General features: G+C 49.7%; 7 protein-coding genes and 1 long non-coding RNA gene across 24 annotated transcripts in view; 5 read left to right on the top strand and 3 right to left on the bottom strand.

Moving 5' to 3' along the window:
• Window positions 1-761, bottom strand: part of CXCR5 (C-X-C motif chemokine receptor 5) — an 8,821-nt gene extending 8,060 nt beyond the window's left edge. The window contains exon 1 of the mRNA XM_054223258.1: window positions 690-761. Coding sequence (XP_054079233.1) covers window positions 690-728 — 39 coding nt within the window. The 5' untranslated portion in view covers window positions 729-761. The remainder of the gene's footprint in view (window positions 1-689) is intronic.
• Window positions 762-4,737: 3,976 nt separating this feature from the next.
• On the top strand, window positions 4,738-22,981 carry DDX6 (DEAD-box helicase 6). Of its 3 annotated transcripts, none has more exons than XM_054222981.1 (14): window positions 4,738-4,878; window positions 6,921-7,384; window positions 8,881-8,944; window positions 9,409-9,513; window positions 10,774-10,903; window positions 11,384-11,530; window positions 11,757-11,855; window positions 12,598-12,716; window positions 13,192-13,320; window positions 13,662-13,778; window positions 15,318-15,381; window positions 16,307-16,408; window positions 17,143-17,322; window positions 18,669-19,168. In XM_054222981.1, exons 2-13 carry the CDS (start codon window positions 7,185-7,187, stop codon window positions 17,316-17,318), a joined length of 1,452 nt encoding a protein of 483 aa, XP_054078956.1. In that variant the 5' UTR covers window positions 4,738-4,878; window positions 6,921-7,184; the 3' UTR covers window positions 17,319-17,322; window positions 18,669-19,168. The 3 variants fall into 3 exon arrangements, 2 of the variants coding, with proteins under 2 accessions (XP_054078956.1, XP_054078957.1); XR_008469633.1 differs by lacking the exon at window positions 4,738-4,878 and adding an exon at window positions 21,416-22,981 and having other exon boundaries at window positions 18,669-20,823; XM_054222982.1 differs by lacking the exon at window positions 4,738-4,878 and having other exon boundaries at window positions 18,955-19,168.
• Window positions 22,982-24,791: 1,810 nt separating this feature from the next.
• On the top strand, window positions 24,792-33,974 carry VPS11 (VPS11 core subunit of CORVET and HOPS complexes). The gene is made up of 16 exons (XM_054223020.1): window positions 24,792-24,977; window positions 25,076-25,220; window positions 25,396-25,531; window positions 26,587-26,750; window positions 26,852-27,099; window positions 27,518-27,719; window positions 27,976-28,127; window positions 29,119-29,305; window positions 29,701-29,844; window positions 30,334-30,522; window positions 30,831-30,992; window positions 31,463-31,602; window positions 31,886-32,088; window positions 32,623-32,794; window positions 32,906-33,128; window positions 33,735-33,974. Exons 1-16 carry the CDS (start codon window positions 24,820-24,822, stop codon window positions 33,897-33,899), a joined length of 2,790 nt encoding a protein of 929 aa, XP_054078995.1. The 5' UTR covers window positions 24,792-24,819; the 3' UTR covers window positions 33,900-33,974.
• A 118-nt stretch (window positions 33,975-34,092) lies between these two features.
• HMBS (hydroxymethylbilane synthase) lies at window positions 34,093-43,797 on the top strand. 4 transcript variants are annotated; one of them, XM_054223035.1, is made up of 13 exons: window positions 34,093-34,251; window positions 35,700-35,772; window positions 36,461-36,510; window positions 36,607-36,662; window positions 37,223-37,300; window positions 37,607-37,684; window positions 38,918-38,993; window positions 39,711-39,824; window positions 40,336-40,374; window positions 41,428-41,547; window positions 41,792-41,845; window positions 42,423-42,509; window positions 42,725-43,797. In XM_054223035.1, the coding sequence occupies exons 1-13, from the start codon at window positions 34,093-34,095 to the stop codon at window positions 42,896-42,898; spliced, it is 1,158 nt and encodes a 385-aa protein (XP_054079010.1). In that variant the 3' UTR covers window positions 42,899-43,797. The 4 variants fall into 4 exon arrangements, with proteins under 4 accessions (XP_054079010.1, XP_054079012.1, XP_054079013.1 ...); XM_054223037.1 differs by having other exon boundaries at window positions 34,097-34,330; XM_054223038.1 differs by lacking the exon at window positions 34,093-34,251 and adding an exon at window positions 34,337-34,840.
• A 131-nt stretch (window positions 43,798-43,928) lies between these two features.
• Window positions 43,929-44,552, bottom strand: LOC128918605 (histone H2A). The gene has a single exon (XM_054223040.1). It carries the CDS (start codon window positions 44,446-44,448, stop codon window positions 44,017-44,019), a length of 432 nt encoding a protein of 143 aa, XP_054079015.1. The 5' UTR covers window positions 44,449-44,552; the 3' UTR covers window positions 43,929-44,016.
• Window positions 44,553-46,611: 2,059 nt separating this feature from the next.
• DPAGT1 (dolichyl-phosphate N-acetylglucosaminephosphotransferase 1) lies at window positions 46,612-51,005 on the bottom strand. Its single transcript, XM_054223034.1, has 9 exons — window positions 50,760-51,005; window positions 50,555-50,675; window positions 50,263-50,476; window positions 49,965-50,111; window positions 49,745-49,829; window positions 49,103-49,291; window positions 48,369-48,456; window positions 47,857-48,012; window positions 46,612-47,197 (listed from the first exon to the last, which is right to left on the bottom strand). The coding sequence occupies exons 1-9, from the start codon at window positions 50,912-50,914 to the stop codon at window positions 47,132-47,134; spliced, it is 1,221 nt and encodes a 406-aa protein (XP_054079009.1). The 5' UTR covers window positions 50,915-51,005; the 3' UTR covers window positions 46,612-47,131.
• A 51-nt stretch (window positions 51,006-51,056) lies between these two features.
• On the top strand, window positions 51,057-77,198 carry C2CD2L (C2CD2 like). Of its 12 annotated transcripts, XM_054223025.1 has the most exons (19): window positions 52,024-52,303; window positions 57,614-57,709; window positions 58,189-58,308; window positions 60,194-60,304; window positions 61,178-61,291; window positions 61,921-62,038; window positions 62,204-62,327; window positions 62,879-62,943; window positions 63,515-63,642; window positions 63,939-64,110; window positions 64,883-64,984; window positions 65,571-65,704; window positions 66,223-66,505; window positions 67,798-68,007; window positions 74,542-74,744; window positions 74,866-75,194; window positions 75,692-75,788; window positions 76,242-76,306; window positions 76,631-77,198. In XM_054223025.1, exons 1-15 carry the CDS (start codon window positions 52,058-52,060, stop codon window positions 74,604-74,606), a joined length of 2,088 nt encoding a protein of 695 aa, XP_054079000.1. In that variant the 5' UTR covers window positions 52,024-52,057; the 3' UTR covers window positions 74,607-74,744; window positions 74,866-75,194; window positions 75,692-75,788; window positions 76,242-76,306; window positions 76,631-77,198. The 12 variants fall into 12 exon arrangements, with proteins under 12 accessions (XP_054079007.1, XP_054079006.1, XP_054079005.1 ...); XM_054223027.1 differs by lacking the exon at window positions 74,866-75,194; XM_054223022.1 differs by having other exon boundaries at window positions 74,542-75,083.
• Window positions 77,199-123,085: 45,887 nt separating this feature from the next.
• Window positions 123,086-123,736, top strand: part of LOC128918669 (uncharacterized) — a 941-nt gene continuing 290 nt past the window's right edge. The window contains exons 1-3 of the long non-coding RNA XR_008469662.1: window positions 123,086-123,121; window positions 123,200-123,261; window positions 123,461-123,736. The exon at window positions 123,461-123,736 is cut by the window's right edge and continues 290 nt beyond it. This is a non-coding gene — a long non-coding RNA (uncharacterized LOC128918669). The remainder of the gene's footprint in view (window positions 123,122-123,199; window positions 123,262-123,460) is intronic.

The following is a 123,736-nucleotide window of genomic DNA, read 5'->3' as shown; positions in this document are numbered from 1 at the left end:
GCCCGTTCGCGGAGCAGGCAAGCAGGGGTGGGAGCGTGTAGGGTCGTACCCAGCGTTTTCACACGTGGAGAGAGAGCTTTGGGTTTGCTTGTGTATTCCTGTTGCGTGAAGGTACTAGATGAGGTTTCCAGGGCTTTGCACGCTGCGTGCACAGTCATTTATGCCACCGAAGGCTGGTGCAAAAGACACATGGCTCAGAACGAGTGTTTTACACCCACATTGTGTCAATGGCTGTGCAGAGAGCGGGGCAGCAGGGATTGAGGCTGGGACACGCTGGCAGCGCGGGACAGGGCTGCAGCCACACGGCCCTCGGCAGCAACCTGGCTCTCGGTCCCCCTGTGAGGATGGCGCTCGGGCTCGGCGCTCGCTGGGATGTCTGCGCGCGAGGTGCCAGTAGGGAGGCGAAGGAATTCCCCAAGGGAGTACATGGCACCCTTGGACCACAATGTCTGCAGCCCCGTTACGCCGGCTCTCTGCAAGCGCAGCGCAGTCGCTTGCAGTCCCCTCATCGGTCGAGTCCGGACCCGAGGGATGCGAGGACTGCTTGTGCTGCCGTAAGAAATCACTCAAGCTCTTCCTCTGCCAACGGGAGGGTGAGAAGGCGGACAGATAGAACCCAGGTCTTTCAGCCCACCCCAGCTCCGCCTGCTCTCCCAGTTATCCTCTCGAACAAGCAAAGCCCAACTCACCAAGTCATAGGTCTCTGATGAGTAGCTGACAGGTCCCATGGTTTCAGGGGCAGGATCAGCCTCTCCTCCAGCAGTTTCAGCAAAAGTTCTTCTTTTTTGGGGTGGAGTTAGTCATTTAAGTGAGTAGGGAGGGACCCAGCGTGTAACAATAGAGTATTTGCAAGGCAAATGAGCTCCAGGCATAGAGTGACCTAATTGATGTGAAGATTAGCATCTAGCACTATCATCTTTTTCTTTAGTGATGTAAGCTGATTTTTAACGTATGGTTTGAAGAATCCACGTTCCTTTGGCCTGTACCAGAGAAGATCCAGAACATCTATGGGTCTTCCCTGGAAACCTCCAGGGCTCTTACCCATGGCCATCCTTGTCCCAGGTGACCTGAAAGGCTTTGGAAAGCTCTGCGCCAAGGGACACCCTTACCAGAAATCTCCCCAGATCTGGGCACCTCTCTGGAGCCGTGCAAGACTTTGAAGACACCTGAGATGAAATGCGTGCGTCTTGTCTGTATGACCAGTGCCCTCCGTCTCGGGGTCCTCCTGGCTGCTTTACCTCAGTGACCTGCGGACGCCTTCTGCTCCTTCTCCTGCTGCTTCGCCCCTCTCCTTGGCTCAGGAGGACACGCAGCAGCTTGCCCAGGAGAGCATGGCCTCGGCGGCCACTCTGCAGGTCTAGTGAAGGGCACTAGCTAGCAGAGGCTGGTCTGCTGTACCACACACAGTGAAGCCCCTCGATTAGACACCTTCCTGCAGTGCTCATCTTGCCCATAATAAAGATAGGAAATCAAGATTTCCTCTGCTCAGGGAAACGGGCATTTTGTCCCAGTAACGTTGCAGCCGTAGATTCACGGTGTGAAAGTCCCAGTCTGCGTCAGGAGGATAGGATGGCATCGCAGCTGGCATTTTGGCCAAAAGCTGTTCCCCTGTGAGGAGCCAAGGCAGTGCGATGAACGCAGTGCCCGTCCTCCTCTTGTCTGGGCACAGCTGCACTGAAGCCTGCGCACCAGCAAGGACTCTGGTGGGACTCGGACTGGCAAAGGAGGAGGCAGCGTTATTCTGGTGAGCACCCTTTGATTTCTTCCGCTGCTTATACTTCTTAGCAGGAGCCTGGTGATCCTGACTTGACGGGGACCTGCTTCCCCAAGGATGTTTGTGGGCACCCACACGTGTCTGCCCGACACACTGGCCTCTGGACACCCCTTCTCCCAAAAGTGAGAGGGCAGAGAGCAGCAAAGCCACAGGGAGGGCACGGGGCGCTTGCGCTGTGCCTCGCATCCCCCGCCTGTCTGGCATGGCTTGGTTGGCCCGAGGCCCTGCCCCGGCTGTGGGGTGAGAAGGGTGGTACCGCTGTGCCCGGGAGACAAAGAGGTTAGGAAGGATGTTTTCACTCAGCTAGAACTGGAGGGTGGAGCACTCAGCATCAGGGACTTCCTTTAAGGGCTGGCGATGAGGGTGCTGCTCCCCACGGCAGGGCGCGTTTGGGACCGGCTCTGTGACCTTCAACAAATGCTGCCCCCTCCCAGCCCCAGCGACCCCGTGAGCGAAGCAGAAGTACCGTGCGAAGTAAGGTACTGCGAAGTCCGTAGGTGACAGTGATGGCGCAGAACCTCTCGGGTCAGAGGGACAGTCTGTGGGACGAGGCCGTGGGGAACTGCAGGCTGGAAACACCCCCCAGGCTGTGAGCTTGGCCCTCAGGTGTGGTGAGGGGATGGCAGGGGTTCAGGGAGCCCACTCCAAAGCAATAAATGCAAATTATTTCACTTGCAAACACATACTACACTGAGGAAAAGACTGCTACTGCACTGATATGACCTACGGGGATCTGTGTGTTGCTGTAATGTGAAATGTGGGAAAGATGATAGTGAGGGAGAAGAGCATGGGAGAAAAATAAATGGGGAGAAGAGAAATTTACATGAAAAATAATGTCACTTCGCAGGCAGATAAGGAACTGACTATGGAAGAAAATCATCACAGAAGTCAACAATAAGTACTTAAGGAGTGTTTTGGTGTCTGTACATGGGAATTCCCGGCTGAACTCTGATTTTTCCGCCACAGGTACGCACTCTCACTGGGGAACTGTTCTTGTGTTGTCAGGATCATAAAATTTTGTTAACTTGGTTAAGGTATTCTGACAATAGGAAATTATTCAGCTTTACATAAGGATGATAAAACGCACTACTTGCGTATGAAGTTCCTCTGTTCCGTATAACTGTGATGTGACCAACAAGCACGTCTAGTGACCGGTTTGACGTTACACTGACTTTCTGAGCTCTGCTTGAGAAAAGCCAGATTGCTTCTGGCTCCTGAATCTTCTCACCTCTAATGTTTTCTGTTTGTCTTATTTACTGTTACCATAACTAAAGCTTTGCGAAGCATGTGCTGCCTACAGATGTTACTCATATTTACTAATCTGTTAATTTTTGTTGTCATTTGTTCTTTTAAGGTTAGAGCATGCTATTTCCTGTATATCTCGTTGCGAAGTGCGATGCTTAGCCCCGCGAAGAGCCAAGATGAAACACGGGACCCCGCACAGCAGGGCCAGGGTGGCAGCAGGCACCGGAGAACGAAGGCCATGCCCAACGTGTGCCTCTGACTGTGGGAATGGGGGAGCTGAGGCTTCTCTAGCCATAACCGCTGCGCCCTTCGGCCAACAAGCAGCACAACAAGCTGGCACAGCAAGAAACAGGTGAGATGCGGCTTTTCTACTCCCCTGGCATTCGAAGGCACAACGCCTGTCTTTTCAGGTTCTTTTTTCTCTTGCCATGCTTGGAACAGAAGGGTGGGAGAGAGGCTTGCAAGGGAGCTTGGCACCAGGGGTGACCTCTCTGCCCCAGGGAACGACAGTTGAGGACACAGCAGCAGCCCCACAGGTCGGCTGGAAGCGAATGAGAGACAGACAAGGCTGTGCTGATCTTATTTCCCATGAGAACTGGGCAGGAATATATGAAATTATTACACCGGAAGGGTTGTCGGGCCCAACGGGGATGATTGTGCTGTGTGTTTTGCTGTTGAGGGTAGGGATAAACAATGATCTAAAGGTGGCCGTAGATGGGAGGAACTAGGCAAAAATGGCAATGTGAGGGGAAGCAAATGGGTTTCCCTGTCTTTTTGTGTTTCTTTCGGAAAAACGTTTGAACAAAAACTTGTCTGCAAAACGGTTTTGGAATTATCAGCATTTTTAGGCTTGTGTTTAAGATTACATTCACATTGCGCGTCAGTTTGTCAAAACGCTTGTCTGCAAAACAGCTCTCTAAAAAGGAAATAACTATTTCCAACCTGTTGTGCTTAGTGGTTATGGCTCTTGCATGCTGTGGGCCAGTCTTTTATTCTTACATTTGTGTCAGCTGTGGTTTGATGACTACAAAACGAAGTTGTACTAACTTTCCAGGCTTTTTCCTCAGGAAACAGGAGTGTTTTTGTCGGCTTTGTTATGAGGTCTGAGACATGTGCTGCTTCCAAGCGACAGAAGTCATCGGTGCCGGTGGCTTCTGTTTTTGTCACAACGTATCCCACTCTGCTTTAGAGATATGTAAATAGGCAAAAACGCTTCTGTAGCTGCAGGAGCAGTGCTGCCCCATTGCTAATAGGGGATCTGGCTGCCGCTACTCAGAAGTATTCATTCTTTGGGTTGGTGATGCGGCTGACACGCCTGAGGGATGGGATGCCATCCAGGTGGTCTTGGACAGGCTGGAGAAGGTGGGCCTGTGTGAACCTCATGAGGTCCAACAAGGCCAAATGCAGGGCCCTGCGCTTGGGTCGGGGCAACCCCAAGCACAAGTACAGGCGGCATCCAGCCCTGGGGCCTGGAGAAGGCTCCGGGGAGACCTTATTGCGGCCCACCCTGTGCCGTGCCAGGGTGTCTCCTCCTGCCGCCACTGACGGCGAAAACGCCCCGTGCCCGCTCTGGCCGGGGGGAGGTTCCTCCCTCCTCCGCCGCCCTCAGGCCTCCCGGCGCGGCCTGAGCGGAGACCGCCGACATGGCGGCACCGTCCCTCCGCGCGGCGGGCGCGGTCACGTGGCCGAGGGAGCGGCGTGCGTGCGGGGCGTGGCCGGCCTGCCCTGCCGGGAGGGGGAGGGCGCACGGGAGGAAGGAGGAAGCCGCCATCTTGGAGTGTCGAGTCGCCATAACAAGGCACCAAGGGGGGAGCGAGAGGATTTTATACCTGGGCGAGGGGGGAGCGCGGCTGGTGGCGGTGAGGACGGGCCAGGGCGCCGGGGCGGGCGCGGGTCCGCGGGAGCGGGGCGGCGGCGGGGAGGGGGGGCCGCCGCCGCCCGGCCGAGCCTCACGGCCTGCGGCGAGGCCTGGCGGCGCCGAGGGCCCCGAGCGGGGCGGGGGCGGCCGGGCCGACCCGGGAGCGACGGGGCGGCGGGGCCGCGGCGCGGGGCGGGGCGGCGGCGGCGCTCGCTGCCGGCCGGAGCGGCGGGGGCGGCGGGCGGGGGCCGCTCCATTGTTGGCGGGCGGGAGGTGCCGGTGTGGCGCAGCTGCCTTTGGCGGGCGGCGGGGCCCGCAGTGCGGCCCGGGCTCACAATGGGCACGGCGGCTGGGCCAGCTGCGCCGCCGCTTTGTGTCGGGGCCGGCCCGGGCAGGGGAAGGGAAAGGCCCCCCGGCGGCTGCCCCGTCCGCCGGCCCGCCCGGGGAGGGGAGTCTTGGGGCGGGGGGGGGCTGCTTTTTTCCGTCGGTTTGCGAAATGGTGGCGCGTCGCGTCTCTTTCTCTTGTTGGGCTCGACGAGGCCGGGCGTTCTCCTTTAACCTCCGTCCTCTTAAAGGGTAGTGAGGAGCGCGGGAGGTGAAGGGACTGAGAGGTTCCATCTCCTGCGATATTGGAGAACTCCTCGGCGTCGCGATCCCGGCCCTGGTTACTTTTGTGATTCGTCCGCTTTTTGCAAAGTTAATGGGTAGGAGAAATCTCTCTTCAAAGATGCCTTGAAACGCTGCTTCCAGTCAGGGAGGTAACTAGCAGAAAAATCGTAGTTCTGCAAACTTTAAGGTTTTGCTGTGAAGCTAGAATTGACACGCTTGGAAACAGCTGGGAAGTCTGGGAAGAGTCTCAATTCCTTTTCCATGCTCTTGAATGTGCCTTTTATTTGCTAGGGAAACGCACGTTTTTTTGGTGGCTGCTGAAGTTAGGAAGCTGTAGTCTGCTGGTTTTTCCTTTGCATTTTCCCAAGATACAGATGTGTTGTGACAAGAAATTGTACAGGCAAGCCTACTTCCTGTTGCTTCCGAAAGGTTTCTGACTAGGAGTGTTTTGTCTCCCTAATATCGTTGTAAGTTTTTCAGCTATGGCCACGCTTACTTTACATACGTAAGGTGCAGACTTTGTGGTATCTCTTTGCAGTTTTGCCAATCTTTCTGTTAAATGCGGTGTCAATATTAAGTCATGTGTACCAAATGTTATTTTTTGAGCACGATATGAGTTGTTACCGACAGCTGGAAGGTAACGTCATGCGGAGCAGGAAGCTAGATATCTAGTGTAAATGTGTATTACTCACTGCTTCAGTTTAGACTTGCTCATTTAGAGTTAACAAAACAGGAAGCTACTGTCAGTTCAGCTTGATGATATTGTTAGTTTTGCTATTCTGAATGGTGTTAAATCAATACCTAATTTAAAAGTTTGAGTAAGCTTGTTGAACCAACTTTTTGGGTTGGTGGAGGATATGCTGTTTTCTGGGTGGTTTTTTTGTTGTGTTTTTTTTTTTTTTTTAAATAATAATAGTAAAAAAGTAATTTCTGTTTCCCTTTTGAAGTGAAAAGGGTGACCGGAGTAACTTAAGGGTTTCGTCAGTTCTGACTGGAATGTCCACTTGATACTGTGGTCTTGCTTCCTGTCACAAACTTGTGCTTAACGTTGTTGCTTAGCATTTAGGGCTGCTTTGCTGTGTCCCAGCAGTGGGGGAATTTCAAGAACCGGCAAAGCAATTGATATAATTCCCGCTTACTTTACAGGAAGGAGGGACAGGTAGTATTTTTCAAGCAGTTACTCACTGGAAGGCTGCTAAAAGTACAGCTGTTCAGAAAATTATCTTTGGTGACTGAGGTGGTGGGTGCAGCTTTATAGAAGGGGGGAAAAAAGCTTTATGTGTGTCTTGATAGTTATCACCGAGAAAACAAAAGCAAGTACTGCTATTGCAGGCTGCCTGGGAAGAAGTGATTCTTAAAACACAAAGGTAAACTGACGTGATTTATGTGGGAAAAAACCCACGTGCTAATCGTTGTCATCTGCTTCTCTTTCAGATTGAAGCGAGTGAATTCTGATATAACTCAACTTTGGTAGAGGGCTTTTTTTAAAAAAAAGTTGATCCACAGTGCATCAGAGCAAGTTACTACTTTACTTTTGAGTGACTTACAGGTGCTTGCCTGCATTGCAATAACGGACTCATATATTGAGCAAGACTTATTTATCTCTTCGTTTTGGAGAGTCTAATAAACTGTTATTACAGTTTCTGTACTGACTTTCAAAGTTTTGAAGTCTAAAAAGACATCTTTAAAAATAAAAACATGAGCACGGCCAGAACAGAGAACCCTGTTATAATGGGTCTATCCAGTCAGAATGGGCAGTTGCGAGGCCCTGTAAAACCCAGCGGGGGCCCAGGAGGTGGAGGCACACAAACTCAGCAACAGATGAACCAGCTGAAAAATGCCAACACAATCAATAACGGCACTCAACAGCAAGCACAGAGTATGACCACCGCTATTAAGTAAGTGTTTGTACCAGCTGCCACAAAAGTAATGCGTAAAAGTCACGTGTGGGAAAGTGTTCTCAGGTTCCCGTGTTTGGAAAGTCATCTTCTGTTGTTTTATGACACTGGCAGTTAGAAGTGTCCTGTGATGGGCATTATGAAAAGAAAGCTCTGTTTCCACGTGTGAGCTCCTCTCTGACAGTGATCTTTGTAATGTGTTTGTTGTGAAAATCGAATTTGACGCTTTGCTTTTCAGAGCATGTAGCTGCTTGTCAGGGGTAGCCCACTGAGCAGCAGCAGCATCCTGTTTTCTTTGCTCCTTGCGAGTGGTATGAGAGGGAAGTTGGGGAGTGGGAAGGAATTGAACCGAAGTTTAAGCCAGAGGAGGAAACACCCCCTAGTCTCAGTCCAGTTGTGTATGCTTTCCAGTTGTTTGTTGCAGTTCTTTCTCATGGTGAGAAATTCTTTAAAATTTTTTATCTTTTGTCATTGATCTAAAATAGTAACGCTTGCTCTCCTTTGTGTAATGCGCTGACTTTAATTCATCAAAGCCTGAGCCAAGATAATATTGTACCACTGTGATAGCCTCCTACCATCAAACTGGTTTTGGCAGTGTGCTAATAACATATGAGTGTGCTGGTTGGAAATTCTGAAGGACGTAAAAGACTTGGATGGTATGGTAATGTGTTCCTTTTTTTTTCCCCTGTTGTTCCTCCTCCCCATGAACAACATTCACTTTTATTTCGTTATTCAGTTATTTGCAAAGGAAATGTTAGCTGTCGTCAGAGAGCGCGTAATGGAATACTCCTTAAAGTTTGCCTAACTCATTTCCTCTTTTTTTTTTCTTTTCTTTTCAAAATGGGTTACTGTAATGAAACTGGTGAGTTAAACTCTACGAAATTCACTCTTGACTTCCTGGGAGTGGGGAAGAGAAGGACTTACTCGACTGTACAATGGCTTTCGAGAGAGTATGGGTGTCTACATCTCACTGAGAGCAAATGACAACATCTGATCAACAAGTGGAGCATGTTCTCCATTTAATTTTCTCCCCAAAAGTGTTTTTTATCTTCTCACATTACTCACGGCTTAAGAATGGATGTTCCCTGGGCAAGAGATTTTAATTTTTTTTTCCTTTTAAGTGATGAAATATTCTCAAGTGGATTTATTATAGCCAGTTTCTGCCATGTGACTGAGTCAGTGCTCAGTTTTGAATCTGCGTTCTACTGGATTGATTCAGTGCCCTAAAAACGGGACTTGAATCATGACTGGATAAAGATTTCACAAATTCTCTGTGAGCTTGGCAGACTGCTGGTTTTCTGTGTTTGCAGTTTCCTGCCTGTTGCATCCTGCTTAGCTCAGAGAAGACTCGAGCTCATATGTGTAGGCGCTTTTAGCTTTCAGGAGGTGAAAATATTACGTGTTCATCGTTGTATTGAAGAAAATAAAATGCAACATAAAACTATTAAACCAGATTATTATTTTTTTAAAAAATAATTATTTTATTTTTCCTGTAGACCTGGTGATGACTGGAAGAAGACTTTAAAACTCCCTCCAAAGGATTTGAGAATCAAAACTTCGGTAAGGGTGGTTGAATTGTGGGAATAAATACTAAACAAAAGATGTGGGAGAAGCCGCAGTGACAAAATATTTGTCCTAAGCAAAGATTCAAAAGCAGTTCAGCTCTTGCTGTTCTAAATGAAGAAGTAATTTGTTCTGCAATTGCTTATGAGAGATGCTTCTCTCGGAAAGCTCAAAAATGGAGTTTACTTTGTGTTTCTTACCTTATTAGCGTTAGGGCATGGGACTGATTATTATCAGTGTCTCTTGCAAAGGCTGATGGAAAGATGTCAGTGTATGTTTGCAGTACTGTATTTGGTTATGGGAAAGCTAATGCTTCCTTCTCCACTGTATGGTATAGCACAGATTAGTGGAACTGCTGCGTAGCAGCATGCACTTTGTGGTCTTCTTGCACAGGCAATCTCTTCATTGAGTCAGACCAATCTACAGCTAATCTTATGGATGTGCTTTTTTTGATTATTCAGGACGTGACCTCCACAAAAGGAAACGAGTTTGAAGATTACTGTTTGAAACGGGAGTTGCTGATGGGAATTTTTGAAATGGGCTGGGAAAAACCATCTCCTATTCAGGTTATTTACAGACTACTTAAAAGCAGCATTTAATTTTCATAAATTTATTTAAATTCTTATTCATGCTTAAATGTTAGATACTCATGTCATGATTTGGGAAAACTGGTGTTTTGGACGGTAGAACGTTGTGGCCCTTGGGGAAGGCGAGAGTTTCTAACGCCTGACTAAGTCACCAAGTCATGCAGTGGGTGACTTAGAGATGGGACTGGCTTATGCTTTAGAGACGTTAACTTGGATTTTCCTTTTCACCCTGGAAGCATTACTGTGTTAATCCTCTGTTCAGTAACATCCTTCACGTAAGTAGTGCCAGTGAGAACAGGGCTGTTCTGTAAATTTTGTGGAAAACTGAGTTACGGTAGACTGCATACCTGTAGTTGTTACAAAGATAACTGTGGCTTTATCACACAGTCTGGGTGCTTTTATCATGAGCATCTGAAAGGAGCGTAATGGAGATCATGGGAGACACACTAATATGTTAGCAAGTTTACTTTTCTGTCCCTCCATCTGTTACTTTTAAGGCTTGTTCTATTAAAAACTGTTGATTTGTAAACTTCAGAGGGTCAGGGAGGTTGAACTCTCATTTAAATGCTCTTTGGAGGATTATCACTGACACACTAATGCACTTTATCTTAAGGCAGGAGAAAGCTATGGCTTTTAGGTAAATTGTGTGCTTTAAATCAGATTCTAACCACGCCACCTTTCCAAAAGGCTGAGGGGTCTTTAGATGTTACTGTAAAAGACAGTAAAATGAAAAATACTTGGGGCCTGTGTTTGAATGGCTGAAGTTTCAAAAGGAAGGCCTGCTGATTTTATGAGAAGTATATCACAGGAGCGTGCAGGTTTGAATTACATGGGCTGGGGTAGTTTTGATGTTAAGATACAGCTGGGTTTCTTTTTCCATAGGAGGAGTTTGCTAGTGGCTGTCATTGTCTCTTCACTTTTTTTCCTAATTTTTCACTTTTTTCCTAATGTGTCAGTTTTATGGGTTTACCGTTCCTGTGGTACCTGCTCCCTGGTTCTCTTATGACCAGGCAAGATAAGGACTTTGAAGTGGAATATGGGGAGCAGAGCTATTGGGTTTAACCAATGGGTTTAACTCCTTTCTGTTGTGAGTCTGCGATGCTTGCAGTTGCAGGATATTCTGTTCAGGAAACAATCAGATTGCACGTGGTACTCTTAGCAAGGAGAGTTAAATTTGACCAGCCTCTCCCGCGAGTGTGGCTTATGATTGCTCATGCGCTGTCTGTCGTTGCATTTCAGGAGGAGAGCATCCCCATTGCTTTGTCTGGTAGGGATATCTTGGCTAGAGCGAAAAATGGAACAGGCAAGAGTGGAGCCTACCTCATTCCTTTACTTGAACGGCTAGACTTAAAGAAGGACAATATACAAGGTCAGTTGAGATGGGTCCTGCTTAGCTGCAGCCGGGTAATGGTATCGGTCTCTACGTGGCAGGCTTGAATGTAAAACTGGTCAACGACATTGAGCAGTGTAGGTTATCTGCTTATACTGTCAAAGGGAGGTAATGGGGATTGGTGGAGGGGAGGTGGAATTTTAAAAGTCCCACAGTTGCTTTCAAAAGTGGGAAATGCCAGGCATCTTCTGGACTTTAGCGTCTTGCCCTGGAAAATGGATTTGGAGTAATAAGCAAGTGTGCTGACAGGGGCACTCGCTCAGAGGGAATATCAAGGGACAAAGAATCTTTCCATGGAGTTTGCCTTGTAAGCAGTTTCTAGGTCTTGGTCAGGGTGTCCGGGGTGGAACTCCAAAACCATAGAAGTATAGCTTCCATAAAGTCTTTGGCTCCTCTGAGGATTAGTATTTAAGATACAGTGTGTTACTAGTAACTCACACTGATGTGTTTAACTTTCAGCAATGGTGATCGTTCCCACCCGTGAACTAGCCCTGCAGGTCAGTCAAATCTGTATCCAAGTCAGCAAACACATGGGAGGTGCCAAAGTGATGGCAACAACAGGAGGAACCAATTTGCGAGATGACATAATGAGGCTTGATGATACAGGTTGGAGCACTTTTGCTACACCACAGTTGCTGTTTGTTCATGTCTTCTGCGGTGTAATTTCTGCTTGTTATTGTTTGCCTGTTACAGAACAGACTACAGTATGTCTTGTTCGCTGTTTGTATGCTGTCATTATTCTCTTAAATTGTTTGTATGATACGTGGCCATGAAAGCTGGAAACATTGTTTTAGTCACCTTAACCATTTTTTTTGCTCTTCTAACCTTACAGTGCATGTGGTGATAGCTACCCCTGGGAGAATTCTCGATCTCATCAAGAAAGGAGTAGCAAAAGTTGAGCATGTCCAGATGATAGTATTGGATGAGGCAAGTTGCTCGTGTTAAACATTTCGGGATTTTAACACCAAGTCGAAGCAGTGATGTGTCTCAGCGAGTCTCCTTGTTATGCGCAGCAACAAATCAAACTGTGCCTAGAGACGCTATAAGGTTATATAGCTCATCCATTTCTCAGTATTTTTGAGAAGGTATTCTGGCAGAAGAATTTTTGTGCACGTGAGTCTTTTAAGAAACCAGCCTAGGAAGATTTGCCTTTCCTGTCATCTTTGCTACTCCCGAAGAATAGATTGTCTATTCTGAAATGAAGGAGTGCATTTTGTTGGGTTTCAGTTTATAACGAGTGAGCTGTGCTTACCACATAATTGTATATAAAACTGATATATGAACATCCAGTGGTGTACAGGCTTCTGAGTGGGAGGTTGAGAAAATAGTTGTGCGAGAGCTCTTGGAGGACTCTGATAGGAACCCTGGTAACTGTTTTCAATTTAAATTCCATTTACTTTTCCTGAATTCGATTCTGTTTAAATCAAAGTGCTGAAAAGCAGGAGAGGATAAACTTCCTTTTACTGATGAATCCTGTCTCCAGCAGCTAAATCACACATCTTTTGGAGTGTGTTGTGTGCTCCAAAGGGGAGGGTCTGATCATGAGGGCAGGGAGAATGCTCCTGGTGTTTTCGTTTGGGGTTTGGTCATCCCCCATCGTGGTACTACCAGAAGGCTGAAATTTTGTCCCATTCGTTTAACTTACTCTTTATCACTTCTGTTGTTACAGGCAGATAAGTTGCTGTCTCAAGATTTTGTTCAAATAATGGAAGACATTATTCTCACGCTACCTAAAAACAGGCAGATTTTGCTCTACTCAGCCACTTTTCCTTTGAGCGTACAGAAGTTCATGGTGAGTGCAGATATATTCATATTTGTATGAATGTAGGATGGTGGTGACATTGCACGTGAAGTGTGTGAACGGGTGGCGTATAGCCGTCGGTGCTCAGTTTTTTAATGCAGCCAAACTTCACTGCTTTAATCTAAATCAGGCTAAATCTTTGACCCGCAATAGCGTTAATGAGAAAGCTAGGTATGCACAGTTCTCACCTGTAAGATACTGTTTTCTCCTTTGTACATCAGTTACGTGCCATCCGCGCTGATTTGCTGCTAGAGGGTGCTCCTCTTTGGCCTGTTTGGTTGCCCTGGATTTATAAGTAATCCTTTGTGAAATTTTACCCACCCTGTCTCTTGTGTATAGCATGAAGAGTGAGTGGCTAGGTAGCGCATCCTTGCCATGGAGGAAGTTAAATGTGCCAAAGGGTGGGAAGTACTTACGTTGTTTTGCATGTAGATATGCCCACTTTATCCTTATCTCTATTTTTCAGAATTCCCATTTGCAGAAACCCTACGAGATTAATCTGATGGAGGAGCTGACCTTGAAGGGAGTTACCCAGTACTATGCCTACGTAACCGAGCGTCAGAAAGTACACTGCCTCAATACACTGTTTTCCAGGGTAAGCAGTAGGGCTGGTTCAGGAACGTACAGAAGCTGTTTTCCTTTTGGAACCGATAGTAAGACTGAGAGTGGCGGAGAAGGCTTAATGACACTTTTTTCTTGTCAGAAATGTGCTAGTCTTATGATACAAGATAAGCTAAAAATACGTACTTCTTGTCCTGCACCTTTGTGTTATAGAACTTTGTTAATTTTTACCCCCCTTGTACAAAAATATACATTGTGTAAATTACCAGCAGCATACCTGCTTTGCTTTCTTTCTGTACGGGTTTTAGACTTATGTGTTGGATCATGTGTTAGTCAAAAGGCTGCGTTTACTGAGCACACTACTTATATGTTCAGCTCCAGATTAACCAGTCGATCATTTTCTGCAACTCCTCTCAACGGGTTGAATTGCTAGCCAAAAAGATCTCCCAGCTGGGCTATTCCTGCTTCTATATCCATGCTAAAATGAGGCAGGTGAGTATGAAGTGAACAGCCGTTTATTCCACACCACCCCAAGCTTTCTTGCATAGCTGAATTAAGTCTCGTGCTTTCTTTAAATGTGCGTGTTCTTTGAAAACTGAAGCATGTATTGCTTTGCTACTGATTTGTTTTTAGACGCTCCTTTTCCCCCCTCCTTAAACCACTCTCTAGGCTGTTCGGTGTAGCTGGTCAGTTGGTATGGAAGAGTATTTCAGGTCAGGTTAATTAGCCCAGTGTAAGCACAGGCCTCGACCAGAAGGCACAGTTCTTACTGCTGCGTCCTTGGTTTTGCCAGCATGGGGAGCCGTGGTAGACTACATGGTGTAACTGACACAGATAAAAGCGAGCCTGACTTAAATGACAAAAACCCCAGTAGTCAGCTGATTGAGTGCCCTGTGTGGCTTTGCAAACAGTAAATCTTGCACTGTGACTGCAGGGGAATCTGAGAAGCTGGGGAGGGGGCTTTGATCAAACCTTGTGGCGAAAGCGGCGACTGAGCACCTCCATGCCAGTGCAGCTTTGCTGGTGCAGAGGTTTCTGTTAATCGTACGTTAGCTCACGTGTTCTCGAGCTTCGTACTTGTGATTTCCGTGTTTTCAGGAAGTGTACTAAAAGATGTCAGAAGGTTGAAGTGAGGCTTGTAAAACAGTAGTACTTTCAAATATTTTTTTCATTTTATGTGTAAGCCAGAATAAATTCAAATGAAAGCATTAGAGGAAACCTGTCTTGCTGTTCATGGACCTGACAGGTAACGCCAATGTTTGCTGGGCCATATGCAGACCGGACCAGTAATTAATTAAGCAGAAATAGAAGTGATGTCAGTATTGAGAACAGGTATGCAAATGGGCTCCTTGAGGTCTGATTTTTGTATGCTTTTGATCGGTCAGTAGATGATCTTTGTGGCCAAATGCAGGTATGTTTGTGCGGAAAGCTTCAGCTTGTTCATTCCTGCTGTTAATTTCACTCCTTAACAGCGACATTACTTAATCTTTGTGTGGCCCGAAGTGACTTGTTTGTGAGACAGACACAGACATTGACTCATCCCACCCTTAATTCTGAATCGGTAGTGAACAATACTCCGTACTAGAAAAGGAAGTTACTGCTGGCTTCAGTTTTTAAGGAAATTAATAAAACATGCATTGAATTTTGGCAGGGGGCTGGGGGAAGATGATAGTCAAAATATCAGTTAAACTTCCTTGATGCGTGTTTCATGTAATTATAAGTTAAGATAATTCAGTTCTGCGAGAGCTTTGATGCAACTGTAGGAGGCTTTAAAACACTGTCAGTTAAGTGTCTTTGTCTAAAAGTGATGCCAGGGGCCCCTCTGGTAAATTCTTCAGAGTATAGGGGTAAGAAGTGCTAAAAAGTATGTACTGGTAGCTTTGTTTGACTCAGCTGTTCTCTAATGACGAGCAATTCGGTGATTGAAGTTCAGTGGTTGTAACTTGAATATACCTGAAAGTCACAGCTGTTTGTTGTTTTTGGTTGGTTGTTTTGTTTTGCTTTGATTACACTTTTTTTTTTTTTTTTCAGGAGCACCGCAATCGTGTGTTCCACGATTTCCGAAATGGCTTATGCCGCAATCTTGTTTGCACTGGTAAGAGTTCCTAAACATTCTCCTGTTTCGAAAAGATGTGTTAGAAAGTGGCTTAGCCATTAGCGCAGGTGTTACAGATCACTGGATTTGTAATAAAGCTGGACAGAATGTTTTGTTATGAAGTCTTTGTCGGGCCTGCGTGTGGCTGCAGCACTCCTTCAGGCATGTGGGTTTTGTCTTTTGTGACAAACCGTGAAGGTGCAACTTGCTAACAAATCCTTTTACTGGGGTAGTGTTTTCTGCGCTAGTTATGTTTTCTGTATATTTTCACATGTGAGTGCTCTCTGAACTGTTGGCCGTAAGGTTTACAAAATCTAGGTAGAACTGCGGCTGGGATCACCCAAGTGAGTTTTGCTGATTCTTAAAATGTTTGTAGCTCACGTTTTCTAAATATTTTTATAGTTTTGATTGGCCTGCATGTGAGGGAGTTCTACATTGTACGACCTGGTTGGGCAGTACTGCAGCAGTGTCTGCTGATCACTGTGTGTGTCTGGGTCATCTTAACAAAAATCACTAGAGGCAGAAGAAAAACACTCAAGCTAGTGGGATGTAGTTCAGCTCTCAAGTCTGTTGTGGCATTGGCAATGCAGAGTCATGCGCGAGGAGATGCTTCTATAAGACCACCTGCTCAGAAATAGTCTAATGTGGAAAAAACTAGCTTTGTGCTAATGACTTGTTTGGAATAGACGTGCAGATCTGGTGTTTTGGTCGTTCCTCTTGTGTTATTCATGTTTATAATGGATAAAGAGCAAGAAGACGACGTAACAGAATTGTATGTAAACTGTCTTTGATATAAAGGAAGCTTATATCTGGAAACTAGTGCAAGCCAATGTTAATTAATCATTGTTAATCTTTCTACCCTGAATACCATCAGTATTTGATCTCACTGAAATTAACTGTCTTCGTGACCCAAATTGTCTTTCAGATCTGTTTACCCGAGGTATTGATATCCAAGCTGTGAATGTGGTGATAAACTTTGATTTCCCAAAGCTGGCAGAGACTTATCTCCATCGTATTGGCAGATCAGGTGAGAGGAGAAACATCTTTTAGGTACAACTTTGCTGATGACTGTGATGTTTGTTAGGCATGAGTTGGCTTCTGGTTTTTATTACCGTATCTGAGAATTATTTCAGGTAGCTTTGATTTTTCTGACAGATTGATTCTTGTGTATTGGCTCAGATGGGTATCCTCACAAATATATGAATAAAGGGCTGTTCTCTTGAAACTGGCCTGAACAGCCTAATGAAAAAGCACATTTTGCTTTGCTCTCAGGAAACTCCTGTTTGCAGTTTGGGAAAATTCTGTGCTGAAAACAGCTTCTATAGTGTCTTAAATATAGTTTTCTTCTGCGCGTGTTCCAAGGTATGTTTGTAATGTCTGGACATCAGCAAAATAGACTCTTAAGGAAGGCGGTAAACAAAGGAACTCGGTGTACTTGAACTTTGTAATTCAGGTGTGTTCAAGAACTCTGTTATGGAAGAAGGGCTGGACGTGATAATGCAGTAGTGGAAGACTTTTCGTTGGTAATTAATAAGAAGGTTTGGTCGGAGCATTTTGAACCTCCTGGGTTTTCTTACTCCTATAGCAGTACAAAGCCGCTTATGAAAAACTGATGTGAAAGCTGTAGCGACCTGTGGCGGGGTCTGGATTTGCTTTTGTCGTCAGAGAGCAATGTTGTTAACAGCACGGTCTGCAGACTTTTTCAGTCAGCCTTCTGTTACTCAGCTAAGTCTTTTTATAATTTACTTTATTTTTGTCAAGGTCGATTTGGTCATCTTGGCCTGGCCATCAACTTGATCACCTATGATGATCGATTCAACCTGAAAAGTATTGAGGAGCAGCTGGGAACTGAAATTAAACCCATACCAAGCAACATTGACAAGAGCCTGTATGTGGCAGAATACCACAGCGAACCTGTAGAAGATGAGAAACAGTAAACATGTGCGTATGTAAATGCCTTCCTGAATAGAGAAGTTGTGTTGGATGAAAGAAGAGCCGATGTGTGAATGTTACTGCAGGGGAAAAGGGAAACCGATGTGCTGAAGGAGGCTCTAGATGTGGAAATAAGGGTTTGAAATGGACTGTCAGTGCAGGGAATTCTGTGGATGTGCTGAAGCTGCGAGGATGAGTAGTTTTAGTTGTTTTAATTGAAATGCTCACCATATGCTAAGGATACCAAAAATGGGGAAAAAGGGGGAATGGTGTTTGGAGAGGTGAGCGTGGCTACTAGTAGCCTAAACAATTGTTTCTTTATTGCTTAGCTAAAATGAGAAATTGGCGAGGAGCAGAGAGGAAAGGGGTGCTCAAAAATGTGAGGGGAGAAAACGGATAGCTTTGAGAACAGAGCACCAACAGAAGAGCCTAAGCGCCTCACCAGTTAGAAGGAACAGGTTCAAGCTAAAGGTGCTGCACCTTTTGCATCCTCTGGTTCATAGAACTCTTGCAAATCAACAAAGTAGGAAACAAAGATGTAATTCATCTTTGCTGCCGCTTGAGGTCGTCTCCATAGCTTTAAGAGAAAATGGGGTGTCACTGTCCGAGACTGTTAAGTGTCCCTTTTCTGATCGTTGTCTGAGGAAAAACTGCTGCGTCGAGTCCTTCAAGAAGAAAACTCTCCCTGAATTGCAGTCAGGCAAAATAGCGACAGGATTATGTCTGATCTGGTTTTAGTGAAGGTCCTCTATCATGCAAGATCAGACACCGTACAGTTTGGGTTGGAAATCATTCTTTTGTGTGCTCTTCTTGGAGATCATGAATTAGAAAGAGAATCACAGTGAAGCTGCTGAAATTCTCGGGTGACAAAGGAAACCCCTGCATGGCCATAGAAGCAGATTGCTGGATACCGTTAAAGTGAACCTGTGACCCTTCTTTGAAATCATTCAAGGGTAGCCCTAGGCAGTCGCACCAAGCTGACTTGCAGCCCCTGCTTTGCGGGCTGAGCTTTCTCCATGTTTCATAAATAAATAAAAAAAACACCCCGGTGATGAACTTGGAAGAGGCTCTTGGGTGGTTTCCGTAAGGGGGGAATGCTGTGACCTTGCCTAAGGAATTTTTGCAACTTTCTAAAGAACAAGAAACCAGTAGGTAGTCGTGCTCCATAGGTATGGTAGTGCGTTAGCAGAACCTGTCTCTGCGAAGCTGTGCTTGAGGTTGGGCTGTTCCAAATGCCCTTTGCTTTTCCAGAGCTGTTACATAGTCAGTGCGATTCATTGCTTACGTTCTGGTTTTGCATAGAATTGATTTAACTGTGGGTGTTGTGGTTGTTTTTTTTGGTTTGCTTTTTTTAGGCTTTGATTACACACGCCAGAAGGTGAAGCCCTTTGATCCAGATCTGTGACACATCGTTTCTTTGGGGATACCCTTCTCTTTGTGGGTTTTTCTTCGTCTTTTCATTTCGGAACTATGAAGACTAAAGAGCTCGGCCTTTTTTTCTTTTTAAATTTGGCAGCAAGGAAGAAAGAAGATAAAAGGAGGAATGTGTTTTTGTTTTTCCACTTGTTTGCACTGTGTGCTGATTGAACATTAGTTGCACTAACTGCTGGTTTTAAATTTTTTTTTTTCTTCGGGTGGGAGGGGCAGCAAGGGAAGAAGAGAAACCCTGAAAAGAGAAGAATCTGATGAACACGAGCTTGTCTGCGATTTCAAATTCTTCAACCATCGACTGAGTGCATTTCAACTTCTCCCTGGTTACTCATCTGTTTTTAAGCTAAAGAGCTTGTTACTTATTCGTGCAAAGTGCCTTATGCTATGAGACCATTCAGAATATCACCTTTCCGACACAGCCCAAGGAATCAATAGCCGTTTTTTGGTTTCAGGTCAAAGTTCCCCTTTCTTCCCCCTCTCCTCCTCCCCAAGTACTCAAGCCCAGGGCTGGGAGGTGAAACGTATTGGTAATACTACTTTTTTCTTCAACTTTTTTTTTTTTTTTTTTTAATTGGAGGAGTTGATATGCATCTGCAGTTCACCCACACTGTAAATACCTGTATTTAAAACAAAACCAACTTAAAATCTGGGCTGATTAGGTGCAGCATCATAGCTCCAGAAGGAAAGAGTAGCCTGTTGTCCTTTGCAGGAGCCATAAGAAAAGCCCTTCGCTCTAGCAGAACACTAAAGACTGGTTTCCATAAGTCTCCATTAGTAGTTACAGCACTTGATATGTAGACTTGTTTCAGAGCCATGGCCCTCTTTCCTCTGGTGCGGTGTGTCCCATAGAAAATCAGATGTGTATATTGTACAAACTTTGTAAATATGATTTTTTTTTCTGTTTGGGTTCATATATAACTTTTTCTTTTGTGATGAAGGTTGCTGGGGTTAAAGGGATTAGACTGATTATGGGAGCAGCTAAAGATGAGAGGGGCTCAGTTTTCTGCAACACTAAACAATGAGAAGTGCTCTGACCTCCCTGAAGAGCAGGCCTCTACAAGCGTCCCTTATCAGGGTGGGTTTGCTCTGGTGCTAGCAATGCTGTCCTGTACCGCTTGTGTGGAAGAGATCACTTGTGGGGCTGGGAGGCCTCAAAATCTGTAGCTCAACCTGTTGGGAGATGCTTTTTGATTTCCCCCTTAGAAACTTCAGGAACTTGACAAGCTCTGAAGGGGGCCATGACCTGTGTTCCACCATGGCGCGAGGGAAATCCAGTGGGGGTCAGAGTTGCTGAGCAGCATCTGCATAAGCTGTGGATTTGGGTAGACAACCAATTTACATGCATAAACTTGACAGTTCTGGAGCTCTGTGGGATTGATTTACTTCCTGCAGCGTTGTGCATTTTCTGCCCAGAGCGGCCTCTCTACAGACTTGTGAGCAGGTAAGGGCAAACCCCTGTTAACGTCAGAAGCTGCAGAAAGCTGCTTGCCATCTCCTCTGTTTTGGCATGAACTGCTGTCTGTCATTTTGCATTGTATATTGCTGAGAAGTGCTTTCTGGTCAAGTAGTGTTGCTTTAAATTGTGCCCCTCCCAACATGCTTGATGTTTGGCCTGATCTACAGGCAAAAGGAGTGAGACAAATCAAAAACCGTACTCTTTTTAAATTCCCTTTTAGCCTGTTCACCAACACTGTCAGGAGGCACCTGGATGAATGCAGTCCTTTTTTGCTCGGTCATTTATTGTGTATACAGATGCTGCACTCACACCACGCTTGCTTACCTTTGAGGCAGGAATTACTTGTCTTAATTTCTCCCCGTTTTGACCCTTTTTTTTAAAATTCGAGTACAGTTGTTTGGAACTATGAGGTGGACTTAGCCATCCATTTCCTTGAGGATCATAAATAGAGGCCAGGTGCCTCCTGACAACTTTACAAGATGGAAAGGTTTTTGTGTTTGGAATTATTTTTTCCTTTTGTCAGCAGTGACTCCATAATTGTAGCAAATGCTGCACTAGAGTACAAACTCGAGAGCTTGGTCACAGACACTCTGTGAGCCACACAGCTTACATCTGACTGGCAGGTACTAAGTGTAAACAATTTTGGGGTGCTTTTTGGGGGTGGGGGGTGGGAGTTTGTGGGTGGTAACTTTGACCAAAAGTAAAATCTTGCTCTTGTACTGCAGCCAGCTTATGATTTTCCAGAGAGACAGAAGAGGGATCACTTTAGTGCAACAAAGACGTGAAAAATGTAAATAAAAGTTTTGTATCTTCCCAGGGCACGCACATGTAACAAGAACAGGATGGCGATGGCAGGTCAGGCGTGTGTGCCCTGCTTGGATTTGTGGTAGGTTAGCCTGGTGCCATGCGTTGATGGTCCCTCTTGAAGCACAGAACTTTTGAAAGTATTACTTTAAACTTGGCCTCTAATCGAGGATTGGCACTTACCTAAACTATCAGGGGCACCATTTTTAGGTGGCTTCTTGTCAAGAGGGAAGCAGCCTAGTTTTGGTGCTAGTAGGCTATCTCTAACAGATGTGATCTTGCAAATGGAAAGATGCTCCAAATGACTAGGATAATCCTAGTTTTTTTTTTTCTTTTTTTGGGTGTTTTTTCTTTTTTTTTTTGTTTTGGGGTTTTTTTGTTGTTGGTTTTTTTTTTTTTTTCCCTACCCAGGAGTAAGGAGCATGTATAAATCTTGGCTTCCTGAGATTCCTTGCGAGCTCCTGTTTTTGCTGGTCACGTACCAGCCTTTACATTTATGTATTAACTTGGAGCCTTCAGTGATGAGCCCTAGGTCAGACACTTCCTCTGACAAAGATGACATGAATGAGAATCCGGTGTATTCTGTACCTTTCCCCTCGCAAGTCTAAAAGCATCACTCCATGAATCTGATGAAATGGAGCTTCGCAGCTGGGTGAAGAAGTGGCTGTGAAGAGGGTGGCACAAATCCTCAGCCAGCTTACTTGAGAGAAACCGTAGGCTGGTGTCCGGGTGTGCGCCATCAGGAGTGCGCTGCAGTTGCTGGAGGGCTTTTCCCAAAGGGAGGGGGGTGGGTTGGTCTCAAATACACGTTTCAGTTTCCAGAATGAGATGGGAGCATCTTTCCTTTGCCCTCTGTGACTTTTTTGTGGTTAAGAACAGGGAAGCTCAACACGAGCTCATGTTGTGTACGCGTTGGTATCAAATCATCTCATTCTGATCTTTTGTTCTTTATTTTTTACTTGGGATGGGGGAGGGTGTCTGCTCCAAGGATTTAAAAATGCTTCACGCACTTGGTTGTTGGTTTTTTTGGATTTTTTTGTTTTTCAAATGACTGATAGGACGTAAACCTGAGCAGGCAGCTGTCCTGCCTCGGTTTATGTTCTAGAGGTTACAGAGATGCCACGCCACATCTCCCGAGCTGCCATTGCGGTGGTTCTTGTCCTGGTGCTGGACTTTGTCGTGCCGCTGGGGCAGAGCAGCTGTTGCTTTCTGAGGATGGAGTGAATTTTGTTCCCAGGAGCTCCAGCGGTACAGCCACCGTGGTCGAGGCTGGGCAGCAGCAGTCCGCACAGGGAGCTTTCGATGGCTGTGAACTTCTGGTCCGTCTTCTGTGAATCACAGTTTCTCTTTGTGATAAACCGAGTCTCGGGACCAAAGAGCATGCGTCCGATACTCAGAGGGAGGTTTGGCAGGTTACCCGATAGGTTTTGCTCCGTTCACAGTTGTGTTGCTAAAACGTCCCTATGTGGAAGCATTGTTAAATTCTGCTGTAGACAAGTCAGGGAAGGGTAAGGAGGGGTGGGGGGAGGGATGGGTTTATTAAGATACAGCCTTGCTGTATTTTAACCAATAATTATGGGGAAGGGGTGTCAGGAGAAGAAAATAGTCACTGTTCCCTTTATTGAAAGAAACTGGAACTTTTATTTCAAGAAAAGAAATTATTTGCAGTTCAGGTGGAATATCATAATCCACTGGTCCCTAGTCAAGAGGTTGGTATTCTTACTGTTAACCAGCAAACAATACAGACTAGTCCTCGAAATCATTCAGGGGAGGGAGGGGAAAATTGGCTTTCTGTTAAATCGGTAATTGGCAAACTCTCCAGTGGAGCTCAGATTTTGTTGAGAGTGTATTTTTCTGGCTGTATGTGTGTCGTAGCACTGACTTGTGAAGAGCTTCATGAGTTCCACGTGCAAAAAAGATGAATGGTAAAATCCTGATTTTGTTGATTAAACTCAATAAAAGCTCCCTGGAACTCCACTTTGGTCTCATTTTTTCTTTTATCCGCACTGAGCGAAAAGAGTGCTGAGCTCTTTATCGAGTGCCCTGGCCCATGTCAGACACTCACAACGAGCTTTGGAGAGAAGCCTCAAGAAGAGGAGTCAATTTTGGTAAATGGGAAGGCTCTCTGCCCTTGGGAGCGAGACAGCCACAAGAGGCGGTCTCTTTACGTAGCAGCATGTGCTCTTCGTGGGTCCGATGCTTTGCAGTCTCATCTCAACTGGGTGAGTAGACTTTTACCTGGCAGCCGGTTGCAGCGCTGAGCTGGCCCCGTCTTTGACAACGAGAGTTTCTGCAAGGGGCCGGAGCAGCACGGCAGAAGCCTGCTGGGGCTGTATCTTTACACTGTTCATCTTTCTCTTCCGCAGGTAAAGAGAGGACGTGGGACATGACGGGCTCTTCTCACCAGAGCCACTTGTGCTCTCAGCTGAAATATCTGTGAAGGGTGCACTGCTTTTTCTCACTTGCACGTAGGGGAAGGCTGCCTAGAAAGGGAGGGAAAGCCGCTGCCACGCTTCGGTGCGTACAGGACTCTGTTGCCAACCCGCCATCTGTTCACTTTTTGCAACCAGAGTAGCTGAGTGCCACCAGCAGTTACAGCAAAGAGCAAGGTAAAAACTGTTTGGGTATCCTCGCGGAAGAGGCCTTATACCTGGCGCACACAGCCAAAGTGTAGTGTGAAAATTTTATAGCAAATGTCAAAAGTGAGACTGCAGCTTTTTTTCAGAGAGCTCTTTAAGTCGTGGGGTGGAGGAAAAGGGTTGTCCTGTTCAAGGCACTTTGTGAACCTTGGGCTGGTAGTGCTGTGAAAGCTCTGGAAAAAAGTTTGTAAGCCGTGACCAAGGCTGTGTGACAGGGAACGGTGTGAGACGTTCCCGAGGCTGGAACTTGCTGCCTGCTCCCAGAAAACCTCACAGGTAATTGTCTGGTGTAAACACAGGAGTAATTGTCTATGCGGAGTGTCTGATTTAGCAGATCCTGGAGTTCTTACATCTGTTGGATTCTTCAGCTGGAGCTGGCCTGATGCGGAGCAGCTGCACTCGAGCAGGGTTGCGTAAAACTCGGGGCATTTTCTCTTCTGTGCTGGTGGGTGAAGAAAAGGGAATGAAGACGAGAAAGAAACTCATTACAAAGGACAGTGACTTTTGCAGGCTTGTAAAAATCCTGTGAGGTTTTGCTTTCAGGTGTCTGTGCTGTCACCCGCTCTGCGTATAAATTCCACAGGGGAAACGTAGGTGAGCCCAGCGTGAAATGATAAACTAACGCGGCCGTTCTCTGGCGGCTGCTAAGCTGAGGTTTTCTTTAATCCACCCGCCCCACAGCAGCGAGCAGGCTGCGGGGGGTGCTGCAGGACGGGTGAGGGGAGGGATGTCGGTGGGGTGCGAGGCCGCGGCCGGGTGATGGAGGCCGGAGCGCGGCGGCGAGGGGACGGCCTGGGGTCACGGTTCGCGTCTCCCCGAGGAGCCCTTCCGCCTGCGGCGGCCGCGCTTTGCCGGGGGCAGTAGCGGGTGAGTTCCGATGATGCTCTGCCCGCGTGCGCAGCTTTGCTTCGCCTGTCGAACTGCCTTTATTTTGATCCACGGGTTTTCGGCTTTTGGAACAAAAAATCCCCCGGTAGGAAAGGCAGGCGCGGGGGGCAGGCGCGGGCCCGGCGCCGCCGAGGAGCCCAGGCCGCGCGCTGGGCCCGCCCTTCATCGCTCCCTCGAGCCGCCCCCGCCCCGCTGCTGGGGAGGGACGGGGCGGGGCGGCGCGTGCTCTGCCTCGTGACCGGCTGGGGCGGTCACGTGAGCGGCGCGGGGGCTCGGCCCGTCCCCAAGATGGCCGCCTACCTGCAGTGGCGCCGCTTCGTCTTCTTCGACAGAGAGACGGTGAAGGAGCCGCCGGGGCCGGATGGGGCTGGCGGGAAGCCCTTCGCCCTGCCCCCGGGCATCGCCGTCTGCGACTCGGGCCGGGGCAGCCTCGTCTTCGGGGATATCCTGCGGGAGGCGGCGGGGGCGGGCGCCGGGGCCGGCCGGGGGCTCGGCGGGGCCGGGTTTCCCCCTTAACTGTGTGCCTTAACCGTGCTCTACATATGGAAGGGCAGATCTGGTTTCTGCCTCGCTCCCTCCAGCTCAGCAGTTTCCAAGCTTACAAGCTGCGGGTAACGCACCTGTACCAGCTGAAGCAGCACAGTATCCTGGTTTCTGTTGGGGAGGATGAGGAGGGCATTAACCCCTTGGTAAGTCAAAGAGAGGACAGCGCCTTCGTATTACGGGCCGTCTGTAAAACTACAGCGGTTACCTTGGCCGGCCTTTCTTCCCTTGAGTAGCTTGCTCGTTCTGTTATGTATTGTGCCGGCTCTTGCCCTCCTGATACCTCGCGTTTTGCTTATGCTGGGCCGTCATCGTTTGTAGGTTAAAGTCTGGAACCTGGAGAAACGAGATGGCGGCAATCCCCTTTGCACGCGAATTTTTCCAGCGATACCAGGTAATAAGCCTACAGTTGTATCCTGCCTCACCGTCCACGAGAATCTTAATTTCATGGCTATCGGTAAGTAAAACCGAACTGTAATAGCTTAAGAAAAACCTTACAGTCCTTACATAAGGAAAATGAATAAATAGCACAAAAATCAGCGCCCTGACAGTTTTTCTTTTTGCACAGTTTTTACGTTGTTCTCACAGAGACATAGTGTATCCTGTGCTGTCAGAGAGCTTGAGAAGATAAATACGTAAATTTAGCCTGAGTCTGTATATATTAGAGTAATAACTTTGATACTTAAAAGGGAAGACGTATTTCTAGGTGATGTCATCTTTCCACGACAGTCAGTACAGTTATGCATTTGTTGAACTTAGTACTAAATTTAGCTTTTGTTGTAGGGCAGGAAAAAACATGGGGTTTGTGATATCTAATGTTTCAGAGAGATTTTTTTCAAGCACTGCATAGAAACCTTTTTTTTTTTTTTTTTTTTAAAGAAAAAAAGCCACTTTCCCTTTTTGGGTGTAACCATTCTTTTGTAGTATTTCGTGCTTAACTTCTGACAGACCAAGAGCAGAAATGTTGTGCGGTTACAAGTGCTTTCAGTGAGTTGGTCCCAGCAGTGAAATCAAAAAGCTTTCTGTACATGTGCTGTGGCCTTCCACCCTGGAGCAATTTCCCAGACTGGGGCTGCTGGCAAGCTGTGAAAAACCACGCGTTTTACTCGCTCTTAGGAAATCTCTAGTCTTTTTACAGTGTGTAGCGTGTTTCAGATAAGGAAGTGAATCAAAACGATAGTTGCAGTTGGTGGATGAGAAAGCTATTTGTAAAATAAAACACAGACAGACTCAAACAAAAATAACCCGCGAGTGAAGTTTGTGTGTGGAAAGCGAGTTGAACCTTGCGGAACGGTGACGTGCTGCGTGCCGGTGGGTGCCAGCTCTGAACCCTAATGGGCGTAACAGGGTTTTGGCACATGCTTCCTTCACGCGAGAACCGGTGGTAATCCCATTACTTAATACGTTGCTGGCGAGCAAAGTGTTGTCGCTGACTGGAGCTGCCCTAACTTACCCTGGATAGCGTTTCAGGTGTGCCATGTAAGTAACAGTGCAGTCTGTCCCCTTTGCCAGGATTTGCGGATGGGAGCGTTGTCCTTACAAAAGGAGACATCACTCGGGACCGGCACAGTAAGACCCAGATCCTACATGAAGGCAGTTACCCGGTTACCGGCCTTGCTTTCCGACAGTCTGGCAAAACAACACATCTCTTTGTGGTGACCACAGAGAACATCCAGGTGGGAAGTTAATTGGGAAAAATGAGGCTCTGACCTGCAAATTGCCTTGCCTTCAGAGTCTAGTGCAGAACGATCCCCAAAACCTTGCATTTCCTCTGTAGTCTTATATGCTTTCAGTGAAAGACTATCCTCACCTGGAGCTGGACACTCACGGCTGTGGATTGCGCTGTTCGTCTCTCAGCGACCCCTCCCAGGATCTCCAGTTCATCGTGGCAGGGAACGAATGCGTGTACCTTTATCAGCCAGACGAACGTGGCCCCTGCTTTGCCTTCGAGGGACAAAAGCTGATTGTCCACTGGTATCGGGGGTACCTCATCATTGTCTCCAAGGACCAAAAGACATCTCCAAAGTAGGGCTCCATGGAACAGATGAGTTCTTTTTGCTCTTGCAGCTTCCTGCTTTCCCTCTTTTTCCTCCTTCCCTGTGAAGGTTAGCTCTTGGGGGCTGAATGTAACTTTGTCAGAGGTTGTTAAGATTCATCCAGACCCATTATGTGGATTAACTTCTATTGCGAGAGTAGCACGGTTAAGCATGCTGAATGAGTGGGTTTTGGTTTGGGGTTTTTTTTCCAGTCCTGTGAGTTTCTTGGTCTAAGGCATAGATGGAATTTGTTTATAAATACATGGTGTTTTGCCTCTGAGTCCGCCTAGTTTAAGCGCCCAAATGAACCCCCTTTGTCTTGCTCTCTGGATGTCCCTAGTTTGTGTAGGTGTCACGAATTCAAGTGACGCTCTCCCTGTTTTCCAAAACTGTCTTCTGCTCTCCAGGTCAGAGTTTGCTGGGAACGAGGCACAGAATTCGGACAGACAAGTCCTGAATATCTATGACTTGTGCAACAAATTCATTGCATACAGCTCGATCTTCGATGACATAGTGGATGTCTTGGCAGAGTGGGGTTCTCTGTATGTACTGACCAGAGATGGGAAGATTCACGTTCTGCAGGAGAAGGATACACAAACCAAACTCGAGGCATGTCAGTCCGTTTTGTTATTAGTCCCTGCCCTATATCTGCAAGACTGTACTGGCTCTGCGGCTGAAAAGTCGAACTGTTCAGGTATTTCAGCTGCATAACAAGTGACCCGGTAGCTTTAGAGCATAACCAGGGTTGTAAGGCATTTGGTGTACTTAAAAGCCCGAGCACATGTATGTGTACAGCACCAAAAAGAAGAGGTGTGTTTTGTGGGGTGGTGTTTCCCTCATACTGATCTTACCGTGTGTTTAACAGATGCTGTTCAGAAAGAACTTGTTTGAAATGGCCATTAACCTGGCCAAGAGCCACCACTTGGACAGCGATGGCTTGTCAGAGATTTTCCGGCAGTATGGCGATCATCTGTATAACAAGGGGAACCACGATGGGGCCATCCAGCAGTATATCCGGTAAGCAGGGGTCCTGTGGAGCTGTGATGGGGTCGTGCAGGTAGGAGCTATGGAAGCCTCGACCTCTATTTCAGCCTAGGAATTAAAGCAAACCAAAACAAACAAAAAAAAGCAACACACGAGGTGAAAATTCTACCAGCAGAGAGAAACGTGTCAGTGAGATTAAAAGCCTCAGAAAAAGTTGCTTGAAAACCGCTCCATACATCTTAGGATAAAGTTCTTCTCTTTAATTACATTAAAATGTGAATAATGAAGGCACACGGGAATGGAGTGGGGTCTGATGACGTCATTGGAAAAAAGGGATTGCTCTAGGTAAGATGGATGATGTGATTTGACCATGTATGGCAGTCTTCTTGGAAAATGCTCAAACAGCTTAATGTCAAGTTTAAAACGTCTCGATTTTTTTTTTTTTTTTTTTTTAGAGCTTGGAGCAGGCTGTTTTGGGGCTTGCTGAAAACTTCAGTCTCTTTAAAATGCCACAAAGTGGTTAGGTTTGTGGGGAACTGAAACTTTTGAGTCCCAATGTTTAGCAAGAGTCAGCGTGTATTTTATTGTCATCTTGCATTAAGCATCAGGATAACTGTGGCTGAACTGCTCTGCGTGGGCATGAATGTTTAAAGCTGACTTTGGGTGATGCGACTGAAATGAGGGAAAACACAGCTCTGTTCCCTGGCTTTTGGGCTTTCCAGTTAGCTGTGGGCAGAGCATAGTCCATCTTCTCACTGCCTCCTTTAACGGAGGGTTAACTCCTTGTGTGCTGTCACTGTCGTCCCGATCGTGGCCTTTGTAGAGGGTTATTTGTTTCGCCGTACGTGTGGATGGGTGAAGTCTCACCACAACCAGTTGTTACTTCTGATGCATAGCTGAGTTTGTCCCAAGTGGGTTAGTGCCTGCTGAAGTTAAGGCATCTCTGTGCTCCGTTGTTAATTTCCCCATTTATTTTGATTTCCTGGGTATACGGTCTCTTGTAACGTAACTCTTCCCCTCCCAGAACTATAGGGAAGCTGGAACCGTCTTACGTTATTCGGAAATTCCTGGATGCTCAGCGTATCCACAACCTCACCGCTTATCTGCAGACGCTGCACCTGCAGTCCCTGGCCAATGCGGACCACACTACGCTTCTGCTGAACTGCTATACCAAACTCAAAGACAGCTCCAAACTGGAGGAGTTCATTAAGGTACTGGGGGAAGGTGAAATCATGCAAAGGTGTTATGTCATAAGAATTAAAAACGGGTCGCGGTGACGTTGCACACTGGCTCCTGTGGGGCTGTTGAGAGAGAGAGAAGAATGGATTTGTCCCTCAGTAGCCCTGTCGTTGCTCCTTTATTTCCAAGCTCTGGTTACGTTCTCGGTTTGGCTGGCTTGCCATTTGAGTCTGGACTGTGCTGGCTTTTGCTGGCAAGCACGTGAGAGACAGTTAGACTACTTCCTTTCTGCACCTGTGGCCTTTCCCTTGCAGAAGAGGTACTGAGTCGTCCCTGCTCTGGCTTTCCTCCTCTTCCAGAAATGATTTCCGCTTGTGGACTGTGGGAATATTGCTGAGGGACCATCTTTCTGCTTTTGTTCTTGTAGACGAGTGAGAGCGAGGTCCACTTTGATGTGGAAACGGCGATCAAGGTGCTTCGTCAAGCGGGTTACTACTCCCACGCTGTGTACCTGGCGGAGAAGCACGCGCATCACGAATGGTACCTCAAAATCCAGCTAGAGGACATCAAGGTGAGGAGACGTTACTGCTCCCGTGTTCTTACTGGGGAGAATACCACTTCTCTAGCCTCCTCTTTAGTCGGCATACCGTTTTGCTGACCTCTTACCTGTGCCTAGCACGCTGACAGGACTGCTGAGGCAGCAGTAACAACACCTGCTGCCGCTTGTGTGCTGGCTTTCCTCTTTCAGCTTCTGCAGTAGAGTAGGGGTGGTAGTCGGAGGGTCGTCTTTGTTCTGTTGCACACGTGGCTTTTTACAGTGCCCTTCAAGAGGAGGGAGGGTCGTTAGAGGTGAATCTAAATTGCGTTCTCTTTCCCCTGGACCACAGCCAGCCTTCCTCCCTGAGGAGGAAAGCAAGCAGGAATAGTGAAGTGAGCGAGAACTCAGAGCTAACAGTGTTTGTGGCATACTCGCAGCATATCTTCAGTGCTTTCTGTCCTGACCTTGAAGTGGAGAGCGGAGGCCGACATCACGTGATGATTTTGCTGGTTGCCTCCACAGAACTACCAAGAGGCTTTGCGCTACATTGGAAAACTGCCTTTTGATCAAGCAGAGAGTAACATGAAGCGGTATGGTAAAATCCTGATGCACCATGTCCCTAACGAGACCACAGAATTGCTGAAGATTCTTTGCACTGATTACCGGCCATCGGGAGACAATGAAGGCCCTGGGATGCTGGAAGGTAAAAAGGTACGGTTTGCGCTGAGAGTCGTTGCTCTTGAGCAGTGACTTTGCGCCAAGCTCCTGCGCACCTTGTGGTGCAGGCCTGATGTTCTAGGTGTAATGAGAAGCCCCGTCCTGGTGTACTGGTGGTCCCAGAGACGAGAGACTGCTTAAAGCTATTGCTCAGAACTGATTCCTGCCGTAATTGGCATCCCACGCTGTGCTGTATCCGTCACATCACAGACTCTGGGAATGAGTGTGCCATGTGGCCGGGAAGAAGCAGTGGTCTGGTTGAGACTGATCTGGGTGCTTCACTTTTTCTGTCTGTGTTACAGGCTAATTCAGAGGAGTTCATTCCAGTCTTTGCAAACAACTCCCGGGAACTGAAGGCTTTTCTGGAGCACATGACTGAGGTGCAGGCTGACTCTCCGCAGGGTGTCTATGACACTTTACTGGAACTTCGGCTCCAGAACTGGGCACATGAACAAGATGAGCAGGTTTGAGTTCCTCCAGTTTTGTGTTTTGAGAGGGAGATTTTGTGTCTTTGAATCCCATTTGCATTCCTGCCAACCCATAGCCTTTCTAGATGGGCACTGATAACATGAGGCAGTACATATGCTGTGCTGGGCAACCGGCACGTAAATGGGAAAGCAACCTGCTGTCTGGGAGAATACGCCTTTCAGTGAGGCTGAGCTTGTTTTGTATGAATCTCATTTGAGAACAGATTCCAGACAATACAACCCCTGTCGGCAGATGCCTCTTCCACAAAAGCAGCTCTATTTGCTTGCCTAGATCTCTGAGGATGCTGACTGTTTGGGCAAAAGAAATCACATCCTGTTTGCTTAAAAGGGATAGAGGGCAAACAGCAAAACTGTCCCTGTGCAAGAGCTGCAAGTTGTTGTCAGGTCTTAGTGCGAAATGCTCTCTGTGTGTGTTGCCGTACCTGACCTCTCCCCCTTCCCTGTAGGTCAAGGAGAAGCTGCACAATGAAGCCCTCACCCTCCTGAAGAGCGGAAGGTTCAAAACAGTCTTTGATAAGGCCTTGGTCTTATGTCAGATGCACAATTTCAAGGATGGTGTCCTCTACCTCTACGAGCAGGGCAAACTGTGAGTGTTGCTCTTGTCTGTAGAGTCCTGTCCCTCCCCTCCCACTGCAGGGATTTCTGAGCCGAAACTGTTGCTGTCTTACAATGGTAACGACCTCTTCAGTAACTCAGGATATCTTGTTGTCAGAGCAGGGCAGTTATGTAGAGAGCTGAATCACAGACCCGTCTTGGCTTCCGTGTGAATGTCTGGGGATTGCGTGGCTGGGTGAAAACCTGAGGTCCCTGTAACAAGTCAAAAGGAGAGATGGATTGTTGCAGCTGATGCGTCTCTCTTTCTCCCGTAGTTTCCAACAGATTATGCACTACCACATGCAGAATGAGCAGTACAAGAAGGTGATTGAGGTGTGTGAGTTGTATGGAGACCAAGAGGCTTGTCTCTGGGAACAGGCTCTTGGCTACTTTGCGCGGAAGGAGGAGGACTGCAAAGAGTATATTGCTGCGGTGCTGAAACACATCGAGAACAAGAATCTTATGCCTCCACTGCTTGGTAATAATAACACGTGGCATCCCAGAAAAAAAACCCCAAACCCAAACTAGCTGATAGTACTCTCTGTAGATCAGAAATTTGAGAGAAGTATCAACAAAGTTTGAGCCCACCATTTGAAGTGCTCTGTTCACTGCTCTGCAGAGAAAAGTGATGTCAGTCACAGCTCCCAAATTAGGGAAAAAGATCCGTGATAGAGATGTCTGTACATGATTTCTGTTCCATCAGTGTGGGGAGGTGAAGGGCTTGCTGAAATTCCTGCTATGCCTTGGTGGAGAAGTTGAAATGGAATCCAATCTACGAGATCCTTGCTTTGCCTCTTCTGCTCCAAGCTATAGCTATCCAAACATGCCCCCAGTCACCCGTTTCTGGAAGAGGTCAAACTGAAATTGAGTCTTTAAATGAGCTCTCACGATTCAGTAAGAATGCTGATTGTCTTTGCCTGTAAGTGGCCTTTTACAGGAGAGCGATCGGTTAGGACTACTGCAGCTGCAGTGCTTTTGCTTGTGTTGAAACTAACATCTCTGTTGCTCTCAGTTGTGCAGACGCTGGCTCATAACTCCACAGCCACACTGTCTGTGATTAAGGATTATCTTGTCAACAAGCTGCAGAAGCAGAGCCGCCAGATAGAGCAGGATGAGCAGAGAATTCAAAAATACCGAGAAGAAACTACAAGGATCCGCCGGGAGATCGAAGAGCTGAAAGCAAGGTGCGGGACTGTGTGTTTTGTCTTATATATAGGATAGAACTGTTGTTTTCTTTTACTAAGGAAAAATACACTTTGTGTCTCTCACCATTCTGCTTCCTCTCACTCTCTCAGTCCCAAGATCTTTCAGAAGACCAAGTGTAGCATTTGCACCAGTGCCCTGGAGCTGCCTTCAGTCCACTTTCTGTGCGGTCACTCCTTTCACCAGCACTGCTTTGAAAGTTACTCTGACAGCGATTCAGAATGTCCTACTTGCATGCCAGAAAATCGCAAAGTGATGGACATGATCCGAGCCCAGGAGCAGAAGAGAGATCTGCACGACCAGTTTCAGCATCAGGTAGGGTAACGTTGCCTGTCTTATCACGTTTAAATAAATAGGGTTTAGATCTGTTTACAGATCCCCAGAGGCTGGTAGAGAAGTGTAAGGCTGAAAGGGTTTTGTAAACACGGTTACGTTGTCTGTGATAGCGAGGCATTAGGCCCTACTAGGGTGACTGCATTATATATGGGGCATAGAGAGTCCTTTGCTCTCCTGAAACTCACCTGACCCCAAAACCGAACACCCGCAACTCTCTCAGTCTGTCCTCACAGCAGAGGTGCTCCAGCCTGCTGATCATCTCTGTGGCCTCCTCTGGACCCGCTGTAACAGGCCCGTGTCCAGAATGGGGCATTAACTACGTGTCAATGCATGCGGGAACTAGAGTAGCTTTCCTGCTTAAGGTAGTTGTTCGTTACCTTTTCAGCGCATGCCTCAAATGTAGGATTGAAACAAGAGGCGGAACAGCAGGCAAACCTTAGTGGAGGAGGCCGCCGGTGCAGGCCTTGGCTGAGCGAGCAGAACAGCCAGGGGCCGGCTGGGCCTCCATGGGAAGGCTGCCAGCGCAGGGGGTGAACGGAAGGGGGACGGTGGCCTTTGCTGACGCTGCTGCCTTGTGTCCGGCAGCTCAAGTGTTCCAACGATGGCTTCTCCGTTGTTGCCGACTACTTCGGTCGAGGCGTCTTCAATAAGCTCACCCTCATCACGGACCTGCCCTCGGGAAAGGCGGCCGCCACCATCGAGGCGGGCCTGCAGCGGGAGCTGCTCATCCACACCAAGCGCAGCACCTGACCGCGGCGCCCGCTCGCGTTGTACGGGCTCCCCTCGCTCTGTCCCTCAGCCCCGCAATAAACGGACCGGCTGCCAGCACCGAGTGCCGCGGGGGCGGCCGGGCCGCCTCCCTCAGCGCCGCCGCCGTGACGGGGCGGGGGCGGGCGGGGTCACGTGGGCCGCCGGACGTGACGGCGGGTGTCGGGGCGGGGCCATGGAGCGCTGCGGGACAGGCGCGGTCATGGCGGCGCCGGGAGCGGCGGCCGGGAACGGGGCTCAGGCGGGGGGCGCGGCGCTGACCCGGCCGTCGCCGCAGGGCGGCGAGAACGGCGTGGGCAGCAGGGCCGTCCGCGTGGGCACCCGCCGGAGCCAGGTAGGCGGGACACGGTGCGAAGCCGGTTTGCGAGCAGCGCGGGCGGCGGTCGGTTCCAGGTGGCGCGGCTGCCGCTGAGGTAACGGGGGGGGAGGCTCGGTAACGGGGATCTCGCTGTGGGCTTTTCGCCTGCGAGGCTTGCGCGGCTCCTGCAGGGAGGCGGGGAAGAGCAAACGGCTGACGGCCCCCCAGAAAACCCTCCCGGGGACCAACGGCTTCGGCTGCCGCAGGGGCCGCGTCCAGAGATAGAGCGGGTGTCGCCGGCCCGGGGCGGCCTCGCCCAGGGAGATAAACCCCCCCGGGGCCTTCGCGCCGCGATAACCGTGTTCGCTCGGGTCGCGCCTCCTAGGCGGGATTCGGTGCGTTGGGGAAGGCGAGGGAGGCGGCCAGGCGTGCCCGCTGCCGCTTTCCCTGACCCGCGGCTCTGCGGCGCTTTGCGCAGGGAAGCAGCTGCGTGTGGGGCACGACGGTGCTGCGGGCAAAGGTGGTTGCCCCGGGCTGCACAGCTCATGGGTGGGAGAGCAGCTGAAACTCACCTGCGGTTGCTCGGGTCTGCCGCTGCCTGTGTGCGGAATGAGACTCTGCTGGTGTAATTCTGTTTATGTTTTACTCGCTTCTGTTGGCCTTACGCAAGGGAGTGTTCTTCCTGCGTTTTACTGCTCTAAGATCTGCTGCTTGCTATGCGTGCAGACCGCAGCTGTTACTTTTGTGTGTTTGTCTGCAAAACCTCCACGTAGAGCTCTGGTCTTACGGAGGATAAGTAACTCATATTTGCCAGTAACTATAGATTTCCCAGTGGCCTGGTGAAATCCTATTGGCTTCTCCCAAAACCTTCAGCGTTGGTAAAATTCGTACTCTTAGAAAAAGCAGAGGGTGCCCAGCGTGTGATGTGACTTGTTCTTTCATCACTGAGCCGTGGGAGGTTTGGCTTATCTTTCTGCCCTGATGATGCGGGCATCTTCCAGCAGTCACAAGCCGCAGAGGTGAAACCAAGCCCCTCGCGTTAATAGGTAAATACTGTCTGTGAATTAAAGCGCCCAGGTGGTATCGAGAAGTGGAATTTCAGTCTGGGGGACAGCTAGTGACCTTGACAACATAGCTGGGAGCAGAGTGCGTGAATCCTGACAGTCTTCTGCTCTAGTTGCTCTTTCTAACTCGATAAATTCTTTGCTTTGCCTTGCTAGTGCTTTGATCGCGGCAGTGCTGGGCACGGGGAGATGTTATTCTGCCACTTTGGTGGAATGCTGTGGTCATGATATGAGTTCACATGGTTCAAGGAGTTTGTACATATAAGCAGCCCCAAGTACAATCACTCATTTCTAATGCTTTTGATTTAAACAGTGTAGCGGTCACGCATGCCTGACCATTGAAGAATGGCAAAGTGCTTTCTAGCTACTGTGTGGTTGATGTACTCTTTGTGTAGGGCTTTGCTTTCTGCTTCGTTGCAGCTGGCCCGGATTCAGACCGACAGCGTAGTTGAGATGCTCCGTGAGCTGTACCCCGACCTCCACTTTGAGATTGGTAAGTTTTCTTGGATGCTGCCATGGGGTGGACGGCAGCGGGAGCCAGCCACTTATCTTTGTGTGCAAGAGGTGTGTGTAGAGTGCTGTCACGAGGAGGGGGAGATTCGACCCCGCTTATCTAAGAGTGCCATCTGAATTCGGTTAGGCTGTGTGGCTGAGCATCTGCTGCTGGTTTCTTCTAGGCGAGAAAGGTGGATTTTATAAGCTCCTGACGGTTGAAGATCTGCGTGTGTCATGCTGACGGTGTTAGTTTGCTCTGTTTGAGAACCTAGTGTCGCTATGGCCGCAGCCCGCTATGCGTTAGAACATTTTCCTGTCCAGGGCATGAGGTGTTCAACAGCGCAGGAATAACAGGAGCTCGGCCTTGCACTGAAGAGAACGGCTGAGTACCTGTTTAGTGGCACTCCAGAGAAAGACCGTGGCGATTCCCATTGGGTCAGCTCTTCCCAAAACCTGCCCTCTTCCCCCTCGCTCTGTTTTTGAGGACAGTGAAGGAAATCCAGATTTCACTTGTCTTGAGCGCAGTGTATTTCTAGATTTGAGCTGCTCTTACATTTATCTTGAGTCTGCGTTCACGTGGTACTGTGTGGCGCTGCGCTGCTCGTTACACGTTACATAGATATTTCCCATCTAGTCCTACGCTGTGACCAAGCCTCACGTTTTACCTGTGCTCTCTCTCTGAGCAGTTGCCATGTCAACAACTGGAGACAAGATCTTGGATACGGCACTTTCCAAGGTAAAGGTTCTCTTCTTCCTCTGCGCAGGAAGTAATTGTGTTTGATGTATTTGCAAATTTTTCTTCTGTGATTTGTGTTCCTCCGTTTATGTGTAGATTGGGGAGAAGAGCCTCTTCACCAAAGAGCTGGAAAATGCACTTGAAAGAAATGAGTAAGAGCTCATTGTTTTTTCTTCCTGCTCTGGCATTTGTGTTGCTCTTTGGACATCTTTGGCTTGCTGCGTATGTGATCTAGTTTCTTACTGCTCTGGTACCTCTCTGGCTAAGAAATCCTTTGATAAGTCAGTGTTGTTGACTTTTTTATTTTATTCTCCTCTTTACCCTGGGCTTAGGCCGTCTATTTTTAAGTGGAGTTGTGTTGCTTGTTCTGCCCTGGTGAGGTTTTTTCTCCTGTTTACATGTGCGTCAGAGAGGATGTAATCTAAGCTAACTCCTGCTTGCAAGTACGTTCTTTTAAAATAAAACTTTGCTTGGTGGTGTCAGCATGCTGCATAACATATTTAGTGTTAACATTTATTAACATATTTGTGTGCTAACTATGCAGGAGAAATGGGCATATTTGTGTGCTAACTATGCAGGAGAAATTCCTCCCTCTTCTCCAAAGTAATTTCCAGGGAGGATTCACACTTTTCTGTAGATGACCTGCAGGCCTACGGTAGGTACCGTGTGAGCTCCACCATCTATTCTGTGATTACTCTCCTTTAATTTTTAGAGTTGACCTTGTGGTTCACTCCTTGAAGGACCTGCCAACGTCTCTTCCCCCGGGCTTTACCATCGGCGCTGTCTGCAAGTAAGTATGGGCGCGAGGCTCGATCCTCCGAGGGACTTGCATTTTACCGTGTTTGTAGTGGTAGGAAAGCGCAGTCAGCTCAGGTCCTTTTAGGCGTTCAAAGTTTGACCGCCCTCTGGACAATCTCTGAAACGGGACACGCTAGAGCAGTCCTAGTGTTCTGTAGCCAGGGGGTTTGCTGGAACTTCTTGCTTTTACAATGGTGATGGGGTATTTTGGAGCCAGAGGCAGTTCCTCTGGGCGTTAAGCTTAACGGCCTTCCATGAAACGATGTCTCAGTCGTTCTGTGCTTGCGTTATTTTGCAGAAGGGAAAATCCACTTGATGCTGTTGTCTTTCATCCCAAAAACTGTGGGAAAACACTGAGCCTCCTTCCTGAAAAGAGGTGAGTGGGGAGAGGAGGGGGAGGAAAGGTACAAAAACGGAAGGGAGGAGTTGGTTCATGCTTCCCAGTGGCGAGTCAGTGATCTCCTTGCTTTGTCCCGTGGTGGTTTTACACTGCCTTCCCTGAGCTTTCCGTAGATGGGACACTAAACTCACTTGATGAAAAGAGCAATGCTGTCTCGCGGGAGTGCTGTACACCGAGTGCAGTTGGATGTCTCGAGCCACCCTTGAGTTGCAGTGGTTTTCTCAAGTTGGACCTTTTCTTACCAGCCCCCAGAGTGAATTCCTGCTCCTTTGTATTGTGCATACTGCAGGGGAATTCGTGCAGTGCAGCTGGGGTGTCTGGTGCGGTATTTTAGCTTGCATGGGCCTGAACTGCGCTCTTGTTCTCACCCAGCCAGTTCCGATTTCTTTTTTTTTTTTTTCCGGCGTCACTTTCTTATGGTTCTGCTGGGAGCATGAAGGGTTTCTCCATTTTGAATTGCCTGACTAGTGTTCCCTGGCTTTTCGTAGAGGTTATTGGAGACTTTTGTCTGAGACAGCTGAGTGAAATTACTCAGATGAAGGTAACTATTAGAAAGATATTTTTTTTTCCTGTGTTAAAGTAAAAGAAACAAGCTAGCTGTGACACATAGACTCGCGCTTCTGTGCATCTGGATAGCAGGAAAATCTCGTCTGGTTTAGGTGCCAGGGCACTAAGAAAAGCGAATAGTGTACGTCTCTAGAAAGGAAATGCTTACTGCCCAGACTGGCAGTTTTTTGTGGTTTCCAGTTATGCGCCCTACTGTTTCCAAAGGTTCTCCTCCCGCCGCGTTTCTGTCATTGATGAAGTCCTTCCATTTTAGTTACTACAGTTGTCTGGCCATGTCTGGTTCAGTTTGGGGCAGTCGAGTCTTTTTTTTTTTTTCCTGCGACAAGTGGTGTGGTCGTTAAATGAGGTTTCGTCAGTCCGTGGCGGTGGCTGGGGGCTTCTCTCCAGAAGCACCTCCTGTAAATCGGTTCTTCGGGAGTGACTTGCCTGCATCCAGCTTCAGCCAGGCTTTATGCTGAACCTCAGACAGCGGGTTTGTTTCTTGTAAGGAGATATAAATCATTGGCAGGCTCTTGGATCTTCATTTCAATAAAAATAATAAAAAAAAATGCGTCGTTTGTTTCCTTGAAAGCTCTGACGTATCTCTGGCTGGAGGTGAGTGTAGGAGTATTCTAGATTTCATTGCTTTTATTTTCCCCACAGTGTGATTGGAACCAGTTCACTTCGGAGAGCCGCCCAGCTCAAAAAGAAGTTCCCTCACTTAGAATTCAGGGATATTGTATCCTTTTCTGGCAAAATGTGGGAGCTGGGTAAAGCTACAAATGGGAGAATATAATTTAATGTGAAATCTAGAATCAAGGCTGATTGATAGCCCGGACCTAGAAAAACAAACTGCCTCCTAAAAGGCTGCCCTCCGTGAGCCCATTCGGAGAGGGGGCTCAGCGTGCCAAAACCCATTCTGTTCCCTGGTCTCTCATGAGGCTGCAGAGAAGGGGCCGGCCTTAATCTCTCTTATTATTCATTATTATTATTATTATTCATCTGCAACCCGAGTTGCAGATGAATTTGTACATTAAGGAACGTTTGAAAAACTACTCGATGGGTGCCCACCGTGTGTTTGTCACAGCGGCGTGGCCAAGTGCCAGTTGGTTCCCGATACCAGGAACGCGATTTGGGCCACTAGTTCCACTGTGGGCCGCCGACCTAGTGGTAAAAGACATGGTCACTTCAGACCTCCTTCCCTGCTATGCAAAAGAAGTTGGTGTTGTGCGTTAATAGTGTGCTTGAGTGACACATACAACTTGTGAGAGTCAATGCTTGAATGCTCTGCAAAATTCTGTTTAAAGAAACAGTTGTCTGTGTCGAACGCTTCTGTCAGAGTGGCACTCTGATTCTCGTTTGGAGGCCGTTGGATTCGGTACTTTCTGTAAACGCACTCAAGCGTGGTTATAGGACTGTGCCTGCTCTTTCTATGCTTGCTTAATCGCTTCTACAGAGAGGGAATTTAAACACCCGCTTAAAGAAGCTAGATGAGAAGGAAGACTTCAGCGCCATCATCCTGGCTGCCGCTGGGCTGAGGAGAATGGGCTGGGAAAATCGCATCGGCCAGGTGAGGAGCAGCCAGTGTCGTTCTCTGCCGAACCGTCAGCTGGGTGCCTTTCAGACCTTGCGGTCGTCCCGTCAAAGATGAGCATGTGGTCTGCTGAACCCATCGCTGCCTTAGCTCGTGATTCGATGCACTTCAGGGAGGATTTTTTTTTGTTGGTGGTAGTTGGTTTTGTTTTCTTGGCACAGAAATTTATACTGTTCAGCTTTCCGTGGTGCAATAACAGTTTGTAATCTGATCGTCTCCCAGCATTTCACAATGCACGAGTCCGGCAGCACAGCGGTGTGTGTGACTAAGATTTTTCTGTTGGTAAGATTTTTCTAATTCGCAAAGTCTTAGAGTCCAGGTGAAAGAAAATGGGGGTGGAAGCCCTGAGGCATGGGAAGGGGGAGGTGATATTTCTTTGGTCAGGCGCAAAAGCAGCTGATGTTAGAGGTGAGCCTAGAATTTGTCTCTCGCCTCCTGTACTCTGAACAGCGCAACCTGAGCTGACTCTGACGTTACTCTCTTCCAGCTCCTAAGCCCTGAAGATTGTCTGTACGCTGTTGGACAGGTACGTTAGGACTTCTGTGTTGTAACCCGTGCTGCGTGTTGAAGCTGACAGCAGTATAATGTGTCAGAGTGATTAATTGTGCCGAATACTTCTCGGGTGTTGGTTGCCAAAGAACCACTGCATCGATCTTTTTGTTGGCCGTCACGCTGTTTTAGGCACAACGTGTGGGAAGAATGGTAGTCGGCTTTGTTACCCGGTGTGGTGGGGGCAGATTTCTATCAGTAATGGAAAAGCGGTAAATGGTGAAGCTAACGTGTTACAGCTGCACTGGGACGACCCAGCAGATATGGGGCAGGCTCTGGCAGGGTCAGTGTTGCGCTGTACCGGCATAATGGTGCAGAATCACTGCGGTATCTTCGTCCTGTGACGCTCGGTGTCCTGACTCCCGTAGGGTGGAGCTGAAACACCTGCCTTGGAGCGCGTTCTCAGAGCTCTTGTTTCCAGGCAGGCAGGCCTGTGCTGGCCGTGCAGCCGAGCTCGCACAGGGCTGCACAGCGGGGGCCAAACTTGCGAAACCCGAGCTGGCGATGCATTAGTGGTCACAGGTGATAAATACGCAAATTCAGTCTGAAATTGTGATTTTCATCATGCGTTTGCCAGGGTGCAGTTCCTTCCCCCCACCCCCGTCTCGTTTCCGTTTTGGAAAATAATTGTTTTGTCACTGTTAGTCATTCAGCACTTGCTCTTTATCTTGAGGTAAGGTTGGGAAGTTTGGATTTATCCAGCCTTCTTGTCCTAAAGGGACGTTGGGGTGGGTGTTTCTACGTATGCAGTCATAACCGAGAGAGGCTCTGGAACGGTTTGAGGTGACAGCATGATCTTGAACACTTGGCTGAAGTCAGGTCAAGTCTTCCCTTTACAGCAGCTGCTGTAGGATGGCTCTGCAACCAGTGAATTGTTTTGTAATTCATTTCTATAAACGTCTAAACATCACTCCCTTAGTGAAATGCATCCAAGCCTGAGTTCTGTTTCATGATCAACGCTGAGTGCACACAGAGATGGATGAAGCTGAGGAATTATGATTGTGTTCTGTGTTTCTTTTTCTTCTTATAGGGTGCCTTAGCAGTGGAAGTTCGTGCCAAAGACCAAGAGACACTGAATATGGTATCTGCCCTGCATGATGCAGACACCGTGTTACGCTGCATTGCCGAGAGAGCCTTTATGAAACGTTTGGTAGGTGTGGTGTCCTCGCTCTTCTGCCTGCAGCAGTAAATACTGCTCTGCTGGTTGACCCGATGCCATAGCATGGGAAACCTGTTACACTTTCCTAAAACCGCGAAGTAGAAATTGGTTCTGAATCGAGACGGGCCTGAGGAACGCTGGGCAGGGCTGTGTGCAGCCTAAACTTTTCAGAGGCTTTGAAAAGCCTTGAATGTGTCTGGTAGGAGCCTCCAGTGTCAGCTGCTTTCTGTTTTAGGAGGGTGGATGTAGCGTCCCTGTCGCTGTCAACACCGTGCTGAAAGATGGCCAGGTGAGGAGTACTTGATATTTATCTGGTGTTATTTCTGAAAACCTATTCCAGTGCACGTATGTTCCCTGATCCTTCCCTGAAGGCAACTCCGGCAGATACCTTTATCGGCTCCTGACTGAAGCCTTCGTGGTTTGTGTCCAAAGCAGGAGTTTGAGAACGGGTCTGGCTACTGAAGCTCAGGCTTCTAGAAAAATCCCCGTACAATAAGTACCAGATTTCCACCCCACTCTCTTCTTTAAAGGTAGTGTTGCCCTGAGATCTGAAAGCCTCACTTCTGACCCCAGAAAATCAGTGTTTTTACACAATGGAGTGTGGTTAAGGAGATGGGAAGCTAGAAAAAATTTGATCTTTCTCCTTGGGAAGTCGCCTGTTCCCTAACAGGGATTGCTTTTCTGATAGTTGTATTCTACTGCTATCCTTGCTGATCCCTCTGCACTACAAAGGCCTCCCCTCCAGACTTAGCTTTGAATGTCGCGTGGTTGGTTGGGGTTTTGGTTTTGTTTTTTGTTTTAAAAGGGCGTAGTTGGCTTTCTGGTTGTTAATGCGGTATTAATCCGTTCTGTATGTCTTTTCCAAGTTGTATTTGACAGGAGCAGTCTACAGTTTGGATGGATCTGACAGCCTAAAGGAGACTATGCAGACCAGCGTTCATTATCCCCAACAGGTACGTGGGTGGCTTCAAACTCCAAACCTGAAGCTGAATGACAATACCAGACCTCTTGAAATCTATTACTTTTGGTCTGGTTCCTTGGAAACGGTAACAGCGCACTGTTCTTGAGGCTCCTCGGACCCCAGATTTTATCCTGTTCCACGTGTGGCTCAAACCGTTCATTGCCTGCTCCTTCCTGCTGCCTTACCTTCAGGTGTTTACGTTTGCAGAATGAAGATGGACCAAATGACGATGTGCAGCGTGTTGGCATCACAGCCAAGAACGTCCCTGGTCAGGCCCAGGAAGCTGCAGAGAACCTTGGTGTTGAACTAGCCAGTTTACTTCTGAGCAAGGGAGCGAAGCATATCCTTAGTGTGGCGAGGCAGCTCAACGATGCCCGCTAAACCTCTGGTGTGGTTGGCACAGTTGCTATGACGCTAGTCTTTGCAGCTACACTATCATCCCCTTTTGGAGGAAGGGATTTGTTTAAATGTGAAGCGGTCTTATTGGATGTTTGGGCACAAAAACTTGAAATACTAAACTAACTCACTCAAGTAGTTTATGCTGTTCAGGGTTTTCACCCCCTTATGCATTTCTCTAAATTGCAGAGTATCTCTATGAAGTTTTTTCAACAATTCTTGTAGCTAGGAAGTTGAAACAGAAAAAATAAAATTAGTCTAAGCGTTCTCCTATTCATTTAGGAGCAAGGCACTCGTTACAGATGGATCATCAGAGCGGCATCGTTGACTGTACTGAAGTGCTGTACTGTGCTGACAGTACCAAAGTACTTTCAGTAGTCACCATTATTATTTGGGCCTGTTCACTCATCTGAAGGCTGCTATTAGATTCCCCGTAGTAAAGTAGCACAGATGCTGTGTCCATCGTAGGTTATGGTAAGGAATTAGGTTTGCAGTTTTTCGCTGCAAATTTGTCAATTGGCCAGTAACAAACGGGGAAGTAAGTGGACAGCCAGTCTGGTTTCCCTTGTATGCTCACCTACGTGGATGATCCAAGACAGTCATTCATCTGTGCCAACCAGTCAAGGGGGAGCGGAAGAGAAGCCCAAATTCAGGCTATCGTGCCTTTCTCTGCAACTCTTTACCCTTTCCTTTTACTGGAAACTGGGTACCATTTTTGGTAGGGGGTTGCTCTGCTCTTGGTGGGGCTCATGCCTTACAGTGCCTTGTAGAAACACTGAAATGGCACCTTACTGGGGTCCCGTTTTAGAAATGAAGCATTGTTTTATTTTCTATGCAATGTCCATTGAATGTAACAGGCGACAAATACAGTGAAATTACACGCACACCGGTGCAAGTGTGTTTACGGAGCAGCTCGCCTGTTCAGTTTTTCTGACCGGACTCGAGCGGGCCAGTTCCTCGCTGCCCCTGCGCCCGGCCGCCAGCCCGCTGCGGGTGTCCGTTCACCCCCCGCCCCGTCCCCCCCGCGGATCGCAGCTCTCCCGATGAGCAATGGGGGTGGCCCTGAAAAGGGCCTTTGTGTGGTGCCGGGGCGACCGGCCGGCCTAGTACTCCTGCGACTGCTGCCCGCTGCCCTTCTTGCCGGCCTTGCTGGGGCCCGTGCCGCCGCCGCTGGTCTTCTTGGGCAGCAGCACGGCCTGGATGTTGGGCAGGACGCCGCCCTGCGCGATGGTGACGCCGCCCAGCAGCTTGTTGAGCTCCTCGTCGTTGCGGACGGCGAGCTGGAGGTGACGGGGGATGATGCGCGTCTTCTTGTTGTCGCGGGCCGCGTTGCCCGCCAGCTCTAGGATCTCGGCCGTCAGGTACTCCAGCACGGCAGCCAGGTAAACGGGGGCGCCGGCCCCCACCCGCTCCGCGTAGTGCCCGCGCCGCAGCAGCCGGTGAACGCGCCCGACGGGGAACTGCAGCCCGGCCCGGGACGAGCGAGACTTGGCCTTCGCTCGGGCCTTACCGCCGCTCTTGCCACGGCCAGACATGGCGCCTCGGTCCGCTGTGGGCGCTGTCCTCCCTCCGGAGCGCCGCGCTGAAGTGAGGCGGGAGGCCTCGCCCCCAGCCCTTTTATAACCTTCCGCAAAGTAGGGCTCGGCTCATTGGACAGCGCTGCCGCGCCTCGCTATTGGCACCTCTGCCGGAAGAAACTTCTCGCGGATTGGTCGTCCGTGCGATGCCACCGCGCTTGCCCCGAGTCCATTGGCCGCGGAGACCGGCCAATGAGAAGGTAAGGCGCCAAATTCATACCGGCTGAGGCCGTTAGTGCGCGCCGCCGGCGGGGGGGGCGCTGAGGGGACCGGCGCGGTGGCAGCGGGCCTGCCCGTGCCTCGGGGCCGCTGTGCTGTCAGCGGAGGGGCCGGGTACGCCGCGGGTGTCGGCCTCCGCCGGCTGAGAGCGCCGGCTGTGGCGCACGGGGACCCCGTGCTTCCCGCCCACCCGTGGGCGGCCCAAGCGCCAGCGCGAGTCCCGCGATCCCCGGTGGGGCCGCTTCCAGGGGTTTTTGAGGAACTGGATCGCCCCTGGGCCCCGGCCTGGCTCCCATCGTGGTGAGGTGGGGGGGTCCCGGGATGCCCGCAGAGCAAGGGGACCCCCATCTGTAGGGCTTACAGTGGCACACGGGGGGAGAGCAGCGACCGTGAGATACTTTTTAGGGGATTGTGGGAACGTGCGAGATGTATTTTTGTGTTGTTCAAGGGAAGCACCAAAAGCAGGGAAAAAGTCAAAGCAGACTGGGAGGAAAAAACATGGGAACGTAGAAGGAGAAGTGGGGTGAAGAAGGTGGTCATGCATGAACATGTTGCTGGGTGGTAGCCTTTATCTTTGCAGTCTGTCCTATCTCACTAAACTCCATTTCTAGCTTTTTTTTTGAGGGTGAGGGGACTGTCAACCCTCTGCGTACATGTATGTCCGGAGGACTAAATGGCAGCAACCGACATCAGGGAATAGGTGCCAGTGTATTTGTGGTACCAGCAAACAGGAATACTGGAGCATGTGCAGAGGGGCGGCCAGGCTATGGTGGAATGCCGGTGTGTGCGGTCACTAAAGCGAGCAGAATAACAGGTTTTGGAGCCAGGTGTCTAGTGCCAGATACGGGAGAGATCAGGGTCGGCAGGTTGCTGACTGGAGGTAGGCCTAAGCCAGCTTACTGGAGAAAAACGGGGTGGGCATCAGAGTTGGCTACTGGAATGCCACACATCTGGATCAGTTAGCAGAGATTAATTTCTCTCTGCTTCCTAGGTGAAAAGACTTGAGTAACAGCAAGTAGAGTAGCATTGTGGACCTCGGGTGTTCGTATGCCCCGGTGCCAGGAAATGCAGCAGTTAGTTACTGGACAGACTGAGCGTTTAAGGCCAGCTACAGAAGGGGTTCGAAATGTGCGTGCGTACACAGATGTGTTTATATGAATATACTAGTAGCCTTCCAAACTGATTGGCTAGAGAGGAGGAAGAGGATTTGGACGCTCATCCCATTCACGTTTGAGTGCTGTGTGTCTTCTGTGTTGATCAGTGTTGCTGGACATGTGTGTTTTTGCCTACCGGGAACACGTTCCCAGCCTTGCTACTGGCTGGACTTGAGGGTGTGGAAGTGCAGCGGCCTTGTGTCCATTAAAGTACGGGACTCCGCAACTTCTGCTGTCACCCATCTCAGTATCCCTGTCTGTGCTGTTACATTGTTTTGCTTTTCGCTCCTGGTATTCTCAAGCGGACTCTTTAGCCTGGTATTCCGATGGCTGTTATGTGGGTTTTTTTCTGTCAGGTAGGCAGCAATTCTGTGGTGCACTATGGTGCCAGATACTGCTATATAACAACTTGTATTTGAGGAAAAGGTAATTGTAGCTTGCAGGGTTTTAGTTCCACAATAATAAAAGGCTTTTACTGATGTCCTCCATTAGACAAGGACACAGCGATCCTTACTCTGCTAGCCTGTTCCAGACGTGTCCTGTTCCACAAAGGAAGGCAGGAAGACAGATGATAAAGATGTTCAGAAATAAAAGCCCTTCGGCAGGAACACTCCTGGGAGCTGTGAAAGAGGGAGTCTAGTGCGGAAATGATAAGCCTCCTAGCAGCGTGGAAGGCCAGAGATGTACCGTGTAACCTGGTTTCACTGCCTGTCAATATTCTCGAGGCAAAGCACTGAAGGGGAAAGGGTACCACGAGTTATTTTATTCTCAGAGCGCTCTGAGTTTTGAGTATGGTTTATAACATGTTACTCTGTGTCCACGGACCAAAGATAGGACTGGAGAAATCAGGAGAGGATTCTGGTTTACTTGCTCTCCTGTATAGACTCTCACTGAAACTGAAGTTTCTGTTTTCTCTCTCGGGGAACGGTAACGTGCTTGTTAGATGTACAGAGATTTCACCTTTCCCACCTTCCCTAAGTGCTGTGAGTAAACATTTGGGTCACTTACTTCCCAGTATTCCCAGGAACCGTAATGTCCAAGTAGCAGAGACTCTCTTTTGTCAGCAGAATTGGACAAAAGCCTTCCACATACAAAAAAAAAAAAAAAATTACAGTTCAAGGCTGGCCCACGCAGAGTAGTTGCTTGCATTTTGGCAGGTGTCCTGAGGTTCTCAGAGGGCCAGAGTAAGATCAGTTGAATCATTTGGTCAGCAATTGGAGAAAATCAACTGGCAGGTATAACTCTATCCCCTGCTCCCAGCAGCCCCGTCAGACGTCATAAAACAAACGCACCAGTTGGTACCGGATTGAAAATGCAATCGTACTGCCCAGGACCTAGATAAAAATCAGACAGAATGGAAACAGTGTTAAATAGTTTACAGGCTGGCAGATCCCTCCTTTCCAGGTGGATTTGCTATGCTTTCCAGCATGCGTCGTTTCATTAAATAACAACACTTAGGCTAAAGGTTTCAGGTACAGAAAGATGAAAGGCAGAAGTCTGGCCAGAGTCCTTCGTTCTTTGTCTGAGAACTGTAGTTATCTGCAGGGGGTTTCTGCGTGTGCCTGCACACAGTCACACTGTGAGAACAAGGGGAGAAGGTGAACGGTTGGGAACAACGCTTTCCTTCTTAAAGAGCCTGTATTATACCGTAAACCCTATGGTCTGTAATGCAAAATACCTCGCGTCAAAGCTGCAATTCAGCATCCTTACAAGAAGGCGCTGCCAAGACTTCTCTGCTGTGACCGGGCTCAACATCAAGTGGTATGTACTCCCCGTCCTCCCCCAGCCCCAACGTAGTCTGATAAGCCCTGTTCAGCCTCCAGGAGGGAGGGATGTTTCCTCCTTGAGCTATGTAAACCTCCGATTCTCCTCAGCTCGACTGCATCTTGTGTGAAGAACGTGATACTTTACTTCCCCCCTTCCCCTTGAGCCTGATTTGGATCTGTTTCTATTGCAGAGTACGCCTTTCTACCGGAGGAATTATTTGTCTAACCTGAATGAGTAGCAACAGGAGTGTGAGATTTCGCTCATGGGTGGGTCCGATCAGCTTTATAACAAAGTTAATAAGCGTCATATTATTGCACTCTGTGTATTCGCCATCTTCATCCGTTCCACTCCTCACATCTACTATGTGCAGGATCTTGACTGCCTGGGGAAAGAAATATTGCACGCTATTTCACCAGGTACGTTTGGTGCTCACCGGCTGGTTTTGCTCAAGATCCCTGTTGCTGTACCATCCCTGAAGCCTGGCTCATGCTCTTACAGGACAGGCTCATGATGGTCCTGGGCCACTGCTACACGTGGTTATTCTGAAAGATTGACCGTTAACACAATCAAGTGATCGCAAGGAACGGTGACAGACTAAGCAGAATAGTTTCTTCTGTATTTGAGCCAGGAAATAGTTAGCGAGCCCAAAAGTTTTACATTCCCTCCCCTTCTCTTCCTCTTGCATTTGATCACCACCTCAAAATGCACCTGGATTTTGAACGTTTTCCAGATTATTACCTTCAGAATGTATGTTCCCAGGGCAGAGAGGCTCTTAGTTTTGAATTTGGAGTAGCTCATCTCCAACTTCCCTGTACTAGGATTGAGCCTAAAAGAAACATTAGAATTTTAGTCCGGATAGAGCAAGGAGACAGAGGGGTCCTACGTAAGCAGACTTAGAGCCATAGCTGAGTAGTTGAGAGAGAACTCCGGTGGTGCAAAAAGCAGGAATAATCCAATATGCTTAACAGCAGCTGCTGATACCTAGTCCCTCAGACTGGGCTCAGTCGGGAGGAGATTCCTCCCCACCACAGCCCCACTATACCCATAAAGCTTCGTAGTTGTAAAAATAAAATAGAAGACTCTAATATGTGGAGCAAAAATTGCTGATATGGCATAGTGCCACAGAACGCTCGCTGCTCTGAAATCTTAGCAGATCCCACTGCAACAGCATTAAAAGCAGCCTGTATCAATTTCTCTCAGTCTTGGAGCTGAGAAAAACCATACTCTAACACTACTAAAAATCACTCTCTTGTATCTGGGAGGGTGGGGTGGTCAGAAAAGTTAACTTCTTACAGAAACCTCTCCTGCATGACTTGACCACAGCTGGCAGAGCGAGACAGATAACTTTTAACCATGAAGCTTACTTGGATGGCTTTTAAAAAGGGCTCCTACCACCACCTTTCTCGAGAAGCTGGTGCTGGAGATAAAAGGCACAACCTGTGGTCCCGTTATAGGTCACTCAGGTACATTACCTCGGCAGCCGGTGACGGGGACAAGGAATGACATGGAAGAGTTGAGGCAAGGAGTAGAGGAAGTTGAGCACTTGCGGGATGAAGAAAAGCAGCATTGTTTTGCTGAAGTGCCCCAAGATCCCCACCACGGCGAAAGTCATGCCAGCAAAGTAGCAGAAGGTGTCCCCAACGAACGCTCGCGACGGGTACCTGCAATCCACAGGGCAGAAAGGCAAATGATGGCTGTTGCTGCAAAAAACACTTTCTAACCACTGAACGTATTCCCACACGGCAGGTCGGGCGCCAAGAGTGAACTGCAGCAGATCCGTGCAGTAAGAACAACAATTGCGGGTATTTATGCTAAGAACTGCGGGACTGGGACCCACAACCTGACTTGCAGCGAATAAGGTATGAAAAAACAGCTAGCGAGACCTGCGAGGGAGCATATTCTGTGCATTTTGGTGAGCCGGCATGACTAGAATTGTTCTAATAAAAAGAAAAGCTACCAGTGCATCGGTGCTTTGTCAGTTCTTGGCTTTCTTGGTTCTACGTTCCAGCGTCCCACCTGCGCATCAGTAAGTGTGGGGAGTTTTTTTGTTTGAAAAGGGAGAAAGTAAAGGGAAAGGATGTTTCCGAAGAAACAATGAATGTCCATCCTCTTACCAGTTGTGGTAAAACAGCCCCAGCGTGGTAAAAAAAAACGGAATCATGAAGTAGAGAGAAAAAATGTGATCATCTCGATAATCCCCTATAGAAAAAAGGAAAAAAAATATGTTTGTGATAAGGCAGGGCTGGTTGATATTTAGTAATACCAGCTATTGAAATCTAGATTCCATCTCCCTTTGATTTTTGCACTCGAAAATGCATATGTTATCTTCCTTACCGTTTAACTCCACAATGTTGAACACGATAATGGAAGCAGCTATCACCAGCGACTGCCCTGCTTCGATTCCGTTAATTCCGGCGAGAATGTTGATGGCGTTCGTGCAGAACACCGCGAGCATGCCCATGTACACGTAGTAGAGGATACCTGCGGATCAGAGCGAGCGAGTGCTTTAGTATTCGCAGGTGAAGCAGGCCCCGCTCCAACTCGCCCCAGCGCTCGCTTCCTGCTTTGCCCGAGGATCCATTGCCCAGCGATCTCGGTGAGTTTTGGCGGCTTCTGGTGGTTCGGAACTTACCCAGGTCCAAGTGCATGCCCAGCAATACCCGGAAGGGCTTCGGCACCACGATGGTCGTGTTCCCAAAGCTGGTGAAGTAAACCATCAGCAGCGGGAGGGAAGCCATGGTGGGCAGAAGGAGCTTGTGGCGCCAGCGCAGGTTCAGCACGTCGTCTGCAAAGCCCAGGAAAATCATGCAGCAGATGGCAAGGAGTGAACCGATGAGCTCCACGAACTGCGGGACAGAGAACGGGACCCCGGTTACCGGTGCCCGCGCCCTGCCAGTGCCCGCCGTGCTGCCGGCCGGCCTCACCTCGTCGTGGGGAAAGGCCGCGCACTGCTCTTCCACGAAGCACCTCAGGAAGGGCACGGGGATGAAGCAGAAGAGGATGATGAGGAACACGGCCCCGCTGATCACGCCCTGCGCCTCGGGGCTGGAAGGGAGGTAAGGCGGGGAGTCAGCCCGGCCGGCCGCGGGCCCGAGGCCGCCGCCGGCCCGGCGGGGCAGCGCTACTCACACGGGCCGCCGCGAGGCCTTGTTGAGGTCTTCGCCGAAGAGCCGGGCGGCGAGGAAGCGGTCCTTGAAGGCCGGGATCAGTGTCAGCGTGGCCGCGAAGCCCAGCAGCGACCCGCCGAGGTTGATGAGGAGGGGGACGGCGGGCCAGGCCGCCATGTCCGCAGCGGGCGCTGCCCCTGCCAAGGGCGCGGAGCGGAGCCGGGCGCCTCCCGCCCCCTGTTTCCAGCCGGACGCCGGAGAGGAGGTACCGGATGCGCGGGAGCCGCCATCTTTGGCCCTGGCGGAGGCCGCCGGCCGGGGCCGGGTGCGGGCAGCAGCGCCGGCGGGCGGTCTGGTAACAGCACGGCTTAAAATGCTTTAGCCCAGAGAGCCGCTATGGAATGGTCCTGGAACGGTACTTTAACCCCCGAGCTACTGGGTAAAAGGAGCAGGGGAAGGACCTCCCTCCACACTGCGGGTTTTCTGAAAAAAATTTAACTTGAGGAAAACCAGGTGAAACTATTCCATGAATTCTGCGGAGTTTCTGTATGGTTTTAGGGTGACTGAAATTGAACTGTTTTGGCCGAAAAAAAGACCTCCTTACCACCGTAAAACTGTCGCTAAGATGTTCTTCCCGTGCCTTTGATTATTTTACAGTGTTAATGCATTTAGGAATACAAGGTTAAACTTCGTGTTTGGACGCGGTCCCTTCACTCTTCTCTGGAGGGAAGCCGCTGTTGCCCTCGTGAGAACAACGTCCGCAGGGTGGCTGGGATGTTTGCTGCTGTTTCAAAGGCTTTCAGGAGAGCAGCGGACAACACTTCTCCTTACCCTCTTCTCCAAAGGGACCAAAACGTTAACCATCCCAGAAGATAACGAAATAGAGGGGAAAAAATATTTATAAGCAGGGCACAATACGTGGAAGTACCTCTCTTTGATTTTGCCCACTGAAACGAAGGTGCGGTACCAGTGGTGACAGACCTTATTACTTATAACGTGACAACGCTTTTCCTTTTCTAGCCATAAACGGAGCGGAACGAGACCCGATGCAGCGTCTTACTCGAGGTCTGCAGCTGCTGGGGGGGTCGTAAGGGCTGTCGGAGCCCCAGGAGGTTATTTTTGCGCAGCCGGTGCCCGCGGACGCCCCGTCGCCGGTGAGCCGAGGGGATCCGGAGGGGGCGGGGGTCCGCCGGGCCGCGGGGGGTCGCCCCAGCGCCGGCAGGAGGCGGGGGCCGGGGCGGCGGTCGTGCGCAGGCGCCTCCCGGTGGGAGGTGGCAGCGGCCGGGCCGCGGCCCGCCCGCCGGCCCGCCCTGAGCCGCCATGGGGCCGGATCCGGGCTGGGCCGCGCTGGTGCTGCTCTTCGCCGCCTCGCTGCTCACCGTCGCGGCCTGGCTGCTCCAGTACTGGCGGTCGGCGGGCCCGCGGGCGGGGCGGCGGCGCGGGGCGGCGGCGGAGGAGGCCGGGGCCCGGGCGCTGCTCGCCGCGCTGCTCGCCCTCCGGTCCCTGCGGGAGCAGTGGCAGCGGGCCTGGGTGCGAGCCCTCAACGGCCAGGCGCGCCGGCACGGGGTACGGCGGGGCCCGGGCGGGCGGCGGCGGGGGAGCGGCGGCGGCTGCTTTGTCGGCCGGCTGCGGGGAAGCCTGCCTGGCCGGGGGCTCGGCCTCGGCCGCTTCTGGTGTCTGTCCCCGCCAGTCTCCCGGCGCTACCGTGGTAGTTCTGAAGCTCACGAAGGGGAAAAGGCCTCGCTGCTCCCGTGTGGGAAGAGCCGCAGAGCAGCCTGCGCCGCCCGCGGGGCTGGGGCTTCTGCCCGCAGGAGCCGAGGTCCAAAGTCTGCCGCAGCCTTCTCCTCTTCTGTCGCGTGAACGGAAGGGGGGAGTCTTTTGGTTAAGTTGCGTGGGAGAATCAAGAGCTGAAAAAGGTTAGCACGAAGCTAACGCGCTTGAAGAAAAGGAAATTAAAGTCTTGAAGAATGCGATGCGAGCCTCCGCTTGAGTTTTCCAACAAGATTGGAAAGCTCACTCCGGTTTTGACACAGTGAGTTAAGTTCTGGGCTAGAGGCAGGACAGAACAGCAGGTCTCTTGGTGCAGCACAACCATGTGGGAAAGATCAGGCCATTGGGAGGTGGGGAGGAATGAGAAATTATTACTCCACCTGCCCCCAGCCGTTGTTAGGTGTAGCAGCAAAACAGGCTTTGTAAAGTCTAACCCCATAGGTAACGTTATGACTTTAGCTCCTTTGGGAGTGTTTGTGCAGTGGTGTTTCCAGCGTACATTCTGTAGCTCTTTGTTCCTCTGTATTTTCATTTGCCTCACTGTAATCCCCTGATAATAACTCGCTTGGGTGAGATGAAGAAATTGGATCTTTGAGGCAGGCAGCTTTGGAAGAAATGCTTGATTTTGTTATGTGTCACCAGCACGGTACCTGTCTGTTTTTTCGGGAAAGTCCTTTAAATGCAGCCATTTGAAGAAAGGCTGCAGAACCTGAATGAGCGCTCTATGAAGTGTGACTGAAGGAGGGCTTCATCAGCAAGTCCGGAGCAGTTCAGTTTTTGCCTTTACGTTTCCTGCCTAATGTAGATAGTGTGCTGTCTGGCATCTTGAGAGCAGATGGGTTAGTAAGGCTCGTTAAGCAGTTGCACTTGAAAGTAACTGCCCAAGACACAACAAATCTTAACTGCGTAGGTTAAGCGCGGTGTTCTTGAAGTTCAGCAGTCCTTAATTGTAGAGAGCAGAACCCTTTTTGAAAGGATTTAATCAAATGAGCTCCTTCAAAGCGCAGAGCAAGGGCTGTGATTATTTTTAGATGACGGTTGCCTCCTGGCATTAGGAAGTACAAAATAACCAGAATGGGATATTTGTGCATAATAACTCACTTCTCTGTTCCTTTTTCCAGCCTCGGACTGGGAATGTTTTTATTTCACTGGTGTCGAGTATCATAGGACCCGGAATGTTTAAAAATATTGTCCACTGCTCCTTTTGAAAGGATGTATGAAGTCACCTAAGACTGGGTAACGTGGATTTTTAGCAGAGACTGTTAAGGTTTTGTGAAGAAAATCATCGCTGGTACTGCCTGGTTCTGGTACCCCGTGTGTTGGCCAGGTGGGAACAATGAGTTTCTTGGGAAGCTTTGTCATCTCACTTCTACGAGGTGACATGGTTGTGCATTACGACTTGGGAGAGCAGCGTCTCTCGTGGCAAGTTTTGTTCTCGTAAGAAATACGTAGAATCAGCCTCTGCAAGTATTGTGCAGGCATGAATGCGGATGGTCAGCCTGCGTAGGATTGCAGACCCCTGTTACTCGGCTGATGTTTTTACCTGCTGAATTATATTTTCTGCCTGTTACAGATGGATTAGGGAATTGACTTGATCCAAATGTTACTCGTCTTACGTATGTTGCGTCTTCCTATTTCAAGATGTGTCAGAGACCCTGCTCCTGAAACAGGGTGTTGCTTATTGACATGGTTTTGGACAGATTTGGTTCATTGGACTGGTCTCACTGATGCTCCTTGGCTGGTTTTTATTGTTTTCCTTTTGAAGAAAGAATTTTTTTTTTTTATTTTTCCACTGTGTTCAGTCCTTTGCTTTCCCATCTAAGGTTCTCTGTGCGTGGCGTGACTTCACACCTCCTCCTTTGCCTTGTTAGATTGACTTGGAAAGGTTGGCGGAGTTCTTCCTTTGTTGCTACTTGTGATAAGTGAAATTGTCCTTTTTAACAGAAGTGTAGTAGCACCTCGTCTCTCTTTCCCGCTGGCTAGCATTAGAAAATGGGAACGGATCTTTGTTTCCCTGTTCAGGTTCTGATGGTGTCAAAGGATGGAGTACTCAAAGTTGTTCGTTGCTTTTAGGATGAGCTTATGCTCTGACGTGTTTTCAAGAGGCCGAGTGCTCTGTTCCCAAGAGGTTTGTGGAAAAACGCATCTTTCCGCAAAGGTGCAGTTATCTGCCAGACGCAGGGATAAAGATCAAGTTAACTGTCAAACTGTCAGCTGGGCCTGCTTTTTGAATTCGGTCATTCCTTCTCTGTTGATTCTTTGTTTTTTTAATTTCCTTTGATGTTGTCAATTGCCTGCACTTATTTGTTGGCGACTGAGAGAGGTCTTGTAAAAGAAGTTCAGTGCAATTAGGAGAAGTCAGCCTCAGGTGGACTACAGTCTTCTCCGTGTAGTCCGTGCATGCTTTCTGAAGGCTACGAAACAGACTTGTTTTGGGCTGGGGGTATGTTAGGGTTTTTTTTTGTTTGTTTTGTTCTTTTAATGAAGTTGTGTAAAGCATAGTCCTGCAATCTGCCGAGATCTTGAAGCTTTTCTCCTTTCTTGTGGTGCAATGTGGTTTTCGGGTAAACCTCTGTTTAGAATCAGTGGCAGTTCTGTTGCTGAAAACGCACTGGCCTCAGTGGTAAAAGGCATTCCCGAGCTCCCTCACACACCCCCCCAGTCCCTGTCTCCTACGAAATTATTCTTGCGTCCGCTTGAGGGAAGGGACATAAGGCTGACAGCGCTCACCGCGATTGACAGCGGCTCCTTCCCCCTCCCCGTCTGACTCCAGCCCTGCTCCCCTTTTGAGTCCCAAGGGGAGCCGGGGATAGGTTTATGCTTAGAAGCGAGCGATCTCACTTTCTCCTGGGTAGACTTATTCTTAGCTCCTTTTGCTGTCATATTTTTTTAATTTTAGCTGTATCAACTGCCAAAAAGCCGTATGGAAAGGCAGCTCTGCAAAGCTAGGCTTGATTATTGGGGAGGAGCAGATGGTCGTGAGTACGTCAGGCTCTCGATGTGGACACAGAATGGTGGAGGGTCTCGGCCCTTAGATTTATAAGCCCACTTTCACGGGTTTGCTGGTGTGGCTGGGGAAGAACTGTAGATTCCTGTCTTGATTGCCTGTTCAAGAGCTATCTTTACCATCCTCTGAGTGGGCTGTCTCATTTTCCCTTGTGCGTAGCCGCAAGAAAGGGAAAGGAAAATGCCTAAACTGTGGTGGAAGTCTCATGGTTCACCATAAAAGGATAATAGAGGGAGGCTGGCGTTCCAGAGTCCTAGTCCTGGAGGAACGCTGCACAGATGCTTCCTCCTTGATAGTCTGTTTCCTTCTGTGGTTGTGTTGTTTCTGCATGGCTTCTTTCAGCTTGGTGAATTTTAAAAGAATATGCCCTAATCTCAGGTCTAGATTTGCCCGTGTTTCCTCGTGTTTCTGAATCATGGTGAACGTGAGAACATGAAGTATGTGGTAGGAGTTTTATAGGAGCGCATTTGTGGTCCGAGCGCAACAGCATCTGAATTCGGGTGGATCCTGCGAGGAGCATGATCCAAGGGAGATGGCAGTGGGCAGATGAGGGTCGGTCTGCCTCCCAGCAGTGTCTCATTCTCATCCCTGGTAGTCGAGATGGTGGCTTCAGTCACCAGGCGTCGCTTTTTTCTTTAAATGCTTAAATGATCTTTAAACGTTAGCAGCTGGTATTTCATATTTCCTACTCAGATTTCAAGTTATTTGCCTTAAAATTGGTCAAAGGCTTAAAAGGAACTGACTTGCCTCTCAAGCATGTGGTACCCTCCTTGTTGTATTTTTCCTCTGTGTTTTCTCCCTGCACTGGGGTTAGATTCATGCTACCTTGTGCATGCTGTTCACTCTGAGTAGGCTGAGGAACTTTGAAGTTGGCCAGTGCGTCCCGGTTGAGTGAGACTGACGTGTTGGGAACAACAGGGCAGCGGTTTGCCACTGATGGTTATGTACTCGAGTCATTGGGCAAAGGTTCTGGTCACGGAGAGAAAGGCCTAATCTGATAATCTGGACTGACCCAGGTGGGCGAACACGGCTCTGGCGGAGGAGGCTTGCTAGGAGAAACAGCAGGCATTACTGGTGTGAAGCAGCAGGGAGTGGTCTGACTGGTTTCTCCGTTAAGTCTTTCAGTTTTGAAATTTGGTCACCGGGAGAGCTGCCTCATGCCTGCATTGAGAGGAGGGCACGCGTCCGGACTAATGTTTTGTGGGCAAGCGTCTATTCAGGTTGTAGTATGTATTCTGGCCAGATTAGCATCCGAGAGCCCCCTCCACCCTCCTGTCGCCTGGGTCTCTCTGTTGCATGGAGGTGGCGGCGCGCAGTCTCATTCACTAGAGCAAGGGTGCAGCTTCCCACACCTTCACGTTCTCGCTCAGTCACCCTGGCCCTAAAACACGAGCAGCTTGGCAAACGGTCGTGTCCTTGTGCTCAGATTGCCTGCTTGCTCTCTCTTTTTGCCCCTTGTGTGCAGAGGGGAATCTTTGAGGGACAGGTTTCGTGCAGGCGTGCTCGCAGCCTTGTGTTTCCAGAGAAGGGTTCTCCGTAAGGAACCGGCCCTGTTATACGGGGAAATAAACAAAGAAGAGGGATGCTTCCACAGTGGAGACTGTAATCTAGTAAACCAGGAGCGGGTGGAAAAAGGGAACAAGTCAAGCACAGGAGCCAGTGTACCATATGCTGAGGGTTGATTTTGTTGTCGTTGATTCGTTTTTTTGGTTTACTTAGGGCAGGATTAGCACAGAGAGGGGAGAGAGAAGAGAAACAGCAAAGCTTCTGCAATGAAGAAGGGTTAAGGCACTTCACTTATAGTTGATTGCTATCCAGAACAATTTTCCGTTCTCGTTTGGGCTTGCCTGTCTGAAATTAATGTCGTGTTTGTGAGTCTAAGCCTTATCTGCAGACCTCGTTCCCTTTCTCTGTACGGACAAGCCAAGGTGGGTAGAACTGCAGCGTGCGATGGTTCTGCGTGACAGTTGGATTTATGGAAACGGACCAGAGTATCTCTGGGGCCCTGCGTCAGAATCATTCGTCCTCTTTGAAACTAACTGGGATACCTTGACCACTGGGAACTAACAGAGTTCTCTTTTTTTATTTTTTTTTTGTAGAGTTCAGTGCAGATCACATTTGAAGAGGGTCCTCAGTTACCACCAACTGCAAATATAAGTTGTGTGACGTGCAAGGGACAGTCAGACCACAGCATGGTAAAGTTTTCCTGTTCTGAATTGTACGGTGCGGTGTTTCTCTGTTGACTTGACAGCATGTTCTTTGGAGGTTGCTGATGGGGATGGTGGAGCCGGGGAAGTTTTGGGCGCGGTCTGTTGAGTTCAGAGGCCTGTCAATGGGCTTGTGAGATTGCAGCTCTGGGGCTGCGTGTTGGTGAGCTCTGGGAGAGCCCCGGGGGCAGGTGTGTTGGTGGAGCTGGGGCGTATGGGTGTGAGCCCCAGCATCGGGGTCCTTCAGTGGGGCGGAGAAGGAAGCTCCTCTCACCGATACGTCTTTACTGCCTCACGTACAGAGTCTGAAATGGCAGGTTTGCAGCGCGGAACTAGGTCTGGGAGTAAGCCCGGTATTTCTTTCCTGCCATGATGGGTCAACCTTGCCTGTCGCTGTTAGAGGTTTTGCTATCGCATGGCTGCCTTTCACCAAGGACACGAACTCATCTCCCTCCTTTTCTCTCCAGGTGCTATACTGCCGTCTGTCTGCTGAAGGTGTGAAATTCCCTGTCTCTGTTACTCAGCAGTCCCCAGTTGCTGTTTCTGTGGACACCTATCATGTCACTTTGGCTGTGCTGCAGGCTCAGGTAACAGTCGTAAAAAGTTAGCCATTGAACTTGTTCTTTGACCCGGCCCCGCACCGATCGAGGAAGGAGGATGCCATTTAGTGCAGACGAAGGCCTCGTTGTGCTGGAAGAAGCAGAGTGCTGTCACTAATGTTTGGCAGGGTGGCAAATGTTCCCGATCTGTGTGCTAAGTCCTGTTTTAGGAGTCTTGTTCTGCAGGTTTCAGCTATGTCACTTAGCTGCCACAAAATCCAGAGAGGTTTGGGGCATGGCAGCATTCTGTACTGTGTTTTTAAGCGTGTGTTTAAAAAGCAAAATGTCCACAGAGTTCAATTTCCCTCGCGGTATGATGGGTAGGGAAAGATGAGTCCTGTCTGTATGTGTAATTATGGTGGTGTTATGGTTGTTGGTGTGAAAAAGAAATCCATTGTGTAGAGTGGTTTGATGGTCAGTGCTCCCCTTAATACATTCACAACAGTGTGATAAAGATTTTCTTTTTTTTTTTTTTTTTTTGTGTTGAATATTGGAGATGTTTCTTCCAGAAGAGAAGATCTGTGAAATCGCCATGGGTGGTAACTCTATAGTCACTTTCTGGCTGGATTTTCTTCTCTGGGATACGATTTTGTTCCCATGGTGAAGAAGGGCGTGACGCTGGAGACAGTATCTTGCTTGGGGACTGTGCGCTCGTTTGACTATAGGGAGACATAGTGAAATTAAAATTCTGCGGTGACAGCAGCCAGTCTCATGCTACTGCAGGTATTGCAGTTGGAAGGTTGTCCCAGAACCCTTTTGCTGTCAGAAGCTTTATTAAAATTTTCAACCTACATTTATCACATCCATCCTGGTTTGGTTTTGTGCCTCCATTCTGTGGTCGGTTAAATGGCTCCCCTCGGCATTGAGCACTCCTGCTGCTGATCTAGTTGTGGGCAGCAGCTGCGGTCACTTCTCATTTTTGTGTAGTCTCTGGGAGCCAGGTGGCCTTTGTCACCTCTCATCAAATCGCTCCTCTATTCAGTGGCGCTTTCTAGGTCTCCTTGTCTGCCCCGATGAAGTTCTGGGTTGATTGTTCTTGTAGAGAATTGCATGTGGTATTCTAATTGATGTCTTGCTGCTGCTCTGTGAAACTCTGGTGAGGTTACCACATGCCCGTTGGTCGGAATGCTTCAAGTATGGTATTCCCAAATGTTCCTTGTCTCTTCTATGGACCTATTACTTACCTGGCTACCGTGTCCCGGATCTGTTGCTTTTGACTGATGACCCTCTGTGTTCACAGTAAATAAATGTTAGTCTGTCAGTTACTTTAAAACTACGTTAAATTTCATTCCCCTGTTTTTACTAGATATATCGGGCCAGGAGTTCTTCCCGTGTGGTCGTGTTCCTGTCTGTTGCATTAAGGATGACTTTCGGGCGTATGGGTGTGCAACTTTTCAACTGAACTACAGGATGGTGTACAGTCTGGTTTGTCGTTGCAGACTATGGGTGACCTGGAGGAGTTTTCAATCTGAGGATGATCTCCTAGAGACGCATTTCTGACTTATAAATGGCCGTGCTTAGGTTTGGCAATGGTTCATTGCTGTAGCTCAGTAAATATCGCGTGTCAGTGCTCAGGTTGCTCTTTTGGATTGTCCTGACGGCTTTTTCTTCAGCATAAGAAATAACCTGTCGTTTTTCCCTCTAATGGTGCCTGGGCATCCAAGGGCAGCGAGGAAGCCAGATCTCGCTATGGAGTGATGAGGCTTCTGCAGCTGCTACTTCCCATAGGCTCAGGACCACTCATGTTCTTACGTTCTGTCTCTTATTGTTGCACTGGTGCGAGGACTTTTCAGTTGCTGAGTTTGAAGTGGGGCAGAAAGCACCTAATGGAAAGAGAAACTGTTCTTGACTATGAGTTTTTTTTCTGGGCCAGGTGGAGATCAACTTGGAGGAGATACAGAATGAAGGTCTCCTGGTGTCGTGGACGTTCAAGGACAGACCAGACTTGAATCTTTCAGTTGTTCCGAGACTTCAGCTTCGCGAGGTGAGCAGCAAACAGTGGGAGGCTGGACTCGCATGGAGGAAGGGCAGGAGGGGCAAAAACAGGGGCTGAGCCAGGAGGAAGGCTGCTGCAGAGGGGAGAGATCGGCAACTCGCTGTCATGGCCGTTCAGGGCGAGGGAGGGGATTCTTTTGCCCTGGAATCGATACTCGCTCAGCTCTCTCAAAACAGCGCATCCTCAAGAGGGCCGAAGCCGTACTGATGTCTGTTGTCCGAGTTTGGTGTAACAGCTGAATGGGAGTGTGTGTAGCAAAAAAGGCTGTCTGTCTATGTAGGTCCTCCTGCTGTTGTCAGATGTAGGGCTGCAAAATGAGCTGGGTTGGTTTGTTTGGGGTGTTTTGGTGGATTGTGGGGTTTTTGTTTGTTTGTTTTGGGCTTTTTTGAGAGGTTAGTGTGCAGAACCTGTGGGTATTAGAGGTTTAACAAGGTGAATCTTCTGTGATCCAAATAGATTGGTTGTTTTGTTTGTTTTATTGACACTTGTGTTGCTTTATCCTGAGTAGCTGTAGGAGTTTGGCTGTTCTCCCAAAAGTATGGTAGTACCATCTCGCAAAGCGGTGAGGACGTGGGAAACCAAAAGGTGTATTGTCAAAATTTGCAACTGGTAGTCTACAGATGTCAAGGCTTAGTTTATCTCGTTTAGAGAGCTTACATTTGCCTGCAGCTGTTAAACAGAAGCTTTAAGCACTGGGAAGAGCGAGTACAGGATACGGGAAGAGTACGTGGGAGGTTATTACCAGGAGAAAGACCGCTTAGCGTCTTAAAAGCTTGAGAGGCAGTTGGAGCTGTATAAGGAGAAAATACGTCTGCCCCGTTATGACCTTCCTGCATTTCCTCTTTGATTTGCGGAGAGAAGAATGAAGGGAGAGCGGATCTGTCCACCATAAAAGATCTGATCGAGGATACCATTGTCAGCACGCAGCCAGCCATGATGGTGAACCTGAAGGCCTGCACCGCTGGAGCCGGTGTGGTAAGGCGATCTCCTCGTGTCATTCTTGTGCCTCAAACACTGCCACAGGGGACTTCTGAGGGCCCGTGCTCAGGCAGGAATCCAAGTGTTGAGACTCGCTTCTGGGTGACAGCCACATCCTGACCCGCGCTGTCACAGGAGTTGGGGTGCTGTGGCATGGGGAGGAGGGATAAGTAGAAACTACTCTGAAGGGCAGCTCTCTTTGTACCTTGTTTCCTGAACACTGAGCGCCAGTTGTGTTGAGGTGGAGCCAGACTGCCTGAGAGGCATCCCTACTTCGGCAGTCTCTCTGTTGCTCTGAAAACAAGGCTCTGTCCAGGGCAGCCTTTACAGGCGTGGAATGGTCCGTGGTTTGTCGTCTTCAGTTGCCCATCTGGTAGCCAGCAAGCATGTTCTCGTCTGTCTCTTTTCCTGTCTGCCTTAAATTTCCCATCTGAAGTAACATGTGGGCCCACCAGAATAGCCTGAGGAACCTGCAGCATCTCTTGATGGCTCTGTGGGTATTGCCCTCTCTTGGTGTGAGGTGTGAGGAGCTACTTAGTAGATGTGAGGACAAACATCATGCGTCTTGCTGCTGTCTGCTGGCGAGTGAATGATAAGGCATCGGTCTCGCTCTCATCATTTCTCAGGTACCCAGCAATAAGTTGACTCGAGAGTCCCCGTCCGGAGTAGCAGCAGCCCCTCTGGGTTCTAAGCTGTTGCTCCGGAATCTTCGAGTGCTGAACTTGGGCTGCCAGGGGAAGGGAGGTAAGCGTGAAAACGTTGCTCATCTGCAGGGGAAAGTGCGCAGGTGGTGAGATTGGAGCGAGTGGCTGTTTTGGGTGGGTTTGAATGGAAAAGAGGGGTGTGCATCCAATGAGACGCTGCCTCGTGTTGACGAGCACGCGCGTGCGCTCTGTCCCTCCGTTGCAGGACCTGGGGAGATACGCTGCGTGGCAGAGCTAGACAGCCCCCCGCAGCAGAAGCGGACGAGGGCAGTGACAGCTGGCAGTGCCGGTGCTGCAGCGGAGGTGGAGTGGAATGAGGAGCTCTTTCTGTAAGTGTCTGCGCTCCTCCTGGCTGGCGCAGCAGAGGCAGACCAGCGTGGTCTCTGGGTGTCGTTACTGTGCTGTGGTAACTGATGCAGACGGCGCAGAGGTGAAGCCTGCTCTGCAGGGTGTGTTTATGCTGCCCACATGCCAGGCTGCCCATCCCGGTGACCGGCCCCAGCTTGCATACATATTTCCTGCTGCCTTGGACACTTTGTGTGTTAACTGGGTGGGCAGAAGTGCTGATCGTGGGCAGCGTGTGGGAGCGGCAGGTGCAGAAGGCCTGGAGCGCAAATCTCAGCCTTGCAGACAGATCACACTCTCATCTTCTTGTGGCAGCCTACACAGCCCTTCAGGGGACATGAACCGGAGTTCTCTTCTGTGTAACTTGCTGCTCCTTGTCATGTCGTCCACAATAGCACAGGTGTTACTGGAGCTTTGGAAAAGGTGACGAGGCGTGTGAGGTTTGAGGAAGGCAAGATACGGAATGGAGTTGCTCGCTCTGTGGCCGTTTTGCAAAGATTGCGTGATACCAGCCCGTCTTTTTGTGTTTCAACAGGGAGTTGGGACCTAGAAGTAAAGAGCTGAAGCTACAGGTGCTGAGGAACAACGACGGAGGGGGAAGTGAGTACAGGCAGCTGTAAGATGGATCGTAAGATGGGGAGACAAAAATGACTAAGGGACTTCCTCTGCTTTGAGCCTGTGGTAGTTCTGTGTTGGTACTGTGTGTGATGAACGCTGCAAAGGATTTTTCATATCCAACCTTACGTGAGCCTCTGACTGCGTGAAGTAACTCTGGAGTCTCTTCTTAGTGAAATGCTCTTACTCTGACCTTTTTGGTACCTGGGAAGTTCCCGTGGCCCACTCGTCTCCGCTCTGAAGCGGGGAGAGGGATGCGGGGATTTGCCCCTGGGTGTTGGTAGAACATTACAGAAGGCTCTTAAGTCTGTTCATTTGTACTCAGTCAGGGACTAACCGCAGCACCTATTTCTGATGGAGGCCACACAACGGCCACCTCTTTATGGTGAAGAGGAGCGGAGGAGCGCTGCCCGCTCCCTCCCCACCTCAAACCCAGAGTCGTGGGGATCTGCTTCCCTGGCCCATGGGGTTGCTTCCCAAAAGCAGCCTGGGTTGGCTGGGAGACATCTGAGGTGCCGAGGTCACGCGGTGAGTTTTGTTTTCCTGTTTCTTGCAGATGTGCTGCTGGCACATGCCACACTTTTACTTGATTCTGTGGGCAAACAACCATCCGGGAGACAGGTCTGCTCACTGGCCCCAGCAGCTGGGCGGTCGCTGGCAGCTGAAGCTACTATTATATTAGAGGTGAGCTCAGGACTCCACATGCTTGGCACAAACGCGTGCTCTGGAAGCGTTCGCAATGCAAGCCTCTAGCTGGAGACATGTGTGATTAGGCCTGGGCTCATGGCAGGGAACGGGCAGACCCTTAGGCGGAGGAGAGGTGTTGCCTGGCCCTCGGTTTCTGAGCCTCCCTCCATTCAGCCGACATTGTAGCGGGGATGGTTCCTTGGTGCCCAGAGCAGTAGCTTTCGTCACCCAAATGCCTGCCTTTCCATCTGGGAGGAGGAGAACCTCTCTGAGCTGTGCGTTACTCTTTGTAGCTGCTGTTCCAGGAGTCTTCTGCATCTTTGAATGCTCAGCACGCCACGTCTCTGCGAACCAGCATCACCCCCACTAAGAAGGTGGAGATGGACCGGACCATCATGCCCGATGGCACCATCGTGACTACTGTCACCACGATTCAGTCCCGGCCCAAGGCAGACTGCAAACTGGGTGAGGCTGCCTTGTGGCAGGTGTCTTGTACGAGTGGCTGCTATTGGGGCGCAGACTCAGCCATGATCTTCCCTGTGCCGCTCATGCGGGCAGTAGCAAAACTGTTCAGCCATCGTACGCTGTGGTTGTTGCAGACTCGCACCTTGTGTGGTGCTTTTGGCTTCTGGGTCGGAACGTGGCCATCGTCGCCATTCCCTTAGCGTCTCGCGTCTGGCTGGAGACTCACGTGTAGCCTTGGGGGAGGGAATTGATGCAGCCCTGTGTTTGGGGGAAGGTGAGAGAGGGACGAGCCTCTCTGACAGACTTTGGTGGCGGGAAGTCCTGACTCAAACGTGTATGCTGCTGCATGCATACCTGCCTGATGTCGGGCTAAGCGTTTTGCCACTTTTCCTCTACTTTCTTCACTGCTAAAGAAGTTAAGCTGTATGTACTGGATGCAGAGCTGAAAGCGTGTTGACCTTGCTTACTAATGGTTGTTGCTCCTTGCAGTCTGATGTCCTGATGAATGTGGTGGTGGATATTCCATGAGGTGGGGCTGGGAAACAGCATGAACGGGGTCTGACGATGGGGCTGCTTCATGTGTCTTTTTCCAATAGGCATCTTACCGCTTCAGTGCGGCAAAACCTCATGGAGAGAGCCTCTGCAGGCTCTTCGTGCGCACTTGAGTCTTTTGGGGGTGTGCGTAGGGGACCACGATACAGTAGTGAAGTTGCCTAAGCTTCAGCTGCGCTTACTGGTGTCTCTGTCTCTCTGCCTCCCTGTCACTGTGAAGATTCACCATCGAGGTCGCCTTCCAAGGTGGAAGTGACTGAAAAGAAGACAACAGTGCTTTTGGAGAGCGGCTGCCCTCGCGGACCCTTGCCCAGCGGTAGCCGTAAGTGCTTGGAAATCCCAGGCTCTTACTGGAGTGACTGTGTTTTCAGCCTTTCTTGGAGAGTGGCAGTCTGAATGTGGGTGGCCGAACTCGTCTGCGTTTACTGCAGAAGAGAATGTCCATGTGCCCCAGTGAAGGCAGGGCCGTAGGGGTGGTGGCGGGTGGGGCCGGGTAAAAGAAAACCCACTTTGGCTATCCAGTCCATGACTCTGGGTGTCCCCTTTCTCGACATGAACATTCTAGGCTACCTGGGCCCAAAGACCTTTGCTCACCCTCTACTCGGGGCTCTGTTTGACTTTGGAACGGAGCGCTGCGGCCGTTTTGATGGTGTGTGGCCAAGATTGCCCAAATTCTTGGGAGTCTTTGGAAGTCTTAATTGAGCGGGAAGGGTATTTTAATGATATGCCTAGTGGGAAAGCTATATGGAGCTTCCTTCCTTTGGTTTATTCGGGCAAGTCTGTAATAAATTCTGTTCTCTGCCTTTGCGCACGTGCCATTGCCTATTGCAAGCATTGCGGTCAGCAAGTGACCTCTTGCCTGTGCTGAAGATTGCTACCTCAAGCGTTGACATCTTTCTTGTGCTCAGGGGATAGCCATATGCCCAATGGCTTGGATCCGGTGGCCGAGACGGCGATCAGACAGCTGACTGAGACGAATAACAAGCCCGCCAAGAAGACCCCAACAAAACGTAGCACACTGATCATCTCAGGAGTTTCCAAGGTATCTGGTAGTTAGGGGGCTCCGTTTCCAATCTGGGAGGTTGTTTCTAGGGGCGCGTGCGTGAAATGACCCTGTCCTTTAGGGACCAGTCTGGGAAGGTTCCAGCACAGACGACTTGCTCGGCAGAATCCCTTCACTGCTTCCTTGCAGCTTGTCGCTGCTTCCCAGGAAGTGTCAAAGGTACCTTGCCAGTCTTCAGGGCAGCTGCCGGTGGGAGTTCACGAAGGGCAGCCGCAGAAAGGGAGGCTGCTGCCGTAGCTCTTTGGGAACCTCCTGGAGAATCTAAGGAGTTCTCCTTGGACTCGCCTATGGGAGTGAGGGATGTGCTGCGGAATGCTTTGGAATTGGCCGCATTCCTGTATATTTCAGCAAATGAGTGACGACTGTGCATCGGTGCGGTCTGGCACGGGTGATCGGAACAGGAGCATCCATATGTAGGTGTGGATGGAAGAAAGGAGATGAATGCCATCCTTTAGACCCTCTCTTCCTGTCTGTCTGACCTTCTAACCCCCCTGCAGGTACCTATCGCTCAAGATGAAATGGCACTTTCTCTGGGTTATGCTGCGTCCCTGGAGGCCACAGCGTATGGGGACTCTGCAGCAGAGCGTGCAGCTGACCAGATGCACGATTCTACTGAATCATCACAGCTGCTGGAAGCGTCGCCATCAGGACAAAGGGCCAGTCAGGAGCTGGATGAGACAACGCGATCGGACATCTCTGAGAGACCATCGGTGGAAGATGTTGAGTCTGAAACTGGCTCCACAGGAGCCCTTGAGACCAGGAGCTTGAAAGATCACAAAGGTAAGGATGAACCATTAGAAGTGAGCTAACGTTAGCCTGTTGTATCGAGGACAACGTGATATCTGAGTTTCCCACCCGAACGCAGGGGCTGCGGGCAGCTTTCAGCATGGCAAAGAGCAGTTTCTGCTGGAGTGTGGAAGAGCCTGCCTCCCTTCTACTTTCCAAACTCCTCTCTTTGCAGGTGTCTGATTCCTGTGGCCTTTTCGGTCTCTGTGCTCTCTTAGATGGGAGCCCTGTGCAGTTTCCATGTTCCCAAGAACCTGTTCTCACTCCCTGGCCTCTGGGTCTGCAGATCAGGCGCGTGTCCGTAAATAACGATTTTTCCTCTGAATTCAGCTGCCTCTGGCATGGGAATGGAGGCCACCTGACAATGTGGATTGTACAGACCTCGATGCCCTCTCTCTTTCTCAGTTAGCATCAATGTAGTAGCGCCTCTGACCTGTGGTACCGTAGGATGTCCACACAAACTCTTTGCTTTTAAACAACGGAGTTGGCCTGCCCTGACCGAGCTGCTGTTCTGGGCTTTCCAGGCTAGTGTTGATGAGGCAGATAGCGCACCTTGTATTTACCTGCTTGTAGCCGTGACGGTTTCAGTTAGCTACAAACTTACATAACTAAGTGCAAGCCAAAATCTCAATTGCTCAGAATACGAGAGCGGGACAAGTTTTGGGGGGTTGTAGCCTGGTACAACCAGGTACGGTTTGACCTGTGGTGGTCCCTTGTTTGCTTGTCAGCAGGTAGAAAGGTGTGCGGCCTGGATTCTTGAGAGACTTGGCGGGCAGGGAAGAGAGGGAAGAAAACACAAAGCAAGCCCCCTGTTGTCTCCTGAAACCGCGGGCCGTTGTTCTAGGAGCTTGATGACTGGCTAATCTGGGCGTCCTTGAGATGGTCTAGTGCGAGAGGCCTTTTCCCTGTTGTGTGCTCCTCCCGGCGTCTCCACATGCAGACGTTCTCACTTGTTTTCCATTCATATGAGTCTTAGCTTTCTACTACAATTCTGCACACTTCCACCGAAGGGAGGACGTTGTTGCATAAAAGGAGGTTTAGGCAGGGGGGGCATGTGACGGTGTGCTTCGTGAAGCAGCTTGTTGGTATTGCGGTCTGTCCTGAGCATAGGCTTTGCCTTGCAGTCGGGAGCCGGGGTTCGCCGACCTGCCATGCGCTTCCACTGTGCGGGGCAGAAGAGGTCTTTGCTGCTCATCCGAGAGCAGCCGGGTGTGTTATTGCCCCCGAGACTCACCAGGGCAGGATACTAATTATGGTTTCCACCTCCTTCCTTTCTGTCTCTGCAGTTAGCTTTCTTCGGAGTGGCACCAAGCTCATCTTCCGGAGAAGAAGCAAGCAGAAGGAAGCGGGCCTGAGCCAGTCACACGATGACTTGTCCAACGTCACCGCCAACTCCACCACCAGGAAGAAAGCTGGCAGCTTCTCCCGCCGCCTCATCAAGCGCTTCTCCTTCAAGTCTAAATCCAAACCCAAAGCTAGCGACAGCACAACGGCAGGTGAGAATTGAAGGAGGGAGAAGCCTGTTGGAAAGACTGCACAGAGATCCTTTTCTAGTCTCGTCTTCCCACTCCGTGGTATCTGTGACCGCAGTCCAGTTCCTTCCAACCTTGGCTGAGGGAAGACACCCCAGTGCTTTACGCCATTTGGGGAGTGGAGGTGGCGAACCCAGGCTTAGGCTGCTTGTCTGCCTTGGCTTAGCCTTCTCCGACTGTCCTACCCCACCGCACTCTCCCAGAAAATCCAGGTGGCATGCTAATCCCTGCGGGGGTCCCAGGAGCTGCGGAAGCAACTCTGCCTGCGTAGCTGTCTGGCATCACCGGGTGCATTCTGGAAAAGCAGGGCGGGGGGCCTCTCAAGTGGCAACCCTCAGAGCTAAAGATCGAGAAACGACTGGGTTGGCTACATTGCCGAGAAATGTGGGGTGTAGCCTCGCTCAGCTCGTTAGCGAGAGTGGGTGATGCGGTCACTGGCCGTCTAAATGCCCTCATTGCTTCTGCTTGGTGCAGAGGCTGTAACCTGACCGAGGTGCGGTGTGGTGTGGGGCGAAGCGTTCCTGGGCTTTGAGCTGTCAGGAGAACAAGCTGTGGTTCTCCACCTGGCTCTGCCACTGGAACAGTCTCCGTTTCGGACAGTGCTGGGGGATGCCTGCTTTCTGTGTATACTCATGAAGGAAGGAGTCTCTAAGAAGAAGGAAATTTTAACCACTGGACGAGTTTTGGTAGAAGCCCAGGCCCTTGCAAGAGCGTCTGGTTGGTGCTGTCAGTGCCGCAGCCCTCCTCCTGCATCCGCGTTCTTGAACGGGGAAGGGGCCGTGCTGCACGCCTGCACTAGCTCTTGTACGAGCAGAACCCTTTCCCTCGGGGGCGGTTGGGGGTGCTGCTGGCAGGGTGCCAGGCGGTATTCCAGACCTACGGAGCGCCTGGCCTCTCACAGTTCTCACAGCAAGGACAGCAGGGAATGGGGTGATGCTAGTGAAAGGGCAGTCTGACGTGGAGCCTGAAGCCACGTGGTGGAGAGAGGCAAGAATTTATACGCTTTCACTGATGGAAAGGGTTTCCTGGAGTAGAAGGAACCTTTCTTGATTGCATCTGGTGCTCCCTTTCTTCTAGCAAACCTGATCCACCATGTTCAAACAGTAGGCATTTCTGCAGCTGGTACTTGCGTCGGGGGAGATGTGCAGGGGGAAATCGACTCCTTGCGCAGGAGACTGGCCTTCTAGATGAAGGGTTTCCTGATCTCGTGACATGTGCACACTGCAGATATCCCCAGGGCCCCCGTTTGGATAGTGTAACGACGCTCTCTGGAGAAACACTCGTGCCCTGTCAATGCGCCTGGTTTGAACGGAAGCTCCTGCTCTCCTGTGGGTTGTAGAGTTAAGGAGACAGGGCAAAGGGGAGGAAAAACCCCACTGAAGAGCAATCGCCTGGGCCTGGCTGGATTCACCAGCTCTGCTCTCCCGTTACAGTACCTCCCGAGGTGGGGACTGTTGCCCCACCTTATGCAGGACGTGACCAACTGAAAAAGCAGCTGTTCTCTTAACGGTGTGCATAAAACAACGTGTCGTGTTCTTCAGAAGGAGAAATCCTGGCTTACTGATAACGGCCATCGCGTGCCGTTTCCAAAGACCAGAATGTGTTTGGTATGCCGCTGTGAAAGGATTTACAGGTGGGAATTTCAGGGCGTCTCCTCAAAGTGTCTGGTGGTAGGAAAGGCCAGAGTCCCCTGGGGCTTGGATTGAAAGTGCCGGTGCTTGCCAGCAGGAGGGATTCTTCCCTGTTTTTCCTGCTGATTCCCCACGAGGTTGGGCATGTGTGAGAAATCGGACTGGTCCAGCTGGCTGACCAGGAACCTCTTCTTCATCTGTTTGGTTTGGTCCGGGAGTCTTTCTGTCATCCCTGAGCTCTTCCACGTCTCTTTGTTTCTTTCCCAGCCCACGCGGTACTGTGGCTGTGTTTGCAGCTCCATGCACCGTTTCTCACTGAAAATAATTTTCCTCAATGCGAGCGACTGGTTCCATGCTGCATCGCTGGTGGAAGCTGGCAATCTGGAGCTTGCCTCTGGCGATGCGGCTGCCAGTCCTTCCTTTGCTGGGTCCGTGCGGTGTCACATGCGGCGCTGGCCTTCGCAGGCACGCGCTTGTTCCCGGAGCCTCAGGGTTTGGTTCCCGTTTGTCATTCTCTCTGGCACCGTCCCTGCTACGACTCTGCCTCTGTCGCTAACAGTACTTGACGCTCCGTTTTTGCTTTTTCTTTATTCTTTTTCAAGACCGTGTCAAAGTTGCTTTGAATGAGGAGTGCTGGCTGAGCCCAGACAGCACCCCTTCTCTAGTGGGATTGCTGTGAAACCTTGCATTAGAAGCGTGCGTTTGAAGGGAAAGGAACTTTCAGAAGAGCCAGCAGCTCTTTAGTTGTGGGTTTACCACAGGACCTTCCATGAGTCTCGTTCAATAGTCCTGTATTCTTCAAGCCGCAAAAGCAGCTCGAGCTGTCTCGGTGCGGAGCAGCTGGAGGTGAATGCCCGAGGCTCCCACCCGCGCTTCTGAAGCGTGAATCTGGAGCTCATGTACACGAGGAGGGCTGCGAGGGCTAGCACGCAATGTCCTCGTCGCTGTAGACAGGAGGTGGAAAAGGTGAGTGAGGTTTGTGTCTGACAAACACGTATCTAGACTTCCACCTGAATATTTTGGCCTGGCTCGAAGGAAGGAGGCAATAGGAAAGCTAGGAGTAAAACCAAAACTTGAGTTCCTCACCGGCCTTGGAGTCCAAGGATTCCTTTCTAGCCATGTTAAATGGGCAATTCCTGCCATGTGTCTGTATGGAAAGAAAAGAAATGTCTTTTGTATTTAATCCCTGCCTGTGCTTCTGGCTTTAGGACAGAAGAAATGCTATTTGAAACTTGCTTTTCCCTGTTTAACTTCTGGATACCCATGCCTTCACCTCGGTGCCCTTGCGGGGTCTGTGGCATTTCATTATGCCCGGCACCACGGAGCAACCCCAGCGCGCGGTGCGGGCCACCAGATAACGTTTTAAGCTTGAATGGTCCGCAGTTGCCAGGTTGTTGTCTCAGGGTAGGCTCAATATTTGCACCTTGTGAAATCAGTTCTTTACCGAGTATGTGGGGGAAGAGGAGCGGCAGAGCAGCGGGCTTGAACGCACGGAGGCTTCTGACGGAGTTCAACCCTGGTTATGAGGGCCTGCGTTCCAAATGCTGCGTTTCGCTGCCGGCTATACAAGTAGAAATGGTGACTGGTAAATGAAGCCAAAGTATGTATTTTTGGGGGTTGTGGGTTTTTGGTGGGTTTTTTTTTTTTGTTTGTTTGTTTTCTATTTTGGCTGAACAGAGTTACTAGAACTTACCTATTCTGTGTATTTTTACTTCTCTGAAGAAAATAGATTTCTCTACCTGTAAGTATGCCTGTAAGTATATTTCTGTCTGGATACATCCTCTCCCCATGTTTTGGTAAGGCTTTTTAAGAGCCTGCCCATCGAAGCATCGGCCCATGAGGGTTATCCTCTCGAGGCGAGAGAAAACAGGCGTGGGAAGAAATGGGGGGAACTGCGAAACCTCGGTGTTTTGGGGGTGCCGTGGGCTCCAGCATGATGGGTGTCTGACCGAGGCCTGATACTTGGAGAGGGCACTAGAAGGGCACCTGTTTGAGGGCAGAGGGATCGCACGTGTGTTTGCATGCGCTTGGAATGAGAGTACACTCTGCGAACACCGGGCACACGGCAAAGAGACTGAGGATGGCAGGGTGGGGCGGGAGAACAGCCTTACCCGCTTCTGTGGTGTCCACAAAATATTTCTTACATGGGCCTCCGCAGGGGCAGACTTGAGCAAGCAAGTCCAGGTTCTGCCCCTGCAAGCACCCTCATGCTGCGATGTCGAGTTGGGTTTTCAGTTGAGGATGGGTTTTTAGGCAGACCAGCTGAAGAGAGGGAGAGCGAGGAGAGCCGATGTGGCTAGAGAGCTACTCAGAAGACCATTCAGCGGAGGGGAGCGTAATGAAACCCGGTATAAGAGGGCCACAGGCATGTGCTGTTCCTAGCCTAGAACTGGGCGCATGGCAAAGCATATGCTTACACTGGTTTTGTTCCGCTTTTTTTGTCTTTAGCGATGACGCTTCCTTCCTGCGATGACTTCTCTCGGTTCATTGTTTGCGAAACCTACAGAGAAGTCATTTCTGGGTAGCTGTCAAGATGCTTGAACGTTGGGTGTCTGGCATTTGCGTGTTTTGGGATCTTTTGCCTTGTTCTCCCTTCCTTCCCTCCCTCCCCCTAGGTCACGGTGAATGTCATGATAGAGTAACAATCCCAGTGGTGGTCAAACTTCTGGAAAAGGTCTTTGTGTACTTGCAGTATCGCAGCTCCTTCTACAGGCATGACGGCTCCACACCACCTTTCCTTGCTCGTACAGGTATTGGACCAAATACCCATGCTGAATTTGAATTAGCGCCTCTCCTTGTGCGTGCTCTTTTGTACTTTGATGCCTTTTCTCTGGGTGGATTATTTTAACCCCAGATTGTTTAGAGGGGAAAAAAAAAAAAGGAACTGCGTAGCTATTTAAGAGATGAGAATAATATGACTTATTTCGGACTAAATGAATGAAGTTCTTGCACCTTTGTAAATGTTGAAGAAGAATTCCATTGCTGTGTAATGGCTGAACCTGTTAACTTATTAAACTATATGGAAATCAAAACCTGATGCTGAGTCTTGACTTCATACCCACGTGAGCGGCGCGAGTTGGGCTTTGGCTTTCTGGACGTTGAGGGAGGGGTTTGATGTAGAGCCTTCTTTTGTAAGACTGTTGTTTCTGAGCAGCCTTTTTTGCCAAACGCAGCTACACGGGTTTACAGGCCCTAAGACCGGGGCAAGGGCTGTAGCCTTCGCATTTCTGGGAGGCAAGGGATGCCCGGGACGTCAGCCCTGGGAGGCGTGAGCGGCGCCGAAGCCTTCAGCTCGCCCCAGCCGTGCGGCAGGACCCTGGGAGGATGGGTTACAGTTCCGAGGGGCGCGGGGAGGGTCCTGCCCTCTCCCTCAGCCCTTGTCCTGGCCTTGTCGGGGCAGGGCCTACAGTCCCGGCTGCAGACAAGGCAGGCCAGAGAGGGGGTGGCCGCGCATTTCTGCTCCGGGCAGGGCTCGTCCCGCGGGGAAGGAGGTGGCGGCGGGCCGACACGCTGGCCTTGCCGCGGGGGGCGGGGAGAGACCGTCGCCCACCCTGTTCCTGCGGCGGGAGCCGCCGTCTGACCGCCGCGCTCGGCGGGGCGGGCCGGGGGCGGCCATTGCAGCGCGGCTACCGCGCATGCGCGACGACCGGCGCGCGGCTCTCCGGGCGGGCACCAGGTACCGCGGCGCGGCCCTGGCGCGTGCGCAGCTCCGCCCTCTCGGCGCGTGCGCAGTGGCGCGAGCAGCCTGGCGGCGCGCGGGGGGAGCCGCCTCACGGCGGCGGCAGGTGAGGGCCAGCGAGACCCCTCGGGGGCCGCAGGCTCGGGGGTGCCCCCCGCCCGCCTGGGGGTAGTGGGACGGTGGGGCTTGGCACCGTGGGTCGCGGGAGGTGTTGGGAGCGGGCCTTGCCCGTACCGCGTTCGGTTGTGAGAGACGCGTTGCCGCCCCGGCAGCACGGACACGGACGGCGGGAAGCCCCGGAGAAGGGCGGGGGCCTGGTGGTGAACAGAGAAACCCTGTCTCTGAGCGAGAAACCACTCCAAGTAATAGTCCTCCGTAGGCTACGTCGCTGACGGAACACAGGGTCCGTATGTGCACCCGAAGGTACGGGACGTCCGCGTAGGATGTGTGTCTGTGAGAGGGAGACACCGCATCTGTGAACTCTCGCACTTAAAGAGCTTTACTCTTTGGGAGGACTGAGAATTGGGTAACCGGGGCTACGGAAGAGGAAGGGGGAGAGGGGGCGAGAGGGAGAGAGAACCGTCCAAATTGTACATTTCTCCAGGCGTCACCAAGAGCAGGAGCTGTGGTCTGGTTCCCTGTTCCCAGTTTCTGATTCCTCCCTCTGCCTCTCGTAGCCCGTCTGGATTTTTTTTTCCTCAGTCTCTCTCTCGGTCTGTCTCCCTCTTTTAATTCCACGTACTGTCCCATAGCTCCACACTACTTGTTTGTCTTTTCCCATCTCTCTCTGTTCGGTTCCCCATCCCTGTACTTTAATTCCGCCTCTTCTTTGTAGCGTGCTGCTATTTTTTTTCCATTCTGTATTGTGTTCTGTTGGGTCCCTTATCTCTATTTATCAATTCCTCCTTCCCTGCCCTGTGGCCCATTGCTTTTCCCCATTTTATTTCTGCCTCTCACTGTCTGTCTGGCTCCCTGTCCCTGATTTTTTAATTCCTTCCTCTCTGCCCTGTTGCCCATGTGATCTTTTGCTTTTCTCCATCTCTCTCTGGCCAGCTCTCTGTCTCTGTTCACTAATTTCTCGCTCTCCACCATGTATCCTGTCACTTTTGTCTTGTCACTCTGGAAGGAGAGGTTTCAGCCGGGGATACCCTACGCTAACAATGGTCGCTGCTGCTTTCCCTCTCCCAGGGGCCAAACTGAGGATGCAGTTGTCTGTTCCTCCCCTGAGGATGCCGTTGGCTGTGCCCGCCTAAAGCCTGTGTGGGTTGTCTCTGCCTGGGCTCTCCTCACATCGTGGGGCGAAAAGGGACAGGCGGAGCACAGACTGACTGGCCGTGGGCAGGAGCTGCCACGGCTGAAGCTGGAGAGGCCAGAGAAAGGTACAAAAGAAGGTATGGAAGGCCGTTGGCTGGCAGCTGCCTCCCGCTTCAGGCAAGAGAGACCCTGCCACCCTGGGTGAGGAGGGGTCCCTCTTCATAGTCCGCGGCAGCCAGACAGCAACGTGCACCGCAGGGTCTGCCCGTAACCAAGAGTGCGGCACCGCTGCGGAGCACAGGGGTGAGCCAGGCCGTGTGTCTTAGGAAGCCTCAACTCCTAAGAGCTCTAAGACACCTCCACCTGTTCTCTTCGGTGGAGCGTAGCCAAGCGGCCGAAGAGGAAGGGAGGAGAGAAGGAGAAAGAAGCGTCTGACCTGTTACATTCTCCCAGCGGTGACGAGAATGAGAGCTGCGGTAAGTTCCAGGCTCCTGGGGCCCTGTCTTCCCTCTCGTGCGTCTTGGGCCCTCCCTGCCCCTCTCCTTCCCACACTGCTGTGATTTTTTTTCGGGCACACGCGCGGGAAGGTAGGCACTATAGAGCTTAATGGTTTAATGGTATCAATTCACAGCTGTGCGAGTTAAATTAATGCCAGAGGAAAGTCAAATACTTTAATTGTCAAATACTTTAAATGCCCCACCAGCATTTGGGGGGAAAAAAAACACAGCTTTGCCTCCTGGCACCTTTGGTGTGGGAGCAGTTGCTGAATATTTGGTGTTTTTGACTCGGCCCTGGGAGAGTGCAGTAAGGTGGTTTTGAGGATGAAGTTGCCAGAAAAGCGACTTAAGAGCCCCAGGGTACCTGTGAAAGTGGCTCTAGTGCAACGAAACCTGGCACTGAGTCAAAAAAAACAGGGTTGTCTAAAAATGCCAAGGTCTAGTGGCCTGTATCAAGAGCTGTGCCAGAGATGGTGCCAGATGCTTTTTCCTCTGCTTGTCTGTGGTTTTCACAAACCTCCGCAAAAGAAGGAAGCCTTAGATTCCTACCCAGCTTCGTGCTGGAGGTTTTTTTTCTCTCTCGGCAGAATGTCAACTGTCAGCGTTTCTCCATGGTCGCCCTTTTGTTGTGCGGTGACAGTGCAGGACAGGCGGGAAGGATGCGGAGTGCTCAGCGAGTACGAGGTACGTCTGCGGTGGGCGTCTGCTTTTTTCCTGAGGTCCTTGTATAGTGTGGACTTGGAAGTTAACGTGAAGGCTTTGTCAGCTCTCCTTCTACAGTTTTGTGTATGAAATAGTTTAAGAAAACAGTAAAAATACTGTAAGGTCTGTTCGGAGCATGTTACACCGCCAAAAGCATTCGCCAGTCTGCCAGTCTGTTTTGGTGGCCTGACGGATGGCAGCGCCGGGGATTTGATTTCCCCCCCGACCCTCAAAAGGAAAACCATTTGGGGGGGGATCTCTGATCTTGCTGATTTTTCTATGTTAAAGGGAACTTTAAAAAAAAAAAAAGAAAAAGCTAAAATTGTACAATTTACAAACTGCATGTTTAAACTGCCACTGCCAAATGGCTGTAGCATTTTATGCAATCAGCAATTTATGAGGCGTATTTAAGCCGTTGGGGTGTTTGTTCTAAAGGTTTAAAAAGAGAGGCGACTGAATGCTGCTGGGCTTTTCCTGATACTGTGACAGAGCGCTCCGAGGTACTTTGTTTCTGTCTGACTTTCAGCGGCGCGTTTCCCCGGCAGCCCAGTGGCATCTCTCTTGGGCAGTGCCGCTGGCCAGATGCCCCTCCTCCTTGTGTGACACCCAGAAAACCCCACGGTCAACTTATTGCCGTGTATTTTGGTGACGAGTAGTTTCATGGTATCAGTTCACAGCTGTGCAAGTTTAAATTAGTGCCAAAGGAAAGTCAAAGACTTGTAGAGTATGAGTGTTTTTACTGGATGTACAAAAACATAGCGTCACCTTTTCACCATGAAGGGAATGACCGAGCTTTGTTCTTTATTGTTCCTTTTGCTCTTCAGGGTTTGACCCATCCCTCTCGGCTGCATCGACCCAGCGAGCGAGGTGAGCGGCAGCGGCGACGGCAGCAGTAGCAGCGCGAGGGCTGTAGCTGCGGCGTTGGGTCCGTCGGCGTCGATTCTGGTTACGGCCCAGTCCGGTGCTGCCGTCCTGCACGCGGGGTGATGGATCTCCCTGCGGCCGCGCTGGGAGGAAGGGGCCAGGCGTTTCCCAACACCAGAGAGAAGGGGTGTGCATGAATAAAAAGGGATGTGTGTGTCTGTGGGGGTGATGACATCATTTGGGGCGCCCCGGCGTCACCGAGGGGGCGATGATGTGGCAGAGGAGCAGGTGAGCGGGGGGTTGTGGGTCATGCAGGGTTCCCCCCCCCCCCCCCCCAAATAGGCGGGTCACAACCCCAGAATGTCTGAAAATTCCTGGGCATGGATTAAAACACGTTAAAACCTCTAAATATGGGCGCGAGGCATTGAAATAGAGTAAAGTCTCTCGTTTTGATATATTTTGATAAACAACATGAATGCGTGTATATAGGAGTGAAAAATAAAACCCTGTATCTCTAAGCATTCAGTGGTTCTGTGTTCTATAAAGGGGTTTAGAATAGAACAAGGTTTAAAAAAGATTGATAGATAAGAAGGTATTAAAGCGTCAAAATATGTGTCTAAATCCCCGTTCTATATAAGAAGTGTTAACACAGTAGTCTAAATATGTCGGAGTCTGAACAGATATTCTATCTAAGTGTAACTCGATAATATATATTCCCTAAATTGATCTGTCTGCATGTGAATAGATGCGTGAATGTAAATGTCTGTGCTCTATGAGGTTTTTCAAATGCAAAGAAAGCCTATTTATAGGAAGGATTTAAAAACTCTCTCTCCCCTTTATCTGTCCTGAAGACGTAAAAGCGCTTTCCAAAACTGCCCCTTCCCCCTTTTCCCCTCCCAGTTTGTGGCCGATTGCCCTGAACGGGGACTTTCCCCCACGGGACCGCGCACACTGAGCAGGAGCTGCCGCCAGGGCCCAAAAATACCCCAAAGCCCCTGATTCTGGGTCTGCGCCGGGGGGGGCAAACCAACAACGTGGGAGAAAAAAGCCGCCAATGGGGGGCTCCCAAAACCCAGATCCACCTGGATTTGTGCAGCTGGAAAGGAAAAAAAACGCCAACCCCAAAACATTTTCATGCAGAAAAGCAACAATCACCGATTTTTTTTTCATGTTGTAGATAAGGCGCCAGCCTCCCTCCCGGGTCTCCGGCGGACTCGCTGGTGTCACCCCCTGGCCCCTCCCGGCCCTGGTGCCCCGCGCGGAGCCATGCAGCGTCCCTGGGGCTCGTTCCGGGGCAAAAACCCCTGTTCCGCAGGTTTTTTGGTGCAGAGGCACTGGCTGTCGCTGCCTGAGCTGCGAGTGCGGACAGGGCAGAGGGATGGGAGCCCCGCAGCCCGGGAAGTGGTTCCGGTGCCCGGCTGGAGTAAAGCGGGCTGAGAGCGGTCACGGCTCATCACCCTAATGAGCGCCGAGAGGGGGATAATTAAGGGCGTGCTGCCGCCCGGCGGCCGGAGGCCGGTCCTGCAGGTGGGAGCCGCGCATGCGCCCTGGCCCCGCCTCCCGCCCCCTCCTCGGCCCCGCCTCCCGCCCCCTCCTCGGCCCCGCCTCCCGCCCCCTCTCGGCCCCGCCTCCGGGCCCTCCTCGGCCCCGCCTCCCGCCCCCTCTCGGCCCCGCCTCCCGCCCTCCCCGGCCCCGCCTCCCGCCCCTCCTCGGCCCCGCCTCCCGCCCCTCCCCGACCCCGCCTTCCGCCCCCTCTCGGCCCCGCCTCCCGCCCCCTCTCGGCCCCGCCTCCCGCCCGCCCCCGGCCCCGCCCCGCCGCTCTGTCGCTTGTGCTGCCCTCCTGTGGCCAAAGCGCGGTACTGCAGCGCCGGCCCCCATCCCCGGCGGCGGCGCCGGGCCGGGCCCACCGGGGAGGCGAGCGAGCCCCTTCGGCCGGGGCCGGGGTTTCTCTTGCCCGCTGGCCGCCCGGGGCTGGCGGGGCGGGAAGCTCCAAACCCACCGCTACGGCAGGCTGCCGGGGCGTCGGCAGCGACTCGGCTCCGGGCAGCCCCGCGGAGTTAGCCGAGAGCGGACGGAAGGCAAGCGGGGAAGAAGGCGGACAGCCCCGGGCGCAGACGCCGGGCGCCTCCCCAGCTCGCCACAGCTCCCCCGGACTCTTCCCCGATCACGCCCCCGGCGGTGCCGCCCGCCACCGCCGTGTGCCCCCCGCAGGCGCTGGCCCACACGCAGCCGCAGCGGCCGCTGCCCCCCCGAGCTGCGGGAGCCCCGTCCGCCCTCCAAGCCTCGGACCCCAGGGAGCGCTGCGGGGGGGCCGGGCAGTGCGCCAGGCTTCTTTTGTGCTTTCGCATACAAATCTCGACAGTTTTTTAAGAAGAAAAAGCCGTGTTTTGTTGACTTCCTTCTCCCCCGCCGCAGGGCCCCGTCGCCATGGCAACGGCGGCGGCCCCCGCCGGAGCGTCGTCACCATGGCAACCGCACTGGGGCGCATGCGCGGGAGAATGGGCCAATCACAGCGCGGGCGCCGCTCTCCCATTGGTCGGGTCGCGTCTCCGCGCTCCGATTGGTCGGATCGCCTCGCCGAGGCGGGGCCCGGTGAGGATTGACGGCGGCGAAAGGCCACTGGAGCTGAGCTGCCTGGGAGCGGAGCGGGCGATGGGCAATGGGTGAGCGGCGTGGGCGGGCCGTCGGCGGCGGGTCGCTCCGCGCCGGAAGCGGAGGGGGCCGGGGGAAAACGGCGTCCAGGTGGCAGCGGGCGCGGGGCGGCCCGGGGGGAAAGCGGGGCCCGTCGGGCGCGTCGTCGGCCGGGCCGGGTCCTCGGAACCGCCGCGAGCAGGCGGTGAAGCATCTGGAGCGCGTGAAGGTGAGCGGGGGGCGGCAGGAAACGTGGTGGGGTCCCGGCGGGGTCCCGAGGCGGGCACGGGGGGACCCGAGGGGTCCCTGAGGGGACCGGGGCGCCGGCGGGGTCTCGGTGGGGCGTTGTAGTGTCGGAGGGGGCTGGCTGGGCCCGGCTTGCCGCGAGGTCCCTTCGGCCTGGAGGGGTTGGGGTGCGCTGCTGACGATGCTGCAGAAATTAAACCCGGAACGACGCTAATTGAGCGGTGGGCGGGCCGAGCTGGTGCCGCCCCGCAGAAACGCGGGGCCGGGCCCTCCGCAGTTCCCCAGCGCTCCCCAAAAGTGCCCGCGGAGGGCCCGAGGGATGCGGGGCCGTGGGGCGGCTGCCCTCCCGCCGCCCCTCGGCGTCGCCCGGGGGAGCCGCCGAGGGGGCGAGGAAGCAGAGAGGGGGAGCCGGTTTGGGGTCTGACGCGGAGAGCGGGTCTTCTGCTCCCGGGGCTGGCAAACAGGCTCCTGTGGCCGGTTTCGGGGCTGAGAAACAGAGGGAGTTGTGTGGCGTTGGGCTCAGGAACGGGGGCCAGGCTAAAATCCACAGCGGGCGCCTCTCTCTGCGTGGCGGGTCCGTCCCGGTCCCGCTCCCAAGGGCAGAGGTGGGGTGGGGGTCCCCCGGCTCGTCCCTGTTGGCTGGGTGTGAGAAACAGGCTCATTTCTCGCCTTCTCTTTTCCCAGGGTCACCTGCTGCGTCTCGGGAAGAGACTCCTGCACGGCTGATTCCGCTTGCGGCTCAGGTAATGGCATGTGTGGGGCTGGGGGAGCGGGAAGACCCATTGGGGAGTTTGGGGCCGGTACAGACAGTGCAGGACAAAGCTGCAGAAAAGGCAGCTTTGCTGCCAGTGCAGGAAAGCCGATGAGGAGTTGCGGTTCACAGAGAGTGCCTCCTGCCTGACCTGGTGCCTTGGTAGTTAGGAGTGTTTTCCTTTGGGGTCAAAGAGCTGTCTTTCACCTCGGGTAAATTAAGCGTTGCCTGTTACCTTCTTTAGGGTCAGGTGTTTCTCTTCTGTTTGTTCGTACTGATTTTCTGGGCAAAGCGGAAACAGCCTTTTCTTTTTCGATGCATAACTAAATTTGTATTAGTTTGTGGTGTCAGTACAGTTAATTTTTGAGCACCTAGGTGCCGGTAGAAATGTAAGGAGTGAAACGTGATGGAAATGGATGTGTCCCTTGATTTTTATTCCATTTTTCTTTTTATTAGAGTGGCGATGGCATGTTTTTCTGTGGCTCAATGCACGGTCTGTTCTGTGGGGCCTTCAGTCTAGGACTTCTACGTACAAAAAGTTTGTCCCTCTGGAAAAGGACTCGTCCCTCATAGGACTGAGGTGTAGACTTGGGGGGTCTCTTAAGGGCGTGATCAGAATTAAAGCCAAATTTCACGGAGTGTTGCTGCTGTTGGTCTTCGCTTTTGTTAATGTCCCCACAGCTTCCTCGTGGGTGGGAGCTCTGAAATGTAATCTATTTTCCATCTCCGACACGTTTTTTTCCCCAAGGGGAGGCTGCGTTTAAAAGTTAATGAGTTTCCTCTCAGATGTGCCCGTCAATAAAATTGAATTACAATAAGGAAACCCCGCAAAATGACACAACTCCTAGAGATCTGGACCGTTTCTGGACACGTATTCCTCGCGTGCAAACGTCCCCGGGATAGAGATGGTCTGCACGTCATGCTCTGACAAGACAGTATGCTGAGAGAGGGAAAGAGACAAGGTCCTGGGGTTTTTGTTTGTGTGTTTTGTGGGGGTTCTTTTGGGTGTGTCTTTGCACTCTGTTTTTGAAAGCGCAAATGTTGACTGCCGGTGGCAGCCTGCAGAGCTCTCTTGCTGCCTGAGCTCTCCTTGTCTTTTTCCCTCCTCTTTCGGGCTGTAACTTTCAGTTGGATAGTTTTAGAAGAGCAATTAAGTGACTTGCCTGTGTGGAAGTGCTGGTAATTCCGGGAAGGTAAATGCTTGAACCCGTAGTGAAAATCTTGGCTACGAGTAGAATATCTGAAGGAAGAGCAGCCATGGCAGGAAGAGAATAGCAAGCTGCGCATCCCCTGAGATGGGTGAGGCTGAGCTTGGGCGTGCAGCCTGCGCCGGCGGGGACGCTCGGGGGCTCCTCGTCAAAGCAGCCGGGCGTGCGCGGGCACCCAGGGTTGCGCTCTGGTCTGAGAGCGTGCCGTACTTTTGCTGTTGGGAGAGGGAATAGAGCGTGTGCCTGGTAAAGCCAAGGGCAGTCAAAAGCTGGGAGGGAGCCTGCGCGGGTTTGGTGGCGCAAGGGCAGTTTGAAAAGATCTTGGCCATTTGGAGAAACGGCCTGGAAAAAACAGCTGCTCTGTTGCAAGGAGGCAGTTTAGAAGGACAGGAGAGTTGCTGTACCCTTTAAGAAAAATACTCAACTCGGGACGCATAGGGTGAGGCAAACCTTGGCTCTGCGTAGGCTCGAGAAAATGTCCGTAGGCGTCTGTGCCTGTCACCTGCGCGTACCTGGGAAAGCAGCTCTGGGGAAACTAAAGCTGCCAGCGAGTCAAAAATTGGCAAGGTCTAGTGGCCCGTATCAAGAACTGTGCCAGAGACGGTGCCAAACAGTCCTTCTTCCGCTCGGCTGTAGTCTTCGCAAACCTCCGCGAAAGAGGGAAGCCTTAGATTCCTAGCCAGCTTTGCGCCCGCTAAAGGTTTTTTTTCCCCCTCTCTCGGCAGAGGGTCAACTGGCAGCGTTTCTCTGCGGTCGCCCTTTTGCTGTGCGGTGACAGTGCAGGACCGATGGAAAGGATCCGGAGTGCTCAGCGAGTACGAGGTACGTCTGCGATGGGCGTCTGCTTTTTTCCTAAGGTCCTTGCAGTGTGGACGTGGAAGTCAACACGAAGGCTTTGTCAGCTCTCCTTCTACGGTTTTTTGTGTGAAATGCTTCAACAGAACAGTAAAAATAATATAAGGTCTGTTCTGGAGCATGTTACACAGCCAAAAGCATTCTCCCATCTGCCGGTGCTTTTCGGAAGCCTGATGGATTGCAGCCCCGGGGATTTCATTTCCTCCCCTCCCCACCCCCCCGGAGCCTCAAAAGGAAAAGCGTTTGGGGGGGGATCTTTTATCTCATTGATTTTTCTATTAAAAAAAAAAAAAAAAGCTAAAATTGTATGATTTACAAACTGCCTTGCATTGTTTAAACTGCCACTGCCAAATAGCCGCAGCGTACAATTTATGAGACGTATTTAAGCAGTTAGGTGTTTGTTCTAAAGGTTTAACAAGAGAGGCGACTGAATGTTACCAGGTTTTTCCTGGTATTAGGACAGAGCGCTCTGAGGTGCTTCATTTCTGTCTGGCTTTCAGTGGCGCGTTTCCCCGGCAGCCCAGTAGCATCTCTCTTGGGCAGTGCCGCTGGCCAGATGCCCCTCCTCCTTGTGTGACACCCAAAAAACCCCACAGTCAAATTATTACTGTGTATTTTGAAGATGGGTAGTTTCATGGTATCAGTTCACAGCTGTGCAAGTTTAAATTAGTGCCAAAGGAAAGTCAAGTACTTGTAGAGTATGAGTGTTTTTACTGGATGTATATAAACATAGCGTCACCTTTTCACCATGAAGGGAATGACCGAGCTTTGTTCTTTATTGTTCCTTTTGCTCCAGGGTTTGACCCATCCCTCTCACCTGCATCGACCCAGCGAGCGAGGTGAGCGGCAGCGAGGGCTGTAGCTGCAGCAGTGGGTCTGTCGGTGTCGATTCTGGTTACAGCACAGCCTGGTCCTGCTGCCTTGAGCGCAGGGTGATGGATCTCCCTGAGGCCGTGCTGGGAGGAAGGGGCCAGGCGTTTCCCAACGCCAGCCTGAGGGTTCACTGTTACCCTAAGAACGTGTTCAAAATGGCATCGGTTAGCCTTAATACTGACTTCAGATGGCTCTGGCTTTTGAAGGCTGTGCTTTGTTTTGAGCTGAGCTGTTTCCCCAGAATCTTCCTGTAGCTCAGCTATTGTCCCATCCCACAGTCTGATGGAATTCCTCTACTCTCTTCTGTACTATTTTTGATTATGCTGAACTACAGTTGGGGTTTTTTGTTGTTCAGCTGCTTTATTGTACGTGTCACGTGCTGCTTGAGAGATGTCCCAGCCCACGTTTGGTGCTAGTAGTGGAGCCCCCTGAGGGTTAGGGGCCAGCCCTGGGTCTGATCGTTTTGTGTCCTCTTTTTGGGGTGAATAAAAAGGGGTGTGTACGTGCGTGTTTGAGGAGGAGCTGATATCATTTGGGGCACCCCAGTGTCACGGGTGGGGCAATAATGTGGCAGAGGACCAGGTGAGTGGGGGATGTGGGGTCATGCGGGGTTCCCTGAGAAGAGGCGGGTCACAGCCCCAAAATGTCTGAAAACTCATTGGGGTGGATTAAAAAATGTTAAAACATCTAAATATGGGTGTGAGGCATTGAAATAGAGAACAATCTCTCATTTAGGTATAGATTAAAAATAATTTATGTATATAAGATAAATTAAAAACAAAAACCCTATATATCTAACTGTTCTATGATTCTGTAGTTCTATATTATATAAAAGATTTTAAAATATAAAAAGATTTAAAAAATATTTTCAAGTTGTGTCAAAATAGATGTCTAAGTAGATAGTCTAAATAGATATTCTATATAATAAGTGTTAATGTATAAATCTAAGTGAATCTAACTTTAAACAGCTATTCTCTATAAGTGTAAATAGATAATATTCCCTAAATATATATACACATGTGTAAATATACATGAGTGTAAATGTCTATGCTATATTTGGATTTGTGCAGCTGGAAAGCAAAAAAAAAATAAAGTGGTATTTCAATCAGAAAGGGAAAAATCACTGATTTTTATTCTGTGCATAAGCCACCACCCCTGCTTCAGTTCCTGGTCCCTGGTGGACTGGCAGCTGTCACCCCCCTGCTTCTGGTGCTGCGTGCAGAGTTATGCAGTGTCCATGGAGCTCATCCTGGGGAAAACTGACTGTATTCCGCAGGTTTTTTGGTGCAGGGAGGCTGTCTGTCGCTGCCTCGGCTGCGAGTGCGGACAGGGCAGAGGGATGGGAGCCCCGCACCCCGGTAAGTGGTTCCGGTCCCCGGCTGGAGTAAAGCGGGCTGAGAGCGGTCACTGCTCATCACCTTAATGAGCGCCGAGAGCGGGATAATTAAGGGCGTGCTGCCGCCCGGCGGCCGGAGGACGGTCCTGCAGGTGGGAGCCGCGCATGCGCCTTGCCCCCCCCGCTGGCGCTTTCATGCGCGCGGCGCTGCTGCCGGGCAACGCACCGTCCGCTCTGCAGTTCGGGCGCACGCGCGCCCTCGCGGCAACGGGCCGGCGTCGACAGCCGCGGCCAGAGGGCGAAGCGGCACCGCCGGGGCTGCGGTGGGCTCCCCGCCAGCCGGAGCCGCCTGCCCGCAGCCACGGCCGCCCCGCCCAACTCCGAGAGCTGCCATTAGCGCTCTGATACCAGCTCTTCACCGCGCTCCGGGCTGCCCGGAATTGCCCGTTAGTTTTCCGGAAATCCGTCTCCATGGTACTGCGGTCCTACAGGACGCCGAAGTGCCTGTCATTCCTCCGAACTCGATGTCTATCGTACCGCGGTCCTCTAGCACGCCGAAAATGACAGTTAATCTTCTAGAAACCATATGCTGCTAGCACTCTTCCAAAACTACAGAAAATGGTTAACAATTAACGAAAAAATTATCTGAAAATTACAAAAATAATGCCACCGCTGTGAAAATATCTTCACAACAACAACCCGACGTAACTTCAACACAACAGGTACGAAAACCAGCAGATATGAGCCGGCACTCCTAAACGGAAGAAAACACAACCGGTGTGGCGCTTTGCCTGCTGGGAAGGCCGGTGAGGAAAGGAACCACCCTCCCCCTGGTCACCTCTGTGTGTTCTGGGGGGGTTGTCCCCGCCCCTCTCCCAGGGGACGGGAGGAAGGGCGGAGGAGGGCCCGAGGGCGGGGCCCGGGGTACGTGAGCCCCAGGCTCCGCTCGGGAGCTCGTTCCGCTGCTGGGTCTCTCTGGCGTCGGGGCTGTGCTGAGCCTTCCCTCGGCTGCAGCTTCGGAGCCGGGTCAGCTGTTTCAGCGGGTGTGTTTTGGCATTTAGAGAAGCCAAAGTAAGGCGTTTAAGTTAAGACCTTCAGGACCAGTTGAGGTTCAGCAGCTGGTATTTGAGTCAGTAATTTTGTAATGAGTGTTCAGGTGTGGCAAGGTGGTTTAATAGTATGCTCTTTTTTTGCTCTAGGATCACTGCATTTTCTTGGAAATCCTGACTTTATTGTAGATGGAGCTGTGTTGCTTTTTTTTTTTTTCCTTCGGTTTTTGTGTGTACTGTGTAAGTTGCTGATAAGACTTAACTTGTTAGGGTTGATGGTGAGATTATCTAACGTGGGTTAGTATCTTGTATGTATCTGTATGTGGAGCCGGGTAGTATCAAGAAGGAGCTTGGGACAGATGATTTTGTGAAAGTGCAATCGTAATTTTGTGTTTGTTGGTATCTCAGGTGCCATAAATGATTGTCACTGCAGTCTCTGATGTTGGGATTGGCATGGCACAAGTGAGCAGAATGTCACAGCGTTTGGGAGGATGAGGGTGTTGTGGAAGAGGTTGGCGTCTCCTCTCGAGATGCTTATTGCTGGTGCTGTGGTTTCTTCTTTTTTTGCAGGTGAAGAGGAATCTGGTAACTGCAGGAACATATCAGTTAGCTGTTTTTTGTGGTTTTTGTCAAGGATGGATGTGGACCCCTGGCTCTCTGAAAGCTGAGTTGAGGCACCTGCAATGGAGATGAACCAAGGCTGACAGCTGTAGAAAGGGGTTTTAAGTTACTGCAGGGGAGAAGGCTGTCCTGAAGTAGTCCTCTTTGGGCAGGTAAAGGAAGCAGTTTAGTCATCAGCATTATGCTGGCATGTGCCGGGCAGGGCAGTTCCAGCCGTTGTCTGTTTTTCTGTAGTTTGTCTATGTCTGTCTTCTGTGTTATAGACCTTTCTCTGGTCTCAATGTCCTCTTTACACTCAAGGAGCATGGCACGGCACCTCAGGCAGCATCCCTACAGTCTCAAATACCGGTACTCATTGTCTTAGCACCAACAAGGCGCCGCTTTTCTTGCGTTACAAAATTCAAGTGTGGATCGATCTTGCGTCTTGAAAGTTTCTTGACAGCCCTTTTTCATGGATTGGAACTTCTTCACTGCGTCCTGAAGTTGTTAGGTCTTGAAGCCAGGCTTCCTGCACATACGTCTTCTCAGTTTTAGAGTCACTTCTTGTCCCAGGCCATGGAGTTCTGCTTACTTTCTGGGGTTTCCCTAGAGCCTCCTCATGTCACCGTCATGGACCCGCAGGTCTTCTTGCCCAGTGGTGGCTTCCGTCCAGGTGTCATCCTTCTCGCTGAGAGTTTTCTCTCATCTGTGAGGTGCGTTGTCTGTAGTGTTCTCTGTAGCATTGGTCTGTGCTTATGTGTGTTTGGTTTGGAGCTGCTCTGCCTGGTCGTGTAGAGTCAGGGGCAGGTGGAATAGCGGTAAGAGTCCATGGTTAATTTGTTGATCTACCTAGACTGTTGAGGCGAAAGTGGTACAGTCATCTCAGATCAAGTAGCCATCAGCAGGTTGTGTGGACAGCCATTTCCATTAATATTTTATGGGGCAGAACAGAAGTATGTGGGAGGGGCTCTTCAGTGGCGGTTGAAGGATGCTGCATCTGAAAGATGTTAAGGCCACTTCGCGTGGGGCGTAACGTTTGTGGGCTTTTGTGGCAGGCTGTAGTTGGACTGTAGATGGTATTTCTAAATAGGGACAAGACCTTTGGTGTTATGAAGCTATCCTTCTGCATTCCTGTGACTTCTTTGATATCTTTTCAGGTGCAGAGGGAGAAGGTGTGCAAGGTGATGTACAACAACTGAGCAGAGCACCCTAAGAAGGTAGGTTGGTGTGTGGTATTGGGGGGGAAGATGTGACTGGTGGCGCTATCGCTAATTATGGTATTTTATTTTTTCAAATTGAAGCTTCAAAGCAACAATCGATGGAGGATATGGGTACCGAGGCTGACTCACTCAGGGTGAGCGGTGATTGGTGGGCTGAAGTAGCAGTTATATTTCAGGTGTCTAACAGCAAAGTGTTATGTGGCAGCTCAGTGAAGCATTTATCTTTGTTTTTACAGGTGTTATGCGGGCTGCCTTTGGAACCGGATGAGTGTTTGAGGTGAGATGGGTAGTAGAGAGGAGGAGCGTGGGGCTGGTGATTTCTTGCATATGCAATGGTAATTTTGTGTGTCATGGTTTCTTAGGCACCACAAACAGTGACTGACTCAGCATCTGACTCTGCAATCCATGCAGAGCAGGCAAGCAGACCATTGTGGTGTATCTGACGTGGGGGATGTTGCGGGGAAGGTCTGTTGACTGATGTGATGATGACTAATGGTACTGCTGTGTGTGTGGTGGGGAGTTTTTGCAGATGATGAAGAGGAACCTGGTGACTGCAGGATTAATCCAGTTGGCTGATTGTGGGGTCTTTTCTTGTCAAGGATGGGTTCGGACCCAGTCCTCTGAAAGCTAAGCTGTGGGGCTGTTGCTGGAGACGGTTCAGGGGAGACAGGGGAGAAGGTTGGCAATTGCAGGGAGGGGTCTTAAAGTTAGTGTAGAGTGAAGGGCTGTTCAGAGGCAGTCATCTCTGGGCAGGTAGATGGAGCAGGTTACTCCTCACCTGAAGCTAGCGTGTGCTGGGCAGGGTCGTTCCAGCCTGTGTCTGTTGTTGTGTAGTTTTGTGGTCTGTTTTCTGTGTCTTAGACTTTTCTTAGGTCTGGATGTCCTCGTTACCCTTTGGAATAAGGGAGAACAGGATGTACTTTGGGCATCACTCCTAGGGTCTCGAACGTCTGTATTCATCAGATAGTGCCCGATGGGGGGTGTTTTTCTTGCATAACGATCTCAGAGCACGAATCAGACTTGCATGTTGGAAGTTTCTGGTCAGCCCTCTTCTGCAGCATCATTCCCGGCTATGTGAGCAGCTCTGGTCTCTAGCCATTGCTTGGACGAACCAGGATTTCTTCCCTGGGTCATCAAGTTCCCAGGTCTTGAAGCCAGCCTTCTTGTGCATACATCATCTCAGTTTTGACAGTAATATCTTGTAATGGGCCCTTACATTTGACTCTTTTATGGCATTGCCATAGAGCCTCCTGACATCAGCGCTGTGGCCCTGTAGGTCTTCTTTCCCAAGGACATCTCTGGTCTGGAAGTCATTCCTACGGAGAGTTTTTTCTCATCTTTGACTTGCATTGTCTGTAGTGCTGTGTGGTGTTGGGCTGTGTGTGTGTGTGTGTCGTGGAGCCACCCTGCCTGGGGGTGTAGAGTCAGGGGTAGGTGGAACTACAATAACAGCCTGTGGTTAATATGTTAATCTGCCTAGACTGCTGAGGCAAAAGCTGTTCAGTCATCTCAGATCAAGTAGCCTTCGACAGGGATAGTCCTCTCCATAGTGTTTAATGGAGATGACTGGAGCATTCTGGGAGGGGCTGTTCAGCAGTAGCAAAGCAGATTGAAGGTGTTAAAGCTTGTATGTACGGAGCTATAGTTGGAGTCTAGACAGTATTCATAAATGGAAACAAGACTTCTGGGTTTGTTCAGCTACCGATCAACATCCGTGTGACTTGTTTACAAACTTCTTTTTTTCAGATGCAGAGGGACAAGATGCGCACCGAAGGGCGACGGAGGAGGCGAGAGGGGCATGGTAAGAAGGTGGTGTCAGAGGGGTGATGTGATTGGTGGCTATGTGACTACATTATGGTTTGATGATGGTTTGGGTTTTTTTTATTACTATTTTATTTTTGAAGGTGTGAAATGATGAGTGAAGCATGATAATTGGTACTGGAGGTGACTTGGGCAAGTTGAGCAATGACTAGTGGGCTGAAATAGCAATTCTTACTCAGGTGTTGTATTGTGGGTGAAGTTTTAAGTGTCCTTTGGGTCTGTTTTACAGGTGGTTCATAAGCGTCAAAGTGGCAGCACAAAATCCTGGAGGGCAGGTGGACGAGAGGCCAGGGTAAAGGAGTAGGAGAGGGGAATAGCTTTGGGCAGGTGAGGTTTTGGGCAGTATCTCAGCATCTGCCTTTTAGTTGTCTTTTTTTTATTTTTGATTCTTTCAGGTGCAGGACACAGGCTCAGAGGGGCTAAGCTGCATGCCAATGAGCAGGCTGAGAAGGTGAGGTGGTTGTGGGCCGGCCGTATTGGTGTCTAATAGTCGAGTATTATATGGCAACTTGGTTAAGTATTTACCTTCTGGTTTTGCAGGTGTTCTGTGAGCCATCTTTGGAAATGGATGAGCATTGGAGGTGAGCCAGAGCAATAGCAAGAAGGAGCGTGGGGCTAGTGACTTCTCACGTGCGCAATAGTAATTTTGTTTCTTGGTCTCTCAAGCGATGATGGCCATAGTGTCTGACTCTGGAATGAGCAGGTGAGCTGGATACCATTGCGCTTCTGAGGAACGGGTAATTGTGGAAGAGGTAGGCACTGACCTCTCTGATAATTCTTGCCGGCACTATTTGATTTTCTTTAATCGCAGATGATGAAGAGGAACCTGGTGACTACAGGAATGTCCCAGATAGTTGATGTGCTGGTTTTTTTTTTTTTTTTTTTTGTCCACAGGGGATTTAAGACCTCCAGCCCTCTGAAAGCTAAGTTGAATGGCCAGGGCTGGGGAGGGACTGGGAGGGGAGAAGTTTGGGATTTGCAGGGTGGGGGTTTAAAGTTAGAGAAGGGCAGAGGACTGTCCTGCAGCAGTCCCCTGTGGGCAGGTAACGGGAGCGGGTTAGTCTTCAGCACAATGCTAGCATGAGCCGGGCAGGGCGGTTCCAGCTTGTGTCCGTTGTGTTGTCTGTGTGGACTGTCTTCTGTGTGTTAGACCTTCCTTGGGTCTCGATGTCCTCTTTACACTTGAGGAGCACGGTCTGTACTTCAGGCACCATCCCAAGAGTCTTTAATGCCTGTACTCATCGGCATTGCCCCAGTCAGGCCCTGCTTTTCTTGCATTGTAAGCTTAAACAGTGGATCGGTCTTGCATCTCGGAAGTTTCCGGATAGTCCTCATTTGCAGCATTGTTACTGGCTGCATGAGCATCTCTGTTCTCTAGCCATCCATTTTCAGTGACTGGGACTTATTCCCTGCATCCTTAAGTTCTTAGGTCTTGAAGCCAGGCTTCCTGCGCATACATCTTTGCAGTTTTGGAGTCGCTTCTTGTCCCAGGCCATTACATTGTACTCATTTCCTGGGGTTTCCCTAGAGCCTTCTCGTGTCACCATCGTGGTCTCGCAGGTCGTCTTGCCCGACAGTCACTTATGTTGGTGTCATCCTTTTTGCTGAGAGTTTTCTGTCATCTGTGAGGTGCATTGTTTGTTGTGTTCTGTGTAGCGTTGGTCTGTGCTTGTGTGTGTTTGGCTTGGAGCTGCTCTGCCTGGTCACGTAGAGTCAGGGGTAGGTGGAACATCAGTAGGAGTCTATGGTTAGTTTGTTGATCTACCGAGACTGTTGAGGCAAAGGTGGTAGAGTCAACTCCCATTGAGTAGCCAGCAGCAGGTGGTGTGGGCTTTAATTAATTGGCCATTAATTTTAATTAATGGGGTTTTTTGGGATGAGCAGAGCTATGTGGGAGGGGCTGTTCAGCAGTAGTGAAGCAGACTGCATCTCAGTGATGTTAAGGCTGCTTTGTATGGGGTGTAATGTTTGTATATTTTGCTTTGGTGTGTGTGTGTTTTTTTTTTTTTTTTTTAATATTAGGCTGTAATTGTACTTCAGATGGTATTTCTAAGGCAAAACAAGACCTTTTTGAGGGGGTGTGTGTGTCACACAGGGTTCCCACCAAAGAGGCAGTTCACAGCCCAAAAATGCCTGAAAATTCATGCGGGGAATGTGTGTTTAAAAAAAAAACAAAACCTGTATATATGGGCATGAGGCATTGAAATAAAGAACAATTTCTCATTTTTATACATTTTGAAAAATATGAGTGTATATATATAAAAAGGAGTTCAAAATAAAACCCTGTATCTACTATATTGTATAAACAATGTTATAATATTAAAAGATCTGTCCCATAGACAATTTTTGCCTTCATGGTTCTCTCTCAGTCTGGTTCCCTGTTGCTTCCTCCTCTCTGGTCTGTAGCCCATAGCTGTTTTCTTTCCCCTGTGGCTCCCTTTCCCTGTTTTTCACCCCCCCACTCTCAGCCCTGTAGCTGATGGCTGTTGTATTGGGTTTAAGTGACAAGGTTTTGTTGGCTGAGTTGCGGGGGCAGGGGCTGCAGGGGTGGGTTGTGTGAGAAGACACCAGAAGCTCCCCCCATGTTGGGCACAGCCAGCTCAGAGAGGGACCTGCCGCTGGTCAAACAACACTGTGGTCAGCAACGCTGGCCGGGAGCGGAGCAGAGAGTCCCTGCAACTCGTGGAGGCCCCACTGTTGGAGCAGAAAAAGAGTGCGAGGAGGAAGGAGCAGCAGAGACAATGTGAGGTGAACTGACCTCAACCCTGACTCCCTGTCACCCTGTGTCATCTGGGGGTAGGATGCAGAGAAGTCATGAGTGAAGATGATCCCAGAAAAAAAGAGAGGGGTGGTGGGAAGGTGTTTTTTAAATTTGTTCTTCTTCCTTGTTATTTGATTGACAATAAACTAAAAGAATTTCCCCAAGTTGAGTCTGTTGTTCTCATGACTATGAGCGATCTCTAGGTCCTTGTCTCAACCTACAAGCTTTTTCATTTTAACTTCTCCCCTTGTCTCATTGTGGAAGGGCAGCGATAGAGAGGCTGGTTGGGCACGCAGGGGCCAGCCAAGGTCAGTCCACCACAGATTACTTCTACTAGGCTCTGTGTCCTTGTTTTTTCATGCTTGACTATGTTTTACCCAATCACTTTTGAAACTTTTATTTCTCCCTTTCCATCCCTTTCTTTTAAATTCTTGCTTAGATTTCTTGAATCCAGTTATTTTTAAATTTTCTTGCTACTTTTCCCTTTCTCTGTCTCCCCAAATTAATTTTAATTTCTTGCCCCTGTTTCTTGTACCCTGTCACTGTTCATAATTGTCTTCCTCCATCTCTTTCGAAGCAGTTCTGCGTACTTGTCTTTTAAGTCTTGGGTATGATTCTTGTATCCTGTGCCTTTCAAAATTTTGTGTCTACATCTCCTCCTAGCCATCTCCCTGCCTATAATTCCCAATTCTTCCCTCTCTTTTCTGCACGCTGTCGCTTTGTTCATTTTTTTTTTCTACATCTGCGTGTTATTTTTTGCTTAAGTTTCTTGTACCCTGTCGCTTTTCAAAATTTTCTTTCGATGTATACTTCTGCCTGGGTCCCTGTTCCTATTTTTTATTTCCTGGTGATGTTGCTTTTCCCCCGCTCCTGTGTGTTGTCTCTTCTTATCCTGCTGATCCCTTTTACATCTCTGTCCTGGTCCCTGTCTCTCTTATTTATTCCTCCATCTCTCTATCTCTTGTTTTTTGGACAGTATTCCCTTTCTTCTCATGGCTGTCCTGCTATTACCCCCTGTCTTGATTGCAGCATCAACTGCCAACTCGCTGCTGGGATTTCTTGGGCACGCAAAGGAATAAACACTTCCTGCCTCCTCTGTGCCCCTGGAGGCACTTGCTGCCCCCGGGGTGCAGAGCTCGTTGCTGGGGACAGGCTCAGGGGAGGGCGTGCTGTGGGGCTTTGGCAGTGGCCCCTCTTCCCGGTGGGCTCCAGCTGGGGCTGAGGCAGCCCAGGTGAGACCCATGAGGGGAGGATGGGCTGGGCCAGGCTCAGGTTCAGCCAGTGAGGCTGAGGTCACAGCTGGCTCTGCTGTGCCGAGGGGCCTGCCTGGCCACGGCTGCCTGCTGGAGCTGGCTGAAGAGTGACACAAAGGGGGTTCCACAGGCATGTGCCTCCAGCAAGGCACAGACGGTCCCCACGGTGAGGAAGGATCCCTCCCAGCCATCCCCGACAGAGCGCACCACCAGCACAGAGCGCCAGGAGCTCGCTGCCTCTGTCGTCTGCACGTGTGAGCCACCGTGCCTCTGGGAAGCATAGTGGGGGAGGAGTTTAATGGTATGCCTTTTTTTTTTTTTTTTAATTCCAGGGACACTGCATTTTGAGGAATTCACAACTTTACTGAAGAGGGAGCTGTTTTTTTTCAACAGGTTTGCTGTATACTGTGTAAGTTGCTGATACCGTTTTTCTTTATACGGGTGATGGTGAGATTATTTAGCAGGGGGTAGGGAGAGCATCTCGAGTCCTCCCTTTCCCCCTTACTTTCCCACCATCCCACACTTCCTCATTGCGACCCCCCCCGCTCGCTCTCACCTCTTTCCCCATTTCCCCTTTTCTTCTCCCCTGCCCCCCCTTTCCTCCCCCGTCCTCTGTCCGCCTTTTCGCTCTTTCCCCATTCTGCCCCTTGTTTCACGTCACCCCTTTTCTCTCTTTGCTCCTCCACGTCCCACCTTTCCACTTCCTTTACCTTTTATTCCCCATTCCAAGTCTCCCCTTTCCCCTTTTCCTCTTTCAGCCTTCTTTGTTCCCTCTCCTGCCCTGTTCCTCTCTGTCCCCTCTCCCCCTTCCCTATGTCTCACTCACTGCCTCCCCCTTTCCTATTCTCTGTCTCCCTTTCCCTTCTTTTCCCCATTCTACCCCCAAGTGCCCTGTCAGCCCTTTCCCCTGTCTTTGTTCCTCCTTCTCTCGTGTCCCCCCCTTTCTAATTCCTTTACCCTTTTTTTCCTCTGTTCTATGTCTCCCTTTCCCCGCCTTTTCTCTCGCAGCCTCCCCTGTCCCCCTTTCCCGTTTCTTTTCCCATCACCCCTCTCCCCTCATTTCCCCTTTCTTCCCCCCCAGTTCCCCCATTCCCCATTTTCCTTTTCTTCCCCCTGTTCCCTTTCCCTTTCTCCCCCGCCCCCAACCTGGTCCCCCATTTCCCTTTTCTTTCTCCCCCTGTCCCTCTTTCCACTTTCTTTCCCTTTGGCCTGTCCCCTGTCCCCCTTTTCTCCCTTGCCCTTTTCTTCCCCTCCCATGTCCCCGCTTTGCCCTTTGTTCCCCCCTTGTCCCACCTTTCCCCTTTCTCCCCCAGGTCCCCATTCCATCTTTTCTGCCTCTTTCCCACCCCACATTCTCTCTTGCCGCCTCCCTTGTCCCCGCTTTCCCCGTTGTCCCCCACATTCCCTATCCATCCTTTCTGTTTCTTTCCCCGCGTGTCCCATCCCCCCTTTCCCCTTTTCTCCCCCCATCGTACCCCTTTCCCCCATGCTTCCTGTCCCAGCTTTCTGTCTTTTTTTCCCTGTCCGCTTTCCCATTTCTTACCCCTGCCCCCTCTTTCTTTCTTGCCCCCCTTTCCCCCTGTCTTTCTCCTCTTTTGTCCCCCCTTTTGTTCTCCCTGACTTTTCCCTTCGGACTCCTCCCGTCTCTACCCTTTCCCCCTTATTCTCCCCGCTTTCCCCTCTCTCGCAACCGCCCCCTATCCACCTTTTTCTTTTTCCACCCTGTTCCCTCTCCCACCTTTCTTCCTTTCTTTCCTCCCCATTCCCAATTTTCCCCCTTTCTTCCCCTCTATCCCCTTTTCCCCCCAACCCCCCTTTCCACTTTCTTTCCCTCCCGTCCCCTTTTCCCATTCTATCCCCCCCCGTTCCCTGTCCTTCCTTCCCCCCTTCCTTCACCCCTTGTCCCCCCTTCTTTCTTTGGCCCCTTTCTTTTCCTCCTGTACCCCTTATTCCTTCCCCCTGTCTGCCCTCTCCCCTTTCTTCTTGGCCAGTCCTCTCTTCCTCCTGTCCCTCTTCCCCCATTCTTCCCCTGTTGAGCCCTGTTCCTCCTTTCCTCCTTTCCCCGTTCTTTCCCCCTCGTGCCCTCTTCCTCCTTTCCTTATTTCCCTGTTATTTACCCCTCGTCCCCTCTTCCTTTTTTTTTTATTTCTTTCCCCATTCTTTTCCCCACATCACCTCTTCTTCCTTTCTTTCTTTTCCCGTCCTTCCCCCCTCTACCCTCTTCCCCCTTTCCTCCCTTACCTATTCTTTCCACCCCGTCCCCTGTTCCTCCTTTCCTTCTGTCCGCTTTCTTTCCCCATGTCCCCTTCTTCCCCCCCTTCCCGTTTCCTGCTATTCCGTTCCTTCTTTCCCCATTCTTTGCCCCTTCTCCCTTGTTTTTTTTTCCCCTTCCGTCCCCATCCTTCCCAGCCGCTTCTCTGTCGCATCTTGATATCATTCACCATTCTTTTTTCCTCATTGTGCCTGTTCCTTCTTTCCTTCTTTCCCCATTCTTTTTCCTCTGTCCCCTTTCTGCTTTTCTTTCTTTCATTCCTCATTCTCTTCTCTCTGTCCCCTCTGCCTCCTTTCCCTTCTTTCACCATTCTTCCTCCTGTCGCCTGTTTTTCCTTTACTTCTCTCATCGTCCTTCCCCCTTGGGCCCTGTTTCTCCTTTCCTTCTTAACCCATTTTTCCCTCCAGTCTCCTCTTCCCCATTTCCTTCTTTCTGCTTTCTTCACCCTCTCTCATCTATTTCCCCTTTCCTCCTTTCCAAATTCTTCTCCCTGTCCCCCATTCTTCTTTTCCTGCTTTCCCCTTTCCTCTCCATGGCGCTCTCTTCCTCCTTTCCTTTCTTCCCCATTCTTCCCCTGCCCCGTCCAACATGTCCCCTTTCTTTCTTTCCGTCCCCTTTCTTCCCCCACCATCCCCTCTTCCTCCTTTCCTTCTTTCCCCATTCTTTTCTTTCTGACCCCTCTTCCTCCTTTTCCTTCTTTCACCATTCTTTTCTCCCCATCCCGTGTTCTGTCTTTCCCATTCTTTCTGCCCACCATCACATAGTCCCCTTTTTGGTCTCTACCCATTCTTACATGTCCCATCCCCTGTTGCCCCTTTTTGCCTTTTACTGTTCCTTTCCCCCCTGGCCCCTGTTCTTTCTTTCCCCTCCGTCCCGTGTTGCCCCTTTCCTTCTTCCACCATTCTTTGCCTCCCCTGTTCCCTCTTCCTCCTTTCCCCATTTTTCCACCCTGTCGCTTCTTCTTTCTTTTGCTCCCCATTCTTTCACCCGTCTGCTTTTCCTTCCTCCCCCTGTCCGCTGTGCCTTCTTTCCCCGTATCTCTCCCACTCTTCCTTGTTCCTCCTCTATTCTTTCACCCGTCCACTGCTCGCTCTTTACTTCTTTCCCCATTCTTTCCCCCTGCACCCTCTTCCTCCATTCCATCTTTCCCTTTTTCCCCATCGTCCCCTTTCTTCCACCCTGTCCCCATTCTTTCCCCCCTGTTCTTCCATTTCTTCTTTCCCTATTCTCTCCCCCGGCCCCACTTCTTTTCCCCCTTCATTGCTCATATTTCCCGCCCCGTTCCTCCTTTCCCCATTCTTTCCTCAGTCCCTTGTTCCTCCTTTCCTTCTTTCCCCGTTCTTTTCCTCTGTCCCCTCTTCTTCTTTTCTTTCTTTCCTTCTTTCCCCATTCCTCAAGCCTGTCCTCTCTTCTATTGTTTTCTTTCCCCATTCCCTGTGCCTTATTTAATTTTTTCCTCCCTCCCCAAACATCTCCCATTCCTCTTTTTTTTTCTTCAATTTTCCCCTGTTGCGTGTTCTTTCCCCCCATTCGCTGTTCTTCCTTTCCTTTATTCCCCATTTTTCCACCCTCTCGCCTCTTTCTCTCTCTCTCTTTCTCTCTCTCTCTTTCTCTCTCTCTCTTTCTCTCTCTCTCTTTCTCTCTCTCTCTTTCTCTCTCTCTCTTTCTCTCTCTCTCTCTCTCTGTCTCTCTCTCTCTGTCTCTCTCTCTCTGTCTCTCTCTCTCTGTCTCTCTCTCTCTCTCTCTCTTTCTCTCTCTCTCTCTCTGTCTCTCTGTCTCTCTGTGTCTCTCTCTCTCTCTCTCTCTCGCTTTCTCTTTATATCTTTCTCTTTCCCCATTCTTCTAGCCCTGTCCTTTTCTGCTTTTCTTTCCTCCCCTTGTGCCTTCTTTCCCCCTACTTCCCCCACTGTTCCCTGTTCCTCCTTTATTCTTCCCCATCCACTCTTCTTTCTTCCCTTCTTTCCTCATTCTTCCCCTTCCCATATTTTCTTCTTCCCCTTCCCATATTTTCTTCTTCCCCTTTCCATATTTTCTTCTTCCCCTTTCCATATTTTCTTCTTCCCCTTTCTTTCCCCTGTGCCTTGTTCCTCCATTCCATCTTTCCCCCTCGTACCCTCTCTTCCACCCCGGTCCCCACTCTTTCCCCCATTCCCTGTGCCTTATTTACTTCTTTCCTTCCCTTTCCCACCACCCGTCTCCTGTTCCTCATTTCTTTTTTTTCTCCATTTCCCCCCATTGCCTGTTTCCCCTTTCCTTCTTTCCTCATTCTTTCCATGTCCCATTTCTTCTACCCCGGTCTTGTTTCTCCTTTCATTCTTTCACCTCTGTCCTGTTCCTTCTTTCCCCATTCTTTCCTGCTCATCCCTTGTTCTTCCTTTCCTTCTTTCCTAATTCTTCCCCCCATTCTGTGTCCCCTTTCCTTCTTTTCCTGTTCTTCCCCCATATCGCCTGTTTTCCCTTTACTTTTCCACATTATTTCCCCCTACTCCATGTTTCTCCTTCCCTTCTTAATCCATTTATCCCTCCTGTCCCTGTTCATCCTTTCCTTCTTTCCCCCGTCCCATGTTCCTCATTTTCTTTTTCCCCATTCCTTCTGCCTGTTTCCTCTTTCTTTTTTCTGCCTTCTTTCCTTTCTGTGCCCTGTTCCATCTTTCCTTCTTCCCCCATTCTTCCCACCCTATTCCTGTATTTAGCATTTCTTCCTCCTCTGTCCTTTTTTTTATCCCCCATCCCCTCTTCTTCATTTTCTTTCTTTCTCCTCCTCCTCTTTCCTTATTTCCCCATTCTTCTCCTTTGTCCCTTGTTCCTTTTTTCCTTCTTACCTCTTTCTCTTCCCCCTCATTCCCTGTTCCTTTTTTCCTTCTTTCCTCGTTTCCCCTCCTGTTGCCTGTTCCCCTTTTCCATCTTTCTGCGTTATTCTCCCCCCGCCCCCTCTTCCTTCCTTCCTTCCTTCCTTCCTTCCTTCCTTCCTTCCTTCCTTCCTTCCTTCCTTCCTTCCTTCCTTCCTTCCTTCCTTCCTTCCTTCCTTCCTTCCTTCCTTCCCTCCTTCCCTCCTTCCCTCCTTCCCTCCTTCCCTCCTTCCCTCCTTCCTTCCTTTTCCTTCCTTCCCTCCTTCCTTCCCTCCCTCCTTCCCTCCTTCCCTCCCTCCTTCCTCCCCTCCCTCCTTCCTCCCCTCCCTCCTTCCTCCCCTCCCTCCTTCCCTCCCTCCCTCCCTCCTCCCCTCCTTCCTTTTCCTTCCTTCCCTCCTTCCTTCCCTCCCTCCCTCCTTCCTTCCTTCCTTCCTTCCTTCCTTCCTTTTCCTTCCTTCCTTTTCCTTCCTTCCTTTTCCTTCCTTCCTTTTCCTTCCTTCCTTTTCCTTCCTTCCTTTTCTTCTCTGTTCTCCCCCTGCGGTCCCACACTTCCCCTTTATTCCTCGCGTGGCCTCTTTCTTCCCACGTGTCCCCTGTTCTTCCTTTTCTTCTTTCCCCATTCTTTTGCCACTGTCCCCTGTTCCTCCTCTCCTCCTTACCCCGTTTATCCCTTCTTTTCCCTGTTTGTTTTTTTTTTTTTACCTTCTCCTCCTTTCTTTATTCTTCCCCCCATCGCCTCTTCCTCCTTTCTTTCTTTCCCCATTGTTTCTTCTCATCACCTGTTCCCAATTTACTTCTTTCCCCAGTCTTTCCCCACTGTCACACATTTTCCTATTTGTCCCTCCCTGTTCCCATTTTTCTCCCTGTCCCTTTTCTTATATCCCCATTCTTCCCATGTCCCCTCTTCCTCCTCCCCATTCTTGCAACCTGTCCCTTTTTCTTTTTTCCCTTCTTCACCATTCTTTCCCCACCTATCCCCTGTTCCTCTTTTCTTTCTTTCCTCATTCTTCCCCATCCCATCCTGTCCCCCCTTTCCTCCTTTCTTTTTATCCCTGTCTCCCTTTTTCTCCTTTTCTTTCCACCCCTGTCCCCCCTTTCCCCTTCTTCTCTCCATTCTCTGTTCCCCCTTTTCCTTCTCCCTGCTTTGTACCTGGTCCCCCATTTCCCTTCTCTTCTTCACCTGTCCTCCTTTTCTTTCTTTCCCTTTGGTTCATCCCTGTCCCTTCTTTCTCCCTTTCCCCTTTCTTCCCCTCCCATGTCCCTGCTTTGCCCCTTATTTTCCCCCCTTGTCCCCCCTTTCTCCTACAGGTCTTCTATCCCTCCTTTCTGCCTCTTCCCCCCCCCCATGTCCTCTGTCCCCCCTTCCATCTTTTCATTTCCCCCCCAACATACCCCCTGTTACCCCATTCCCCCTTTTTGTCATTCTCCCCCGTCCCATTTCTTCCCCCTTTCCCCTTTATTCACCCCCTGTGGCCCCTTCCTCCCTTTCTTGACCCCCTGTCACCCTTTCCCTGTCTTTTTTAGCCCCCTGCCTTTTTCTCTCTGCTTTTCTGCCCCCCTTTCTCCCCTGTATCCCTTGTTGCGTTAAGAGGCAAAGTAGTTTTGGCAGAAAATAAACCGCCTTGCATTCTAAGACTCCTCACTGAGGTGGGAGGCTAGGTGCGGCTAGGCTTAATTTCTGAGTGATGCTCAATTCACCACTATCAGTCCAGTCGCGTTTAATATATTAAACTGTTATGATTCTGGATACACTAATAGTGGACTGCACCTTCAGTCTAGTCGTGCTCATGAACTAACACGGCCACTCTCAAGTCTTTGGTTGCATTCGATGAGAAACTGAAAGGACTAGCTACTTAAACAGTGCAGTTTATTTAAGCAACAGATATTTAGGTTCTCATGGGTTGCCGGCGATAAATACACTGTCTGCAAAGCACCTGCAAATAAAAGTATTGTTATTTATACAAAATGCACGACAAAGTTATAAACTGGCTATAAACGTAGGAAACAAACCCTTTAGAGAGATATCTAAGTTTCCCAAGGAAGCACTCGGTATAGTCTAAGTCTTACCCACAGGCATCCCTATGTGGGTGAAGAAAGTCTCAGCTCGTCGACCAGTCCCGGAAGTCAGTCTGTGATGGAGTCCTCCTTGACTTGTTCACAATGGTGTCTTCCCTGATATCCCCCCTTTCTTGGGCTATTTTTATACTATATTTTACCTTCAAGGTGGAGTCTGAGTGACTCTGGTCATAAATACCTTTACTATGATTGGTGTAAAATTATCTCGCCTCACTTTAAATAGGTATAGTTTATGAAAAATTCAGGGCACAGACTCAAGGAGGAGCAGTCGCACCTTGGAGGCGGGTAGCCTTTGGGATGCAGGTGTGATTTGGTATTATAATGACACTATAATGAGCAAAGTTCACATAAAGGACAGCATTTTGTCAAAATTTGACAGACTGTTGGCTCAGGGTAGTAAGTATGCAGCTTATCAGTTCCATAGGACCATCTCGTTCCCATATCTGCTGCATTATCACAGAGCTTGGCTGTAGAATCTCCACCCTACTCCATCCTCCGTGTTGCTTTGCAAGCAATATTGTACAGGGACTCGCAGATGTAGTGGATTTTTTGTATACCAGCTGCGGCTGTATTCTACCCTAGAAACTTTTTGATTTTATACCTTTCCTTAATGTGTGAACAATGCTGTATTTTTGATCATTTTAGTAATTATTCCAGACCCCTTATTCCCCTCCCCTTTCTGCTGATTTCCCTTTGTTCTCCCCCCATCTTCTCTCCACTTCCTTCTTTCATTATTCTTCCCCCCATCCTGTCCTCCCTTTCTGCCTTTTTTTACCCCCGTCTACTGTCCCCCCTTACTGTCTGCTTCCATTATTCTTCCCCTTTCCCCCATTTCCTTCTTTCTTTCCCACTGTTGTTTCTTGACACCTTTCTGTCCCCCCTTTCTTCCAGTCCTGTCCCCTTTTTCCCCTTTCCATGTTTTTTCCCCTTAGTCCCATGTCCCCCTTTCCCCTTTCTTCCCCTCCCTATCCTGTCCCCCTTTCCCCCTTGTGCCACCTTTCTCACCCTTGTTCCCTATTCATTCTTTCTGCCTTTCTTTCCTCTCACTTTCCCCCTTTCCTTTCCCCCCTTTTTATTCCCCCCCCCTCCATCTACTTTCACCATTCTTTCCCTTGGTTCCCTGTCCCCTCTTTCCCCTATATTTGCTCCTCCTCCTATGTCCCCCCTTTCCTTCAGCCTCCCCTGTCCTCCTTATTCTGGTCCATATCCTGTCCCTCTATTCCCTTATCCCCCAACTCCCCTTTCTTCCTCTTCCCCTTTCCCTGCCTCCTTCCTCTCCCCCCCTTCCTTCCCTTTTCTCCTTCCTATTCCACTATCTCTTTTCTTCCCCTTTTACCATTTCAATGCCCTTTCCCCCTTCCCATTTACCCTGTTTTCTTCTCCTTTCCCCTTCCTATTCCCCTATTGCCTGCCCTTTTTCCCTTTCACCTTTCCAACTTCCTGTTTTCTATTTTCCCTTTCCTTTTTCCCCAAGTCCCTTTTTCACCTTCCCTGGTCTCCTTTCCCCATTACCCTTTCTATTCCCTGTCCCATTTCCCCTTCCCTATTCCACCATCACCTCTCCTCTTCCCCTTTCTGTATTCTTATTACCCTATTCCCCTGTCACCCATCCCCTTCTTTCCCTTTTCGCTCTCGGCAAGTCGCTTTGGGTGGCGATATGGATTGCAGCATCATGGATCCCACCCATCCCCCCACTTCCCCCCCAAAACAAAGTTAAACCATCTGGGGGATCTCTTATTTTGAGGATTTTTTTTTTTTGGTAAACAAAACTCTAAAGAAAGTTAAAATTGTACAATTTATAAACCGACTTGCATTGTTTAAATTGCAACTCCCATATATCTGTAGCATACAATGTATTAGGTGTACTTAAGCAGTTAGGTATTTTTTCTATGTCTTTATTAAGAGACCTAACTGACTGCAACGGGCTTTTTTTCCCCCCAATATTTTGACAAAGTGCTCTACAGTACTTTATTTCTGTCTCACTTTCAGTGGCACATTTCCCCGGCAGTCCAGTAGCATCTCGCTTGGGCAGTGCAGATGGACAGATGTCCCTCCTCATTGTGTAACACACAAAAATCCCTAGTCAAATTATAACCATGTATTTTGGAGATAGATAGTTTAATGATATCAACTCACAGCTGTGCAAGTTAAATTAACACCAAAGGAAAGCCAAATACTTTTATAGCGTAAGTATTTTTATTGCCTGTATGTAAACAGAGGCACATCTTTTCAGCAAAAGGGAAGGGACAAGGCATCAGTTTCTTTTAGTTCTTGTGCATGAGCCCAGTTGCTTTTTAAATTTCTTCCTACCTTTTCCTCTGTCTCCCCAACCTAATTTTAGCTTCTTGACCATGTTTCTTGTACCCTGTTGCTTTTCATCATTGTCTTCCTACATCTGCCTCTCTCCAGTTCCATGTACCTGTTCTAATTCCTGCGTATGATTCTTGTATCCTGTTGCTTTCAAAATTTTCTGTCTCCCACTAGCCATCTATCTGTAATTCCCAGTTCTTCCTTCTCTGTCCTGCACCCTGTCACTTTTTACACTTTCTTCTTACATATCCTTGTCCCTATTTGTTAGTTCTCGCCTATGTTTCTTGGACCTTGTCGCTTTTCAAAATTCTTTTTCGACATCTACTTCTGTCCTGCCTCCTGTTTCTATTTTCTATTTCTTGCCTTTGCTTCTTTTTCACGGTCACTGTAGACTTTTTCCCCGCCCCTTGTCTCATCTCTTGTCTTCTCGTCCTGCTGGTCCCTCCCACCTCTCTCTCCTGCTCCCTGTCTCTCTCATATATTCTTCCACCTCCCTGTCCCTGTTTTTTTGCACAGTTTCTCCTCTCGCTACGTCGCAGTCCTGCTCCCCACTCCTCTCTTTTTTGCGGCATCCCATTTCCTGCCTTCCTGTCCCACACCTCTTCTCTATGTCCCTCTGTCCTTTCTCCTGCTTTTTTCTTCCCTTTTGTCCCTCTGTCCAGTGAGGCTGAGGTTGCAGCTGGCTCTGCTGTGCCGAGGGGCCTGCCTGGGCACAGCTGCCTGCTGGAGCTGGCTGAAGAGTGACACAAAGGGGGTTCCACAGGCATGTGCCTCCAGCAAGGCACAGATGGTCCCCACGGCGAGGAAGGATCCCTCCCAGCCATCCCCGACAGAGCGCACCACCAGCACAGAGCACCAGGAGGTCGCTGCCTCTGTCGGCATGTGTGAGCCACCGTGCCTCTGGGATGCCTCATGGGAGAAGAGCATCGAGGCACCCACCACCCACTCCCAGGCAGGCAAGGGTCAGGCTGCCAGCACCACCGAGGAGGAAGGGGCAGAGAGAGAAGCCTCTGGCTCATGAAGGTCCCCCACCTGCGCCAGGAGCTGTGGTGAGTCACATGCCCTCTCATGTGTGTCCAGGCCCTTCCCTGCCATGCTTCTCGTGATCTCTGCCCGTGTCCTTGCCTGTCCCAGGCTCTGGCTCCCCAAAAGTTTTTGCTCTTCTGCCAATGCCACCCTGTACTCCGTCCCCTTCTCCGTTTCCTTTCTGCGCCTCTGCCTTCCCAGCTCCCCATTTGCTATTATTTCACTCTTCCCACAATGCCTTCTTCACTATTGCTTGTGAAAATTGCATTTGTAGGTCTCCCTCTACCCAGCCACCCATCTCTTTTTCCAGTGACTCCCTCTTCTCCACCCCCCATCCCTCTTCCATTGTCCTCTGCCTGTGGCTGTCGGTCCAACTCCATCTCCTGCTATTTAACTTTCTAACTACCTGTATGGCCAGTACCCCGTTGCTTTCCAAATTTTCTTTCTGTGTCTCCACTTACCCAGGTCCCCGTCTGTGTTTTTTAATTCTTCTTACCTGTCCTCTACTTTGTTACTTTTAAAATTTTGTTTCGTTGTCTTTATTTATTCAGGTTGCTGACCCTATGTTTTTCTCCCTCTTTTCTTAATCTGATTGGTTTTTAAATTTTCTTACTATGTCAACTTTTATCCAGTTTTCCATCCTCGCCTTTTAATTTTTCCTGTCTTTCTCTTACCACCTCACTTTAAAAATTCTCTGTCTATTTCTTTGAAGCTGCCAACACCAATTTTTGTTTGTTCTGCATCGGTCTTGTACTTCATTGCCTGTAAACATTTTTATTTAGTTTGCTGTCTCTACGTTTTTTTTTTTTCTTTTCTTTTCATAACCACTCTTGCTTTTAAAAGGTTCTTTCTGTCCGCTTTTATCTCATTCACTGGGTATATTTTTAATTTTTTTTTTCTTATTTCATTAATGCAGAGGTTTTTTAGAATTTTCTTTCTACATCTCCATTGTACTTTGCATTCAATATTTCCTAGTTATTTCATTTTGTTTCCCCAATCCCCATCATTTCTTAAATTCCATACTTTTATCCTGTTTGTTGTCTTTATTGCTTATCTTTTAATTATTTCTTGTCTTTTCTTACTGCTGTCGCATTTAAAAATTTCCTTCTACATGTGTTTTTGTTCGCCATCCCTATTTTATAATATTTCTCTTTATTTACCCTACCAGCTAGCACTTTTTAAATGTTCTTGCTATGCCTACTTTTGTTCCCTTTGCTGTCATTTTAAAATTATTTATTGTCTTTCCTTAGTGCTGCTGCTTTTTCATTTTTCCTTCTACATCTCCGATTTAGTTTGCCATTGTTATTTTGTAATTTGTTTCCTTGCTTCTTTAATCACGGATGCTCTTAAGATTTTCTGTCTACATTTATCTCCTTTGCCATCTTTATTTTTAATTATTTCTCGTCTTTCCTTAGCACCTTAACTTTTTTGATTTTCTTTCCACAGGCTTTGAGTTCACTGTTTCTATTTTTTAATTTTTTCCTTATTTTCTTAATCCCTGTTACTTATAAAATTTTATGTTTGAGCTCTTTCCCTCAGAAACCTGTCCTCGGGTTTGTTTGTGCCTCAGAGCCCTCTTAGCATCCTCTGCGCCATCTAGGATGCTTCCATTTGGTCCCCGGCCTCCTGAGGACATCTCTACTCCGTTACAATCACCCCGGACTTCCTCCTCATGTCCCTGTATCTTCTTTGGTCTCTCTGGCCCATTCAGAACCCCTCTCGTGGTGTCACAACTGCTATAGATGCCTTCAAGGTTGCCCTTAGCGCATCTTCATCTTTGTCACGGACCTTGCACCCCCCTCTCCTTCCCTCAGAAGGCTTCTGGACTCCATATCTGTGACCTGGTGTTGGACACTGAAGTTTTGCTTAGCATAAATACCTAGACTGGCGAAGCCTTACCTGCAAGATGTAACCCAGCAACATAGCAAACTTTGGCTGAACTCCTTCTTAGTCCAAGAAGGATGGATAGATAGTAGTTTTGTTTTACTTTGATACATTGTAACTTAACTAACACAATGAAATTGTATAAGTAACATTAAGGAAGATTATATGCTTAACATTATGAATTACAGTGACCGTTATGACCAAAGGAAAGGGAATTCTAATTCTTAGAAACGAAGAAAGGGACCATTCTATCCCGAGTCAGCAGAAGGAGGATAAGATACAGGTGCAAATGGGACAAAGAGGTCACAAAACCAGGTCAGAAGGTAAAAGCATTTGCACCAAAACTCCAATCATCGAAGAGGACACGTTAACAGCTGAACAATTTTATCAGAGATGAGACACACGCTTGTCATGCGAACAGGGCCACAAATAGCTTATGTCATAGATTGTGAGGCTTTACAAAGCACAGGAAAAGTATTGAGGGGGTCCCTCTTCCGAGGTACCCAGCTCAAGCCGTATTAAACCGACTCTGTGACAGAACCCGGGTCCAAATTGCCCTTTACAGTCGGAGGCTAAGACTGGATCCAGCCACACCCAGACTCCTCTCCGAGAAGGAGTTTAGATAGCAAGGGGGTCCAGTCTGAACCTCGCTGCTTGGCGGGAGGGTCTTCCCAGGCTCTTCTTCCACACCCAGCCCCATTCTTCTGTCCTCTCCTCCTTCTAGCCCTGCCTCTATTAGTTCCCTGGCCTCCAAGGCAACATTTACTCACTTCAGATTCCCCCTGCATTTAATCATCACGCTCCCTATCATTTTTCTGTCTCTCCAGCTCCATCGGGATTTGTCTTGTCTTGGTCACGATGCCTCCCAGGAGTTTCCTGGCGCTCCACATCCATTTCGTAGCATTTTAGGTGGGTCCATCTTTGAGTTGTAGAGCTCTCATTTGTTCCTCTATGCTACCTAGGATTCCTGTGTTCAGTCCCTGGCCACGCGGGAACATCCATACTCCCCTCAGATGATCATCCGAGTTCCTCCTTGTCCTCCCCAGCCTTCTTTTGTCTACCCACCCCCCTCGACGCCTCTCCACCCTCACAAAGCTTCCCAAGACCTTCCTCAAACACCACAGCCTCTCCTCGCATTTTACCTCCCTATGTCTTTTGTTCCATCAGAGCCTCTCGTCTTTCTTTGCTACGTGGCGCCCCATCATGTTTCTCTCTGCCATCGAGGGCATCTCCGTTCAGTTCCTCTCTCATTCATTCATGTAGTTTGGCCAGACCCCCTCCCAAGACTCCTAAGCCCTCGCTGCGTCTCTGAGCCTTCTTTTCCTACCCTACCCCCTCATAATGCCCCTGCTTTCTGAAGCTCTGTCCTCCGAGTCCCTTCTCATACCCCACAGCACTGTCAGCACTTCAGCTCCTGTCTTTTCAGTCGGGCTGGACAAACGACAAGACTCTCCTTGAAGAGTTAAGTTAAGCTTTTCCTTTATTACAAACTTGGCTTTCTTATGTATCTAATCTTTTGTTCACGCTCTGTTCACGCATTCTTTCTACGCTTTCAATTGGTTAGGTTACATAGCACATGTGCTCGTAGCTACAATATGATTGGTTATTGAAATCCTGTTCTCATTGCTCAAAATGTGGCTTTCTCACAGCCTAATTCCTCCTTGTTCTCTGAAGCAATCTTCTTTCTCCTTTTTGTTACATTATCCTTATATGACGCAACTCACAGCCTTCTTATCAGTACACTGCAATCTCTATCTCTTCCGTCAAAGGGTCTACGGGCCCGCCGTATCCCCCAACAAGCTCCCTTTTGATTTTGTATTTTTTTGCGCTCTTCAGAGCACCCTTAACTTCCTCTTTGCTGTTTAGCATGCCTTCATTCTGTCCCCGGCCCCCTAACATCATCTGTACTTTGTCAAAATCCCCTTCAGAGTTCTGCCTTGTTATCTCTGAGGCTTACTGGTACTCTCCCGCTCCCATCGCCAAGCTCTCATGAGACATCCCCTATGCCCCAGAGCCCTGTTTTAGTCCCAGAGGGCACTTTGAACCCCTCTTTTCCCCTCAGAACCTTTCCAGACTCCGCAACCATTAACCCCATCAGCCTTTTGGTCCTCTCATCTTGTTGGTGCACTTGCAGTCTGTCCCCTGAGAACAACCATATTTTGCTCAATTCCCTTTTGAGCTCATCATATCCCAAGACATCTTTGGTTTCTCTGGCCCCTTCGGGACCTCTCTAATCTCTCTGACAAGGCCTCTCATTCTGCCAGAGCCTTTTCCAAAATCATCTCTGTGCTCTAGAGCAGTCTGTTTGGTTTCTGCATTATATTATGTTTCTATTTTGTATCTGGTACCCTAACAATGTCTATTGTAGGCTCAGGTCTTTTCTTAGCCTTTATCTACTTTTATCAATATATCTGCCATGATTATTTTTGTTGCCTTTTACAACTTATTTTTATTCTAGCTACTTAGATGTTAATTAATATACTTTATGCAGTTTTGGGTACATTACTTATATTTCCATGCTTTTTTGTTGCTTTCTGTCTTTTGGGACTCAAGTAGCACTGTTGAGTAAATAAGTCAAAAAGAGATCATCAATATGACTCTAAAATGCTGCTAATTTAGAGTAAATAACTTATTTTGCAGAGGAAGGTATTGTTGAGAGTGTCTTCTCATGGAATCTGATTCTGTTTTGTCATTCAGTCCCATCCAGAATGCAGTTCCGGCAGAAGCTCTGTAACACACAAGGTCTTACTAGAAACAAAGAATAAGCCCATAGTAGTATGTTGGGATTTTTTTTTTTTTTAAAGGATACTCCAGTACATAAATTGTGGTATTTTTTTCTATCTATGTTTGACAAAAAAACCAATGGAATTGCCTACCTGGTCATGTTGTTGATGCAATAGATAGAGTTGTAGTAAAACAGCAGGTATCTGTTTTTCTAGTAAAGGTCACTCTCCTTCTCTGCCTCCTCATGCACCGTAAGTTTAAGGCAAATAACAAAACACACTGCTCCTCTGGCCACTTTTATGCTTCTGGGGGGTTGGCCCCGCCCGTTACCCAGAGGACTGTGGGAAGGGCAGTGGGCGGGGCCCGGGGTATATGAGCCACAGTCTCCGCTCAGGAGCTCATTGTGCTGCTGGGCTTTTCCAGGGTGAGAGTTCTGTGGTTTGATAAGTAAAGTACAGCTTTGGAGCTTTTTCAGCTGTTTGGGCAGCTCTCTTTTAGTATTAAGACTAGCATAGGTAAGAAATTAGAGGTAAGACTTTTCAGCTAATATAAGGCCTAATGCTATATAGAGTAGAAAATGGACTCATATGTTACTGTTCTTGTGGTTTTTTTTTTTCAGAACAGTGGCTTTGCAATGAGTGTTTAGTGTGGCTAAGTGGTTTAATAGTATGTCTCTTTTTTTTCTTATTCCAGGTGCTGTGTGTCTTACTGCAATTCCTCACTTTATTGAAGATAAAATTCTGGTTTTTTTCTAGTTTTGTACAATACTCTCTTAGTAGTTGTTTTTATTAGCCTTAATTGGGCCAGTTATGAGATTACTGAGTAGGAGTTAGGATGAACATCTTGTATGTGTATATACATTGGACTCTAGTGCTTTGAGGAAGCAGCAGGGATGTAAGGTATGTTGGCTTTCAGGGTATGGGACAGCTCATTGTCTTCCTCGGTGGTATGCAGAGTATCATGGTGGCCTTAGAGCTGTTGTGGCTGGCAGTAGGCCCCTGGTAGATCATATCAGGGCTTCACTGATTTCATGGGTTTGTAGCAGAGCCTGGAGTCTGTAGTAGCACACAAGATAGGAGGTGACTGCTGAACACAGGTCAGGGCTTGGAAGAGCAGCTCCCAAGGAGTGACTGATGCAGGGGCTCAAGCCAGCCAACAGAGGGTAGGAGCTGTCAGGAAGAAGTGGGGTTCTCTTGTTGGCTCAGGAGAAGAGAAGGGGTTTCTAAAGTCTTGGTGCTGAGGGATGGCTGGGAAAGGGAGGTGGGTTCGCAATTCTGTCTTAAACAGGTTTTGCACTTGGGTTTGGGTGTTGATGGCATCTGGTCTGTTCTAGATTCTTGCATTTGAGGTGAGCCCGATAGTAGCAAGGAGAAGCACAGAACTGGTGATTTCACATAAGCGCATTGGTAATGTTGTGTTTCTTGGTATCTTAGGTGCCATAAATAATTGTCACTGCAGGTTTGGTCTCCAGAATTGGTGTGGAGCAGGCGAGTGGAACGCCACGGCGTTTGGGAGGATGTGGGTGTTATGGAAGAGGTTGGTATCTCCTCTCAAGATGCTTATTGCTGATGCTGTGGTTGCTTTGGGGATTCATGGGGTTTTTTCCTTTTGCAGAGGAAGAGGAAGAAGCTGGTGACTGCAGGAAGATATCGGATGGCTGTTTTTTGTGGATTGCGTCAAGGAAGGTTTCTGACCTCTGGCCATCCAAAAGCTAAGCTGAGAGACTGGCGCCCGAGAGGAGCCAAGGGAATGAGGTTGACAGTTGCAAAAAGGGGTCTTTGACGTTAGCGTAGTGGCGAGGGCTGTCCCAGGGCACAGTCTCCTTTGGGCAGGTAAAGGATGTGGCTTACTGTTCAGGACGATGCTAGCGCATCCCAGGCAGGGCAGTTCCAGCCTGTGTCTGTTGTGTCTTTCGTGTGGTCTGTGTTCTGCATCTTAGACCTTTCTCGGGTCATGAGGTCATCTTTAAGCTCCAGGAGCATAGCATAGTGCCTCAGGTGCCATCCCTACAGTCTTGAATGCCTGCACCTGTGGGCGTAGCACCAATCATCTGCTGCTCTTCTTGTGTTACATGCTTAAAGTGTAGATTGGTCTTGCAGGGAAGAAGTCCTGGTTGTGTAAGTGGGTCATTTGGAAACTTCTGAGATGCATCGTTATGTTCTTAGGTCTTGAAGCCAGGCTTCCTGTGCATACATCCTCTGAGTTTTGAAAGTCCATTCTTGTCTTGGGCCATGTCGTTCTACCCATTTCCTGGGGCTTCTCTAGAGCCTCCTCACGTCACCATCAGGGGCATGCAGGCCTTCTTCCCCCAGGGTGACTTCCCTTTAGGTGCGTTCTTCTTGATGAGATTTTTCTTTCATAGGTGTCACTTTTCTTGCTGAGAATTTTACCCCATTTTGGAGGCACATTGTTTGTAGTGTTGGTTTGTGCATATATGTGTGTTTGGCTCGGGGCTGCCCTGCCTGGGTGTGTAGCGTCAGGAGTAGGAGGTGCAGCAATAAGAGTCTGTGGTTAATATGTTGATCTGCTTAGCCTGAGGTAAAGGTTTTTACAGTCATCTCAAAGTAGTCATCAGCAGGCTGTGTGGACAGGTTTTTCATTAATCTTTTATGGGAAGAGCAGAGCTATGTGGGAGGGGTTGTTCAATAGTGAAGGAGATTGCATCTCAAAGATGTTTTGTGTTGGGGCTTAAAGTTAATGGGGGTTTTAATGTTAGGCTGTAGTTACAGCCAAGGTGGTATTTCTAAATAGGAAGAAGAATTTCTGTGTTAAGAAGGTATTGATCTGCATCCAGCTGACTGGTTTGATATAGTTATATCAGATGCATGAGGGACAAGCTGTGCAGAACAACATAGGAGAGCCGAAGGGAGCATCGTAACAAAGGGGGTTGGTGGGTGGTATTAAAGCAAAGATGGGATGTGTGGATCTATGACTGCAGTAAGGTAATGTATTTTTTCAGTTTGGAGCTTGAAGCGATATTGGATTTGGCTGCCAGGGATGACTAGGGCAAGGTAAGCGATGGGCTGAAGTTGCAGTTATTTTTTCAGGTGTTGTATTGTGGGTCAAGTTTTATGCAACCTGTTTGATGTGGATTTTACGGGTGGCGCACAAGCCTTCAGGCAGCAACCCAAACTGACGGAGGATGGGCTGGCAAGCTGTCAAGGTAAAGGGGCGGGAGAAGGGAATCGGTGCACGCAGGCTACGGATTTGGGCAGTATCTCAGCATGTACCGTCTTGCTTGGGTTTTTGCAGGTGCCCCACCCAGGCTCAGAGGGGTGATGCCACATGCCGATAAGGGACTCAAACAGGTCAGGTGGTTTTAGGTATGGTCGGTGTCCGGCAGCTCAGTGGAGTGCTTGTCTTTGGTTTTCAGGTACGTGCGGGCAGCCTATGGAACCGGATGAGTGTTTGAGGTGAGCAGGGTAGTAGAGAGCAGGTGCATGGTGCTGGTGATTACTTTAAGTGCAATGATTATTTTCTCTGTCTTGGTCTCTTAGATGGCACAACCAAAGATAGCCTGTGGGAAGCGGTGAATCAGCGTTGCTTGTGGGCCTTTGCCCAGGTGCTGCTTCTGGCATTCCTTTGCCAATGTAACAAAACCACATTTATTCTTTGCAGTTTTTCTGTTGTTTTGTGGTTGTTAACGTGTCCTGCCTCTGCCAGCTCAGACATAGCTGCAGCATCTGACTTTGGAGTTTGCGCAGTGCAAGCGAGCAGAAGGCCAGAGCCCTCAGAGGAGTGGGTTGTTGGAGGAGGGGTCTGTGTTGGCTGATGCATTGTTGACTGACCGCCCTGTTGCATGTTGACTCTTTTGTAGGTGATGATGAACCTGATGACCGAAGGATTCATCCTGTTGGCCGACTGTCGTTCTCTTTGTTGAGGATGGAGTCAGACTCCCCGCTCCCCAAAAGGTAAGTTGAGGGACCAGCACTGGAGCGGGGTCAGGGGAGGGAGGGGACAAGGACGGCAATTGCAGGGAGGGGTTTTAAAGTCAGCATAGAGCAGAGGCGTTTCCAGGTGTGGTCCCCTCGGGGCAGGTAAAGGGAGCATGTTAGTCTTTGGCATGATGCTACGTTGCACTGGGCAGGGCAGTTCCAGCCTGTGTCTGTTGTTTTGTAGTTGGTGTGGTCTGTCTTCTGTGTTTTTAGACCTTCCTGGATTCTTCATGTCCTTGTTGCCCTTTGTGCTGAAGGACAACAGCATGCACCTGGATCGCAGCCTCTAGGGTCTCAAATGTCAGTACATATTGGCAGAGCATCAATCGGGCAAAGCCTTTTTTGTTGCATCACAAGCTTAAATGATGGATCGCTCTCGAGTCTGGGAAGCTTCCAGTCGGTCCTCTTTTGCAGAGTTGTTCCCGGTTGCATGAGCAGTTCTTCTCTCTAAGCTGTCCATTTTCAGGGACTTCTGGGATTTCTGCTGTGTGTCGTTACGTTCTTAGGTCTCGAAGACAGGCTTCCTGCACACACATCTTCTCATTTTAGAGAGTCTCTTCTTATGATGGACCCTGACATTCTACACTTGGTTTCAGGGAGTTCCGTAGAGCCTCTTCACATTACCATCAGGGACCTGCAGGTCTTCTTGCCTGATGGTGACTTTCGTCTTGGTGTCATTCTTGCGGAGAGCTTTCTCTCATCTCTGCGGCACATTTTTTGTAGTATTCTGTGTAGTGTTGGTCCGTGCTTGTGTGTGTTTGGTTCGGAGCCGGCCTGCCCAGGGATGTAGAGTAAGGGGTAGGCTGAACAGTGGTAAGAGTCTACGGTTAGTATGTGGATCTGCCTAGACTGAGGCCAGGGCGGTACAGTTGCCTCAGCTGGAGTAGACATCAGCACGTTGTATGGACATGACTTAGAGTAATGTTTCATGGGGAAGAGCAGAGATACGTGGGAGGGGCTGTTCAGCGGTACTGAAGGAGACCGCATTTCAAAGATGTCAAGAGTGCTTTATGTGGGCCTTAAATTCAGTGGGGTTTTTAATGGTAGGCTGTAGTTGGAGCTGAGATAGTATTTCTAAATTGGAACAAGACTTTTTGTATTATGAAGGTATCACTCTGCATTCAGGTTATTAGTTTGATATTGTTTATCAGATGCACGAGGGACAAGCTGTATCGGGCAACGTAGGAGAGCCGTGCGGTAAGAAGGTGGGTCGGCACGTGGTCTGAGAGGGGCGATGTGCCCGGTGGTTCTATGACTACACTGTGGTATCCTATTTTTTTGATTTGAAGCAATGGGCAATATTTGATATGGGCACAGGGGCTGAGCGGGGCAAGGTGAGTAGCAGTGGGTAGGGCTGAAGTCACAGTTCTCTTTCAGGTGTTGTATTGTGGGCAAAGTTCTAAAAGTCCTTTGGGTCTGTCTTACAGGGGGTACGCAAGCCTCAAGGCAGCAGCCCCACAGTATGGAGGCCAGGTGGACCAGCGGGCAAGGTAAAGGAGTGGGGTATAAGAATTATTGCACTCAGGCTGAGGTTTTTGGCAGTATCTCAGCTTGTGCCTTCTGTTTGGGTGGTTTGTGGTTTGTTTTTTTTTTTTTGTCAGGTGCAGCACACAGGCTCAGAGGGGCACAGCCGCATGGGGATGAGCGAGCCAAGCAGGTGAGGCAGATATGAGCCATGTCAGTGTCTCATAGCGTAGTATATGGTGACTGGGTTAAGAATTTAACGTTTGGTTTTGTATGGGCTCTGCAAGCCATCTTTTGGAATCGGAGAAGCATTTGAGGTGAACCAGGGCAGTAGCGAGGAGGATCACGGGGCCAGTCATTACTCACAAGTGCAATGCTATTTTTGGTATCTAATGCTAATTTCTTGGTATCTCAGGTGCTAGGAGCTGAGATGGCCACAGCATCAGACTCTGCAATGTGCTGGTGAGCAGAATGCCATTACACTTTTGAGGAAGGGGGAGTTGTGGAAGAGGTCAGTGTTAACCTCTGTGATACTTCTTGCCAGCACTGTTTAGTGTGGTTGCTTTTTTTTTATTTCAGATGATGAATAGGAACCTGGTGACTGCAAGAAAGTCCCAGATAGCTGACGCATCATTCTTTCATTGACAGTGGCTTTGGACCCCTGTCCCTCTGTAAGCTAAGTGGAGGGGCCAGGGCTAGGAAAGGACCTGGAGGAAGCGGACGAGGTTGACAATTGCAGGGAGGGGTTTTAAAGTTAGCGTAGGGCAGAGGGACGTCTGGGAGCAGTCTCCTTTGGGCAGATAAAGGGAGCGGGTTAGTCTTCGGCACGATGTTACGTTGTGCCGGGCAGGGCAGTTCCAGCCTGTGTCTGTGTAGTTTGCATTGCGTCTTCTGTGTCTTAAACGGGTTAATATGCAGATCTGTCAAGAACAAGTGGGGCTCCTTCCCTGACGGCTCGGGAGAAGAGAAGGGGTTTCTAAAGTTTTGGCACTGGGGGATGGCTGGGAAAGGGAGGTGGGTTCGCAATTCTGTCTTAAACAGGTTTTGCACTTGGGTTTGGGTGTTGATGGCATCTGGTCTGTTCTAGATTCTTGCATTTGAGGTGAGCCCGATAGTAGCGAGGAGAAGCACAGAACTGGTGATTTCACATAAGCGCATTGGTAACGTTGTGTTTCTTGGTATCTTAGGTGCCATAAATAATTGTCACTGCAGCTTTGGTCTCCAGAATTGGTGTGGAGCAGGCGAGTGGAACGCCACGGCGTTTGGGAGGATGTGGGTGTTATGGAAGAGGTTGGTATCTCCTCTCAAGATGCTTATTGCTGATGCTGTCGTTTTTTTGAGATTTGTTTTTTTTTTTTTTTTCCTTTTGCAGAGGAAGAGGAGGAACTTGGTGACTGCAGGAAGATATCGGATGGCTGTTTTTTGTGGATCGCGTCAAGGATGGTTTCCGACCCCTGGCCATCCAAAAGCTAAGTTGAGAGACAGGCGCCCGAGAGGGGCCAAGGGAATGAGGTTGACAGTTGCAAAAAGGGGTCTTTGAAGTTAGCGTAGTGGCGAGGGCTGTCCCAGGGCACAGTCTCCTTTGGGCAGGTAAAGGATGTGGCTTACTGTTCAGCATGATGCTAGCGCATCCCAGGCAGGGCAGTTCCAGCCTGTGTCTGTTGTCGTGTCGTTTGTGGTCTGTGTTCTGTGTCTTAGACCTTTCTCGGGTCTTGAGGTCATCTTTAAGCTCCAGGAGCATGGCATGGTGCCTCAGGCGCCCTCCCTAGGGTCTCGAACGCTTGCATCCCTGGGTGTAGCACCAACCAGCTGCCACTCTTCTTGCGTTAGAAACTTAAAGCACCCATCGGTCTTGCGTCTCGGAAGCTTCTGGATGGCCCACTTCCGTGACTGGGGCTTCTTCGCTACGTCATTACGTTCTTAGGTCTTGAAGCCAGGCTTCCTGCGCATACATCTTAGCAGTCTTGACAGTCCCTCCTTATCGCAGATGATGACATTCTACACTTTGTTTCAGGGGCTTCCATAGAGCCTCTTCACATCACCACTGTGGTCTCCAGGTCTTCTTGCCCGACAGTGACTTCGATCTGGGTGTCATCCTTCTTGCTGAGAGTTTTCCCTCATCCTTGAGGCACTTTGTTTTTAGCGTTCTGTGTAGTCTTGGTCTGTGATTGTGTGTGTCTGTGTCTGGCTCGGAACCCCCCTGCCCAGGTGTGCAGAGTCCAGGGCAGGCAGAATAGAGACAAGAGTCTATAGTTAATATGTGTATCTGTTGAGACTGAGGCAAAGTTTGCATAGTCATCTGGAATTGATTACTCTTAGTAGGTTGGGTGCATGGGTGTTTGATTAGTGGGTGTTGGCATAAGCAGAGCCAAGTCAGAGAGGCTGTTCACAGTTAGCGAAGGAGATAATATCTCAAAGATGTTCAGGCTGCTTTGTGTGGGGTGTAATGTTTGTGGGCTGGCTTTTTTTTTTTATTTGTTTGATGGCAGGCTGTAGTGGGCCCTGGTTGAACAGTGTTTCTAAGTAGAAACAAGACCTTGGGAATTAAGCTACTGCTCTGCATCAGGGTAATGTTTGATTTTTTTTTTCTCTTTTTAGATGCAGAGAGACGAGATGTGCAGCGTGACGCAGGGGAACCGAGAGGAGTGCCGTACAAAGGTGGCTCGGCACGAGGTATTAAAGGGAAGATCTGACCGGTGGCTCCATGAATACAATTGTGCACTTTTTTTTTTGTGTGAAAGTGAGGTTACGTAGCCATGTGCGAATGTGCTGGACTGAGGTACAGCAGAACCAGTTTTCCTTTCAGTAATTCTACTTTTCAGGTGAGTCTCTTTCAACTAACTGAACTCTCTGAAGATAATGACGTCTTTTTCAGGTGGTATCAGCTTCCAGAGCGCCAAGACCTTATATTTACACTTAATGCCAAGGGATGCTATGCAGAGAGGCTCTTGATTATACTTATTGCTGTAACAATCTGTGTCAGGTAACTGTGTGCGCCATGTTGGAGGGTCGGAAGTGGAAAAGCATAGAGGGGTCGCACCCACAATGAAGAGCGGACAGGACCGGTGACCCCAATCCGACTGACGGAGTATTCTATCCCATCCTCATCATGCTCAGTATAAAAGCTTGAGGGATCGAAGGGGTCCGTACCTTTCCTTCAACATCCAGCATCTGAGGACTCCTCTGTCCATTTGTCAGCCTTCAATCCCGATCTGTGCATTTGTGCAACCAGATCCGGACTCCAGTTCCCATCCGTTGCTGACTCCAGTCTCAGACTTTCCCCATGCCTGCCAGTGAAGCGATGGTCATCCTGGGAGCTTGATACCGTGTTGTGTATATATTATATATATTTCCTTGTTACTGTTGTCTTTTGTTGGTATTATTTTTCTGTTAATATTTCATTACAGTACAGTTTCTTTTTCAATCGATAAATCCCTCTCATTCTTTTCTCCCTTGGGAGAGAAGTTACAAGAGAGCATCTGTCGCTTGTTTTAATGCCCAGCCTAAACTGCGACAGCAATGACAGGTAGGGGACCCGAGCGGACTCGGGCGAGGTGACTGGCAGCCCAAAGCATCAGTTCTTTCTCAGCCGCTGTATTACAGGCAGCGTACAAGTCTCTGCTTGTGCTCTGACTGTCAGTCCTATCCAGAATACAGTTCTGGCAGAAGTTGGGTAATATGCGTGGTCTTGCTAGAAGTGCTGTATGACCCATTGTGGGGTTTCTTTTACAAGGGAGCTAAAGCATGTTGAGTTTTGATAAAAATATTGTTACTGTGCTTAATGATCTACTTTCCTATGTAGGTTAGCATGACATTTATCTCTTTCTATTTACGCCCTGCAAAAGTTTAATTCAGTATACTTCCCTACCCGGTCCCCTTGCTGACACAAGTGATGTAGCTGTAGTAAAAGAGCACGTATTGTCACTTTCTGTAAGGGCTGCTTTCTCCCTTCTGGTGTTTTGCATGCTGTAATCTTCAAGCAGGTGAGAAAAGGTGCAGCTGCTCCTCTGGCAGACTTTATGCCTTCTGGCGGTCGGCGTGGCCCCTTTCCTGGGCGATGGTGGGAAGGGGGATGGGTGGGGGCTGGGGTACATGAACCACAGCTTCTGCTGGGGCAGCTCATTCTGCTGCCAGGCTTCTCCAGGATCAGAGCTCTGCCTGTCCTTCTGTCGATTGCAGCTTTGGAGGTAGCTCAGCTACTGGGACGGAGATGTTCTCCCACTTAGAGAATTGGAGGAGTACGGCATTCAGGAGGGTGACGGTGTTGTGGAGGAGGCATCTCCTCTCAGGAGGCTTATTGCTCGTGTTGTGGCTGCTTTGGGGATTATTTTTTCTTTTCCTTTTGCAGAGGAAGAGGAGGAAGCTGGTGACCACAGGAATGTATCGGGTGGCTGGTTTTTGTGGACTGCATCAAGGATGGATTTGGATGCCACCCGGGCATCCAAAAGTTAAGTAGATAGTCAGGTGCCGGAGAGGGGCTGAGGTGGACAATTGCAAAATGGGGTCTTTGATGTTAGCGTAGTGGCGAGGGCTGTCCCGGGGCACAGTCATATTTGGGAAGGTAAAGGATGTGGCTTACTGTTCAGTGTGATGCTAGCGTGTCCCGGGCAGGGCAGTTCCAGCCTGTGTGTGTTGTCGTGTCGTTTGTGTGGTCTGTGTTCTGCATCTTAGCCCTTTCTCGGGTCTCGAGGTCATCTTTAAGCTCAACGAGCATGGCGTGAGGACTCGGGCATCATCCTTAGGGTCTCGAATGCTTGGATCCATGGGCATAGTGCCATTCAGCTGCCGCTCATCTTGCATTAGAAGCTTTCGGCGTGCATCGGTCTTGTGTCTCGGAATTTTCCGGACGGCCCGCTTCCATGACTGGGACTTCTTCCCTGCATCGTTATGTTCTTAGGTCTTGAAGCTAGGCGTCCTGCGCATACATCTTGTTGGGCTCGACAATCCCTTCTTATCAGGGCCTGTGAAGTTCTACACCTTCTTTCAGGGGCTTCCGTAGAGCCTCTTCACGTCATCAACACCACAGTCCCACAGGCCTTCTTGTCGGATGGTGACTTTGGTCCCAATTGTCATTCTTCTTGCTGAGAGTTTTCTCTTGTCTTTTCAGGTGTGTCTTTCATGGTGTTCTTCATAGTGTTGGTCTACAACTGTGTGTGTCTGGCTCGGGGCTGCCCTGTCCAGGCGCATAGTGTCCAGGGTAGGCAGAATCACGATGAGAGTCTGTAGTGAATATGGGGATCTGCCTAGACCGAGGCAAAGGTTGCGTAGTCGTCTCGAATCGATTAGCTCTTGGGAGGCTGTGTGGACGGGTGTTTCATTAGCGGGCGCTGGCATAAGCGGAGCCAAGTTGGAGAGGGTGTTCATGGCTAGTGAAGGGGACAGTATCTCAAAGACGGTATGCCTGCTTTGTGTGGGGTGTAATGTTTGCAGGCTTCTCTTTTTTTGGATGACAGGCTGTAGTTGGACTTATGTGAACAGGGTTCCTAAGTAGAAAGAAGACCTTTGGAATTAAGCTACTTCTCCGCATTAGGGTAATGTTTGATAATGGTGTGTTGCTTTTTTCCAGATGCAGAGAGATGAGATGGGCAGGGCGACGCAGGGGAGCTGTGAGGAGTGCGGTACGAAGGTGGCTCGGCACAAGGTAATAAAGGGAAGATGTGACCGGCGGCTCCATGAATACAATTGGGTACTTCTTTTATTCATGTAAACGTGAGTTTGCGTAGCCATGTGCTAATGTGCTGGACTGAGGTTCAACAGAATCAGTGTTGTTTTCAGTCATTTTACTTTTCAGGTAAGCCTCTTCCAACTAACTGAACTGTCTGAAGATAATGACATATTTTTCAGGTAGTATCCACTTCCAGAGCACCAAGACTTTATATTTACCCTTAATGTGAAGGCGTACCATGCAGAGAGGCTCTTGCCTTATACTTATTGCTATAACAGCGCAGCTCAGCTGACTTTTATGTATGCCCCATTGGAAGCAGAAAAGCGTAGAGGGGTGGCACCCACAGTGAAGAACGGATGGGATCGGTGATCCAAATCTGACCAACACGGTATTGCATCCCATCGTCATCACGCTCAGTATAAAAGCGGAGGGACCGAAGGGGTCAGTACCTTTCCTTCCATGGCCAGCATCCAAGGACTCTTGTCTGTTCGGCATCCTTTGATCCCGATTGTGCATTTATGCAACCAGATCCGGAATCTGGTTCCCATCAGTTGTGAAGTCTGGTCCTGGACTTTCCACATGCCTGCCAGTGAAGCGATGGTCATCCTGGGAGCTCCATACTGGGTTGTATGTATATATTTTCTCTCTGCTACCGTTTTCCTGTTATTGTTGTCTTTCCTGGGTATTACTTTTCTGTTTATATTTCATTAGAGTTCAGTTTCTTTTCCAGTTCCTAAGTCTCCCTCACGTTGTTTTTTCTCTCAGGAGAGAAGTTAAAAGAGCATCTGTCACTTCATTTAAGGCCCAGCCTAAGCCATGACAGATAGGGCACTGGAGCGGACTCGGCTGAGGAAAGCAGCCGTCGGAAGGGTCGGTTCTTTCTCAGCTGCTGTATTACAGGTGGCATACAAGCCTCTGCTTGCGCTCTGTCCATCATTCCTATCCAGAATATAGTTCTGGCAGAAGTCGGGTAATATGCGTTGTCTTGCTAGAAGTGACATGTGACCCCGCCCAGCATTGTGGGTTTTCTTTTACAAGGAAACTAAAGGACATTGAGTTTTGATAAAAACAGGGTTATTGGGCTTAATGATCTACTTGCCTATGGAGATTGAGATGATGTCTTTCTCTTTATGTCTGCACCCTGCAAAAGTTTAATTAAGTTTACTTACCTACCAGGCCCTGTTGCTGATGCAATTGACGTAGTTGTAATAAAAGAGCACGTATTGTCCTTTCCTCTAAGGGCCACTTTTTCTGTTTTGGTGTTTTGCATGCTGTAATTTTCAGGCCTGTGAGGAAAGGAGCAGCTGCTCCTCTGGCAGGCTCTATGCCTTCTGGAGGTTGGCCAGGCCCCTTTCCCAGGTGATGGTGGGAAGGGCGGTGGGAAGGGCGGTGGGAAGGGCGGTGGGAAGGGCGGTGGGAAGGGCGGTGGGAAGGGCGGTGGGAAGGGCGGTGGGAAGGGCCCGGGGTATATAAACCACAGCTTCTGCTGGGGAAGCTTATTCTGCTGCCGGGCTTCGTCAGGGTCAGGGCTCTGCCTGTCCTTCAGTCACTTGCAGGTTTGGAGGTGTCTCAGCTACTGGGGTGGAAATGTTATCCCATTTAGAGAATCGGAGGTATGAAATTGGAGGTGGTAAGACCTTGAGGACCAGGTGAGGTTTGGCAGCATGTATAGTAGAGAGCATAGATGGAGTTCTCGCATTTCTCAGGAAAGGAAGAGGGATGTAAGGTATAATGTCTTTCAGACTGTGGGACCGCTTGTTGCCTTCCCCCACAGCATGCAGTGTACAGCATTCAGGAGGCTGACAGTGTTGTGGAGGGGGCATCTCTTCTCAGGCTGCTCATGCTGTGGCTACTTTTGGGATTATTTTTCTTCTTCTCCTTTTGGAGAGGAGGAGGAGGAAGCTGGTGACTGCAGGAATGTATCGGATGGCTGGTTTTTGTGGGCCTCCTTAAGGATGGATTTGGACGCTGCCCGGGCATCCAAAAGTTAAGCAGATAGGCGCCGGAGAGGGGCTGAGGTGGATGATTGTAAAATGGGGTCTTTGACGATAGCATAGTGTTGAGGGCTGTCTCGGGGCACAGTCATATTTGGGAAGGTAAAGGATGTGGCTTACTGGTCAGTGTGATGCTAGCGTGTCCCGGGCAGGGCAGTTCTAGCCTGTGTGTGTTGTCATGTCGTTCATGTGGTCTGTGTTGTGTATCTTAGCCCTTTCTTGGGTCTCGAGGTCATCTTTGAGCTCCAGGAGCATGATGTGGGGCCCCAGGCATCATCCTTAGGGTCTCAAACGCTTGGGCCTGTGGGCGTAGCACCATTCAGCTGCCGCTCTTCTTGCATTAGCATCTTAAAGCGTGCATCGGTCTTGTGTCTCAGACGTTTCCAGATGGCCCACTTCCACGACTGGGATTTCTTCCCTGCGTCGTTATGTTCTTAGGTCTTGAAGGCAGGCTTCCTGCCTGTCCATCTTAGTAGGCTCAACAGTCCATTCTTATTACGTACCATCACGTTCTACAGTTTGTTTCAGGGGGTTCCGTAGAGCGTCTTCATGTTGACATCATCACAATCCCACAGATTTTCTTGCATGACGGTGACATTGGTCCCCGTGTCATCTTTCTTGCTGAGAGTTTTCTCTCATCTTTGAGGCGCGTCGTTTGTAGCGTTCTGTGTAGTGTCTGTCTGTAACTGTGAGTGTTTGGCTCAGGGCCGCCCTGCCCGGGTGTGTAGTGTCCAGGGTGGGCAGAGTTGTGTGGAGAGTCTATATGTAGTACATGAATCTATGTAGATTGGGGCAAAGGTGTTAGAGTTATCTCAGGGTAGCCATCGGGAGGCTGTGTAGATACCTCTTCTGTTTTCTTTGGAAAGAGCAGAGGCATGTTGGAAAGGCAATACAGCAGTAGTGAAGAAGAGTTCATGTGGAAGAGGGTATGGCTGGTTTTGGTGTGGATTTTTTTTGTAATTTTCTTTGTGTACGGTTGTATTTGGACCTTAAATGGTATTTGTAAAAAGGTGCAAGACTTTTTGTTGTTGTGATTCTATTGCTCTGCCTCAGGGTGATTTCTCTAATGTCATTCTTGCAGATGCAACAGGACAAGCTCAGCAGGGCAGCGTAGAAGAGGAGAGCAATGTAAGAAGGTGAGTCAGCATGTGGTATTAGAGAGAAGATGTGGCTTTCAGTACTGTATGTATTGGTTCTTTTAAATTTGAAGTTTTGAAGCAATGAATGACATGGGATGTGGGGATGGGGATGAGTCAGTCAAGGTCAGCAGCGGTGGATGGGCTGAAGTATCACATCTTCCTCAGAGGGAGTAACTTTCAAGTTTTAAGCAACTCACGTTGGTTGGGTTTTACAGGCAGTTTGCAAGCCTTCAGGTTGCATGCCTCGGGAGGATGGGCAGGCAAGGTGAGGGACCGGGAGATGGGAATTTGTAGGGTTTTGAGTGGTATCTCAGCATGTGTTTCTTTGGTTGGTGTGACACGCAGGGTCAGAGGGGTGATGCTGCACGCCCACTGAGTAGTCCCAGCAAGTGAGGCAGTTGTGGACATGTATGGTGTCTAATAGCCCAGTACTATATTGCAGCTCAGTGGAGTGTTTGTCTTTGGTTTTGCAGGCACCACAGGCATCCGGAGCCGGATGAGCGTTGGAGGTGAGCTGGGTAGTAGAGAGGTAGCGCATGGGGGTGGTGGTTTCCCGTAAGCTCAACAGTAATATTGTGTGTCTTAAGTTTTTTAGGTGCCAGAACCAGAGAGTGCCACAAAGTCCGAATCCGGAATCCATGAGGAGCAGGTGAGCAGAAGGGTACAGCGCATATGATGTGGGGGATATTGCAGTACAACTTAGTGTTAACGACGCGATGGTGCCTGATGGCACCATTTTGTGCAGATTGGGGTTCCATTGTTTGTTTTTGCAGATGATGAAGAGGAAACCCAGTGACTCCAGGATGAATCGATTTGATATATGGTAACCTTTTTTTTTTTTTGTTCAGCAGGGCTCCAGAGTCCCGGCCCTCAGCGAAGTTGAGGTACTGGCAGCGGAGCTTCCAGGACAGGGTTGGAAATAGCAGCAAGGCATTTAAAAGTTAGCGTAGTGCCCCAGGCTTTCCAGGAGCAGTGCCCTTTGGGCACATAAGCGGAGCAGTAATTGTCCTGACCTTATGTGACACTATCTTGCATTGCACTGCCTTGTATTGTGTTTAACCTGGAATTGTATCGCTCTGTAGTGTTCTTGTCTGCAGTCTCAGACGGTCTAGCATGGTAACGCC

This window comes from Rissa tridactyla, chromosome 17, assembly GCF_028500815.1.
Source record: "Rissa tridactyla isolate bRisTri1 chromosome 17, bRisTri1.patW.cur.20221130, whole genome shotgun sequence".
In the NCBI taxonomy this organism is placed as follows: Eukaryota; Metazoa; Chordata; class Aves; order Charadriiformes; family Laridae; genus Rissa; species Rissa tridactyla.
Note: the sequence above shows the minus strand (reverse complement) of the source record. Positions and strands in the feature narration are given on the sequence as shown.

Excerpts from the sequence above, each read along its gene's own strand:
- VPS11 (XM_054223020.1), top strand. The coding sequence starts at position 24,820 with ATGGCCGCCTACCTGCAGTGGCGCCGCTTCGTCTTCTTCGACAGAGAG. Across the intron at positions 30,523-30,830 it reads GGATGCTGGAAGGTAAAAAG|GCTAATTCAGAGGAGTTCAT; the intron begins GTACGGTTTGCG and ends TCTGTGTTACAG. Across the intron at positions 32,795-32,905 it reads ATCGAAGAGCTGAAAGCAAG|TCCCAAGATCTTTCAGAAGA; the intron begins GTGCGGGACTGT and ends TCACTCTCTCAG.
- C2CD2L (XM_054223021.1), top strand. The coding sequence starts at position 52,058 with ATGGGGCCGGATCCGGGCTGGGCCGCGCTGGTGCTGCTCTTCGCCGCC. Across the intron at positions 57,710-58,188 it reads GACAGTCAGACCACAGCATG|GTGCTATACTGCCGTCTGTC; the intron begins GTAAAGTTTTCC and ends TTTTCTCTCCAG. Across the intron at positions 66,506-67,797 it reads GAGCTTGAAAGATCACAAAG|TTAGCTTTCTTCGGAGTGGC; the intron begins GTAAGGATGAAC and ends CTGTCTCTGCAG.
- HMBS (XM_054223035.1), top strand. The coding sequence starts at position 34,093 with ATGGAGCGCTGCGGGACAGGCGCGGTCATGGCGGCGCCGGGAGCGGCG. Across the intron at positions 37,301-37,606 it reads ACCATCGGCGCTGTCTGCAA|AAGGGAAAATCCACTTGATG; the intron begins GTAAGTATGGGC and ends GTTATTTTGCAG. Across the intron at positions 38,994-39,710 it reads ACTTAGAATTCAGGGATATT|AGAGGGAATTTAAACACCCG; the intron begins GTATCCTTTTCT and ends TCGCTTCTACAG.
- LOC128918605 (XM_054223040.1), bottom strand. The coding sequence starts at position 44,448 with ATGTCTGGCCGTGGCAAGAGCGGCGGTAAGGCCCGAGCGAAGGCCAAG.
- DDX6 (XM_054222981.1), top strand. The coding sequence starts at position 7,185 with ATGAGCACGGCCAGAACAGAGAACCCTGTTATAATGGGTCTATCCAGT. Across the intron at positions 11,531-11,756 it reads AATGAGGCTTGATGATACAG|TGCATGTGGTGATAGCTACC; the intron begins GTTGGAGCACTT and ends CTAACCTTACAG. Across the intron at positions 13,321-13,661 it reads TCAATACACTGTTTTCCAGG|CTCCAGATTAACCAGTCGAT; the intron begins GTAAGCAGTAGG and ends TTATATGTTCAG.
- DPAGT1 (XM_054223034.1), bottom strand. The coding sequence starts at position 50,914 with ATGGCGGCCTGGCCCGCCGTCCCCCTCCTCATCAACCTCGGCGGGTCG. Across the intron at positions 48,457-49,102 it reads CCCCGTCACCGGCTGCCGAG|GCTCAATCCTAGTACAGGGA; the intron begins GTAATGTACCTG and ends TGTTTCTTTTAG. Across the intron at positions 48,013-48,368 it reads TGGGAACATACATTCTGAAG|GCAGTCAAGATCCTGCACAT; the intron begins GTAATAATCTGG and ends TTCTTTCCCCAG.